General features: G+C 50.4%; 6 protein-coding genes across 8 annotated transcripts; 1 reads left to right on the forward strand and 5 right to left on the reverse strand.

Annotated features, from left to right (window-relative positions):
- Positions 1-1,328: 1,328 nt before the first annotated feature.
- Positions 1,329-6,801, reverse strand: SLC16A8 (solute carrier family 16 member 8). The gene is made up of 4 exons (XM_075088662.1): positions 6,573-6,801; positions 5,931-6,074; positions 4,513-5,376; positions 1,329-2,085 (listed from the first exon to the last, which is right to left on the reverse strand). The coding sequence occupies exons 1-4, from the start codon at positions 6,799-6,801 to the stop codon at positions 1,691-1,693; spliced, it is 1,632 nt and encodes a 543-aa protein (XP_074944763.1). The 3' UTR covers positions 1,329-1,690.
- A 5,270-nt stretch (positions 6,802-12,071) lies between these two features.
- BAIAP2L2 (BAR/IMD domain containing adaptor protein 2 like 2) lies at positions 12,072-23,890 on the reverse strand. Its single transcript, XM_075077103.1, has 14 exons — positions 23,670-23,890; positions 22,609-22,684; positions 22,209-22,295; positions 21,047-21,108; positions 20,391-20,462; positions 19,665-19,781; positions 19,113-19,259; positions 18,479-18,631; positions 18,079-18,217; positions 17,114-17,339; positions 16,076-16,147; positions 15,555-15,735; positions 13,683-13,723; positions 12,072-12,886 (listed from the first exon to the last, which is right to left on the reverse strand). The coding sequence occupies exons 1-14, from the start codon at positions 23,706-23,708 to the stop codon at positions 12,811-12,813; spliced, it is 1,488 nt and encodes a 495-aa protein (XP_074933204.1). The 5' UTR covers positions 23,709-23,890; the 3' UTR covers positions 12,072-12,810.
- A 1,230-nt stretch (positions 23,891-25,120) lies between these two features.
- On the reverse strand, positions 25,121-41,108 carry PLA2G6 (phospholipase A2 group VI). The gene is made up of 16 exons (XM_075077114.1): positions 40,697-41,108; positions 39,957-40,172; positions 38,948-39,128; positions 37,235-37,422; positions 35,871-35,967; positions 34,713-34,895; positions 34,392-34,500; positions 33,646-33,801; positions 31,847-31,937; positions 30,857-31,020; positions 30,179-30,329; positions 29,858-29,994; positions 29,067-29,221; positions 28,149-28,316; positions 26,904-26,977; positions 25,121-26,429 (listed from the first exon to the last, which is right to left on the reverse strand). Exons 1-16 carry the CDS (start codon positions 40,903-40,905, stop codon positions 26,288-26,290), a joined length of 2,421 nt encoding a protein of 806 aa, XP_074933215.1. The 5' UTR covers positions 40,906-41,108; the 3' UTR covers positions 25,121-26,287.
- A 545-nt stretch (positions 41,109-41,653) lies between these two features.
- Positions 41,654-45,093, forward strand: MAFF (MAF bZIP transcription factor F). 2 transcript variants are annotated; one of them, XM_075077160.1, is made up of 3 exons: positions 41,654-41,677; positions 42,904-42,957; positions 43,040-45,093. In XM_075077160.1, the coding sequence occupies exons 2-3, from the start codon at positions 42,922-42,924 to the stop codon at positions 43,451-43,453; spliced, it is 450 nt and encodes a 149-aa protein (XP_074933261.1). In that variant the 5' UTR covers positions 41,654-41,677; positions 42,904-42,921; the 3' UTR covers positions 43,454-45,093. The 2 variants fall into 2 exon arrangements, with proteins under 2 accessions (XP_074933261.1, XP_074933269.1); XM_075077168.1 differs by lacking the exon at positions 41,654-41,677 and adding an exon at positions 41,833-41,928.
- A 3,625-nt stretch (positions 45,094-48,718) lies between these two features.
- On the reverse strand, positions 48,719-79,684 carry TMEM184B (transmembrane protein 184B). 2 transcript variants are annotated; one of them, XM_075077124.1, is made up of 10 exons: positions 79,457-79,633; positions 63,300-63,562; positions 60,629-60,794; positions 57,112-57,202; positions 56,507-56,582; positions 53,300-53,391; positions 52,832-53,001; positions 51,406-51,600; positions 50,493-50,516; positions 49,052-49,429 (listed from the first exon to the last, which is right to left on the reverse strand). In XM_075077124.1, the coding sequence occupies exons 2-10, from the start codon at positions 63,498-63,500 to the stop codon at positions 49,188-49,190; spliced, it is 1,257 nt and encodes a 418-aa protein (XP_074933225.1). In that variant the 5' UTR covers positions 63,501-63,562; positions 79,457-79,633; the 3' UTR covers positions 49,052-49,187. The 2 variants fall into 2 exon arrangements, with proteins under 2 accessions (XP_074933234.1, XP_074933225.1); XM_075077133.1 differs by lacking the exon at positions 50,493-50,516 and having other exon boundaries at positions 48,719-49,429; positions 79,457-79,684.
- A 1,700-nt stretch (positions 79,685-81,384) lies between these two features.
- On the reverse strand, positions 81,385-104,812 carry CSNK1E (casein kinase 1 epsilon). The gene is made up of 11 exons (XM_075077147.1): positions 104,546-104,812; positions 100,375-100,462; positions 94,282-94,392; positions 93,971-94,119; positions 93,051-93,279; positions 86,504-86,674; positions 84,806-84,954; positions 84,091-84,283; positions 83,849-83,988; positions 83,399-83,464; positions 81,385-82,872 (listed from the first exon to the last, which is right to left on the reverse strand). Exons 2-10 carry the CDS (start codon positions 100,448-100,450, stop codon positions 83,432-83,434), a joined length of 1,251 nt encoding a protein of 416 aa, XP_074933248.1. The 5' UTR covers positions 100,451-100,462; positions 104,546-104,812; the 3' UTR covers positions 81,385-82,872; positions 83,399-83,431.
- Between the last annotated feature and the right edge of the window lie 14,336 nt (positions 104,813-119,148).

Consider the following 119,148-nt stretch of genomic DNA (forward strand, 5'->3'; position numbering starts at 1 on the left):
CTCATTCTCCCAGAGCTTTGCAGCTGGGGTTTGCCACGGTGCTTAGTCTTATTTGAGATGTTTCTAAGTGGGTTTCAATAGGAAAAAGCCCAAAGTCACCACTGTGACTGGCCCACAATCAGAGCTGATGCCAGTGGTGTTAGCCGTGGTGGGACAGGGCACAGCCCCATGGGGCTTACCTTCTCCCCTCCAATATGCGGTTCTTATGTCTCTTCTTAAACTGACATTCTTCACCAGCTTTATTTTTCCCATCATTTACTGCTCTTTGCTTGGTAACATCTAGAATGAAAACCTTGTCTTCATGTCCGCACTCCCCCTTTGGGTTTAAACAGCTCTATGGGTCCAGCAGGCTTCACCCATTACCTGTTAATTTGTAGTCAGTCTGGTCTGGAATGAAACCCCTGTTTTGGTGGGCCCATGAGCTGCCTTCCTTGTAGCCCTCTGCTTAGTTTTTGATCCCTTGCTATAGTCACAGGTTCCCCCAGAGCCTCTGAGGTGAAGCAGTTCAGGAAACCGGAAAAAAGGGCTTTGGCCAGGGGTGTTTATAAAAGATCCAGTCCTAAAGCAGATTAGGAGTGGTTTAAGCATGCCAGGGAAGGTTGTCCTCTCTGAATCTAGAAATCCACCACTGCAGCAGGGGTGAGGAGGTCATGCCTGCCTTAACACGTGCTCCAACACCCTCGTTAGTGGCACCCAGGGGCTGTGGCTTGTCCTTCTGCCTTACCTTTGATTCCTTTACATAAGGGGGTTTTCTCTATTTAAAAGGAAAACACACACGCATCTGGTGCCGTTCCCACTGAGTGGATAATCACTTGGGACGCAGTTATTTACCTGCCCTGAAACCCCCACCCACATGGGGCCAAGTTGTTCCCTTCACACGTCAACAGCCTAGATACAACACTTCAGCCTAGATAAAGTTGGCTCACTGCTATTCCTGTCGGCAAGGCTCCGGCTCGTGGCTGCTCACCTAATGGCATTAGTCTTTCTTAGGTGGCTGCTTCTTGCACCTCAGCAGCGGGCTCTAACCCAGCGCTTCCCTACTTGGAAAAGCAACATCATGTGCCACTGTACCCCACAAAAGATGCTCCAAACCGAGGTGGTCAGAACCGGTGTCCCACCGGTTTGGCAGTGCCCGAGGGAGGTATTGCAGGGACAGCCTTGTCTACCCAGAAGCTGGCTGCAGCTGGAGGTGGCCCAGATGAGAGCAAATGAATTACAGCACCTCCTAAACCTGCTGCCAGCTAGCCTGGCACTATCCCGACCGTGGGGCAGAGGAAACATTGACACCAGACCAAAGTGTACCAGATCTGATTACAAAGAGTCTCTAATTGTTTGTGTTCTGTATTGTGACAATGCAGAAGGAAAAGGAGAGTCCTTGGCAGCCTCTTCACAAGATTTTCTCCAGGGCTGGTTTAGACGTGAGGAAAGAAGATAATTTTTTTGTCTTTTTGGTGTTTGGGCTACTCTGAGCCTGTGTTGTACCAGCATGGGTGCAGGATGTAAGTAGACATATCACTGGGTAGGTATGTGGACATATGTACATAAGGACCAGCTATTCTTATACCTCTCCCTCTTACTTCTTACATCTGCTTTTATCTCAACTGTCTCCACCCCATATCCTTCCTACCCTCCCACGCTGGGGTGCACGCAAACAAGGCCAGTTTTATACATCCCTGTTCCTCTGGCCTGGCTAAAAACTGTCCCTCTCCACCGTCTGGTTAGCGTTGCAGCCATCTCGTGACAACACCTCCCCGTCCCCCTCAGGACACCCGCCTCCCTCCCCATTCTGCTCCTCTGCCACATGGTTGGCCTCCTCACTGGTCACCACCACAGCGTTGTCGGTGCTGTGGGGTGGCTGGTGGTTGTCACTGCTGTGCTCCTCGTCTTCGTGCACATCGGACTCTGCTTCCTCGGTGTCGCTCCCGCCCCCTACAGAGGGGTTCTTCTCTGGGGGAGGTTCATTCTTCTTCCCTTGGTTCAGGCAGCAGTAGGTGGCCATGGCCAGGAAGAGAGCGGAGAGCACCACCTCTGAGCCTGCCAGGTAGAAGATCACCTCGTAGTTCTTGAGAGCATCGACCAGGCGGCCTGGTGGTTGGAGAAGAAATGAGACAGTTAGCCTCAGCCTACGCACTCCTGCATGGGCAGCCCAGCACAGGCGGGCTGGTGGTTGGAGAAGAAATGAGACAGTTAGCCTCAGCCTACGCACTCCTGCATGGGCAGCCCAGCACAGGCGGGCAGCACCTGCATTTGGCTGAGGACCCATTTCTCAAGGGAAGAGCAAGAAGCCTGAATATCTAAAAATCACCATGGGCAAGAGCCACACTCTACCACCAGGGAAAGTTCTGTAAGAGTGTGGGTTGGTGTCTTCCCTTGTTGGGACAAGGTTGAATAATTGTGACACACTGAAGTTATGGTTGCGCGTTGTGGTGGGCCATCTTCTTCTTGCCAAGGTGAGATGAGGCTCTGAGGTCTTGGCTTGTCCAGCCTCAGAAAAGAAACAAAATTCAAGAGGCATTGCTATTTCTTAAGCTATCATGCCAGCAAAACATTCAGAGGAAGAGAAGAAACATCTTTTTGGCAGAAAAATCCCCTTGGTAGGCCTACACCTGGTGATTTGTCTGCCAAAGAGATGTTCTCAATATATCTTCTGAATGCACCCGGGCTGGCAATGGAGGGAGGGTTCCCAGTCCTCGGTGCTGGAGAGCCTGAGCAGCTGCCCTGCTGCAGTCAGGATGGGGCCATGGTGACCAGAGGCTTCATCCCAGTCCTGCGTGCTCCTGACTGCACTTGTGACCCCCAGTCCCTGCTGCACTATGGTGAATGGCCTGAAACGACCACTCTGAGGTACCTCTTGGAGCAGTCAGGGGAGGCATACGGCAAATTCCTCCCCAGGTGAATAAGCCCCTGTTCACCCAAGCCGGACAGCAAGCAAGGAGCCTGCATGCATGCGTATGTGTTTGTGTGCAGCTTATCCTGTGCCAAACCCCCTCAGTCCCACGGAGCAGGAAGCAGCTCAGAAGGATTACACCAAACAAAGCCACTTTGTTCAACCCCCTTTTTCCAGCTGAGCACTGCTCTCCTGAGTCCGAGCCGAGCCCTCAGGTTTGCCAGCACAGTCAAGCTCCCTGTGCTGGGGAGGTCCTGCAGCAGTGGGTCCCCCTGGGAGGAAGGTGGGAACCATGGCTTGGCTCCCCCCCAGCATCCATTCTTGGGTGATCCTGCACCACCTGCAACCCATTGTGTGTGTGCACAATACCAAGGCACAGCTGAACTGAGGCAGGAGAGCTAAGGGATGTCCCCCCATGATCACTCACTGTTGTGCCTTGCTCCTTGGAGCAAGGCACCATTAAATCCCCCTCTTCTCCCATGATCTCTCTGCAGCTGCCTCTGAGACACATACTTGACTCTCCCTGGCCTGGGACTGCCGACTGTCCCACAGCTTGTGTGATGGGACAAGAACTATTGTTAGCATCAAGAGGGACTTCTCTTGGCCACCAATTTTTAGCTGAGAGGTGGGTTTAGTTGCTAAGGGCAGGTTTTGCTCATAACTGGTGGTACGTGCTGGGGAAAAGTTCATTCACGCAGAAGTCTTAACTAATGGGCTTTAGCCCACATGTTGCAGCTGACGGAAGGGAGTGGAGGAAGCAACGGAGTGGTTCCTTCCCAAGGATTTGCCCATGGCCTGTCCCTGACCCTTCCTTGCTGGGAACTGCACTTCATCTAGAAATAAGCTTTTGGCATGATTTGGCTTTCAGACCTGATCAGACACTTAACAGTAACCTACACCAACCTCTTGGTTGAAGGGTCTCTCCCCATTCAACAGCCGGTTTATGGGGCTGTTTGTGGGGCATGGACCTTACCGGGGCTGTGGCCTAGACCAAATGGTTGAGAAGCTGTGAGTGTCTTAATCCTCTTAAAAAAAAGTAACAGTAGATGCCTCAGGTGGCTCTACAAACTGTTTTGACTTGATTGACACCAAAACGCCTGTGCCTTTGAATTGGGACCAACACAAATTGAGATCATTATTCATGGCACTGATCAAAAGGCCATGGACACCAAGGAGAGCTTGAAAGACCCTTGCCTTGTCCTACTGAGGACTCTCAAAGGTTTGCCTGCAGCATGTGCCTGACCCTACCCATAAAATTATTTTACACAACATTCACAGTGAAGGCAGAGACCTGGATCTCAGCATCAAAGAGAGGGAAGTGCCACTGATCAGTACCGAGGGACACTGGAAGTCATGCCGCTCGGCATATCTCTGTATGCCTGCCATCGCTCAGGTCTCTGAGCATAGCAGAGAGAGAAATATAATTTACTATCTTCTGCCCCTGCTCAGATTCAGTGTTGTGGTGCATGGAGTGAGACTGGGAGCTCTCACTTCAGATCTCAGCTTCCAGAGGAAGTTTGAAATTGAGAAACAGGGTCTCTCTTCAAGTACCCATGCCCAATACCTCTAATGCTGTGGAATGGCAGCCAAAAAAAATTACCTGTGTTTTGCTGCAAGAGACCTACCTGCAGAGGGTGGACCGATGAGCACAGCGAAAGCCTCGATAAGTAGGACCAGCCCAATGGCACTGGAGAACTTCTGGGAGCCAACGATGGCCATCAGCACCTCAAACTGCAGTGCCCCCACCATGCCGTAAGAGATGCCAAAAAAGACGCAGAAGATGACGAGCCCTGTGTAATTGCTAGCCCTGGCACTGCAGATGTCTGTCAAGCCATTGAAGAGCATAGCGAAGCTGAACAGGTATGCCACATGAGGGCGGACCCACTTCAACCCTGCCACCATGCCACAGGCTGGGCGGGCAAAGATGTCTATGAAACCAATGATGGAGAGCAAGAATGCAGCCTCTGTGTCTGGTACACCTGTGTCCTTCGCGTAGTTGACAAGCAATATGGGGGGCACAAAGAGACCCAAAACCAGGATGAACTTTGAAATAGTGTAAATGATAAACCCTCGGTTGGAAAAGATACTAAAATCCAGAAGCTTCTTTCCTTTTTTGGGCTTCTTCTTGGCTTTCTTGGCTTTCTTGGTTCCATCAGTGGTGCTGATTCCCTCCTCTGATTTTCCTCCTATGGGCAGCATCTCCTTGGCTTCATATTTGTCCTGAGCTTTCTCCATCTTCCGCTTCATGCCCATATCCAGGGGTCTCATGACTGCCCCACAAGTGCAGCAGTTAAGCAGAAGGCCTCCCATGATAAGGAACCCTCCTCGCCAACCAAACTTCTCCAGCAGCACTTGCCCCAGTGGAGAGAGTGAGGAAAGGAAGACAGGGCTCCCAGCAGCAGCCAGTCCATTGGCAAGAGGCCGACGCTTGTCAAAGTAGGTGCCCAGCATGATCAGTGAGGGCTGGAAGTTCAACGCCATCCCCAGACCTACATGAGGGTGAGAGCCAAGAGGGAGACAGGGAGTGCAAGAACATGAGACGTGGTTTGCAACAAGCAGAAAAGTCCCCTCAGATTATCCTAGTCTTGAAGTCCCATGACAAGATTTTTGTGTTCCTCACAAGCCTTTGCTCCTTCACATTGGTGGGTTGCCCCCGGAGAAGATGGGCTAAAACAGCCTGTCTAACTGAAGTGTATTTGAATCAGGTGACTGTGGCCATGTTTAAACAGGACCTGTGCCTTAAACAGGAACTTTGCCTCTCCCCCTACCACTATATACTGATGCCACCCCAGCTGCCACAATCATTGAGCCCCACCTATCTTCTGTCCTTCTCCCCTCAACCACAGGCCCTGCCTGTTTAGATCCAGCAGATGCATCTCCCACAGCTGCAACATTCAGGACTAGATGCCTTCTGTGAGCAGGTGTGAATAGGTGAGGGGAGACCTGATGCTAGACATGGCAGTGCTAAAGGGAGATACAACATGGTCTTGGCTCTTCCCCAGATAAGTCTGTGTGTCCCCTCCCCAACTCCCGGGGCTCTCACCTGTCAGCACGCCAGCTGTCAGATAAAGCTCAATGATGTTGGTAGTAAAAGATGCCAGGATCATCCCAGAGGAAGCTAGCAGCCCACCGATGAGCATCACAGGCCGGCAGCCAAACTGGTTGACCATGATGCTGCATACTGGTCCTGGGAGTAAGCAGAGGAGACTGGGTAGGAGACAAGGCAACTGGGAAGGGGCAGCCAGCCCAAGCAAGGCACTTGGGGAAGATGAAACACTAATGACGGAGATCACTGTTTGGCTGCTTAGATACACATCTGCTGGGCCCAGCCAAGGGACAGAGGCTGTGGTGTGGCGACCTCTGCTCTTCCCGGCCTTCAGCCCCCTATTGCCTGTGAACAGGAGGTGCTTGGTGCAATAGGGACAGCACTTCAGCAATGGGCACAAACCCGATGTCAGCAATCTGAGAGGCAGATGGGGTGACCTCTAAGGTCTTCTGGGGCAGACGAAACAGGGACATGAAATGCAGCACATTTCCAGAAAAGAAATGGTGGGACAATTGTATTCTGCATGTTTGTTCATGACCAGGCCAGTGAGTGTGAGGACAGCCCATGGGGACATGGTCTGGGCATGTAGCAGGGCAGAGATGGCACAAGTTGGGGAGGGGAAGCGTATCCAAGCATCACCTGTCCCGTAGAGCATGGCCAGCATGATGGAGGAGATCCAGGCTGTGTCACTGTAGCCTACATGGAAATCTTTCATGAGCTCCTTGAAGTAGACACTGACGGCTTTTGGGAAGGCATAGGAGAAGCCAGTGATCACAAAGCAGCTGAAGAGCACAATCCAGCCCCAGCCACCATCTGGGGGCTTCACAGGAGCTGGGAGCTGTCCTTCCTCTGGGTCAGCTCTCCCCATCGTCTAGCCTGGGAAGGGAAAGGCAGACCAGGAGAAGGTAGGGCGACAGAGAGAGAATCTCCAGGCACTGAGAGAAAGCACAGCAGGCAAACATTTACTACAACGTTTTTCCCCATGCCCACCAGCTTCAAGAGCTTTACTGGGGGACCACATCATCTCTCTGCACCTTCATCCTGCCAGGGAAGGCAGGATTGCTTCAGGGCACGAGGTCAAGCCACAGCTGGGCAGAGGTGGGAAGGTCCCACTGAGCTGGGGGCAGCCCACAGCTCCATAACGCTCTGGTCAGATGCAGCCAAGTAGGGTCACAGCTCCCAGGTGAGTACTGGAGAGCTGCATCCGATGTGGTGAGGCATCAGGATCTGCAGCACCCCACTTGCTCCATATCCAGCCTTGCCTGCAGGATGGTGCAAGGTGAGAGCCAGCAATATGAATGCTGCTCAGCTCCCAAGCTTTTCCTTTGAGCCTGTCCCCTCCAGGTTTGCTCCACCTGGGAGACTTCCAGGACCTGCCCTGCTACAGACACCTCCAGCAGTGGGGCACAGGAGGTCCTAACCCCACTGTGCTTTTCTGTGGGAGGCCTCTGTGCTCAGCCTTCTCCCTCACCTTCCCTTCCCTGCCATGAGAGGCCAGATTTGGGAAATGGGTGAAGGGGGAGAGCACAGGCAAACTGGTGGCGGTGGTTATTTGCATGCCAGTGAGATTAGGGCTTTGTACCTACACCGAGGGGCCGGAACAAAACTTAAAGGGGGAGAAGGAGGGAATTAGAGGGGATGTCTTGTGAGTTGCTCTCAGGGCTGTTAAGCTGCCCAGGAATTTTGCTCCGGTTGGCTGCTGTTTTTCTTATTTCTGCCCTAGGCACCAGGTCTCTGCCATACCCCTTCCAGCACAATTGGCCTCAGTTTCTTGGTCAGCCAGTCTTATTTTCATACCTGTGTGCAAAAACATGGCTGGCCTTTGACTATAGATGCTCATAAGTAGCATCAGACAGGTGTTAGAAAGCAGGCGGGCGTTCTCCATGCCTGAGCTGGGCTTTGCTGTGTCCGGTTTGCCCTATCACCACCCCGATAGCAGTACAACCCCAACATGGGTCCTCTCTCCTCCCAGCTCCCTTGGCTGAAGGACTACGAGACGGCGGCAATGACCCCATCCCTTGGCACTGGCAGTCATGGGAAATGCCAGCAGTCACGTGCTAACTGGATACTGCCAAGGGGATAAGGACACTCCTATGGACAGTACCCTCAGGGCTAGCACCTAGGAGCTTTGGTTTCTCAAGGCAGTCCCTCTTCTTCATGTCCTCCAAGCAACGGGGATGACTTGCCCTGATTCCCATAGCACTGCTGTTGCTCTGCAGATCAAACAAGTGCAAATCCTTTAGGCAAAAGCACGGATGGCACAGACTGGGGTGGAGTCCAAGTAAAGGGCCCTTGCTTGGCAAGAGATAGTCGTACTCTGTGATGCCCCTGAATCTTGCAAAAAGGAGAGTGATTGGTTTTTCTCAGGCTGCAGGAGGTTCAGCACACAGAGCCAAGGGTAGAAAAAGGGCTGTGAAGTGCTCTGAGGGGGGTTTGAAACCATAGTTTAGAGGATGATGGAGGAGGGACTTGCAAGACAAGACAACTAGGCCAGTTCTGACCACTCTGCAAGGGACATGGCACCTGCACCCACAGTGCATCCGTATGAGGAGGCACAAAATGGTCTTGGCTGGTTGGTTTTAGTCAGGTGCCTGAGCCAAGGTTGACCTGTGGAGGGAGGGAAGGGTGGGATCAGAGTCACCAGCCACCCACAGTAGTCTCCCTCCTTCCCTTCCCAGGGAACCATTGCTCCTGACAACACTTGAGGGTTGAGGGTTTGTTCATAGTAGCACCCAGACGTCTGCCACCACCACAAATCCCTGCAGCAGAGATCCCCAAACTTTCAGGACTCCATCAGCCATGAAAAAAGGGAGCAAGATCTGGCTCTGAGTGTGGATTGGGCAGGTCTTCTGGATGGCCTTATCCTAACAACTGTCGGGCTGAACCACAAAGGCTGAGCACAGGCTACTCCAGTCACTCCCCCCCACCCCGGTCTCAGGGACTGTGGCAAGAGCAGAGGCATGAACTGAGAATAGGGTGCTATAAAGATATTTTCAAGGCAAAGAATCATTGCAAGGAACAAAAGAATCATTATACAGTTTCCAGACACCCATACCTTCCCCCCCCACACCCTTTCTGGTGTTACCAGGATCACTGGCATCAGGACAGCCAGACTGAACAGTCTCACTCAGCTTCTGCCATTACCCACCTGCTGCTCCTCTCCCAGCTCCGCCTGACTGACAAGTTAGGTGCAGCTGTACAAAAGGTCACCTGCTGCAAAAGCGCAATGATTTCTCAATCAGTGCTGGTGCTCCACCACTGCACCATCTGTTGCACATGGCTACCTCAAATAAGAGCAACTGGCACCAAACACACCCTGACCCTTTTTATCCAAGCCCCTCTCCCAGACTCACTCTTCTTGATCTCATCCTGCACCACAAATCAAATTAATTAGTCAAACCATTGCAATTCATCTTTCGCCCCACCCCAGCTTCCTAGCAAGCAAATATTTGTCCTTCTATGGCATGCTCTTCAGAGATTTTTTTAGTATTGCCTGTCAATGATGAGTCAACAGCATCTGATTTTGAAGAGCATGTTAGACAAATATTCATCAGTACTGTCTGAGTTTGGAGCTGGATGGGTACCTCTGCAGGAGCCGCTTGCTCAGTGCTACACAACTGTACAGCAAGGCATGAAGGGGTTTTTACCTGCCTGCAGCTAGATATTGGCTGAAAAAGATGAGGTACCCCAGAGGAACTCACCTGTGGAGATGCCTCCAAAGTCAGTATGCTATACCATAGCTCTGCTGCAGATTTATCCCAGCTCTGAGCCAGGCAGTTCAGAGCTGCCTTGTTACTAACACCACAGAGCACACGCTGTCTTCTGTTCACAGCTACACACAGTGGTCACACCACATATCCTGCACCTGCCTTTGCATGATCTACAGCTTGCTATTATTTCCTCCTTGGTTAAGGAGCTTTATTCACAGGTAAAAATACCGTGGGTAAGTTCACATGCACCTGAAAGCTCATCAGCATGGACACCTGCCCTTCCTCGTGCATCACATGCAGGTGGTCCAGAGCAGGCACTGCCGTAGAGCTAGCTGCAGGTGGGTGCCAGGAGAAGACTTGTGCCAATACCAGAAGTCAGGCCAGGCTGGGAGGGTGAAGGCCACATCAGGTTCAGCCATGGCTGCCAGTACCTGGATGCGCACAGAGCAGTTGGTCCTGGATGATGCCCAGCAAAACGCTGCTGTGCCAGGCAAGCTGCATCCAGGAGGGCCCACACAAATCCTAGGATGGCTCCTCATGCCTCCACACAGTATGGATAGGGTGTGGGTGGGTTGTTTATTAAACGCAAGGGCCACGATTCATGCCACCAGCCTCCCCAGCCCATAGACAATACCCTCAGGAAGCATTTGTTAGAGAATTAAATGAGTGCAGGCCTGGGATGAGCTGTCCCATCAGCAGCCGGTGCCAGGATGCAAGCATCCCTCTGGCCACTGACCTGCGTAACGAAGCGACGACCTCCTGAGCACAGGCTGAGCCTCCAACGGCTGAGTGGACCTGTCCGCAGTGCTCCCTTCTGCCTCCGGCTGTCACTTCCCAGCTCTGGACAAGAGGGCCGTTAGATGGTCCTGCTGGCTCTTTGCTCCATGGTGGGCACGCTGTCAGCAGGGCACAGGGTGATGCCTGCAGGAATCCAGTGCCCGTCCAGTGGTCTCTTGTGCCAGTGCCTTCCTTCGGGGCAACTACACCCCCACTAGAGAGCTAATCCCCCTCTCAGCCTGCTTTCCTCTGGCTCTGATGCTGCCCGGCAAAGCCACCTGTGGTCAGTCGGGGGGGACACCCCACACAGGGGACCCCCTTGCCTCCTGCAGGTGCAGGTAGCGCCCCACGGCACTCCCAGTGTGGATGTGGGTCAGCAGCCGCTTATGGTCGGCAGAGACTGGCGGGTGCTGAGCGGGCAGAAAGCACTTCTCCACTTTTAAGAGGCTTTTCCAGCCAATGGGGAGGAGGTGGCTGCCTGCCGCAGCCCGAATCCCCCGGTAATCCCGCTGCCAGGGGCTCCTCGCCTTTCCCCCAGCAGAGCAGGGCAGGCTGATGGGGTGCAGATTCGGAGGGGCCGAGGCAGGAGGAAGCGAGGCAAAGGTGGGGTTGCTGGTGATGGACCCAGCCCGGACGGAGGGTGCTGGGGAGGGGAGCAGCAGAGGATGAGGGCACGGGCCATGCTTCCATAAGGGACACAATGGGGGAAGGGGCTGCTTTCGAAGCGCCCCCACCACTTCCTCAGCTGCCAGCCAGAAGGACAGAGAAGCGCTGGCATGGTTCTGCAAGGCACGCGCCCAGCAGAGAGCAACGACAAGGTGGACTGGTCGAGGAATCACTGCTGTACATGGGTTGAAGGGTGGGATCCAGCCCACCCCGGCAGCTCACTAGCCACCCCCACGCCAAAATGAAATTCCTCAGCAGCTGTCACCCAGGAGGGTGTCTGGTGGGCGCCAGGGTCAAGCCAGTCTCTGGCCATGCATGGGGGAAACCTGTTTTACTTCCAGGGAGGGGGCCAGGACTTGCCCTAGGCAGGATTTTGGGCAGTGGGAAGGGACAGGCCCGGGCTGTAAAACCCCAAAAGCCTTTCAGTCCCCATTACTGTGCCTTTCTGGTGGCAGGGCGGGGGGGCCTGCAGGGGCTTTGCAGCACTCGCGGCTGGGGTTTAATTTCTATTAAGGCGGCTAATCAGCTAAAGCCCTGGCTATTGCTCATGCTCCCTCCCTTGCCACCTCTCCCTTTGGCCCCTGACAGTGGGGCCAGGCTGGTGGGGGACCCACGGGCCCCTGGGGGACCTTTCCCTCCCACACCGAGCCACCCTGGGGCACCCCTGAGGCTCAAAGCCTGGGTGAGGAGAAGATGGTGGGCAAGGCCTGCCTGTGCATGGTGGCCAGGAAGTGGGGGTTTGCTGCCCTCCTGTGGCATGACAGCTGGAGGGGGCCCGGTGTGGCTGCCAGTGGGTCATGCAGCCCTCCTGGTGCCGCCATGTCCACCCTGGGCCCCTGGGCTGGTGGTTGCCCTAGCCTGAGCCATGGCACTGTGGCGTTCAATGCCCCAACCATGGGCAGCCATCATGGCACCAGAGCTGATGGGAACCCATGTCCTCCTTCCCCTGCATCCTCTGACCAAGGTGACGTCCCAGCTGCTGGGATGGCTACAGAAGCAATATTCTCCATTTTATTAAAAAAAAAACCAACCCAAATCTTTTCTGCAGGACAATAGCAAAGGAGCAAGGCAGCAGCACTGGGCACTATCACTTGCCCCTGCCTTGCCCCAGGGCTGCCCAGCAAGGGAAGGGGCTGCACCAGGAGTGAGAAGGGGCAGATGCTGCTACAGACACAGTTGCCAAAGGGGGTCGGGAGCAGAGACCTGCATGCTGCAGACCCTGTCAGACGGACCACATCGCTGGAAACTTTCTTGTGACCTCTTCCCTTTGGGGTTCATTCTTCTGGTAGCAAAGGGACTGATCGCCAAGTGTCCTTTTCTGCCCACAGCAGAGCTAACAAAGTTTTGCCTTCCTCATCCTGTTAGCACTGCCCCATGTTGCAGATGATCTTACCCATCCATCCCTCCACCTCCCAGACCAGCAGCATCCCCTCTCCCAGGCCACCCGCGCCAGCAACACCAGACTTCTCCCACTCAAGTACAGTAACATCACAGGGAGGGGTGACAGGGGGCAATCCAAAAATAGCAGCAGGGATCTGCTGCTGGCTAAAGCACACCAGACAACCAGGCGAGACAGGCCCCCATGACTCGGAGGGAAGGGGGGGGAAAAGAGAGGTTACTCTGTAAGTGGTAGCACGAGGTTGCTGCCCAGCCAGGGGACATGGCCCATCACTTGTATGCCTCCCCCTTCCCTGCTGAAATTCTCTGCCGTTCACAGCCCCACTTCATCGGATGATGGGTGCCGAGCGGTCGTTGGTGACCGTGGGACGCAGCTTGACTGTGGCAAAGGGATTGGTACCTCTGGAATAGGAAAGGAAACAGGCAACCATCAGGAAATCTGACCAAGCAAAGGCTATTTAGTCCTGCCGGACAGCCACCTCCATGCCAAGGAGGAGAGCGTGGTAAAGCTGGCTGCTAGGTATGTTTTCTCCCTCCTTAACACACCCTGCTGCAGGTTCCTAAGTGGCCTCCCTTGGGCCCTCCTCAGGGCTTCTCACTCTCCCTCTTCCATAGGATGAAGAAGGGACACTAGCATCAGGCTGTCCCTTGCGGTAGCACTCTACACTTGTGGTCCCAACCCTCCAAGCAAGGACTCAGGGAGCAGAAAGAGGCCACAGCACCATGCCAGAAACATGGAGACACCAACCCAGCTGCAGGGGGAAGGAAAGCAGGGATTTATGTCAAGTCTCATCTCCACAAACCTGACTCATCAAAGCTGAAAGCCACATCCCTTATGCCTCAGCTCTTTCCAAGCAGGCAGAGCTGCACAAATCATGTAGCTCCACGCTCAGGCTGCAAGCTGCGATTGTGGCTCTTCCAAGATGAATCAGAAGGAGCATTCAGGTCTGGCCATCCACTCAGGGTGCTCAGGTCCTACCTCATATTACCAGAGGTAGGAGAGAGCCTTTCCAGTCAGCCAGAATGGCCCAGCTCTGTGGGCCCACCTCCTGTCCTGGAAGGTGGGTTGTGCATTGCTTTCCTTCAGACACTTACCTGTTTCTCCCAAGTATTATAATCCAAAAGATTAAATAATAATAGTATTGCAATAATGCCCCCTGTCTGATGATTCCAGAGCACAGCTCCATGCCTCACTCACCGTGGGAAGAGTTCAGGGGGCTTGTCAAATACTCTTGATTTCTGCAGTGAAAAGAAAGGCAGGAGTGAGTGATCCAGGGTGGAGAGAGGAATGGTGAGAAAAAAGCGGGGCAGGAAACACTGCACACACAGAGGAAGATTTCACAAGATGCTTAAGTGAGCTAGGAGCCCAAGTCCTATTAACGGGGCTCTGATTTCTTATTCATTCAAACTTTGCATAATCCCACAAATTCACTGCTACAGCTAACACCCTGATTTCTGTGGTGGTGCTTGTCCCTGCACCACAGGGTCCTTATTCCCCTAGGACACCTCCCTTTGTCTTGGGGAAGAAAGGAGATGCCTCAGATTCCCGAAGTGTCATGTGTGAAGAGCACAGCAAACAGTGACAGTCTGAGCTACATTTCACCCTGCCAGCACAGCCAGAGATGCCCCCCTCACATTGCCCACACACCCTGGCAAAGAGTTTATCATCAGTCCCTTCATATGCTTCCTGCATCCATGGGGAACTCAACAACTGTAGTGCTGCACCCTACCCTACACCACATACTGCTTAAATGTGGACCAACCTGATGGAGAAAGATGGACCTAGGCCCTGTGGCCCTTATTCTTGGCCAATAGGTAATGAAGCATCAGTGACAACTGGCCTGCTAAATTTTCTGTAGCTGGTGGCAGACAAGAAAGCCATGCGTGGCTATCTGTGTTCCATCTGGGAAGTCAAACACATACCCATTTGCTGCTGGCTGAACTGGAGAATGTCTTGGGCAGAAGTTTAGAGCAAGTCTGAGTCTTCCAAAACTTCTAATGAGGCTCAGTTTCTCTGCCATGGTACTCTAAATGTTCCACATGCTTCATTGCTCAATCCCAGGCCTATCCCTACACCTTAGACCCAGGACCAGATGAGAACCAGTGACCCAGAAGAGGGTGATAGGCTGCAGACCCTGTTCCCCTCTCTGTTGTGTAGCCTGAGACTCCCTGAAACCAGAGCAGGACATGAAGGGAAAAAATAGTAATTAAATGTTACATTTTTCAGTCCTTTGAGCCATCCAGTTGCTTGCAACCTCGCACTGGACTGGAACCAGTGACCACAGATGAGGCTTCCCAGCCTCCTATGAGACTGAGCAAGTAAATGCCCCACAGGCAGCACTGTCCTTCCCTCTCCCAAGTTCCTCATCTTTAACTGTTCTCAACTTTAACTTTGACTGTCCTCACCCATCAATTCCCCACAGCTGGAAGCAGTGATAAGTGGAGCCATAAGCCATGGGTCAGACACAGCTTGCTCTAAAGCCCTCCAAAATGGCTGCGCTCTCAGCCTTTGCCCCTAGCTTTTACCACAGCTGTGACTTTAACCCAAACCTTGCTTGAATTTAGAAGAGGAGCCTTACAAAACTCCTCTCCATTCTCTCAAGGGAGAAGGAGGATGGCATCTCTGTTAGCTGGTCACTCCCTCCCAGCTGAGCCTGATCACTCCATAGTCCTACTATTAGCAGAAAGAGGTGCTGCCTTGGAGCCACCAGAAATCAGGCTGGGAGGTCATGGAGAAAAGGACTGAAGTGAAGGGTCCCTGGTAAGCAAAAAGAGAGAGAAATGAGGAGGGCAGGGGCAGAAAAGCACTGCCTTGTGGGAGCAAAGCCAGGCACTGTGGATCTACACACACAAGGCTGACTGGCAGGGACCACCATGACATGGAGGCATGTGAAGAGACTGGGTGAGAAAGGCCAGGGCTAATAGGATTCCTTAGCTCAAGGGAGGAGGTCACACACCAAAATCTAGAGGTGTTTTTCTTTCTCAACAGGCCAATGCAGAAAAGGTGTGCCTTTGGGGATGAAAGTCAGGCATTCCACACACAGACACCAGTCTCTCCTCCTGTCCTCACCTTGGAGCCAGAACTGACAGGGGCGGCCACCCCACTCTGGTGACTACTGGCACCCACTGAGAGGGGAGGTGGGTTCAGCAAACTGGGCTGGGCAGTGACAGGCCAGTATTTGCTAGAGGAAGGAGTGCTGGGATGGTCCAGGATGTCATCCATACTGTGACTGCTTCGCAGCGGGAAGGACCTGAGCAAGAGAAGACAGTGGGGTGAGAGTCAACAAGCAAGGGATAGGGAGAAGCTCAGGTGCTAGCCACAATGTGTATCGGTGGGATGTCTCTGGAGAAAATACACATGGTTTGAACTGGCCTAGTCACAAGTGTCTTTGAGAAGATATTGCATGTGTTAGGAGAGCCATCTAGGGTAAGCCTGTGAGATCTCAGGGCACAGTGAGGCTCTCAGCAGATGCTCCAGCATGGGAGTACTGCAGCTCTCCACAGGACACACCCCAGACAGGCACCCCAGTGCTGTTAGTGACCTACCAGGAGCCACTTCAGCTCCTGCCTGGCCAGTTGCTCTCCTGTTACCTGGTGGCTGGCTCCTCCATCTCCCTTGCATCCTCCAGAGGCTTGACATAAGCTTCAGGGAACCAGCCACATCTAGGGCACAGAAGCAGAGATGAATTGGGTCCAGGCTGCCATGCTTTGTGGTTCTTCAGATCCAGCTACCCATTACTCCTGATCTATACCCATCCCACGCCTCAACCAAGCCGCTGCTGCCACTACATGTGACAGGGTTTAGGGTTTCTGGACATCTTTCACCCCTAGGCGGGGCACGGGGTTATCGCAAAACAGTCCTTGAGCTTGGAGCAGGACTCAATTATCTCAGAGGCTGTGCAAAATGCCTGCTACCAGGAGCAACGCTGGTGCAATCCAGGACCAGATGCCCCAACGGAGCGTGGTTGCCAAGGCCAGCACACAAGGAAGCTGTAGAAATCCCTCCTTCTCAGGGCAAAGTAACTCCACTCCAGAAACCCCCCAAAGAGAAAGGCACTGCTTTAGCTCAACTCACATCTGAGTGTGAGCTTCCCTGGAGAGCATGGTGCAGGGATGCTGTGTGGAACAGGGCAGGTTTTGCACACACGTTGGCCAGCAGCGCTACAGGGAGTAATTCAGTAAGTGCTGGGTGCAGCAGTTTCCATGCCCTGTCTGTGCTGGAGGGTGCGACAGCAGTTGTGGTGTGAGCTGAGAAATGCCAGGCCTCTCAGGTAACTCCAGCAGTTCATGGACCTGAGCTGGGTCCCATGCCAGGAGCCAGTCATGCAAGCCAGGAGGGGGGTCACTGCATCCCTGGCTCCTCTACCCAAAGCCCCTGGAGCTTTCTCAGGCAGCTCATCCATGCTTACTCTGCCCCACTGCATCCCCTCGGCTTGGAGAGCCCCCGTGCTAGGAACAGCCCACCACCAAGGCCGTGGCAATGTCCCACCCATATGGTGGGTGAGACACAGTGCCCAGGCCATGCCAGGAGGGGAGGGGGAGATAATTTCAGACTGAAGCCTCCCAGTTCCAGACCCAACAAGCCTGCATCAGCCTGCCAGGCCAATTTACACCACCGAAGTCACGTACGTGGATGAGCCCTCCAGCTTGCCATACAGCCAGCCATTCTGCGCATCTGGCATCAGCACCGTGATGACATCACCGGGGTCAAACCGTAGCAGGGTCCGGTTGGTGCCCGACACATGGGGTACAATAGCCTGCACTCTTGCCGTGCCACTCCTCCTCCTGCCTTCGCTGCTGCTGCTGGCCTCACCAAAAGAACCCGAACGGGAGATACGGCCAGTAGGGAGCAAACCTGCAGGGAGGCATCAGAGGGTTCTGCAGTCCAGCATCCTCCTGCAAGACCCACTCTGCCTTGAAGGGACCAGTGCTTCCCCAGTCAAGTAATTATCCTAGAGGTGTAGATGGCCTTTCTCTGCAGGCAGAGAGCAGGGCAATCTACTCATGCTGAAACCACTTACTTTGCACTATGTCCTCTTTGGCCAGATGTCTAGGGCACAGGCACTGCCTGCTAAATGACTGGCTGATGTCCCTCTTCCCAACCCTGCTAGAGCAACTAAGAATTTGGGTCATTTTCATCTCCCCTTGCCCTTTTTTTATTTAAAACCATTTAAGCTGAAATTTTTCAGGAAGGAAAAGCAGGTGAGACGTGAGGTAACTGGCTGGGTTTTGTGGGGCAGAGTAATGTTTAATCTGGTAACACAAGGGAAGGTGCATTACCAAAATGGGAGCTCCAGTAAGAACCAGCCCTCATTGTTCAAGAAGCCTTGAAAATTGCACACCTGTGGGTTGGCCCCTCACACAGCCAGCCAGGAAACCTGGCCTTCTCCTGGATGGACTCTGCTCTGAAGGTTGTGCTCACCCCCTGCTTCATTCAGCCCTGCCCTCCTCAGTTCCCATATGCACTGTCCTCTCACCATGCCCAGGAACATGGTCTGCTAGAGTGGTGGTCCCCCCACCAAACCCAACCCTGTTCCCAGAGAGGCCCAACCACTGTATCTCCCCACAGCATTGCTCCCAGACATGGGTCATACTGGCTGATGGTGTCCTCCGCAGTGGCCACCTGGGAGGATCTGGTTGAGGAGACGGTCTCGTTTCTGAAGGCTCTGGAGAGAAGATGCTGGATCTACTCCCAGTCATGGAAGAGGCAAATTCCCCAGGGGGTCTCTGGGGCTGTTGGAAGGAAAGGAGGCTGAATCCACAGAGGCTGCATCAAGTAGGAGATACTCTGAGAGATACCCAGTCCCTTCTCAAAAAGACAAATTGAGCATGTTCCCCCATTGCAGCTCATACACTCTTCCCTTCATCTTGGCCAGGAAAGGCCATGGAAGCTGGACAAGGCAGCAGGTGCCATGGTCAGCCAAGGACTGGCCTTGCCCTGCAGCTTGAAAGGGGCAGCTGCAGCCTTGCCACAGCTGTCTGCGAGCTCCTCACCATCTCAAGGTGGATGGGGGTGAGCTGGCCCGATGGATATCCTTCGCCATGGGAGGCCACGAGAAGCCCCTGTGAGTGGCTGTTTGAGGGGTTGCGGCTGGCCTCCAGCTGCTCTTTCCACTGCGGCGCCTTGGTCTGGATCACACCCTGGGCCTGGGGAGAGAGAGAAGAAGAGGGGGTGATGGGGAGGGCAGAAGAGCTACAGAGGGAGCCAAGGGCTGCCATGTGTATTAGATTAGGGACCAGGTCCTCCCACAATTGCGTTTGTGGGAATGGATAAACAGAGGCCTGTAGGAGTGAATTTCTAGGATGGCATCCTCCAGCAGAGACTCTGTGGTCCCATTGACCCTGCCTTAAACACCTACATTGCCCTTCCCTCTCCCACTGCTCACTCACCCAACTAACCCCATGTCAGCACCATCCTCAGCCCTGGCCATGCTCTCCCAGCCTAGTACAGTCACCCTGGACCCCTCAGCAAGACATGAAATAGAGTTCCCTGCCCAGTCCTTGCAGAGATGCTGTCTTCACCCAAGGTGCAGCTCAACCCTGGCTCCCTACTGCCTGCATGCCCCACCTCCAGCCATGTTGCCTGCTTCCCCAGCTCCATCCCCCAGCATGCCAGGGCCATACGTACCCTGCTGTAAAACTGGAGGAGAGTGTTGTAGAGCATCTGGTGCTTTTCAGCTAGGAAGCGGTAGCGACGTTTCTCCTCCAGTTCTGCCTCCCTCTGGCTCTCAGAGACAAACGCCTGCATCTCCGAGCGCAGTCGCATCACATTCTCCTGGGCCAAAGGGGAAAGAGGGAGGAAGGGATCAGTGTAAATCCAGCAGAGTGGGCTCACACATGGCAGGGGAAGGGGTGAAACAGGTCATTGTGTCTACCAGCTTCCCAGTCCACTTGCAGTGCTGAGGCAGCACAGAGGAACTAGAGCAGAGTACCAGGAACCAAGTCCTTGCTTACTGAGGCTTGCTAAATGAGGCAAGGGCTTGGCAGAATTGAGCACCACAGGTCAACAGCACCCTGTAGAAAAGGAGTTTCCTCCTTTCTAGATAAGCCTGCTGCCTTTTGAACATTGGGAACAAACCCCTGGATTTTAAAGAGGACAATGTTTCTCAGAAATCAGTCCTGGCTCCAGGTAAATCATCCAGTTCTTTTTCCAACTCCCCTTCCTCCGATTGCTGCTCACCTTCATCTCCCGGACATTTTTATCACGGGCCCTCTCCCTTCTCCACAGCTCTGCCATGCACTTATCCAGGTTGGTGGCTCTGCGCTGGTACTCCAGCTCATACTGCTTCTGGCTTTCCTGCCAGGAAGAAACCAGGCAGGGTGAGGAACTGGAGACCCAGCCACACTGTGATGCAGCAAGGGTCCAGCTCTGACGGGTGGTAGAGCATCTGAGTCCCTCTGTGAAATCAGGCTTCATCTGGACCTCTTATAAAAAGTCTTTCTTTACCTTTCTTTTAATTTTGAAGGGCCCCAGAGTCTAATAAGCCTCAAGATCTCAGGAGCGAAAGCTGGTACCCAGCTCTGCCACCACTGGGAGCAAGACCCAGGCCTCTGTTTCCCTCCATGACACTACCCACCAGCATGGGCCACAATGACACAGGACCCACACCCACGTAAAGGCTATGGATCAGGGAAGCTGGGAACTCTGCTTTTGGGATGCCAAGTCTCTCAGCCCTGTTGAAGCATTTGGCAAGTCACGCTGCACAAAGAAGAACAGTTGGCTGCCCTCGTTAGCCCTCCATCATCAGCCAAACTAGGGGCACTTTGGTCCATGATGAGAGAAGAAGATAAGGCCCCCTAACTCCTGCTGAGTAAAGCCAAGGAAACACCTCAAGTGTTCAAGTGAAAGCCCTTGGGTAGAGGGAAATGAGGAGGGTTGAAAAGGAGAAGTGAGTTCATCACTCACACTGATGAACTGCACATCCATTTTGGTGTTCTTCTCCATGTGCTGCAGCAGATCCACATGGAAGGTCTGAGCCTGGAAAAGGCGGAGAAGCCATCACCTTGGTCCCTTCACCACATGGAGTGAAGGGGCAGCTCCCAAACCCCACAGAGCTAGCAACTCCTTTGCCACCTGGACCCCATACAGAAGCCAGAAATAGGCACGTTAGCATATGCCCAATGCAACCTGGGTGTCAGCACTCAGCACCCACCCGGCCATTAACCCCCGAGCTTCAGCATGGGCACAAACAGCAGTGTCTGGAAGAGCTCGTATCCCCTCTACTTCTGTCCTACCACTGCCACCCAGGAAAAGAGAGGACAGCCTTGCCACATCTTCAGAGCCAGGCATTACTCAGCCTACTGCGCACCTGCCACCGTGCTTGTGGAAAGGCAGTGACAGACCACCAACAGCACCAAACATTGAACAACAGCCAGGCTTTGGACATGCCCGCTCTGTAACACACCTCTGTCACATGCAGTAGGGACAGCAGGGAGGCAGGCACCTGCCAGCAGGCATGTCAGAGGGTGGCAGATGGGGCAAATCGGGCAAATGCCAGCATGCTGTGGTTAAGGAAGTCCCCTTTTTCCCCACCTGCACCAGCCCCCAGGAAAACCACTCACCACAACTTCCAAATCAGAGCTCAGGCGTCTCTGTGTGTTGGACATCTGCATCAGAATTTCACCTTCAGGGAAAGAGACAGGAGAAGGTGGAAAAATCCCACGGCCATTTCCTTGTGTACCCAAAGAGGCAAACCAGTAGCATACGACTCAGGCTGCTATACAGGTGTGAAAGTCCAACAGATACCGCAATGTAGTGCTCTCTGCACCTTTCCTCCCCAGGGCTCAGCTCCACCACCACTCCCCAGGCACTGCCAATGTGGGGTTGCTCCAGCCCATGAACCCGCCAGACCAGCACTCTGCTATAGCCCGTGGTGCCGGTAAGCAGCCCCGGCTCTGCCATGGGCTCTGCATGCTGGGTTTCTGCTCTGCCGCAGCCCCTACAAGTCCCGTTTTCACCCCCAGTTGGCACCCCAGCTATGGTACACGGTTCTGGCTGTCCTGCAGGAAAGTAGCAACAGCACCCACTGCTGATGCTGTGTGCGGGCCTGCTTCACTGGTGTTGGCATTATGAAACCATGAAGGGAAGAAACCGATGACAGGGAGGGAGCATAAGAGTGAGCTGGGTGGTGCAGATGATGGTAGGAGACTGCAGGAGGGACACATCTGCTGGAAGTTTTTTACTGAAATGGTAAATATCAGAGCAGTTCCCTGAACATATTTTCAGCAGCCATCATTAGGCTGCAGAATTATTTGTGCTGTTGATTGTAAATCCCTTGGCTCCGAGCTGCTGTTTCAGCTGGCTGCAGGCTTAGGAGGACAGCACCCCATCAGCTGCTGTCAGTCCATGCTCTCTGGCTTTTCCCTCACACCTCCAAGGAGCAGCAAAATGGTTTCTCCAAGAGGAAAACTTCAGCTCTCAGGGCGGGATGCCTCAGCAAGGACTGGTTTCCATAAGGGGTATCTTGCTGGAGGCCCCTCCCAGGAGCTGGGCTTATTGATCTCAGAGATACAAAGGAGAGTGCTGAGGCCTTGGGGTATATTCGAGGATACACAATAAATTTGACTTTTACTGCCTGGACGGGGCCTGGTGCTGTGAGACACCATTTAGAGGAGCTATCTTCCTTCCCCCAGTACCTGGAAAGGGACTAGCTAAGGGGGAAAGCCAAAAAAAAGGTAACTGTGGCTCATCACAGGACAGAAGATAGCAAGCAGGAGACCTTACCCAGCACATGTGAGGTGGAGCTCTGCAGTGCTTGCTCCCCAATCTTCTCGATCGCCTTAAAATACACCTCAGCTGCATTGGATAATGCTGGAGGAGAGGAGAGGGGAGGTAAGGATCTGGCCTGCCTTTCCACCATCACCAGCCCCAGCAAGCAGCACACAGGATAGCCACCCCTGGTAGATCGCCTGTAGGCAAGGGCACCCCCCCTTTCCCCATCTGTGCCTAATAACAGCAGCGGGTCCTGGAGCAGGAGAAAAGTGAGTAAGAGCAGCTGAGGACGTGCCATGGGGGACCAGAAGCCTGGCCCTGGGTGACAGCAGTCCCTCCTGATGCGCAGTGGATACCCAGGATGGATGCAGCAGCATGATCTGGAGCCTGGGCCATGCAGGACCACACTCACCATGGAAGGCACGCAGGTAGTTATTCCCCAGGTACACCAGGTTCTCCAGCGCAGGGTTGAACTGCTCCAGGATACTCTGTGGCCAGGCAGAAGCACGTTAATGCCAGTCTTCCCCACGCCCCAGAGACCACAGCAGGTTGATGTGCTCCCACTGCGGTTCAGCTGGGCACAGCAGGGACCCAGAGAGCTCCCCCAGCCATGATGCTGGATGGCTGTGGTGATGTACAGCCATGCACAAAGTCAGCTCCCTGCACTGGAGGCAGCTGCGACCTTTGGCTGCCCTGAGTCCTCTCCAGCCAGCCAGGAGAGGTGTAATGCCAGAAGGCAAGGTAGCTTGCTAGAGAGCAAAGTGGTCACCTGAAGATGGCTTTCTGCTAAGGCCCCACATCTGCTGCAGGCAGGGAGTAACTGCAAGGGGATCTGAATAGTGTTTCCCCTCACCCCTGTACCTGTTGGCATGAGGGCCACTGCTTATTTTCCAGGCACGAGCACGACTTTTTCCTGGCCAGGATTTGGAGCACTGCCAGAGTCAGCAGCTTGCTAAGAGAATGGGTGGACTGCATCAGACCAGCCCCTCCGCTCTTACCTGCTGTATGTATCAAAGGTGTTTATCGCCTACAGCAGAGAAGACCAGAGGCTGGAATAAGCAATTCCCCCTTCTCCCAGCCCTCACCACCTTGGTGCAGCACCGGCGTGCATAGGGAAGTGGTCGTGAGATCAGACTGCTCTTTCCAGCAAAGGGGAAAACAGCTGACTGAGCTCCAGCTTCCCACCGGCAACAAAGGCTTGTCACCCTTCATTAACATGTTCTGCATCCAAACCACACTGGTTGCCTGGTTCCTTCCTGGATCTGCCTTAAGAGCCACACCATCCTCCCCTCCAGCCACCTGCTCTGAAACACAGCCCAGAGCCCACAGGAGCTGCTGCAGTTCAGCCCAGGGATGGATCCAGCCCTCAGCTGTACCCCCTTCAAGGGAGCCTGTTGCAGAAAACAGCTCTTCTCCTCCCACCCTCACGTCTGCCCTAGGCAGACAGGAGCAGCCTCTGGTGTCAGCACTCACCTTATAGATGGAGATGGTGGATCTGAAGGACAGGTCCATCTCCAGAGTCTTTTCTCTCCCTCACGGAGAAGCAAGGAGCAAAGGAGAGCACAAGGTGCTATACTGGCCCAGAGGACTCTGCTTCTGCACAGCCAGCCGGTTGGAAAGAGCCAGTCACTGGAGAGGTAGGACAGCAGGAAGAAACAGACGTGGTACAAAGGGAGTGGAGCACTGCTGGAGTTTAATAATTCACCAGCCGAGGGGCTGGAAATTGATCTCTGGAAGTAACTGGACTCTGGGGAGAGAGGAATCCTGTGACAGCCAGCAAGGGCATGTGACCGCCCCCTTGAATTATTGATTGCCAGCTCGCTACCCAGCTCTCCCTGCCCTGACACCTGCAGAGCCAGCCACCTGCCAGAGCAACCGCCTTACGGCTCGCTGCTCCATCACTGCCACCGCTCGGAGGTGGCTCGCTTGGCCTTGCTGTGTTAGCAGAGCATCTTCAGGTCCCTTGCACACAGCTTGCCATCACAGACAGCAAATAGCAGGGGCTGGGGGCGAAACATAAGGAAAGCTAAAAACAGGTTTCACCTCTTCCCTGCCCACTATTTCCCCACCCCAGGCCTCAGCCCTCTGGCTGTTAGCATCCCTCCCACTCCCATCTCCATGAGACTCCCTAACAGCAGGCACGAGCTTGTGCCTGAGCCCTCCCTGCCTGCATGCAAGGAGCCCGAGAACAGATCACTCTGGGAAGTCTCTGCAGAAGGTGCAGGCTTATAGAGGGTTAGAGCGCAAGCCAGGGCCAAAAAGCAGAAAGGAGCTCATGTCCTCTCCTTCCCAAGATGTGGGGGTTTGTTTCTCCACAGGAGGGTAGGCCCCTCTGTTATGTAGGAAAAAGAAAACCTTTACTCCACATTAAAAGCCCCTTAATTCCACAGTCTTATTTGTGAAAGCAAAGATCAGAAGACAGATAATCAGTTTTTAGCCCTATTCATGACTCAGCACCCACACTCCTGCCAGCAGTGTCCCTTAGGAATCAGTGGGTGCTAGCTCCAGCAAGCTTGCAGCAGTTACCTTGTCCAGGAACCACCTGGGGATACCAAAGTTACAAATGACTGGAGACAGGGTTTTATCCCAAGGGTTTTCAGTGTTCCTCTTTTTAAGCCAGACCAGCTCCAAAAGGATTCTCACGTGGGAACTAGTCCAAAGCCTCTCCACTGGCTGCAACCAATAAGCCCAGCAGGCAGCGTTGTGCTTCGTGGGACAGCCAGCCACTCACACTAACACGTGCTCCCAGGGCTGGCTGCAGGCACAGGCCATCCGCCTCTTCAGCCCATACAAAGGGTATAACGCTGCGCCTCCAGGAGCCCAATTGCTGATTTTCTATCTGTAGGAAACTCAGAGGCTGCAAGCTCAGAACCACTCTCGGACATTGTAGGATGGAGAGAGAGACAAGACAACCACAGACTGCATGACAGTTGGACAAAATGCAAACCCCTCTTTATTTCAGGTCATGTTAGTTTTGCATAGAAGCACTGTTCACAACGGCAGTCCATCTAGTCAAAAGCAAATGATTAAGAGTTCAGTTTTTCAGGTTACTCCTCAAAACGCCTCCAAATAGATACATAAATTATTTATAAATATGAAAATTTACTGCAGAAACATTGAGTAGTACAGCATTCACAGAGGAATTTCCAGCAGCAAAAGTAAATCCAAATTGTCACAGGGTCAGTTTCTTTGGTGGGAACTGATCTCAGAGCATTTCAGTTCCACGTTAAGAATAAAGAAAAACGACCTCTACACCAAGCCAAAGCTACTGTCCCTCATCTTGAGCTTGCTATGAGTAAAGACAGGCTTTCACATCTCAGCCCTCAAGCAAGGAGTAGCACAGCAAGTCAGGTGGCACAAAAGCCTCAGGCGGGCTCTGCTCCCACCCTGAGCGCCGTCAGTACCTGTGCTGCCAGCCCATCTCGGAGGGAAAAGGGGGAAGGTGCTACAGAACATAATTGGCTCAGAAAAGGCTCCCCCTTCTCCCAAAGCCAGTTACAACATTCTGCATCCTATCTACTGCCTAAAGTTGCATTTCTGCTCCACTTCAAACCGTGTGCATTGAGGGAAGAATAATCCCTTTTCCCCATACTATACATGCCGGAACACGCTGGCCCCAGTGGGCCAAGTAATCTCTGAAGCTGCAACTGGCTTTGGCCCATTCTGTGACGCGGGAAGGTGCACGGTGCTTTGTCAGTGTAGGTGCTGCACAGACAGGAGACAGACTCCAGCTGCAACAGCTCAGGACAGGTAGGTGGGGGCTCTGGCTTCTGGGCAGGGCTATACGGTCAGAGAGCAGGGCAGCAAAACAGGGCACAGCAGCAGAGACAGGGCTACAGTACGAAGGTAACTGTCAGCATTTCACAGCTCTCTGGGAGTACACGGGTGTGTTCTGGAATACATGTGTATGTGTGCTGTATCAAAATTTAATATTAAATTAATAATTTGTCTATTAAATATCATTAATTCCTCATTATTAGTAGCAGTAGTCCCTCCCCCACCTCAACATCTTGGTTCAAGGGCAAATCCAAGCCATTTCAGTGTCTGCGGCTCCTTGCCACTGGGATGCCGAACAGGAACCTCCAGGTCAGTCATCGGCAGAGGTGCTGCACCAGCTGCTCAAACTGCTCCCGGTGCTGGTAGATGTAAAGCTGGGTGTCCCAGAGAGCATTCAACAGCATGCTGTCGTTCACCTCATCCAACATCACCTCCGTGTGCAGCTGGGGGCTGAGCCTGCATACAGTGAGACAGCATCACCAGCTGGGCACCAACATGAGCGTGACAAGGCGGCGAGTGTGCCAAGCACAAGACTTGTGCAAAGTGGCTCCCTCTGTCCTGGGTGTTCTCTTCCCTTTATCTAGAGGGTTTGCAGAGAGGGGCCCTTGCCCCTCCTTCAAGGCACAACCACACTCAAGGCTGAAGCTCAGTTCAGCAACTGCACCACCTAAGGCACGAGCCTCAAAACACGCTGTGCTGGTGGAAGAGGGCAGGATGCACATCCCCCAACGACCCTGTCAGACAGCGTCCCCTGAGCCCCACGGCATCCTCCGATATGTCACTAAGGCATGAGGAAAGGTGGCAGGGAGACAGGTCTGAGCAGGCATGCTGCTGGAGGGGACACAATTTGGGATGACGTATGCTGCAGCCAGGTCCAAAGTGAGAGGGCTAAAAATAGGTCTGTGCAGAGAGCGGAAAGGAAGCTCCTACCGGAAATATGGGATATCCGTCATCTCGCACCAGGCCCTTGCACGATCCACAGCTGGGCCATCTGCGTCAGTGCACTGCAGGAGAAAGAGGCCCACAGTTAGAGCCTGACTGCCACACTGCTCTCCCCCTGCCTGCAAGAGGCTCCCCTGGCACCAAGTCGAACTTGCACAAGCCACAGAGGGAGAGGGAAACCAGGAGCAAGTGCATCCTGGATGGCACCGTTCACCACCAAGAGCGGGGTGGCTTTTTGTTTGTTTGGGGGTTTTTTGTTTTTGTTTGTTTTTTTTTTTTAAATAACATAAGAACAGTACTCCTAGATCCTTGGGACACAAAGAATTGTACCCTACAGATCCTTCATCACAGCACCAAGTGGATTCCCTTAAAGAAACCCCCAGGATGCTCTGAATCACAGCCTCCTTGGGATTTCGCCTCTATACGTTCCTGTCCAAGCCCAGTAACAGCAGAGCCTATGATTACTGCAGGGTTTCTGGGCTATCCTGGAACAACTTCTTTGGGAGCCCTGAAATAAAACACCGGGGAAGCAGAGGGACCCCTTCAGGTATTTTATGGCTTTAGGAAGCTAAGAGGAGATAAAGCAACAGAATTAAGATTGTAGTCAAAACCTCAGTTCTGATCTTTCTGGCTTTCATTCATTTGGAGTGTGTTCATGTACAACATTTAATGACCTCCTTTCTGAAACATCCAAGAACTTATGTCTATTACACACTCCCTACCACAGCTCTGAACTAGTGCTTTTTTGTTAGTGATATTCCCACTTCTCTAACATTTGCTAATTTCCCCAGTGGGGATAGCAAAGCTTTTCTAAAGAAAAATGAATTGCTGTTTTCTGAGATGTGATTTTTTTGGTCCAGGTTGCTCAGATTACAATCAATGCTCCCTGGAAAAATACTGAGTTTCAGGAACTCACACCTGCAAATGTTCCTAGGGGTCACCGACCACCATCCTACCCTCAGTTCACCCACACCTCAGCTCCTTACAGCTGCAGGAACTGCACCTCCCTTAGCACCTGGAACCCCGAACAGGCAGTCAGAGGTTCAGACCTGCTGTGCTCCCGCAATTCTTAGGTTACCCACTACATCCATTCCTTGAACTGCCCACGGTCAGAGCAGTTCCAAGGAAATAGAATTTTCTTCCTAAACAAAGAAGATAAAAACTGGAAACCTTTGCTTGCCCCCCGCAAGCAGCCCCAGGGATCTTCCCCCATCCCCTCCTCCCAGTACTTACACAATCCACCACCATCTTGCCAAGCTCCCTGGCCCCAAAGACAGTCTTTGCCAGCTCCCAAGGGTTGGAGGGGCGGAAAACATCCACAGAGCTCACTGGGACCTGCGGAGGCTTCCCTGTCCCCAGGGAGACCACCAACCCCAATTTTCTTACTTTCTGCCCCTGACCCTGTGGACAAAAAAAAGATTTGTTTGCAAGGACCAACAATTAAGGTAGAGCATCCCTTTCACAGCAGTCTTGGGGAAGCTCTGAAAGCCAAGGCAAAAGGCTTAGTAGCCTTTTCTTTCCACCCTATCCTCTCCCTTTAGTACTGCCTGGAGAGAAAGGAATAATCCAATACTTCAGCAGTTGCAGTGTTTTGTCCCTTACACCCCTGCCTGCACCCAAACCCATGGGATCACCCCAAAGATGAGTCCTATGACCAGATGACTGTGAAACAGTCGAAATCTTTCAGTCATTTTGGCAATACGCCTCCTCTTTCACCTACAGGGAGCAGCAGCTGCCAGTAGTTAGTCATCTTTCTGAGGATCTTGCCACACCACAGAAGGCATTCACTCTTCAGCCTTGCACAGTGCTCTACCATTGTCTTCTCCATTTATTTCTGGGCAGAAAAAGGCCCTGCAGAGATGCGTCAAGGGTCACATGGAACCATCAACTGAATCATCCTTGCTCAAAGTAGCAAGGTCAGGCTGATGGGGCTGCCTTGCTGTCTCATGCCCTTGTCAGAAGAAGTATTTCAGCTCTCAGCCACCATTCCCAACATATATCCCCCTCTGTACACTCCTTTCTAGGGTGTTGCACTGCTGACTTTTTTATCCACTAGAGAAGCACCCATTTCCAAACCCTCTTCCCCTTCAAGGGAGGCTCAGTGGAGCCAATAAAGCCCCAGTTACCAGTCAGGGCCAGGATTTCCCTCACCTTCTTGATCAGTGTCTTGTTGTACTCGTGGATCTCCGTCATGGCATCGAGGGTCGGGTTGTTGGCTAGCAGCCCGCCATCCAGAAAGCGGCCTATCGGCCGGAAGTAAGTGGGAGCCGCACCGCTGCAGCGGGCAGCGCGCCATACAAGTTGGTCTGGAGGGAGAGAAAGCATACGGCCCCTTGTAGCAACTTTCCTGTGTGCAGGAAGCACCCCTCCTACACCAACACAAAGCAGGAGGGCTTGCAATCCCAGAAGGCCCTGGCCTAGATAGTTGTGTCTCTTTCTCCCAACAGTAGGGCCTCTACTTGGATGCACAGGATTATTTTGGGGGCTTTAAAAGATGTTCTCACCACTTTCTACGCATCCTGGGTCAAACTCACTCTCTACCAGCTTCACTGTTGCTATTTTGATGGTGAACCAATTATGTTTGCTAGACAAAGAAAGAAGCGAGCCAGAGGGGGCTACATGCTTCGGTTACACAGCTTTTCTGTGTCTCCTGAGAGGCCAGGGACAGGTACGGACGGTACGCAGGGATCCTCTAGCAGACCCCTTCCTCATGAACCTCACTAGCCAGCCCCTGTTGCTGGTACAAGAGAAGCCAAGGGAGGAGGAGAGAGGAGAAAAGGGAACCACCACTAGGACCAAGAGAAAACTCAAGGTCAGGGATGAGCCAGTGCTGGGACACCCTGATTTTCAGAGCAAGGGGAGGAAGAACAGGAAGTCTTCCGTCTCTGAAGGACAGCCTCCTCCCCTGCCAACCAACTGGACTGCTGTGTGCCAGCATTTACCTTCTGGCCTAGTGAGTGGTTTGAAAGATGCACTTGTCTTGTATTCGGTGGAGGTTTTTGTCTCTGGTACTGGATAATTCCGGAAAAGGTGTAGCTCAGCTGGCTGCCGATCGCACAACGTCCCTGTCACCATAACCCTGGGGGAGAGGACAGGACTAAATAAGAGTAGAATGGTAAAAAAACCCAACACATACTTATGGCTTCAATCGTCTGCACATCACACTCCTCCAGATCTGCTCTAAGGAGAGGCTGATCAACTCTGCTGAGAGGGGTCTGGAGCACATGAAAGCATGAACCAGCACAGCCCCAGACAGGACTTACTTGGGTTTTTGGACATCTGTCATTTTGGTGTTTTCCCCAAATTCCTTCTTCAAGAACTCATCCAGGGGCTCCGACTCATAGGGCCGAGACCCCCGGAACACCATGTCCTTCATGCGGAAGTACAGGCAGCGCATGTAGTCCATGGACTTCCCTGAGACAGGCAACAGTGTCAGCAGGAGGCAGGGAGTGGGAGGAAGGGAGGCAGAACAAAGAGCACATCAGAGTTGGGACTTTCCAGGACCAGCAGGAGAGGGGAGGTGTCACTCCCAATCCCATCCCTTTCCCAGGCTGCCTGTCATCTGCTCAGTCCTCAGCAGCATGACTGGGAAGGATTAAAGAGGAAGGGCAAGCTCAGAGCATAGTTTCCCACTACCAGAAAGTGCTGATCACCTTGTTATGAAACCCCCATGGAGAGAGCAGGAAGAACAGTACATTGCACCCTGCCACCATGCGCTTCCCAAAACCCAGAAAGCTGCTCAAGGCCAGCTGATGTGAGAATCGAGCACAAAGCCAGGTCTAGGCTTTCTTTCATTAACAAACATCCCTTCCCTCCTTTGGCAGGGGCAACAAATCTCGGTTGGGACTCAGAGAGGCAGCTCCCACCCTGCATCCGCTCCCCACAGAGGAGCCCTTGAACCCACAGGAGCAAGAGGGGCCCATTATTTGCACTGTCCTCACCATGTACAATAGCCAAGGCCAAGATCCCCCCAGTGCTGGTCCCCGCAATCCAGTCAAAAATCTCACGAATGGGACGGCCCGCAGCCTTTTCAATAGCCAGGAGGAGCTGGATGAGCACCAGGCCCCGGATGCCTCCTCCATCCAGGCACAGGAGGCGGTCATGGCTGGACAGAGAGAGATACACATGACTGGGAGCTGTGGGGCAGCTTACTAATCACAGCATGCCATGTGGGAACGCGGCCTTGAGAGTGAGAAACTAGGTTGTTAACAAAACACTGCTGTGGATGGTGTAATCAGTGAAAAAGTAAATCTAGCAGTGCTCCCTCAGATGCAAGACCGAACACAGCCAGATAAGCCTTGTCAGACCTGGTGCAACACCACTTGCTCTTTTAGCCACCTCTAACCTCTAGACCAGAGACACATTCACAAGCCAAAAATGCACCCAAGTCCCTTATTATGCAGGAACAGACATTGCCTCATAAATGAAAATTGGAGAGTCCAAAGTTCCTGCCGGCAGCACTTCAGTGCCAACCCTTCCTCGGCTCCATGCGAGGTGAGGTGCAGGCACTGCCGAGGTAGTGCACAGCTGGCAAAGGAGCTGGGTAGGCAGCAAGGCAGTGCATGGAGATAGGAAAATCACAAAGCCAAAACAGCGTTTGGTGCCTAGTGGCAGAGGGCAGGTACAGAGCAGGGCTTTACCCTGCTAGTTCAGGCTCCACTGCAGCTCTAGGGCTGCAGAGAGGAACAGGTGATGGTCACTTCTGGGAACAAAGATTTATCGCAACAGGTCACAGGGAGGGTTCTGGAAAAAACTGCAATAATATACTAATTGATGTGTTACATATAACAAAGTTATACAAAGTCAGTATAAATAAATAATGTCAGCTCTGAGGATGCTACACCCACAGGTGTGGGTGGGGAGGAATTCACACACGCGGCTTTCACCTTCAGGCTGGATGGGAGCCTGGACAGAAGCAGTTCCTTACTTACTTTCTTCTACCCTCACTGGGCGAGTCCACAACATCTGGTGCCTTCAATAACTGTCCAAGCGTTGTGGAAACATACAGAAGGTCCTTGTACCCTAGAGGGCCATGAACATTCAAAAGGAAAACAAAAAATAAAACAGATAGACCACTTTGCTACATGAACCCTCTGATACATGCCTCAGAGATATTAGTCAACCAACTTATATTAAATTAGAAAACCCAATTAGAAAACCTTCAATTTTTCTTCCTACTTTGTCTCTGTCCCCAGAAAACTTGCTTAGGGTACCCAAACCTCCCACCCCTGTGGTAAATCATTTCCACCATAATCACACAGAGAACATCGAACTTCCTTCCCAGTCCAATAAAGCTCCCTGCAGAAGACACAAGCCATCTCACCCGTAGCCACCAGGCACCCCCCTCAGATTAAACTCCACACCAAAGAGAAGAAACCCCATCCTTTAAAGCAGGCAGGTGGAGACGCACTGGCAAAGAAAAAGGATTGGTAGAAGCAGATGATGAGCACAGTAGGTGAGAGAGAAGGCAGAGCCCAGCAGCGTGCCAACTATGCAGTTTACTGCAAGCCGTAAGATATAACCTAAATCTACTCCTGTGAGGTAACCTAGGCAGGAGAGCTGTGGAGACAGGGTGGCTTGTCGTTACCCCTCAGCTGATGCACACCCAGGCCACCTTGGGTGCAGGGCACCAATCCAGCCTAGGTGAGTAGCCAGCCTGCGAAACCAAAAGAAGAAAGATTGGGGAGAGAAGTTAAATACTCCTGCCAGTGCCCAGGCCGGAAGGTGGCTGTGGATGACAATGAATGTGGTGAGGAATTTCTTCAAGGCCCAGAGTCCAGGATGAAAAAGGGCCTTGCCCTGTCACTGCATCAGAGCTGTAACTGGGGGAGTCACCTTCACAAGGCCACGGTGAGAAGGAAGTCCTGGTATCACCAGCCAGTGAGACTTGTGGTGACACAGATGCACACCAGGGTCTGGGGGGGGGTTGTCCTCTAGCCCCAAAGGGGGGCCTTCACAAAGGAAACCATCAGCGCAAGAGGGGAAGTGGACCACAAGCAGCTGTTATCTGCCTGCAAGCCCCTTTCATGAGGGTCAGAGCCTCCTTCCAAGAAAACCCACCCACTGCCTGCTCCGTAACCCCTCATGCTGCCTCTGCCTGAGCTCCAGAGCTCCCCAGAAGAGGAAAGCCCGGCATCTAGAACAGACCCACCAGCTTATTCACACAGTCTGGGCAGTACAGAGCACAAGCTACAACAAAATTATATATCCTAAGGTAGGCTTCTCCTATGCGTAACGTAAACCTTGTGACCAGGGTCGCCTATCCTTGGGCTCCATCCCTTCCCTCTCACAGCTGCTGGCCTTCAGGATCCGAATGAGCGATGTTTCTAGTCTCCTTGTGCCCAACAGCATGACACTGGGAGGTCCTCAAGGCAGACCAGAAAGTACCTCCCCCCTTCTGTTCATAACCCAGCGGATAAAGTGCATGCAGGCAACTAAGTCCTACACCTCTTCCAGAGAGGTGAGGGAATCAGTCTTCCCTTTCCTTTTTACAGAGCTGCTTTGTGTCAGGTCTATAAACAAAAGTTTAGAGTACAAGAGTTTAAAGTACACACACAGGAAAAACAGAGAAAAGAGACAGGATCCTGCAACAGCTGAATGAGGACAGAGTCATCAGAACCTGAGAGCTAGGAGACAGTCCCCAGAGTACGGCCCATCTGAAGAAGAGATGCGAGACAGCACTGTGAAGCAAGAAGGGAGGAGATGGAGGGAGGGCCAGGAAAGGCTTTACCTAAGCTGCTGTTGAAACTGCTCCATGAGGAAGGTTGGCCTTCCAGGAAGAAGGAGGCGGCAGATGGTGCCAGGCTTGGGGAGTCAGGATTGGGTGGGTAGCAGCGTTCGGTCCCTACAGTTTGCAGCAGGTCTAAGAGCACTTTCCGGTTCGCACCTTAGGTGACGAAGGGGGAGTCACAGATCAGAAAGATAATCAGTGCACGCGCACACTGAGTGGGGACTCTGCCAAATTCACGGCAGCCAACCCTCACAAAACCTCTGGTATGACCCAGGTAAGGGGAAAGTATGTCCCAGATATCTCTCCCCAAACACCAGGCAGTAGGACTTGTGCACAGCAGGGGTACCCAATGCTGTGCAGCTTCAAGGGTGTGTGCCACACACTTCTTGCCACTGAAGAACCGCTCATGTCCGCTTATGCCTGGGCGGTTCAGCAGCACTGCGTCATCCTGTCGTGAGCCTGCAGTGCCTGACATCATGGCTTGAAAGAGGGGGAGTGTGTGCCAGCTTTTCCTCTTGCATCTCTGTCTCACAGAAGAGAAATTCATCAAGGGGTATTAATACAAAGCCTGCGCCGCTAGCTCAGGAAGTGCCTACCCTGTGAGCAACTAGAAGCTGGGAAAGCACGTTGGAGAAGCATCACCCATGCTCAGCATGTTTTCATGTCTCCCCAGGACAATGTTTTGGCCACCAAGGGGAGATAGGATGCCGGGTTCACTCTGTAAGGCTGCTGACATGCTCCCTCACCTTTGGTGCTCCTGGCTGCCAATAGCCCTGGTGTCTCCCCAAAATCATTGGGGATCTCGACATCTCCTCCAAACACGATGATTGCTTTGATCATATCCAGGTGATCATGCTAGGGAACAAGAGAAAGTTCACTAAAGCACCATGCTCCCTTTGACTACATCATCTCTCCTTCCCCGTCCCTCCTGTTTTCATTAGCCAAAGCACCCACAAAGGATCACCCCATGAAAGACAACCGCTACAATTTCGAAGGAGTCTGTCCCTGCCAAAACCCTTCAAGAGAATCCTTTCTCTCCTTCCCAGCAGCCTCTACAGAAAACTCACCTTCATGGCCAGGTGCAGCGGTGTGTTGCCATCCTGACCCCTGGCGTTGGTGTGGGCCCCGTATGTCAGCAGTAGCATGGCACAGTCAAAGCGTCCCCTCTTGACCGCAATGTGCAGAGCCGTGTCACCTGTCCGGCTGGCCAAATTCACCTCGGAACTGTACTCAAGCAGCAGCCGTGCCATCTGTGCCCAAGTGTGCACACGCCAGGTCAAGAAGAGGAAAGCAGTCATGAGGACAACAGCATGGGTGCTCAAACAATCTGGGTTTCATGACAAGCAAAGCAGGGGAAGGGGCAGGACCCTTAGCCTGGACACCGCTAGCTGGCAGATGCCAGCTGCATTTTTCCAAGCACTGGAGATGGGGTTTCTCTGTGTTTTACCGCAGAACCAGCTGGTGTTTCACAATCTGGCTAGAGCTTCTGTGTGTTTTGGGACTTATATGCAAGTGTAGCAACTGGCTGAGAGCAATGGATCCAAACCAGTTCCTACTCAGGTCAGAATCCTTGCAGACTGGAGGGAAAAAGTTTTGCTTTTTGATCTTCTCTTTCTAAGCCAAGCAGATTTCGGTCTGCACTGAAACTCCACAGGACATTTCTGAGAGGGATATGATACTGCAGGAGGGAAAGCAGTACTGCCATAGGAATGTCCTCTGCTTACAACAAGCACCATTCAGGTGTTCCAGCATGGTATATCACACCACTGATCTGCCCATCTCTGGCAGAAGATGGGCCATAACCCACATGCCAGCACCCTGTGCCTACCTCACGCTCTCCCTGCAGTTTTCAAGGCTTCAGTCTGCTTCCTTCCATGAAACTGTCAGTAATGAGATGAGAGCTCTCCTCAGGGGTAACAGTGACACTGCTGCAATTTCCCCAACAAAAAGGGAAAAGGGACAAGCTGGCAGTTTCACAGCCAAGGATGACATACTAGGGATGAGCCTACCAGTTCATTTCACTGCAAGGCTCCACTGCTCCATCCCCCGTGACAAACAGCACTGATCAGTACAGGGCAGAGAGAGTTAAACACTGGGCTGGTGGCTGGGCTCTGGCACTCCCAGGGCTCTGCACATGCACTCAGGAAAGGGAGAGGTCAGCAGCAGGAGGAATAACTGGGTGCTGGGTGGAGGCACAGGCCCCTGCCACGACTGACTCCATTTACCTCTGACTTCTTCGCCCAGTGCAGCGGAGTGGCTTCATAGCGCGGGTCCTTGGAGTGAACCTGGCTGGCATCTACCTCGAGGATGGCCTGGGCACACCTGGCAAAGACAAGATGAAGGGATCGATGGCTGCCACCTTGACTCAAGACCTCCACTCAGATCAGCACCTGCCTCCCGCCCAGAGCCTTCAAGAAACCCTTCAGCAGCAGCAGGCTCTCTGCAACACCTGCAAGTTACCCAGCTGCAGTTTTGTTTTGCTCTTTTTAGAAAGGAAGGGCGCAACAGGAAGCATACAAGCAGCAAAGCATTCAGAGGAAGCAGGAGAATCCCTTCCCAACTCCAAGTTGTGGAGCAACATCTGAATGCTTCTCCAATACGGTAATATGGCATTTCTGGAAATTCTCAAGACCTGAGGGGAAATTCTTCTCCTCTCCCTCTCTCTCCATGGAAACATGGGGATAAAACCAAAATAGTTAAATACTTGCTGAAATTAAGGATCTATGTACTTCCCTATGAGAGAAAAATCACACCTATTGTGAATAGACTAGTATCTGGTGCCTACAGAGTGCGGGTAGGTAGACTTATGAAACAAACATACGCTCTCCACTCTGAAACACCACCAAATAAACCATGTACAAGAGATCAAGGCTCACTGCAAACTAAGGGACCTAAGCACGTTTTTGGCTTCTGAATATGCCTCCACTTTTGGAAAGCACTTTTCAAAATGCTGAAAAAATAGCTAGCAGCAGCTAATGTTGACATGAGAGCCCCATTTGCAGAGCTTGGAAACTCTGTGAAAATTAAGTATGATAAAGCACACACTGAGAGAACCAAATTTCTCTGGGAAAAACAAAACGGGGTAATCATCGTGTCTCTTTTGATTCAGTTCCAGCACGTGTTATTAAGAGGCAAGAGTACCTTTGGCCCACAGGAGATGGGAATAACTAGGCTTTGAAATGAAAGCTCATTAGGATCAGAGCACTCAAAGACAGAGGTACAGCAATCAGCAATACTACTTAAGCATCACTAAATCATCTTCTCGCAGCTCATTCTGAGAAAAAAGTATTGCAGAAACATTTTTTTTTTTAAATCTGTGTCTTTCTCCTGATGCCTGATACTAAATAATATATATAGAGGTAAATTCAGGAGAAAACTTTTTTTTTTTCCCTGAAAGTGTTTCTTTCTTTTCCATACTAGCACTCCTCTGTTCTTTTGCCAACTCAGTGATGCAGCAGAGGACAGCACAGGACATCTTCCTACTCCGCATTGCCCTGAAAGGGGTCCAGTTTTGGACAACCCTGAGCAAGCAGACAGGTCCCCAGACTGGAGAAAGAGCCCTGTTCTGGCAGCCCAAGTGGTTACTTACCCCTTCTGGGAGAACTTCAGCGCTGTGTGGATGGGGTAGCCCAGCGTCCCCACGACACCGCAGCTGGCACGGCATTTCAGCAGGGACCGAACCATGTCCTCTTTGCCCAGCTGACAAGCAAGATGCAGAGCGGTCAACCCTTCGTGGCTCAGGTGGTCCAAGACAGCAGTTGGAGTTCTGCCCAGGAGCTGGGAAGAAGAGACAATACATAAATAGACAGACATAGAAAAGCACCATCTCTCTTCCTCAGCTCCGAGGACAGAGTCTGGAGCACTGGGTTCCTCACGATGCTACAGCTGGTTCTCTCCACCCCTGCTTCCAACACTAGCTATGGAAGCACTCGCTTTCTCTCCGCAAAGGGTTTATTGCTACTCTCTGTGCCCTATTCCTCTGGCCCAGGTGCTTCTGAGACACCCCTCAGCCAAAAAGGGCTTGTACCACCTTGAACAACACAGCCCAGCAGATTCCCACCGTCTCACACTGTGTGAGCCAAGCTCATCCCAACCAAATGAGAGCGCTAACTGAAACCAGTAGTTTCCTGCTGCGGCCCCATCAGTTACCACAGCCAGTCAGCAGGCAAGAGCTCAGCCTCCCCTGCAACTTCACCATTGCTTTCAGATACAAGCAGGATTCTGTTTAAAATATACATGTGGGGATATGTTTGAAAGAATTTTCTTATTCTCCCTGTAAATTTTAGACCTGTTACCTGCTGAATGGTTTGTTACACAAAAATCCCCACTGCCATGCTGGGGAAACTCTGCAAGCCCTGGTGCACACAAGAGATGCAGGAATTTAGTTTATTTTCTCTGGTTTAGCAAGGAATCAAGAGAGAAAAGAAACAAACAGGAGACAGATCAGACGTGGAAGTATTTTTGTAACAACAAGCCAAGTTGCTGCCATCAGAGAAATAAAACCAGAGGATATCTTTTTAATACAAAGGTCCTAATTGCCCTGCTCCACACCATGGCAAGCCCCAGTCATCATTTCTCCCCCATCACACATTAGGAAACCCCAGCACAGTCTGGCGTGCAAAGAGAGAGCTGTCACAAGAGGTATTGGGCAAACGTGGGGGGTGCAGCCATAGGGGAGAGCCAGACTCGCGCTCACACTGGGTGCTGGGGAGCTGACAGACCTGAGGAACCAACGTGGAAGGCCACCCACGTCCTTATGAACCCTCTCACTCTGCCCAGCACTCCTCAGCAATCGAAAACGCCTCCGACTTCAGACCGTCTCTGCCTTGAGGCTCTTATTGCTGTCCCCCGTGCAAGGCCGCTCAGTTCAAAAAACAGGTTCTGCAGCATAGAGGAGCCCAGGGTGGCTCCGAACTGTCCTTCAGTCTGTGGGCAACACATGCTCTCCCCATGGGAGCACTCTACCCAGAAACACACACCCTGCTCAGAGGAGACGGAGAAGGGACAGCCAAGGGCCTGGGGAAAGGCAGGATGAAGGCCTGATGCAAATAGCAATGAAGGACACTTTCTGAGGAAACTTGCTTAATATCATTTTTCCACTGCAGGGTGGAATCTGGAGCCTGCTTACAGAAAACAGCACCAGTAAAGTGGGAAGAAAGAGGCTGAAATCAGTCTCAAGCATTAACTTGATGTTGCGGCAGAGGGAACTGACTTTCCCGTCTCCCGTCTGCAGCTGTTTTCCTGTCTACTTCCTCACAGCATAGAGAACCCCACACCCCCACAGCTTTGAAATAGCTCCCACCTCGATGACCTGGGGGCTGTTCCCTCGCACAGCATAGTGGAAAACGGTCTCCCCGTTCCTGTCGGTAATGTCCACCCGCGCGTGGCACTGGAGCAGCTCCAGCAGGCACTCCATGTCTCCCTTGCGGCACGCCAGGTGCAGTGGGGTGTAGCCATCCTCACTGTCCGTGCTGTTCACACAGCTGCAAGCCAAGAGTCAACATAAGGCCAAGGAAGGCCTGTTAAGATAAGGACATGCAGCTGCCCTGGGAGCTGACAGGAAGGTACCATCCACGTCTGCGACAGGACCAGCTGGTATGAACCACAAGTTTCTTGAAAGCCTAGCCTCTTGCCAGGGAAGGAACACAGGGAAGGGCTGCCAAGCAGCCCTGACATTGACTCTCCCCTGACACACTGCTCCTTTCTCCCGCCCCATACGGGAGCAGCTCCCCCTGCCCAAAGGCAGGCATGAAACAGATTACAGTCAGCAACCTGGCAGAGGTGCTGCCACTAGTCCCCCATTCCCCTAACTCCTCACTAGTCTCCCCTATCCTCAATGAACTTCCCCATGGAAAGAGAGCAAGGTTTGTGGCTAAAAACCGCTTCCAGAAAGACAGTCCTTCTGTACTCCTCTCTCGTGGTTTACAAAGTCAGCCACAACCCCCTCCAAAAAGCAGCTCCACGGGGTTGTAAGGATCTAACTAGTGCCTCTAGTAAAATATTTCAATCCTTTAGCACAAACACCAGAGCTCCACGCTTTAACATCCACAGCAGCAGGTTGAAAGCCCACCCCAATACCCTTACGCAGCGACCATTGGCCACCCTTTGCTACCACATCTGTCATTCAGGCAAGACACACCAAGGCCGGCACTTTTAAACTTAGCCTCTGCAGCAACCATAGGTGTTAAGCTCGTCCAAGAAGCAGCCCCCGTTGCTTTGGTACATCAAGGGATTACGCTAATCTGGCCTAGCCTGCCCTCCTGAGCCCATTCCCAGCACCAGACCTGCCAGAGACCCCTCCCGCCCCTTGCCTCAGAACGTGGTTGTGCCGGAAGCTCTCACGACGGCCGATCTCCACTGCGACATGTGCCGGGGACCAGCTGGGGTGGTCGCGGAAGCAGTCACTGAGCTGCTGGAGATCCTCCAGCGACAAGGGCTGGCGCGAGCTCTCATAGAAAGGAGGCAGGTGCCTGGCGTACTGCTCAAAACACATCAGGGCATCTGCTTCATTGTTGAGCTGGAAGAGCCTGGAGGAAAGGCAAACACAGCGTCGGTCCTGCTTAAAGAAACAACCTCCATCCCATGTATCTGAGAGAAACAGCTCTTCTCCAAACAATAGTGCTGGGGACTTTCCCATTCCTCATCTGGTGCCATGCTTGTTCCAAGGGAAGAAGGGAGCTTACTTCATTAGCAGAGGTCATCTCCTCTTCCCAAGGAACATTAACTTCTGGGCTGAAGCATCCTGTACTCCAGATGCTGAAGCAGCAACAGGTGTGAGCAGAAGCCCATATACTGCAGATGTTCTGACCCAAGCACCTATTTTACAGTCGCCTGTTTTCACAGCGTTTGGACCCACTGCCCTGTTCTCACAAGCTGTTTTGATGGTGACGATGACTCCGCCAGCACACATGAGGGCCTTCCACTCCTCAGGAGCCCACCTGCTGATCAGACACTTCACCCCACAGCCACGAGGCACTGCGGTCCCCAGACTGGAAATTTTGGATCTTTAGTTTCACATTTGAGTAGCGATCGCCAAAGGTCCCTCACTTACCGGAAAGCGACCTGGGGGCTCTGGGGATTGACCAGCAGGCAATCCCACGAGCGAGCGAGGCTGTTCTCATACAGGGCCACCCTGCCGGCCTGCCTCAGGCAGGCGTGAGCAGCGTACTCTGCAGCCGGCACCTCCTTCACCCGGTAAGGGTTCGTGAATATTTGGGTGACGCTGTTGATGGTGCTCACCAGCCGGCCGAAGAACTGCATCTTTCTGGCGCCTCGGGCGGCTTCTGTCCCGCCTCCCGAGGGGAAACCCGGCCACAGGCTCCGCCCGGCCCTTCCCCTTCCCTGAACTCCACGACCCGGCCCCGGGAAAGGAGAACCGAGAGTGGCCGGGGTGACACACCGCCCGGGAGGAAAGCCCGCCGCCGGCACCTGCGGTTTCTTTCCTCCGGGAAGAGCTCCCGGTTCTCCTCAGCGCCTCGCGGCGACCGCTGACCTCCCCCTCACCGGGCCTTACTGCGCCGCCTCGGCGGGAAACACGCCCCACACCCCCCGCTCCACGGCCCTGCCGCCTGCCCGCCGCCGGGGGGAGGCGGAGCGGGGCGAGGCGGAGCGGAGCGGGGCCGGGGCTGGGTCTGCGGCTAGGGGCGGACCTGCGGCCGGGCTCGGTGCCCGGGGCGCGGCGGCGGCAGCACCCGCAAAGCACGACGGGACCGGTGCGTCCCGCTCCGCCGGCCGCCCGCCAATCACCGCTCCGCCCTCCTCCGGAGCCGGCCAATCAGCGGCGCCGCACCCGGGGAGGGGCGGGCGGGCGCGGAGAGAGCCACTGGCTCACGCCCGCCGCCATCCCGGAGAGGGGCGGAAAGACGGGGGGCGCCATCTTGGTGAGGGGCTCTTCTTAAAGTGGCAGCGGCACATTCTGCTGGGGTTGGGTGGGGGAGTTCTGGTCCTGGGTACGGCCGTTCTCCGGGCCTGCGTCACCCCAAAATTTGGGGGAAAGCCAGGAGTTTTGGAGAGGGACTACATTCATATCCCGGTACGTTTAATACCCTGGTGGGGGTGTCACTCTGGGCGCTTTAAGGGCAGCGGCCTCTTTAAGAGCGGGGCCCGCCCCGCACGGCAGAGGTGGCGGCGGCGAGGGGCGGGGTGAAGGTGACGTCACCGCATGACTGTGTTTTTATGAATGAAAAGAATCCGCGGGTGAGTAATCGCGGGGGAGCGGGGCTGGAGGCGCCGCCCGACGGCCCGACCCGGCAGCGGCCCCGCGGGGACCAGCGCAGCCTCCCGGTAAGCACCGGCCGGGAATGGGGGGAGATACCCCCGCTGGGGCGTCTCCTCTGCTCCCGTCGCCGGTTTCCCTGTCGTCTCTCTCCGCGCGGGTCGGCCGGGGCGGCGGGGTCCGGTACCGGCTGGAGGCCGCTCCGCCGCTGGGGCGGGGGGGAGCGGAGCGGGTGTCCCAGTTCGGGCTGTCCGTGTTTCCCCTCGCGGGTGCCGGGGGCCGCCGCAGTTGCTCCCTCAGTGGCGGTTCCCCGGCCCGGATTGCATCAGCTTCCAGCCGCCCCGAGCTCCACCTTCCCCTCCAGCCCCTCGCCTCCCGCGGGGAGCGCCCGGCCCGCTCTCCCCCGCCCTCGACCCGCCGGGGGCTCTGCTAACGGGGCGCGGGGCTCCCCGGGGTGGGTGGGGGCTGCTTGGCCGCAGCCCGGGTTCCCGTCCCCTCCCCACCTCCCCCTAAACCCAGGGACGAGGAGAGACCGGCTACTAGCCAGGGGACAGGCTCCGTTTCGGTGCCTTGTGCTCCTGGGGCTGCTGAATCACGGGGGAAGCCACTTCTCGCCCGGGAACCCGCCGACAGTCCGACCCTTCCACGGGGAGCCGCGGGGGCGGCGCTGGTGTGGCACCTCTACGCGGGTCCCGCCCGGGTGGCTTCGCCACGGTTCCGTCCCGTGGGGGCTGTTGGTTTTACTTTCTTTTCAGCCTCGGGCGGATCTCGGCAGCCGGGCTGGGGCGTTCCGGGTCCCCTGGGCCGAGCAGCATCCCAGCCCCCTCGGGGCGGGATGAAGGAGGGATGGAAGGTTCAGCCTTCCCCTGTTATTATTATATTTTGCAGTCATTATTATTATTATTACTACGTACTTTTTTTAAAGGAGTAGGGATGAGTCATATGGCCGGCAGGGGGAACATGGGCAGGGGGCCAGCACCCGCTGTGCTGGGGCGAGGGGCACGGGCAGGCAGTAACCAGCTTCTCTCCTGGCTGCGCTGTAGGGCCAGCGTGAGGCAAGGATGGCTGCAGACGGGCTCTCCAGCAAGGCCCTGAAGGTGAGCACTGGTGGGACTGGGGAGTCAGTGGGGCAGAGGTCTGGTTTTGGGGGTCTCAGGCGACCGCCCCTCTCTCTGGCAGGTGAAGCGGGAGCTGGGGGAGAACACGCCGCTGCTGTCAGATGAGGAGCTGATGGGGCTGTCGGTGCGGGAGCTCAACCACCACCTGCGGGGCCTCTCCAAGGAGGAGGTGGCGAGGCTGAAGCAGCGCCGGCGGACGCTGAAGAACCGGGGTTATGCTGCCAGCTGCCGGGTGAAGCGCGTGTGTCAGAAGGAAGAGCTGCAGAAGCAGAAGATGGAGCTGGAGTGGGAGGTGGACAAGCTGGCCCGGGAAAATGCCGCCATGCGCCTGGAGCTTGACACGCTCCGTGGCAAGTACGAGGCCCTGCAGGGCTTCGCCCGCACCGTAGCTGCCCATGGGACCCCTGCCAAGGTGGCCACCGCCAGTGTCATCACCATCGTCAAGTCCGGTGCCAACCAGGCCGCCTATTCCTAGTGTCGGCCTCTATCCCCCGGCTGGGCACGGCCCCTCCGGGGCACCTTCCCCCATGAATTCCCTCCTATACCCTCCCTGACCTCCTTCCCACCAGGACCTGTGCCTAAAATCCTCCTTCTCCCATCCCTTGACATCCAGCTCCTCTGTGTAGGGAGAGCTGCCGTAGTGTGGGTGCTGGGGGAGAGGACAGGACCCCACTGGTGGCCCCTGCAGCCCCCTCCCCTCTGACCAATCCCCTGCTGCAGCCCCTGCATCTGGGCAGCGATCACCCTGGAGGGTGCAAGCAGGAGAGGGCGAGCCCATGCAGGCAGCATTAGGGAAGCATCCCACGTCTCCAAGCTGGCAGAAAAACACCAGGTGCCTCTTGATTGTTTTTTGGGGGGAGCTGAGTATGGGCCAGGCACTCCCAGGAGCATGTGCCAGGAAACTGGGAGAGAGGTTTCACAGCAAGAGGCAGAAGGGCTGTGATGGAGAGGGGCGTTGGTATTGGCCCTGCAACTTGGACCACGGCTGGAGCAGGGAGGGAGGTGGCAGCATGGCTGGAACCTCTGGGGATGGAGATGGCAAGGGAAGGTGGCAGGTTTGAGAGGGGGAGAGAAAGTGGCTGCAGGTTGGTGCCTTGTAAGGGTGAGCGGGATGGGAAAGCGCTGTGGCAGCCTGTGACTGTGATGGGGGAGGGACCCTCGGGCAGGGGAGAGCTGGGTGACGTGAGTGGGTCAGCCCAAGCTGTCATACATAAAGGGGAGAAGCAGTGGTGCTATTTTATCTCTCTCCATGCACATCCTTCACGCCTCTTCCTGCCTACAGGACACTCAGCCTGGCTGGCTGTGTGTCTCTGAAATGCAGCAGCACCGGCAGGAAGGAAGCGGAGGCAGCTGGAGCAGAGATAAACACTGTTTTGCTCTGCACAAGCCAGATTGTATGGCCCCACCAAGTGCTCCCTGGCGCCCCACTACCTACAAAGCCCACAGAAAGGTGCTCCTGGCTCCAGAGAGCCAGAGCTGTTGAGACAAAAATGGGTGAAGGTACAAGAGGTGGGAAGCAGGGGCAGAGAGCATCCCTGCTCCTGGGAGCTGCCTGGCAGGCAGGTAGGCTCCTCCCTACGTTTTTCCTCCAGCTTGGACACCGGTGTGGGACAACCAGGTCTTCAGCAGCCTGAAATGCTGGAGAAGAGTTGGAATTGCTAAATACAGGCAGCATAGGGTAACAGGAGGCAGACCCTTCTTGGCATCTGCCACTGTAGATGATCCCCCACCCCCACCCCTTTCTGCCCCTGCCTGGGTATTGCTATGCCAGCTGCCCTCAGCTGCAGCCTCCATCCCTCCCCAGAGAGAGGTGCCCGCTGCTCGCGGAGGGGGCACTGTGGTTAGCATCCCCCCACCCCAGCTCCTCTTGGGTTTATTTATTGCACGAACGTAAGTTATTTTCACGTCCTCTTTGCCATTCTGCCTCTCGGCACAGCCAGGATGTTGGTACAGAGCTGTACTTTATATTTTATATATGCAAATCACATTTTATCTTATACTTATATAGAGCAAAAAAAACTTATTTATTTTCTGACTTACAGTATGTGTCCTACCTGACTCCTCTGTATTTTGTAGACTTTAAAAATAAAGCAAGTTCGTTGTTTTTTTTTTCCACAGTGAGAGTGTGTTTGGTCATTCTTGAATTTCAGGACAGAGCTGCGTCTCAGTGAGACCAGGTTTCCTAGCTCCCTCTAGCTTTGTTGCATGGCATGTTCAAGAATGTGCTCAAAAAAGATGGGATGGGGGACAGCTCATAACTTCTTAGAACACCAATTTATAGTCTCTGGAAGAAAAGGGGCTCAGTAAGCAAGCTTAATGCCGAACATCATCCCCCAAAGCACTTGCTTTCAGGTGCAGTTCAGCTGTGTTCAATCAGCTTTTCCTAGGAAAGATAACACTTTTCCCTAGACAAATTCCTTCCAGGCTTCCCTCAGACATAGTGTGGGAGGACAGGTAGGTGCAATCAGGGCAGCTCTACCCAAAAATGTCCCTGCTGTGTGACCTCACTGCCTGACTCAGGAACAGCAAGGAATAAAGCAGGGAGCTCGTGTCTGTGGGTGGCAGAAGGGGAAGGAAGCATGGCAGGCGCCTTACCCGGAGGTGAAGCCCAACCTCCTCCCTGTGGGGAAAAGCCACCCTTCCTTGGAGGTGAGGTGGAAGTGATAGTATGTTCCCCTGGCACCCCGGCAGGCCAGGTCCCAGGCTTCTGGCAGCATGCAGAACTCACATGATGGTTCTGTGTTTCATATTCACCTTCTCTCTCATCACTGCAAACTGCCCCAGCCCTACCACCGCTCATGGAAAAGCCCGGAGCTGCCATTTGCTGGGGCCCATGTCAGAAAAAGCAGTCCCCCTTTTCCCCTCGGTGTTTCACACTGAGCACCCAAGAACAGGACTCGTCTCAAGGTTTTTGACAATGGATTCTGCTCCTGCTTTGGGCCACCAGTCATGTGTTAGCCTCAGGCTGCTGTAGAGCTGCTTCTCCATCAGCTCCTGCATACACAGACAGTGTGAAGCTTTTCCTCTTGAGGACTAGGAAGATGACGACACACTGACCCACTAAGCCTCAGCCCCTGCAACGAGCAAAAACTCAAAATCAGTTCAGAAATGACACCCAGACAGCACCACACAGAGGCAGCTTAAGTACAATCTATATTATCTCTATATTTTTATTTGTCATCATATTTGCTCATTTCTGCAGAGTATAACGTCACAAAGACCAAAATAGAGAGAGCGGCTTGTCGCTGAGCTCACATCAGTTAAACACGATAGGTACAAAACTAGGTGACTCTGTCTTATTTATCATACATTTTTTTCATTTATATACAAAGAACTACTCTATATGGAAAAATAATAAACAAGTCCCATGGGTATGTTACACGGTAAACAAGAAGGAAGGAAGGAAGGAAGAAGGGAAGCAGGTGAGGGAGAGCAGCTCCAAGGGCCTACTCCTGGAACCAACACATTTGTTGGGGCCCTGAGCTACTGCAAATAGACCTGCCAGACCAGGGATGCCTTGGTCTCAAGCTCTGGGTCTTGTATTTGTTCCACCAAGCCAGAGTGGCTTCAGAATCAGTCCTTCCTCTGGCACTTACCTGTTGTGAGGGAGAGCAGGAAGCTCAGAGATGATTTTGTGTGGTGTTAAAAAATATATATATATATTCATATATATAAAAATTATAATGCATGGCAGCTGGCTGTTGTTTGGGTGCTAGTTCTTCATCAGGCTTTTTCAAAGGCAGCTAGTGCAAAAGGGTTACACTTTAAACCACTACATACAGGAAGCTTTAAGAATATCCAGATCCCCTGCACAGCATAAATATGCAGCACACATTTCAAAGTAATTTTTAAAAAATGCTTCCCCAAGCCCCAGTCACTTTCAGCGGGGCAATCCCAGAGATTTCAGATCTTGGCCACCCAACAAAGACTGGGGACAGTCACCAATTAAGTGACACTGGGACATCATCAAGGCCTACAAATGCCTTGGGGAGGAAGGGATCATGTCCCATGCCCCACTAACAGAGAGGGGAAGTTTAAAATAAATACCTCACGTTAAAGGACTATTAATCAAAGCCATGGAAGATGGAAGCCATTCAATCTTCAGCCTTGCTTTCCCGGCAGCTTACAGCATGAGGAAAAGGAGTTTTACACCAAGCCCACACAAAGCCTGGCAGCCAGTATTTGCATGTCCATTTAAGCAGCGACGGATTTAGGAAAAGCAGTAACTAACTGCGTGGCATCACAGGATGTGTGTAAGTGGGGAAATCCAGCAGCTTCTCTGCTGCTGGATCCACTGACCCTGCTTCCATCTAGCTCCTTCAAAGTGGCAAGTATGGAAGCAGACGCTGTCCTTACGCCTTCCCCCATCTTATCCTCACAGTAAGGAGCAAGCCCTTTTCCCCCTGCTCCCAACCACGAGATTCCGGCAGGGGTGCTGAGGAAACGAGGCGTTCTTTGCTCACAGTCACTTCTGAGAAAGTGGATTAGCAAGCACACAAAACGGGATACAAGAGGAAAGGTGAACTCCAGACAGTAAACCAGACCCCAGTTCTTCCAGCAGAGCAATGAGGGGCAATCTGGAAACGTGCAGGTCTGCTGATGGCAGGGCAGGCATCAAGGGGGAGAGGAACAGAGGAACTACAGCCAAGAACATAGTGACTTGCTCCAACCTCTCCATTTTGCATCCTGCTTGGGAGTAGGGGCATCTGATCTATGGCACTTGAATGTGCTCCCCCCTCCTCCCCTAGACAATTTTAAGCAAGCAAGAGGCATTTCCTGGCCCCTGAATAGATCTACAGAGGGATCATTTATATTTTGGCTCCACTAAATACCTGGGGGCCAATCCAAAACCCAACAAAAGCAAGGGGAAGCTGCTTTTCTCACTCCTGTGGATGCTGGCTCCACCCTTGATAGCATCACTATTGCTGCAGGGCCTGTGAAGGGTGCAGAAGCAGCAGCAACTGCTGCCTGGGAAACTAAGAGGGATAATTTTAACCAGCCAGGTCATGTCAGGTTTCAAGTCTGCTCCAGTTTGGCCCCAAACAGCTATGGAGATAAAAAGCAAAGGAGTGTGCAACATCCCTTCCTAAATATTCTAGCCAAAGGGCAAAGCTTGTGCAGCTCACAGGGGAAGTCAGTGATGACAAGCATGGGGAGAGCTAGCTCTGAGAGACCAGGACCTGCTTTGAAAGCTACCTGGTGCAATCCACACCTTTAAGAGGGGCAGCTATGTTGGTGGGGGACAGGAAACAAGAAATAGAAACATTTTAGTGTTTACATATCTTCCTTTCCTAAAGAGGGATGAAAGGGCCAGAGCTTTACAAACTTCCACCACCCATCATGGCCAGTCCTCAGTCTTGTTAGCAGGAGACAGACACTCCAGGGAGGCTTCTTGCCACAGGAACACAGGGGAGATGAGAAGCTTGGACTCCTGGTGATTAGAAAACCCCACCCTTGTGAGACAGTAATTCCATCCCTGCTGAGCTTCAACAAGCATCAGCTTTGATGGGGAGCAGGGGGACGCAGGGAGTGGAAGAAGAGGAAGAAAGTCCTGTCCTTTTTCCCCTCGTTCACTCAAGTACAGGACTGCACAACCAGGTGCTTAGGAGGGTGGGGGCAGATGTTCCTTGCTAAGTATTCAAGGCGATGGCTACAGAGGGACCAATGTCTGGTCTGGTCCTCAGGAATGCTTATGGCCAAATCCTAATCCCATTTCCCAAGGATCATAGAGATGTTAGTATTGGGGAGCAAGCTGTACCTGTATCAACTAGTCAGGAAGAGGAATACAAAGCAGTTGCATTGTCCAGTTGGGAAAAAAGAAAAAAAAAAACCCAACCAAAAAAAAGAAAAAAAGAAAAAAACCCAACCAAACCATGTTTGGCCACAACTCTGAGCTCTGGCCAGTCACGCTCCACACCAAGCTGGGCAGGTGTGGGAGGCCAGCGCCCCAAACCCTGGAGCTTTGCTTCAATTAATTCCAGGTGATTGCTGCTGTACAGAATGGCCTCGAGAATGGAGTCCTGGCCATTCCCCCACCTCTGCACTGCTCATCATGTCCATACCCACAAAAGCTAATGGCAAGTGCCCACTTCTGCAACCTGCACTCTCTAGGAAGTGATACGGCTTGCACGTTTCTGCTTCAATAAATTAAAAAAAAAAAAAACAAACAACAGAAGAAGGAAAATCACAGCCTGTGCTGGCAGTTTCTCCTAGAACTCATCATCAGAGCTCAGCAAGAGGGTCTTCTCATTGTCACGGGCACCCGAGCAGCTGTGGGAGCGTGAGATAACGTGACTGCCATTGCGCCACGGTGGACCATGCTCCAGCGTTGACTGCTGGGTGTACTGCTGGTAGGCTGGGGAGAAGTTGTGGATCGCATCTTGGACAATGTCATGGGGGTTCATGGTCTCCTTGAGGCTGCTGGAGATGCTCTTCATGGGAGCACAGCGACCTGTTGGGGTAAGACAGGGAGGGACAAGTGAAGAATACTGCTGCCTTCTCCCATGCCCCTTAACATGAAGGTAAAGGAGAACAGGGAACATGCACTCCTAGATGCTGCAGAAATTACTTTACAGACTTCCTTAAGCAGCTGCTGAGGAAATACCACACAAATGGTGTCAAGTTTTACCAGTACTGCTCCTAAATCCAGTCACTGCTAGCCAAATGAACCCACCTCAGCACCAAATGGGGGACATGCCATGAGAATGGGACATACCCACAGTGACAACCTACATTACACACTATCTGTGTTGGCTTGGGTGTGCAGCGAAGACAGTCAGGTAGGAAGGTGCTCCTGTAAAGGGTTTCAGAAGACAAAAAACTAAGGAAATTCTAAAAATATAGGAGAAATGGAATTTGCCATTTCTACTCACTGGAAATTAGACTGATAGGCAGTATCGAAGTGCCCACAGAAAACAGATCGTAAAAGTGGAAAGCAGCGCAAAGGAGAAAAAGGAGGGGGACAGTACTAGAGGCAGAACCACCCCACGGTGGAAGGTATCACAGCGATACGGCAAAGGAAGAAATAGTTGGAGATTGTCCCACCCAAATGCTGAGCACAGAGGAAGGCTGTGTGTCCTTCTAGGAGCTGCGATTTCTCATCGCTTCTAGGTCCCATTGCCAGCATGGGCTTCTGGCTCTGCTCAGTACTGGGGATGAGCTCCCCAAACAACCAAAGCATGGTGATCATCTGTGGCAATTACACAAGTGAAGCGAGGCTGGGGTGAGAGATCAAACAAGCTCCTTTGAGAGCCTGTGCAACTCTTTGGAAAGAGATTCACACAGTCCTGACAGAAACGCTCTAAAGCTAGATGTTATGCCACCACCCATGGGGCTGTTTTACAGCTTATGATCCAGACAACCCTAACGCAGCTGTGTGAGGCAGTCTAGTTACAGACCTACAAGGAAGGGGGACCAAGGGACAGAGCAGGCAGTAGGCAGGCTGAGAATCAGGACAGGAGAGCATCCCAGTTAAAAACGAATGGAGACAAACACACAGAGCATGCTGTACCTACCGTATGGCCCATATGATGGAACAGCTGCGTCAGGGACCAGTGGCCAAAGCAAGGGAAGAGATAAAAGGGAGAGGAGAGAGACAGAGAAAGAGAGAGAGAGAGGAAATAACAAGAACTGAACAAGACCCACTACCAAAACATCCCCCACTGTACTGGCCAGCAGTTTACCTTTTCATCACCCACACATCTCATCTCCCCCAGCTGCGACCACTGTCCTTCCAAAACATCTGGGGCTGGCTGGGACAGAGGGATAATCTACATGAACACTGCCCAAGTGCTGCTGTCTTCCTACACCTCAGCACAGACTCTCCCCAGCAGGAAGGAACCCCTTTATTTGGAGAACACTGAATGTACTTGCATAGACTAGACATGAGAACCCCCTTTCCCCAGAGGTAACATCCACCTCCCTCTTCCCTGGAATAGGACTTCTAGCAGCCCAGTCCTCACAAAGTCATTACAGGAAGATCCTCCTCCTCCAAGCAAAACATATTGTCAAAGCACAGGCTCATCTTCCTGAGCCAGATTCAAAACAGAGCCTGTTTCAGGCCCTGTCCCTCCTGCCTTCAGTCTGTTGCACAATCTGGAGCAATGGAGTTCCCCTGTGGGGAGACAGGAAGGAGGACAAACCCACTCTACCAAAAGGATGCAACTTCTTGCAGCCCTCAGGTCTGCAACAAGCTGTCGTGGGTGGCATACTGGGGAACTGAAAAGGGAACAACGCAATTCAAGCAAGGTTTCTGCCCTGCAGAGCCGTTGCACAATGAATCTGTTCAGACACCATGGAGGAGGGGATGTGATGTTTTTCAGGCATTCAGGCTGGAAGTCATATCAGTGTATTGGCTGCCAGAGGAACCAGTCTCCACCCAGTCTCACTACCAAACAGACATGCCATATGCACTGACATATTTCCTACCTTGGGCATCAAGTCTCTTGTCCACATACACCTTGTATGTGAAGGCATGGCGCAGGGCGATGGCTGCAAAGAACATCTCCACGCAAATGATGAAGTCCTGATACCCAGCAGCTACTGTGCCTTCACCTACAGACACGCTGGCAGAGTGGATTTTGGGGATGGCACCACACTTCTCCAAGATGGCCAACAGCATCCCTAAACAAAGAAACAAACTCATGTAAATGTGAAGAAAACACTATCGCATACTAACCGTAAGGAACAGAAATAGCTGTCTGTGCTATATGTCCTAAATGCAAAGCCATTTAACACAGGAGCTACAAACAGAACACGCTAGATACTCCTATCTACACTCATCTGTATGACAGAGAAAGGAGCAATAAATAATACAAATATGTTTAAGCAAAGAATGTTCAAACACTGACCCTCTTCTACTCTCAACCGACGCATAATCTGTGGAATTAGCTGCTGCAGGACTTAAGTCCAAAAGGTTAAGAAGAGTCAGGTATTTCTGTGAGCACTTCTGTGATCTCAGCACTTCCACTAGCTAGAGCAAAAACTGAAGCAACAGAGCATATCATTTAAGCATAAAGTAGTTTTGAAACACCACTGCAAGAAAGATGTTTCTCCTTGTTCATAGCCAGGTGGCTGAAGAATTCCAGAGAAGGCACAAAGCATGTGACCAGATGGCTCAAGATAATAAACTAGACAGCTTATTAGTTTGTCTGTAGACAGGGAGGGTGGGCCATACTCCAACAGCCTAAATTCCACCTAACTTCCTACTCAATTAGCCTTTGAAGTGCAACTCAATAAACCTAAGTAGGGCACTAAACAGGGAAATGCTTAGAGCCAATTAGTAAGAAGCACTGAGCTTAGGCAGAATTTCAGCTTTCTGAATGTGCCTCTGCATCATGTGTACATATTCTGAATGTCCTTCCGCTTGTTCAGCGGCAGTTCTGTGGCAGCACACACCGTGTTCAGCCAGCTTGCTGCTTCACATGAATCACAGACATACCATTAACATTTTATTTATAGAGCACTGGAAAAAAAAAGTACTAAAAATTTTTAGATGTGCCACTTTAATCAATAAAATGGCAGCACGCAGATAAAATGTTGGCAGCTTGTGCTTTATGATTGTTCCAGGAATGCAAAGGACTCTTCATCCAAACAGCTGATTTTGCCAGGCAGATATGCGTGTGCACGTGCACATGCACAGGGATAGTGAGGATTCAGGGGCATGGAAACAAAGACAAAAATGAGCAAAACACGTTTCCCAGGGAAAAGCATTGAAAGACTACAAACCAAATATAATAATAACAATATAGAAAGACATTCTGGCTCTTAATCAGCATCTGCTTTATCAACCCTAGTGTCTGAGCACCTGCAGACAGCTCTTTGTGCCTACCAGGGGAAGGGAAAAGCAGCTCACCTTGCCAGAAGGACAGGAATATGACAGACTTCACCATGAAGAACTTGAGGACTGGGCTGTAGGGACTGAGAAGCTCACGTGTGGCGAAGTAGAAAAGGAAGAGGGCATACAGCGCCAGGCTGACAGAGATGTTGTAGATGATCGTCACATAGAGGTAGCCACTGGTTACGCTGGAAAGAGAAGACACATGAATGCCTGAAATTTCAGCATGATCTTTTCCCCATGCTGCTGTCACTGGTGAGTTCTAACACTCTCTTTCCTTCCTGCCCCCCCGCCCCATTTCCCCCTGCCCCCATCCAAGGTAGAAAAAACTTGAAACCAACAGGCTTACCCCTGCCCTCTTTTCTCATGTGCATATTCAACCCGTGTTGTCCCCCTGCCTTCTCCCACAGCCCAGCATACACATGGACCAGAAGCAAAGTTGGGCAGAGAAGGGCCAAGGCTTGCATGCTAGACAAACAAACTTACTCAAAGTCACCATCCTGGTACTTGCCGAAGGCCTGAAGGATGACTGTGCTGATCGCCATGAGGGGCTTCACCACACAGAACTGCAGGGTTGCCTACAGGGATGAGAGAGGAGGAATGAGAAGGCAGGAGGTGCAAGAGGCAAAGTTCCCAAACCAGCACCACAATGGAGTGTCCACTGGGACAACCCAGCAAGGCAACATAATCCAGCCCCAACAAGGAGTCTGACCCTGCCGCTTGCTAATCGATTGTGCTTGCGGACTGCAGCACCCAAAAGAAGATAGAGGAGATTCAGAAGTAGTATGTGTGCTATCTACTTCTCCAGAATGGGAAGAAAAACCTCTCTGTGGGTTGCTCCTAGAAGCTGCTCAGCTGCTTTCTTCCAGAGCTGTTCTTCATAGACTGTGCTGCAGCATATTTATGCACAGTAACAGTACAAAAAACAAAAAAATCCCACGCTTGCTATGGTAAGGACACAGCAAGTTTAACAAAGGGATACTGGGGAAGGGAAGCAAACTTCAATCCACAGTTGCCATAAAACTAGGCAAGAAGGTCCCTGGATAGGAGGGGAACCCAGGTCTCCAAGGAGGAACTTTGACAACTGCCACCGTATTAAGGCATTCTGTACACACAGAGATGTGTGTTGCCAGACAGAAGTTAAGAGCTATTCTGTTGTCACCCACACAACCTTTATTGAATCTCCCCAAAGGCTCTGTGGCACTTGGGATCAGCTGTATCCTTTCTGCCAGTATAAATCACTGCTCCTGTTGGGATGACTTTTCACTCAAAGCCACCCCATTCTTCATCTTCCGGGAGACACTGAACTTCAAGGTCCTAAGAGAGCAGAGGGTTGTGACCTAAAAACATCACCTGTGTCTCCCTGAAGGAGGCTGGAAGAGCCTGGGCAGGTGCTGACCTGCGCACACGTGGGGAGGGCTGTGTATGAAAAGAAGGCAAAACCAAACAGGAATAATTGCTTTGGATACGATGCAATTTGTTAGTGGTCATAAGACTTCAAGGAGATTAAAAACCCCAGCACATGCCAGTTAGTGAGTCACTGTAAATATGTGAACTGGAAAAGGTCAAGCTAATTGGTAAACAACTCCGTCCTCTGAGCTTCCCCTCCTTCCAATCTGGGGATGTTTTAACCATTTCCCTGCATGTCCTATTTTTAGTTGCTTCCCTAGAAGATGCTACAGCATACAGGAAGCACATGGATATTGTGTGACCCGTCTGTGAGGGTCACCAGACACAGACCAAGCAAAGAATCTTGATCAAGACATCTTTAAGGAAGCAACTGTCCAGTTTTTACACCACAGCCACCAGCATACCACCCGACTGCTGGAGGGCTGCAGGCAATGCAGGCAGACTGACTGACCCACAGCAGGCACCTGCCTGAGAACAGCTTGGGGTGGGGGTGAAGATGGAAAGGAGTAATGGTTATAAGATGCAGATTCCTTCAACATGAAAGGGGTTGGAAAGAGCAGAAAATGGACAGGTGGTGGTAGGAGGCAACAGGAGCACTGGAGATGCTGAGAGCAGGGATAAAATGGACAAGGTGCTCCCTTCCAGCATGTTCCTCTTCCTAATCACTATGATGGTGGATACTGCACAGATCAGCACTGAGATCTGCTCTGCTGCCCTTTTGCACCAAGCTACCCAGGAATTTGCCTTGAAAGGTCTTCCTTGGCAATCCTGGAAGTCTAGAAGTGCTAGAAAGTCAGCCTTGGTGCTGAAGATTTCTCACCAAGGCAATATTTAAGCTCGAGCCAAGAAGGACGGAAGTACTTAAACATCCTTTTGCAAGACACCTCCCTCACAGCCTCTACAGCAGAGTGAGCAGCTTGCAAAGGGCAGGCCTGACTAGGAGAACTGCTGCCAGATAGCAGCAAAGCAAAAGCAGAATATCCACCTAAGCCTGAGTTACCACGTGAGCTGGGGATTTGTGGAAGCAGGCAGAATCCGTCCCCCCAAAAGTACTTCTTGTCTTCATTGGTGTGAAAAAACTTTCCAAACACAGCCAGGTGCAACCCATGTGGAGATAACTGCCAGAGGCCGTGGGACATGAGAAGCAAGAGGTCTAAGGGAAATTATTTCTCCAGCACTCATTCACCTCGATGGGTGTTATACGTGCTTATGACATATTTAAAAGTTAAAAGCTAACATTAGGAGCAAGGAGAATAGATAATGCATCCAGTCAAACACGGGTTGTTTAAATGAATCTCCAGAGAAACAAGTGAAGCAGCATACTGATAGCAGCTTAGAAAATAAAGTATCAGGGAGGAAAACAGGAAAGCCACGAGGAAAGAATATGTGACAGAGACAAACAGAACAGAGAAAGGAAAGATGTGGTCCTTTGGAAAAGGCCAATCGTGCTGCAGAGATTAATACTGGATATTACTATGAGGCTGCGTTGTACCTTTGATGTTCCTGCATATTGCTAAAACATAGATGTGGCACGATGGGGAGGAGAAGCCAGGGCAGATCACTAGACCCAGTGACTGGAATTACAGTGACCTGAGCCCTTTCAAAGAACCAGACCTGCTTCATGCTGTCTCCAGAGAAACCTCATGTGTTCATTTCAGCAAGCGAGCAAAGCCTTGAAATAAACCTGCTGTTTCATGGCAGCCAGAGGCGACTGACCTGGGATGAGCAGACGACGACTGTATCGAGGTTTAGATCTCCCCCACTCCCTCCCCCTCGACATACCCAATTCAGCACAGACAGATACACATGGTGAGCAATACTTGGTTGCTCCTACTAAGTGTTGTGTCACGCTTAACCTCCACCCCCTCCTCAACTCCAAACCACAACAGCAGCACTGGGAATTCAGGAGGCTGTTACACAACTGGAGGTGTCTGCAACACAACACAGCCATCAATTTCTTAAAGTTGGGACCTCTGCAATCCAGAAAGGGAAGAGGAAATCAGAATTTCTTCCCAGGGCTAACATCAGATCCAGAAGATAAATTCGGTCTTTTACTAAGGCCTTCCTGATGCAGGGTTGAGTACAAAATGTTAAGATCATTCAATACAAACAAAACAACCCGAAACACCCCCTCTTCTCAGCAGTCTGCAGGCCTCTAAAAACAATATTACATACCCCGTCAAAGGAGTGCTCATCTCAAAAATTTAGGAGTAAAAGGTACCATTGCCATCCACCCACACTTCATTAATTTCTAGAGGATGGCACAGTTCCTCCAGCCCGTACCTGTTTGCAGAACCTCAGGAATCCAATCGAATAGGTCTTTCCCCACAGGCAGCAAGTCCCGTAAACACAGCTGGACCTGAAAGAGCCAACACAAGATGACAGGGTTCAGAAGGAAGATTTAGGCTAGAGTGCAAGATTCCTACCCTTTTTGTCTACCTCTGTAGCAAAGTTGCAGGACTGGTGCTTTCTCCAACCACAATTATAGTTACAGCCATACCCACTTTCAGACACATGTTTAAAACAACATCCTGACTCCACACTCCAATTTTTTTTTTCCTTTGTAACTGAGCAGCATGGGAGAAACACAGATCCTAGAGAAAGCACACACAACCAACTGAAGACAGAAAAGATTTAAAGGAGGAAAAGGGAATAAGAAAAGAAACAAAGGAGTAGGCAGGTGTCCAGAAAAGCTGTGATTCAGTCCTTCCCTAAGAGAATGTGAGCAGCCTGATCTGTCTCAGAGCAGGGTACTGGTAAATCATCACCATCACCCAGTCCCAGCAGACATTTGCCACCTGACACAGTTTTTCAGGGCAGGGATAGAGGCACGGTAGACGAGCACAGGAGGAGGAGAGCGTCATGCTGTAAGCACAATAAATACTCACTCAATTGGTTTCCCTCTGATCTCAGACATGATGGAGCTCTCCCCTCCCAAGTACTCATAGCAGAGGCTGAGAAAGTTGTATATTACAAAGGCTGCAAAGACATCAATCAGAGCAAAATGACAACCAACTTCAAAACAGGTGCAAGTACCAAGAGTACAGGCAACAGACCAAATATTAGCAGCGACTGCTTACGCAGCATCTTTCCCTTCAAAGCACTCCAAATTATTTTCACTGCATTTATCTTCCTATCACAGCACTCACAAGACTATCTGAACTGGAGCTTGGCCAAGGTCCCAGGCCAGTTCCATGACTCATGCCAAAAGGGTCACAGGACCATTTAAAACTGTGGTCAGTCTCTGTTTTACTTGGCATCTGTAAGATGTCATTCTTTAGAGGGTTCCTGTGCATTATTCCAGGACATTACGCTGGTACTAAATAATTTGGAAAAGTCATCTCTGATCCATCAACCATATCTTATCTCCTGTATTTAACCTTTTAGGTGAAGAACACAACTTCTCTCTCCAAGGTAACCAGATGACAGACATAAGGGTTGGAGAAACAGAGGGTTTTTACCAATCAGTGAGACTCTGTTTTCAGGCCTGGTAGAGATTTTTGAAAAACAGGCTCTGTGTTTTATTTCTCCAGAAAGCTGTAATTTCTTGTGTACTGAACAGTCTTCTCCTTGGACCACCTCTTTTCTGCCTTCCCCAGCGACCTGATACAGATGAGGAAGAGCCTTCTCAGACTAATACTCTGCCTCATTTCAAGTCTCTTCAAGGCTCAGTTCTGCTGATACATATAAACTGAGGTGAAGACACTGTGGGGAGGGCTCTCATCCTAACTACAGACATGTTTCCTTTCCGTGGGATCCAAACCCACTTAAGCGTGCATGGAGTAAGCCTATACATGCCCTGTCTGCCACTTTCTTCACTTGTTGTAATCGCTGTTGGACCCTTATATGGTTGTGAGATTTTTAGGGCAAGGACTGTACTCCTAAATTTGTCACATACAGCCTTGGGCAAAATGACAGACCAGGTGACCCTTCTTTCAATGTTATTTTCTATGATAGCCTGTATCTGAACATTTCCTGGAATGCCAACACCCAAACTCTGGTTTTGGCCCCAGGCATTGACATAATACAAAGAGAAAATAACTTGGAATGGAAACAGAAGTCTCAAGGAACTTTGAAATAAGAACAAAAGCCTAATAAGGTACAGTGCTGAGAAGGTGACCTCACCAAGCAGTCAGTTATTAGACCTGAGGTTAATTTTCCCACATGGATGAACTTCCAAAGTCAAAGACAGACATCAACTCTAATTCTTCTACAGGCATCCAAACTATGCCCTGGAAAAGAGGTACTCAGTGCTCCCCAAAATGCTCATAGTCTTAAAGCATTATGTTTATGGCTTGTAGATGTGCCTAGTTGGCAAGAATGCTACAGCACATAAAAGCCAGTGGTATACCTGCTTCTATGTACGTAATTGGGATATTGTTATTCCATCTGTAATCCTCGTTATTGAACAAAGTTAGGTATGTTCACACAGCAATGATTTTGCGAAAGCCTTAATTAGGCAAGAAAACACCAACAATGGAAAACTTATTTAAATAACTGTGGTAACCCCTTTTGCCTGCAATTCAGCTGACAGCACCCAGAGGAAGAAAAGCTGAGCTTTTCCTGTTGTCCTCCAGTGTCCCCTCGCCTCTGATGTGGTCATTACAATACCAGCTGCCCATTCCACAAGCACTAGGGAAGAGATGACATCAGAGGGGAAGAAAAAAAGAAGAAAAAAAAAAAAAAAGAGGAGGGAGAAATGTCTGCCCCTCCATCCCCACAAGATATGAGTGCTAACTATCAAAGTTCACCACACCAGCAAAAGAACTCTTCTCCCATTCCTGATCCACATTCACCAGATGGTGCTCATGACATCAACATAAAAAAAATCTACTAGTGTCAGTGTTACTGACACCCAGGTTTGTACAGAAGCAGAGTCACATAAAAGAGCAACACCAAAACATGCTCCTCCTAACACACGCTATGAAATGAAGTCCATAAATGGCCCAAGACAGCTTTCAAAATTCACTAACAGGGTCTTCTCCCCGTTCCCTATCAGAGCTCGCCCAATTTTGCAACCTAATACCTTCCCAAAAATTAAATTATAAAGCGGATGGCAAGGGAAGGCAGAGAACAAAAAGGCTGTTTCAAAGCAGTCCCCAGAAAAAGCGAGGGAGAGAACCTGCTGACCAAAGATGCTTTCACTTCCACCTGTAGTCTTTTCGCACAGCCCAACACGCTGAGGGGAATGCCGGAGCACGGGCTGCCTCCTGAGCAGATGCTCGGATGTTTGCAAACTCCCTGAGCAAGTGAGGCAGAGCGATACTGGCTGTTGCTAGGAGAGGAGTTTCACAGAGCAGCAGGATTCCTGCTAGACCTACATGCGTGCACAGGGCAGGGAAGGAGGGAAGAAAAAAACCCCAGGCCCAAAGAAAGATGCCTTCTGAATCACGTGTGCATGTTTGCCATCTGCTGCTGCATCTCAGAGCATTGTTGTCGATGTGAAGAGGGCCTGCTGGTCCCTTCAGACAATTAACCTGTTCACATGGCCAGGGGCACCTCTCTGCAATGCAGACCTCACCAAAACAACTGCACTGGTGAGTTACAATTTAACGAGGGAATGGCGATAAACTGTCCCCAAAAACACACTGCTAGAGTGCAGTTTCTGCTGCTGGATGCATAGAAGACTCCTTTCTGGATGAGATCAGAAAGGAATTTTAGATAGCATTTATTTGACAGTAACTATTTCCCTTGCATAAAATGCTAGTGGTACCATCTGCAGCAGATAACTGAAAACGAAGCAACCGGTACCTCATCCTGAATATGGCACCCTGTCTCCTGCATGACTCCAAAGCACTTTACACCTCACCAACACCAGCACGTGGCGGCTGGCTACCCTGTGTGATCACAAAAGTGGCCACAGGATGGGACCAGAAGAATACATCACTAACAAACTGCGCCAGGAAAACAGGACAAAGCAAGCGTCTGGCTGCAAAGTAAGTGCTGTTCCAAGAACCAGGAGCTAACTGACATCTCCCTTTGAACACCCAGCTTGAATCAGATTTTTGGCTTCATACCTTCCTGAAGCAAAGGACCCCAAAAAATCATAAATGTTTTCTCTATAGAACATTGGAGGGAATGCTCAATACATCTTGTCATGCTCAGAGGCCAGCAAGGGAGAAGGTCAGGTTGGACGGGGCTTTGAGCAACTGGATTTAGTGAAAGAAGTCCCAGCCCATCAGAAGAGGGTTGCACTAGATGATCTTTAATGGTCCTTCCCAACCCAAACCATTCTATGATTCTATGATTTTCGGTCACTGAGCAATCCATGGTCAACCAGTCAAGCACACCATAGAACTTTGTCTTGGTGACAGAGATGCTTTTTCCAGGTGCCCAACCAGGAGCCAAAGTTCTCTCAGGCAGAGATCTCCTACCTCCCCCATTTTCTGTCTGACCCCTACTTACCTTCATAGCAGTCCCGCACTGTGCCAAAGTAAACATAGTACTGGTCATTGGTGAAGAACAGGAGACTGAGCCATGAGTCAAAGGCGTAAATGGGCACAATGAAGAGGATCCGAACAATGTAGCGCTGTTCATTTGGGCAGCTATAGTAGCGAAGGTGCATGTAGATCTAAAAAGATGGAGAGGGGAGACCACAATCAGTGGTATATGAAATAGAGAGGAGAAAATGGAACTGGAGAGTCAGCTGGGCCAGGAAAAGCACTCAGTAAATCATCTCTTGATTGCCTCCAGCAGCCTCAAGGTGATAAGCATAAAAAGCCACCCAAAACACTATTATCTTATGGCATCCATATAGCATCCCTTAGTTTGCAGCGAGTAGGAAGGAGGAGGAGAAGGAAGTGGAGGCATTTCTGATCTATTTTCTTAGAGAGAATTAATTTACTGTTATTATCATCACCTTGCCCATAAGCTTTTGTTCATACCTTTTTTCCCCCAGTTATCAATCCCATATTCTTGCTATCCTTTTTTAAGTACGTAAGGTTCACAGCACTGCAGCCTGTTTTTCTCTGAAGAGGGAAGGTGAATGGACTTAAGCGCATGCTTATTGTAAACAGTCTCACTCTCTTGGCAGTTTTGGATGCTTTTGAGACTGTCACCTGAAACAACCTAAGAGAGCCCTTCACAGCACTGCCAAGAGCTGATAAGCCACAGCCCATCTGCAAAAAAAGTGCCATTCTGCATTTTTCGACACATCGGTGACAGCACAGCCACAAAGTTTCAGCCATCAAGTGAGGACCAAGCTCATGCACCGTGCTCAAAGGAACCATGCAGCCACACCACTTGTTCTGTCTGACTGTCCGCACGCATGCCAATCCCTCTAATTCACTGGCTGGGGGGAGCGCAACATCCCCACCCTACCCGCTCCCACCGCTCACACAGTTTGTTAGACATCATTAAATCCCATACCTAAGATGGTTTTTCAAAGAATACCCACCTCCTGGGAAAGGTACTGGCTACAAGCATACCCTGAAGATGAGCACCACTCCTGTAATGGCATAATAACACAGCGAGAGCTTCGGCACAAGTTGCAGGTATGCTCTGTCGGCCACGGAGTCAGCAGAGGGCACATTCTCCAGAGGCAAGGCCTCCATACGGCAACCCTCATCAAGCTGCTGCTCCAACTGCTCAAATTAATAACAGCTAGTTCATTACATATGTGCCTCACGACTGACCGATTTTGCTGCCTGAAGAGGCACAAGCATTTGTCTTCAGCTTCACCCTGCATTTGGGGGTGCTGTGAGGATTCTCCAGGGTCTGACGAAGCATACATTGATAACCTTGCTTTTCCCTCATAAGGGAAAGGGGATTGTCTCTCCCCAGCTGTCTGATGCTCATCTCTCCCTGCAACTTGGCCAGATCTGGTCAAAATCAACTGCAGGGCTCAATATACTTCTGTTTCCTCTCCCTAACCCATGAGGAGTTCATAAAAGCCTCATTTCCTGAGTAGAACAGGTTGAAAATACACTAACGAACCTTAGGGATATATTTTCCTTCTGACAATCCTACTGACACACCTCGCCCAGCACAGGGACCGCTGACACCAGAGTTCAAATGACTCCAAGCTTTGCCCTTGGGATGTCACAAGAGCCCTGCGATCCAAGAGCCTACAAGAGCACAGGAACTGCTGCCTTTTAACAGGACAAGAGCACATTTCAATCAACAGTGTCTTTCTGGCACTGACCTCCATTGGTTTCTTCAGAGAAGGGCATTAATGCCTAACTGTGCAATGCTATACTGCAAAGGAAAGATTTCTTACTACCCTCAGTAGGTGATCAATTTGACAGGAAGATCCATGGCACTTGTCATTGTTACCCAAGCAGGTGAAGCTACAGGTGTTACTCTTATTCATCAGTGACTAACCCATTTTTGAACTTCACTAGCCCCTGTACTCCATCAATAGGCTGTAGTTTTCTAGATCCTAGTCATCACTCTGGAATCTATGGACCAACAGGTACAAAACACAGGTTGATAAATAACAGGGCTTGCGTTTTCCCCACTGTGTTTTTCAGTTCACATGACAACTGCGTGAAAGAGAGGTACAGAACAGGATGCAGGGTTTGACTTGTTCTGGCTCCCAGGACACCTGCCCCAGAAAGAGGGGAGGGGAGAAAAAATTAAAATAAAACATTTCCTGCTACTCCTTTCCGCAGCAGAGTTCAGCCTGTGGAATCCACTGGCACAGGAGATCAAAGGAGGTATGTCAAACAACAGATGACCACAATCATTTAGCTAACAGCTGACACAATAACAAAATGGCTAGATTCAACTACAAGACCTGGGAATGATGGCTTGAGATAATACACCTTTCTGCATACACTCAAGAGGCAGCCAAATGTTTCACACCTGCTAGTTTTAAAGAGTTTGCTTCCTCACCAGTCACACTATGGAAAAAGTCTGAACCCAGGCAGAAAAAAGCCTTCATATAAAAGCTGCGACCTTGATCAGCACAGATAATATTAATATACTGACCCCAAAGAAGAGGTCCTGGTACCACCTGAGAGTCTGCAAACCCCCATTACACAGCTGTATCTGGCACAGATATGCCAGGGGATCATATGCGCTCCTCCATGTGGGGAAAAGAAAAGGATTAGAAGTAAAAGTGACAGGGTTTTACCTGATGGCAGGTGATGAGCAAAGCTGTCCATACAAAGAAACCTGAGATGGCCTGAGCAGCAGTGGTCATGAGGAATATGGGCTGCTCCACAGCCGTGGGGCTGCCATCCTCCGGCATCCAGGAGAAGTTGGGAGCCACAGCTGGAGTAGTGGCAGTTGACCCCAATCTGGGGGCTGCAGTGATGTCAGTCATCACTATCATGGTGCCTTTTGGTATGAGGTTCCAGTTGGGATTGCTAGAGAGTCACCCACAAGCCAAGAGACCTGTCAAGGAAGAAAACCAAAACAGCAATTAAACCCAGCTGAAAGGACCCAGGAGCATAACAGTAACAGTACTTTGCGTCTTTCACATGTCTTTCACCAGGGTGCTCACATGCTTTACAGACAGGACCTGGCTAAGTCTGCCACTGCCACCCCTCGTAAGACAACAAATCCTCTGGTACCCAGGAACCTCCATACCACTCACAACACAGTCTTCCTGAGATCATGAAACACTGCCACCACCATTGTCACCACCCTTCTGCAATAAAAATATTTAAGAACAAGATGAATATAGCATTCACCTGAGATCAGAAGGAAGTATCTAAATCATCTGTACTGGAAGATGACAGGCACACCTAAGTTAACAGCCCTACTTCGAACAAAAGCAGTGGCTATTCTGCCATGTCCTACTCTTATGGTCAGTCTGCCAGAGTCTTATGGTTTCATCTGGAAGGTAGCAGAACAAGCAGCAGCAAGCCACAAGAACATGCACCACGAAGTGTCACTGCACAGCAAGGGGGAGAGAAGAGCATCCTTATTCCTCCAGCAAGCAATCCCCACCTCTCCTACTGCCATTTTGAAAACCACACTCAGCCCAAAGCACCTTCGTTGGAAGGAAACGCCCTGAAAGCTTCCCTCGCTAGAAAGAACATGAAACTGGTATTTTACCAAACATTGTATGGTACACTTAGCCAGCCTGTCATTAATTCTGCTAACTTAGCACTGTTTTCTGCATGACGTGAATTTAACCTGATTGGCTTTTAAAAGCCAGTTGACCCATAAAAATACACCCAGAACACAAGGATATGCGAGATTTCAAAGCAACTTGACCCTGGGTAATTTCCTGGATGAAAAGCTATTTTCTTTCTAAGGAGCAAATTCTTGAAGGTCTAAGATCTAAAGCAGCTATTATTTTCAGTTTGGTTGTAAGCAGGCTCTAATGTGACCTCTGGATTGGAGGAAAATAATCCACTTAAACCAAGAGCACACGCAGGCAGCCTTTGGTTCTTTCCTCTAGAAGAGCTTCTTCTGATGTGGTCGCAGTAAAGACATAGTTAACAAGGGGAACAGCATAATACTGCCTCCTTCTGATAACCTCCTAATAGTTTTCAGGATACCCTTTCTGTAAAAGCACAAGACATAGCTCTTACGCAGGCCTTTAAGATCAGCAGATGGAAAAGGCTTTAGAAAGGCCAACAATCCATCACCACAGTTTACAGCTGCGGCAGGGAAGGACACGTCTGTCATCTACTGACAGGCACAGCAGAACACAAAGGAGAACATACATCCACAGATGAACTGCCCTAGCCCTGCTTCACCTGAAGCCACAGCACAAATCTGGGAACAGGCACCCAGTAAAAGCAGAGGGCCAGGATCAAATCACTTCCACATGCACTCTAAGGTGTGCAAACAGTCCCCTCCAGCACACGCTTTTCCAAACCACATGCCTGCACCAGCAGTGCGCAGCACTCTGATGTTACTCACGCCACATTCCACCTCATTTCTGCTTTCTTCTAAAGGGGGAAGAGAATAAATACAAATCCTGGGAAATATCCAGATTTGTTTAAGCAGATATTACCTTACTATAGAGGCAGCTGCACAACTGTTATGATTTAACTTACAAAATAATCATCAAACTTGGCTTTTCTTCATTCTTTCCAGTTGTTCTTTTTCTAAAATATCCCTGCTCTGAGTTACAGTTTTCCATAACTGCATGTACTGAAGGGTAATTCCTTTCCAGTCCTGATGAATACAGGAAATTTAACTGTTAAGTTTTGAGTTTCAAAGCTTACACACACACATTACATTATCTATGCTATATCTAAAAATTTGCAGAGGTGAGGGCTGGATGGAGATGTCACAAGGTAGCAAGGTTTTTATTGCTTTGAGAAGAAAGGGATTTCTACCCAAGTGACTTCTGAAGTAACTGAACACTCACAGTTCTGGAAGTGCTTCCACCAAGCTCAAAAAGGGCACATCTAAAATGAAATCAGAGCAGATGCACCTGTGGTTAACCTAACTCTAAATAAAGTCCAGCCAGCTGCAATCCTGCACATCCCAGTGCACTTTGGGAACTATGCAAGAGAGGAAGCTGCTAAGCCCTTCCTAAAGTTCATGGGGGAGAGGATCTCTACTGCAGACCACCAGTGGCAGGAGGAACAGGTCCTGCAGCTCCACACTCCAGTTAATCAAACCCTACCAACAGTGCAGACCCCAGTGCGGTGCCAGTAACGTCAGCAGAACTGAAGATTTGAAAGGGAACTCCTCTGCTTCCCTGCACTCATTTTAAAAGAAGCTGAAACAGCAAAAAGTGATCAACAAGCATTCTGACATGACAAGGGTTGTGTATTCAGAAGTGAGGACACTTAAAAGTTCAAGTTGTATATATAACCTTAACACTGCCCCCTTGTGATTATACATCAACTGTCATTAATTACATGATTATGCATCATTCTTCACCTAATCCCCTTTAATTCATAGTCATTGAAATTAGTAACTCTTTCCAGCACTGTGATCTGAAAGAAAATATACAAACCTTCTTAACCAGGGCTCCACTTCTCCAACCCCAAAACCCAATCCACCTCACCCATGAGCATCCTCCTGTTCCTCAGGGTCGCCCCTAAGGACAACTTTTTAATCGCATGATGCTTTATTGTTGTAAGCATCAGCTTGCAGTTCCTTCTGCTTTCTAGTGAAACACGAAGGAACACTGTACACCCGAGTCTGCACAATTAACATATACCTTCCAAATTATCCCTTCTAATCTCCTGAAGTCCCATACACCATTGCTACAGTTACAGGCATAAGCAGTGCACAAAGCTATCCTGAAAGATCTCTCAAACACACTGTTACACATATAAAGATCAATAAAATAACAGGCCACCAGCGCAGAGCCACACGAACTTCAGTTTCTTCAGGCCTCATCACCAGCTTAATTCTTCTGTGAGTTCAAATCCTTCAGCAGTGTGAGTGGGCAGGGTGTCGTCTAAAGTACCAGGGGACATTTCAGCTGAGCAGCTCACTGCAGCCTTTCTTCATGGTGCCAGGCAGGAGGGCTGGGGGCTCAAACAGCATGGTACCTGCACACATCAGCTTAAAACACTCTTCCCCCACCCTGCTGCTTTCACTACCATGCAAAGGTGCTGCTGAAGGGTCTTCCAGTGGTAGATTGCCTCCAAAGCCTACCCTGGGGCTGAAGCTGTAAGAGCAATTCTGTACTATATTTAAGAAATAGATAATAGCACAGATGATTGGAGCCTCAACCAGGTGAGTGGATTTCAGCTCATTCACTACCACCAGCTCAGTCTACCAGCTCCTCTTTTGCCTTGTTAAAAAGAGCATCATGAGGGCAGATTATGGCAACTCTCTTCATAGGCCTTGTTTCTGAGATGCCTCTTCCCCACCATGCAATGGGACACAAGACCAGCACATAATTAGAACAGGCTTCCAGCAAAGGTGGTGCCTGGGAGCACGTCACAGCAAACACACTGCCTTGACAAGCTCCAGATCAGGCATCTTGGTGTAAGCATCTTCCCTCTTATCTGACACAGTGATTGTGTTTTAATTCTTGTTTCTTGGACACCTACCTCCATCGCAGCCCATGTCAGTGTCACAACTGATACCTTCCTGCTTCCTCTCATGCCCACGCAAAAAGGTCCTTTCCAACAGCCACAAACCTATTTCACATCCACCTTGATTTTCTCCATCCTCCCACTTTGCTACTCCAGCTGTGCAACAACCTGACAACGGTTAGGCTGCTGGCTGTGATCTCTTTTCTGTGTACTCCTCCCAGCTGGCTATATTTCCCTGTTGTTTCTTGTGCTCCTTGGGACAACCATCTTTTTGTTCTCTGCCCGTACAGTTCCCAGCACTGCGAGGTACCAAACCATGAGGAAGGCACTTGACATTACCATATGGTAAATTAGGGGCATTTAGAAACCTGAATTACCAATGCAATACAAACCAAACCAATCTAATACATAATAAATTTTGAAGAGTTCCTTACTCTTCTGCCATATCCTGTTTTCTCTGCCCATCTCTTTCACCTCTACCTCATTGCTTCCATTTCAAGGGACAGTGAAGTTACTTGCACACTTACGGTCTCTCTCTGAAGGGCTCTCCTAAATATATGAAAGGAAAACATTTCAACACTTCTAAATTTCACTCTTGAGGGTTTCTCCAACTGACTACCTTGCTCCCCCCGGAGGTAACCTGTAGTATAGCATGTCCCCAACAGGACCGGGAGAAAAGATAGCCAGGAAAAGCACCAAACTTTGGAACTGGAAACACGCACAGAGAAAAGTACATCTGCGTAAACACACAGGGCTTTCAGACATGGGACCAGGTGTACTTCAGGACGGCCACAGGAACCTCAGGTCAGCCTGTAAGATTCCTGTATACAGGTTACATGAGTTTCAGGCAGTGCTTAGGTCTGCACGAGGTCTACACCCACCAACCCCAAACGTGGAAGGCACCCCCATCCCCAATGAGCTGTTACGTGTTCCTGCCTAGATGCCATTACAAGCTATGCATATTAGAGCAAGACAGGACCTTGTATCACTAGGATACTAGCTCAAACACCAATCTAGTATCGACTTAAACCTACCTAAGAGACCTTCTGAAAGCACTTTAAGAGTATTAAGGTCTGCTCTCAATGCAAGCAGAAAAGAAAAAGCAAAGCGTGTGCTATTTATATCAAGATAACTATCCTGATAAAAACCTAGAGATGCGAAACACTGTTACTAAGATTCTTGATAGGGAAGGGGCTCCAACCTGCATGGGGACCGGTTCTGTTAGAGACACCACACCAGTGTAAAGTTAGCGGGGATGTGTCCACGGAGCTTGCATCCACAGAAAAACAGCAATGCAGTAATTCTCTATCAGGAGCAGATTGCCATTCCTCTGTCTTTTGGAAACAGGGGCCTTCTGTCTCTAACATTAACATGGCAGCTTCTTCCACTGAAAATAAACTCAGAACAGTAAACAGAAGGCATGTGGCACAAGTGAAAACAAAAAACCCTCCATTTTTGGCTTGCGTAAATGCATGGAAAATGTTAGCACCAAGGAGGAACTATTTCTACCTAAACAAACAAATAGGTAAAACCCATGTCTGATGCAAAAAAAACATTGTAAGAGGAGGGAGGAAAGGTTCAAGCTTGGTCCTTCAGTTCCTGGGGGTACTTCTGAACACATACTCAATCACAGAATCTGGAAAAAGTGCACTGTCTGCTCTGAGCAAGACCCGCTCCATTGTGCTGCCGGTGACAGCGGGCTCACTTTGCCCCAGTGTCGGTAGGAAAAGAACCCTGAACAACATGACTCCGAAGCCGTTCTCCACCATCTGCAGATGCAGTCTGTGTTTTTAAAATAGATCATCTCCTCTGAGGCTAAAAGTATTTCATTTCTAAACTGCTGAGAGAGCAAAGAATGATACACAAAGCTATCCCATGAAAGAGTCTTAACTGTTAAGCCTCCTTCTGCTGTACAAGATATGATCCAACACAACATGCATGACCTGGCTGCAGGGTTCTCCTGGAAAGCTACAAGGCAAGAAACTGCTCTTCCTTAAAAACTACTCCACGCTTACTGTAGTGTCAAATACCCATCATGTTGAACTTTGCTTCTGTTAAGATACCACAAAACCATTTTCCACTCCCCTCTTAAATTCTTACTCCTCCAAGAGTTTCTCCATTAAATTATCCTCATTCTGGACCCAAAAAGACCAACGCAAAAGTGCTATGTAGTAGGTGATTTAAAGTCTGAATTTTCTGCGTCTATTAGGACACAAGCCAGAGCTTTACATTAGTGAAAGCAGGAGCTTTATGGTTTTCAGAATGTCCCCTAGACTTACAAGGAGTTCAACAACACATGACAAAACAGTTCAAGGTTTATTTTAGACTATTTTAAGAATGCCTAGAATTACCAACTGGGATCAGCTCTTTCCATTGTGCTAGGTATATATTACAAATTCATAATTGTTTTAAGGTCTTTTCAACCCCCAAAAGCACAGCATCACCAGCTGATCTGTCAAAAGGTAGGAAAAGGAGGAGGTAGAGGGTCAGGACAAAAATAACACTATACAATAAGAGAATCACTGGTGCAGCTCAAATCAGTGATAGCAATAAAAGCAAATCAAATGCTTTCAAATTTATTACTTCTTAAATTGCTTTTGCTCTCTGGGGTGGCATCTAGTTTACTTAGCTGAGACATGAAAAGGTCCCAGCGGTGCATTTTTAAGCTCTCCAATAGCATTCCTGAAACAATCTGTGAGTTAAGTATGTGACCCGGCATGCAATTCTCACTAGTGCAACCCATTTACATTTTACTACTCATGCTGAGCAAAGTCTTCTTAACATCAAGTCAGTGAAAGTCACCCCACAGCACGCACTTTGTACACATGCACACGTACGTAATTCCAAACAACAATGCTGTGCTTAGCTAGAAGACAGGCATTTGACAAGATTTACAGAAACAGGCAATGATTGAATCTGTAGTTACTGCGCTTCATACCAATTTAACAAACATCTACTCTCTCTGCACAACAAATTCAGATCCAAATGCAGTTCTTCGCAATGTTATTTCTCCAGAGGTGTAAGCAGTCTGAACGCTGAAGAGATTTTGCCCAGTCAAAATTTTTAAAACAGCTGTCAGTACATTCAGTGAAACCAGAGAAAAGTGTCACTGGGACACAAAACTAGTAGCACCAGCACGAGCGGAGCAGGATGACCATTAGCCTCAGAAGCAGAAGGCAGAGGAGTCAGGCACCTTGGAGGACCAAACCACAGGGGAAGGTACACACCCACTAAGCCACATTCAGGAGATGATCCGATGCCTATGTACACCTAAGAGCACGCTGTACACACAAACAATTTAACCTTCAACAAGGCCATGCAACTTCTTTTCTCATTTTAAATAAATTAAACAATGAGAATACCACAAAAACCTTCTTCGCTTCCCGTTCACACAGCCCCCGCCCATTTTGCTAATCCATACACAGTCATCCGAAGGGAGAGCAGCTTCCCCTCCCCATGATGCACCCATTTAAAAACTCAGAATCAACAATAAAACCCTTTTACCCTGAGCTGTGCACTCTTCTTTCCAGAGTTTTTTTCTGCTCTATTAATTTCTGTTGTCTCGCTGTACTCACATAGCCCTCCTCCCCCCATCATCCTCCTCCTCCTTTTTTTTTTTGTGTGTGGACTGACCCACATTGCGATAGGTCAACATCCAACATCCAGTCCCTTTTTTGGAAGGAGACAGGAAAAATAGAGAAAGGGGGAGGGAGAGGAGGAGAAGGGATGTTCCTCAACCTTCCAACTGCTCCTTCGAGAGCAGGATCAAGCACACTTGGGCCATGTGCTGCATCCCTTTTCCACATTCCCAGCATCCCCACTCCACATGAACCAGTCAAGCCCTCTGCTCCCAGGAGAGAAACACAGAAAGACTACAAAGATGTTCTGCAACTGGCAGAGGGGAAAGAAACAAGGAGAAAAAGGATGTGTTCTAAACACTTGCGTCCAGCATGACAGAGGAAGTTTGCATTTCACTTTCGAAAGTCAAATCAGAACTTACCCTACCACCACCACCTGCACTAACCCTTCCCCACCTCCAAGGGCCAAGACAGAGGAAACAACAGTTTTAAAATTGCCACACGGTATACAGTTACTCTGAGATGCATCAGAAGTCTAACTCTACAGTAGGATCAAAAGCCACTGACCTTGTGGCAGTCACACATGAAGGGAGTTTGGTTGGTTGGTTTTTTATATTGGAGCATACTTTTCCACACAGAATATAACATACAGAACCTATCAGATCCATACTTAAATTTAGCAAGTAAATGTGTTGGAAGAAGCCAGATTTCTTACCACAAGCCTAGGCAACTGTGCAGCAATGCATAGAAGGGAGACGGCACATCTGCCTTCCCTAGCAGTCATTATCTGATGCAAATATCTAAGAGTGATGAGCACTGCAGAAGTAAAAACAGTGATTCTCAACAAAGCACCCACAGCCACTCACTATGAAGCCATTCTGTTATGGCTAAAATAACATCCTATCTGCTTATTTTTGTTTGTGGGTTGTTGCCTTTTGTTTTGCCTTTTTTTTAATCTCTGGACAGTAGACTTTCACATTCTCTTGTTAATTGCCCCAAATCCCCAACTCCTAATTTCATTACTCCTATTCAACATTGCCCCCCCATGCTCTTCTCCTGCTGCATTACTCTATCTAGAAAAATAAATATCCTACAGATGCAGGCTTCTAAAAGCAGAATTAGGAGCTTTGTATTCCTGGACTCCTGTGAGAGGAGAGTTTCTACCACATAAAAATGCCAAGCCCTAGATACATCAGTATTACAGCTTTGCTAGTTAAAGAACAAACCCAGACACAGCACTTGCCTTAAAAGTTACCTCTGGAAGCACATAGGCAGAGCATGATGCCTGGAGGAGGAAATCATTCTCACCTTTGCTGGCTAAAGCACAGCAAGTAGAGACAGCATCAGTGGGAAGAAACTTGCCCAACATCCTCTTCCAAAGGCTACTTATGACACACGAGTGGCTAGAATCTGCTCACCTTTTTGTGATTCAGCATCAAAGCTGACCACAGAGGTTCACAGAGAAGTCGTCAGTACTGTTAGAAGCTGACAGGTGCCAACAGCTACTAAAACACGGTTCAAAGTGATTCTGAAATTCCCCCCTCTCTGTCCCAGAAGTCAGCAACAGCAATGCATTTTCTCTATACAGAAAGGGGCAAACCAAGCATCCACCTGAGAAGGTGTGTACTTGAAAAGAGACAAAACTTCAACCCAATTTTTCCAGACACAGATCAAATTACCCAGTTGGATGAAATTATCTAAATGGGAATTTATCCAAGTAACTTCTAGCTTAAAATTCTGCTGTAAAATCGGTGCCATCACAAAGCCATTGGGGCAGGGGAAAAAGCCTGAAAGTCAGTAGAACTTGGAGGAGGAGAAAGGTCGCTCCCAGCTCCTGTGGGACAACTAGCTGCAAATAGCTTCACCCACCACTAACCAGGCTTTCCTAGCAAAACTGTCAAGAAGGAGACAATGTGGTGAGCCATGAAGAGATATTCACTCTCTTCCAATCTGCCTCCTCAGGTGACTGGCTTGTCCAGGTTCATTTTAAGTAACCTGGACAGAGGCAGAGCTACTTACTTTACTGCTACCTGGGCTATATCTGTGCTGGAGATGATGTGGCAACTGCAGGCTCCCAAGCAATCAGCTCAGCAGCCTCCAATAGCATCAATATCATGATGCTATTCCTCAGCCTGGGGAGGCAACGACAGGCCGGCAAGGTCAGCTTTTAAGGTATTACTTCATCTCATCCACTTCTCAAAGCCCCACTGCTGTACTAGATAACACGTTGCAGTCATTTTCTTTGCTGAATCAGAGAGACCTTTCTTTACCTTTTTGCCACAGTTGATTGGGGCCAGATGTACAACATACCCTGGCAGTGAGGAATGCTTTCAGATTAAACACAAAATTTGAGGCCATGACACCATGCGTCTATGCTCTTGGTCACTCTCCACTACACAACATCTTCAAATAGATGATCCTTTCAGTATCACCAGACTCCCAGGCACTAAGATAATAATAGCAGCAGTGTTCCCATCCTTTCAACCCAGAATCAGGCTTGAGGGTAGGGAGACAAATATCCAGGTACTCTATGGATTAAACAGCCTTCAGTGCTGCAGGTAGAGTACATAAGTTATTTCCCTCTTCAGGTTTCCTGTAAATTATGCCCCTCAGGGGCCATAAAGACATGGTCACACACCCAGCACAGTTACTGGACAGCTTACCTATACACTGCATTTTCCCTGGACACAGCTTGCTCTGTTGCCTTCCCAGAAATGTTACTTACACCATCACAAACAAAAAACCCTGTAGAGGTTGAGCTGATTTTTAAAGACAAGAGAGAACCTGGCTATAAGAAAGTACTCCAGTCCCCTGCCTCTTCCCAGAGGAGGAAGACTCTAAGGCAAGACCCCTGGAAGGTAGCTGCAGTTCACTGCTTCAGCTGGCAGAATTTCACCTCCAAACCCTTCCTTGGGGATTGCTGCTCCAAAAACATGTCCAGTTGCTCTCTCCCAAAGTAGTCCACAAGGTGGGGGGAAAAAAGGAGAAAAAGAAAAAAGACAAACACCAAAAAAACCTTTTCAAAAGGGCGTTTCCAATCCAAGCACTATCATATCTTACAGTTATTTTAGTTAAGTTTTTTAATCCATCTTTTCAGCATTTCAAACTGCTTCCAGAGTCCCAAGTGTTCTGGTAGGGTGTAACATCTTGGCAGGAAACCACTCTTCCACCACAAGAAAGCAAACCCCAAAGAGTTTGGGAAGAAGCGAGAACAGCACACAACGCACACACTGCTTCAAGCGAACAGATGGGCAAGTCAGCGCACAAAACCCAAACACGACGCTATTCTCTACACCACCTCTATTTTCCAGTGCCTCAGCGAGTGCAATCAATCACAAGCTCTAAAACAGAGAAAAGCTTCTGCGCCCAGCCCTGGCTGTTCAATAACACGCAGCAGCTTTGTTAAGCAGATAGCTAGCAGCAGTTGTGTACTAGGAAAGCTCTACTGTACAGAGGTTAAGTGCAATTTCTCTCTGAGGCTGTACTGTTCTCTTGATTCTGCAGACAGCCCAACCTGTACATTCCCCACTGCTTTATAATCTTGGTTTCCTCAATTTTAGCCTGACCACTATGTGAAAACTAGTCACAGCAGTGGCCCTTCAGAATCAACAAGTCTAATTTACAACTTCATATTTTACCTCAAACTTTGATACTTTGAACAACACAACATAAACACCTCCCAAGGAATTCACTGCTCCCACCAGCCATGGGTGCAAGAGCTGAAAGAAATCCTTTGAGCTACTGGAAAATGAAAAAGGCACTTCTGCTAGAAGGAGCAGGTAAGAGCTCATCTCCACCACTGCAAACATAAGCCAATTAAACACAGACATAAAACAGGAGGGGACAAGGGGGTGAAGGATAAGTTCCATCACAGAGAAATTAAAAGGTTGTTGTCTTAAGTCAAAACATCATTATTAGATGTTTTGGTTAACTCAGCAGTAGAACTGGATAGAGAAAGGGACTGACACTGGGGGGGGGGAAGTGTTTTAAAAGTTATTTTACTTATGAGTTGGGGAAAAAAAACAACCCACCCTTCCTTTATCCACAAGAAGAAAAGAACCCTAATCCCACAACTGCAGACCGCAAAAGCTCATCTCCCAGCCTACTACCAGCAAACAGACAAACAAGCTGACAGAGAACAAGGTGGATTTCTAGCTGGATTCTGTCAAATTGTTAGAAACCAGCCAGCTCAGATGCTTTCATTACATCTGCCCTGGTTTTGGCTGGGATTGAATTAATTTTCTTCATAGTAGCTAGTGTGGGGCTACGGTTTGGGTTTGTGCTGAAAATAGTGTTGATAATGCAGAAATGTTTTAGTTGTTGCTAAGTAGCGCTTACACTAGTCAAGGACTTTTTCAGCTCCCCGTGCTCTGCCAGGTGCACAAGAAGCTGGGAGGGGACACAGCCGGACACCTGACCCCAACTGACTAAAGGGATATTCCACACCATATGACATCATGCTCAGCATATAAAGCTGGGAGAAGAAGTAAGGGGGGAACGTTGGGAGTTATGGCATTTGTCTTCCCAAGTAACTGTTATACGTGATGGAGTCCTACTTTCCTGGAGATGGCTGAACTGGGTTTAAACCAAGACAGTCCTTTTTGGTGCCCAATGTGGGGCTTAGAGGGTTTGAGATGTCAACTGATTTGATTGCTTTGTGCTAGATTGAATTTGTAGCTGTTACTGCAGTTTAGTTGTTAATCAGCTGGCTTCTATGCTTGCCATGGGGCTTGCTTGCCTTACATATATATATTTGCCTTACAAATATACATTAGAGTCTAGTGCTCATTAGTGGCTCCTTTTTGGTTTTGCTGCTTGCTGTACTGCTTATCACCTTACTCTGCCACGCCTAGGAATATTTTGATAACAGCAATCGTCATGTGCCTGGGCTGGCAGATGGCCAGAGCATCGCTGCTTTTTCTGTGCTGCTGTACTGGACAGGCTGGAACTCCGGTGTGAACTTGAGTTGAAGGGACTATGACCTGTGGATGAGTCCACGTGGAAGCAGGACACCCCAAAGTGTCTGCGGCCATGGATAAGTGCATGCCAGAGTAGGTAAATCTTGAAGTATCTGTTACCGTGGTTATGTCTGTGCTGCAGCAGGTATGCCTCTGAAGGAATTGTGGCCCAAGGGTAAGCCCATGCTGCAGCAGGTACACCCTGAAGCATCAGTGGCTGTGCATGGGTCATGCTGGAGCACCTCAAGGCATGTGGCCATGGATAAGCCCACAACAGAGCAGGTACTCTCCTGAAGGGACTGCAGCCATGGGCAAGGCCATGTTGGAGCAGGTTTACTTCTGGAGGGACTGTGGCTGTGCATAAGGCCGCTTTGAAGCAGGTATGCCTCTTGAAGGCATTGTGGCCCATGGAGAAGGCCATGCTGGAACAGGTGCACCTCAAAGTGACTGTGGCTGTGCATAAGTCTGTGCTGCAGCAGGTGTACCCCTGCAGAGACTGTGGCTCATAGATAAGGCTCCACTTGGAGCAGGTAAAACCCTAAGGGGCTGCAGTCTGTGGACAAGTCCAAGCCAGAGCATGGGGCAAGGGGAAGAGCTCATTGCAATGTTAAAGCCACTGGTCTGGTCCAAAGGAGCTGGGGTGGAGATTGTAATGGAAATCTCTTTAAATTGGTGCAACCTGGGGTTTGAGTTACATGTTATGGGAACTACTATAGCATAAACCCCTTGTTGCTAGCCAGGCTAGGAGCAAGGGGAGGAGCTCATTGCAGTGTAAAAACCTACAACCTGGCCCAAAGGGACCAGGAGTGGAGATTGTAACAGTCCTACCTTTAAATCATTGTAACCTGTGTTTTGAGTTGCATGCTATAGCAATTACTATAGTAGGAACCACACAAACCAATGGAGAACGAGAACCCTTAACAAGAAGCAGTGCAAGTGCAGCAGTGACCTGACCCGAGCTGGCTTTGGTACCCAGTAACCCCACACAACACATCACCTCTCCTGTCCTGAGTGAGCCTAAAGGCATGGCCTAAATGAACTCAGTGGATGTTTTGTGGACATTTTAAAGACATTTTACAGGGGTGGTCCATAGAATACACAGATACCATTCCCTTAGTCTATCAAAGGATGGGAAGGGGGTGGTAATTAACAAGGTGGTATGGGATAGCATGGAACCTGGGCATGATGTAAATGGTATGGAATAATAGGTGGATACTGTCCTGGTTTTGGCTGGGATAGTTTTCTTTGTAGTAGCTAGTGTGGGGCTATGGTTTGGATTTGTGCTGAAAATAGTGTTGATAATGCAGAAATGTTTTAGTTGTTGCTAAGTAGCGCTTACACTAGTCAAGGACTTTTTCAGCTCCCCATGCTCTGCCAGGGGCACAAGAAGCTGGGAGGGGGCACAGCTGGGACACCTGACCCCAACTGACTAAAGGGATATTTCATTCTGTATGGCATCATGCTCAGCATATAAAGCTGGGGGAAGAAGGAAGGGGGGGGATGTTCGGAGTTATGGCATTTGTCTTCCCAAGTAACCATTATGCGTGATGGAGCCCTGCTTTCCTGGAGATGGCTGAACACCTGCCTGCCCATGGGAAGCAGTGAATGAATTCCTTGCTTTGCTTGCATGTGTGGCTTTTGCTTTACCTATTAAACTCTCTTTATCTCAACCCATGAGTTTCCTCAGTTTTACTCTTCTGATTCTCTCCCCATCCGACCGGGGGCGGGGGGGCAGGTGGGTGAGCAAGCGGTTGCGTGTTGCTTGGTTGCTGACTGGGGCTAAACCACGACAATGCCGAAACAGCTAGTCACACTGAACTTTATTTTCAGATCAGCTTGCGCATGTCTAAGAACCTTCTCCTTCTAACTGCCACATGTCCCAAGGAAACGGACATATAAAAGTACAAAAGATGCCAGAGTGACTGGGCAGCAGTCTTCCTCTTGCCCCACATTTCCAAAACAAAACCTCTTCAGCACTCTGTATTCTACTTGGGTCTCTAAAATCAGTTCAAAGGAAAAAAAGGACTTCCCACACCACCAAACTGGTTAGAAATGCTAACTTCAATAGCAATGATGTCCCAATCATTTTACAGGAAGACTGAATCCTTTCTGCTCCAGATGCAGAGATAGCCACCTGCTGCATACATACCACTTAAGGTTTACAGCACAACCTTAACAGCGATGGTATTGATACCAACAACTTAAAAACTGATTTGAAGCAGCTTTCTTGGGGACAATGGTAAAAAAAAAGCCTGAAGTGGCTCTGTGGAATACCTTCACCATAAGGAAAGCTCTCCTAAAGCCCTATTGTTTAGTACTTAGCCAACATCTTAAAAGTGTGAGAGTTTATTTTTTCCAAAACTACCACACCAATACCTTTAGCATCAGAAACCTGAATAACACCAATGTTTCTAGAGAAATCTCTGGTCCCTTTTAGGGAGGCTGCTAAGCTCTTAGACTCAAGGATAACTTCCAGGAACACAAATTCAATGGAACAGTTAACTACTGCATTAAAAAAGCCAAGCCTTTGTTAGTGGGATGTATGCTTTATTACATTTTCATCGATTGTTGTCTTTTTCTTGCAGGATTGGAAACAGACATTTCTATTAATCCTGTTAGCCTTCACTCTATTATTGATCAATACCTTTTATTTTTCTCTTCAACAGAGGTAAACAGTCTTCTCTCTGGGGAAGCCTGTCCTTGCCTTCAATAATTACTCCTGTTCAAGCTCCTTATGTGGCAAGAACAGTTTCATACTTTCTGTAACGAGGAACCATCTTCAGTATTTCCTCTAGATTTCCCACTCCTCTCCCCCCACTCTTGACAGCTTTGTGGTGTTCCAGGCAGCTTTCATAGAGCTGTCCCTGAAACCACTCCAGTCCCCTTCCTGGATCACAATTTATGAGAACCCAGCCACGCACACGTTCTTCCAAAGCCCTCCTTCCACTGCACGCTGCAGTTGCCAAGACTGAATTAGCCCTCACAGAGCAACTGAAATTCCAAGCCACCGTGAGCATCCAGACAAGACCGATCATTACTCGCCTGCGATACAGGAGCACACAGGCACAGTAGCAGCTTCCTCACGCACCTACTGCAGCGGCGCACACACGGTGTCAGTCAGTCCGTCCAGCCTGAGCCAGAGGAGACACAGCAAACACCAACCTGTTGCCCACCACCCTGCCGGGGTCTAACGTGCTCCCAGCCCGCCTGGGTTCAAATGCGCCCTTGCACAAAATGACACCCACCCAAGGCCACTGAGCAGCACGACGGCACCTGGGCGGGGGAGGGGGTGGGGGGGAGAGGGGGGAGGGGAGACGCGCTGGGGCAACGCATGTGAACGCGCGGGGAAACTGGGGGGGCTGCAGCAGGGAAGTATTGGGGAACAGACCGCGTGGGCTGCATCCGGCGGGGAAGGGAGGGTATGGAGGCCACGGGGGGGGGAACGGGGGTGGTGGCGGCAGCCTGTGGGCGCCGCGTGGAGATGGAACGGCGGGGGCTGCATGGAGGGGGGCGGGCGAGGGATGCACACCGTGGGAACGGCCGCGGGCTGCAGCGGGGAATGGGGAGGAATGGAGGTTAGTGGGGAGGAGGGAATGGGGCTGGGGGGGCCCGCACCGGGGGGGATCGCGCAGGCCACGCCGAGGAACGGGAGGAGGAAGAGAAGGGATGTGGGGAATGCTGGGGGGCGTGAGGTTGCGGGGGCCTCACCGGGCACCCCCACACCCCCCACGCCAGCGCGGACCCTTAGGCCCGACCCACGACCCCACAGCCGCCCCCGCCACGTCTTACCTCCCGGCGGGCGGGCGGGCGAGCAGGCGGGACTCGGCTGGGCTGGGCTGGGCTAGGCTCAGCTCGTCGGGGTGAGGAGGGGAGGGGTCGGGTCGGGCCCTGCCCCGCTGCCCCGCGGGCGCCGGCACCGGCGCGGGGGCGCTGAGGGCCTCAGGAGGCCATGGCGACACCGGGCCCACCCGGGCCCTCCGCGCCTGCGCACGGCACCGCACACCCCGCCCAATCCCCGCGCCGCGGGGGCGGGGCGACGGGAAAACAGGGTGACGTAACCGACAGGCTCTTAAAGGGGCGGTATCGCCGCAAAGGGAGCGGCCGCCCCGGAGGCGGGGGGACTCGGGTAGGCGGGAGTCGGGCGGGAGGGCTGAGCCATTGCCCAAGCCCCGGCCGTGCCTTCCCTGAGCTGGGCACCGAGGTCTTCAGCGCTCCCGCAACTCTTCACCCTGCCCCAGGCCGGTTAAGTGCTGGAACATCCGCGTTTCCCCCCCGCCCAAGCAAATTTCCACCTCTACCTGAGGACTGCTTTCCCAGAAATTCTGAGGGAAAAACGCACGTATAGGTGTTGGAAGCCAATGCCATACCTCTGCTCAAGGCAGAACAATGGATTTTCAATCCAAAAAAAGAAACAACTCAAAAAAACCCACCACCAAAAACAAGGCCTAAAAATCTTTAATACGCAAGCAAACTGCTTGCAGCAAGGACTCTGTTAGCAGGAGCAGCCGACAGCCCACCTGAGGCACTGGATGAGACTCTCCTGCTTTAGAGGGGCACTTACCCTCTCCCCCACAGACCTGCTACTCCACATCTCCCAAAATGGCAATGCAGTTCACTCCTGTCCCGAAACACAGTAACCTCTCCTGAACCCAGCCAGATCAAGGCTCATGCTGCCTCTACCACCCCACTGTGAGGCCACACACTCAGGGGAGCAAAGGCACTGCGCAGAGATGGACGTTGTCTTCCACATAGGCAACGTTCCTCTTACAAAGAGCAAGATGTAGAAAGGAGAAAGTCCAGTTTCACTCTAATCCCTCAAAAACAGACTCAAAATAGAGGCAGGACCAACAGGACAGTACCCACTACCCCTAAACTACCATCCCCTTCCTTCCTACTCTTCTTCTCTCATCCGAGGAGCTGGAAGCCTCACACAGCAGGCAAATGAAAGAGCAGCTCTTCCAGCTCAGCTGGCAGAGAACAGGCATGGAAGGAATATGCGAAATCACCAAGATCCATCATTTACTCCCAGCACGTGTTTCTGAAAATCAGTTTCAAGAGTTTCATAGAGCCTGCAGGAAATAGGCCTCCCATCTAGATAATGCAGGGACGCGTAACTACAGGAGCAGCTATTTCGAAGTAAATCAGTACTAAAGTTTAGTGATTTATTGCCAGGCATATCAGACAACCAAAGGAGGAGAAGCCCCAAACAAACCACACCACCACAGGCACCTAAGCAACAGGTGCTACTTTACAGAGTTTAGCATGTTTGCATCAGGCATAGCACTGTTGACAGGTGCTCAGGGCTGCTGCTCTGACCCCTTCCCCTTCCTCCGTGATTTGAGAATAGAAGCAAGGAAGTACAAAACCTAGGATCCACCTTTGTCAAACTCAGTGCACACCCAAAGCCAGCAGCATGGAAAGATCCCATCCCGCTCCCCCTGAAGACCAGACGCACGGGATGCCAGAGGCTCAAATCCAGGAACCAAGAGATCCCGAATCGGATTTCACAAAGCTCTTGCTGTTCCAAGGCTGCAACTGCAGAGATCAGCTCAGATTTATTTTTAGGCACTCCGGTCCTGTGCCTTTTTTCCAGTAATTCTGAACAAACTTGTTCCTGGAACTCGGGAACAGGTTCGGCTGCAAGACGGTGCTTCCTGCGTGTAAGACGTCACTCCCAGCAAGGATGCCAGGGACAGAAGAAATAACAGATGCTGGCATCACTTTATCATTTTCTACTTTATTACTTCAAATTAACAACCACGATAAAGCTCAAAAAAGTCCAATATTTACACGGAAAAAAGTACAAAATCCCCCCCCAAAGTTCTTCAGGTTTTTTTTTGTTTTTTTAAATTACAAAGTAATAAAAAGTTTTGCTCTTTAATTAAAAAAAAAGAGAGAGACAGTAAGAGGGGTAAATAAATTAGGAAAAAAATAGGGAGGAAAAATAAGTGTTAAATAGAAAGGATAAAAACAAACAAAACAAAGACTAACCCCACCCTCCCCGCCCTGCCAACAACCCATCGGCTCCACACTACAGTGACAGTGTGTCTGCTACAGGCCATAGGTCGCAGTGGTGATCATTGTGTTTCAAAGCCCCAAGTGCCACAAAGCAGCTTGAGTATTCCTAAATTATACTTAAAAACAAAAGGGGGGGGGGGATGGGGGGAGACGGGGGGGAGAGGGCAGGAAGGGGTTGTGCATGTACGGTGGGTCTTACTTGGGGTTGCAAGAGGGAAGGAGAGAGCAAGAGCCATTGCTCCGAAAGAACACCGAACTCCAGTTTCTGTGTGCCCCTCTCTTCTCCTCAAGTCCCACACTCTCTCCGCAGGAATTAAAACAAGTTTTAATTAAAAAAAATAGAAAAACACGCACAGCCAGACAAAAAATAGACCCTGCTGCAGGGATGGGAAGTGGGTTCTCATCTCCCTGTATTTCAGCCCCAGCCTCCCCACCCTCCACGGGACCAGGTGCCTCTCCATAGAGATCCCTTAGTGTGCAAGGGCCACTTGGATCAGGGAAGTCTGGCACTTCTCCCGACAGCCAAAAACACAACCGCATAGAAGCCACCCGAGGAAAGGAAGCCCGAGTCAATGATTAGGCCATTGCCACAATTCCCCTCACAGCTTAAAATCTGTTTAATGCTTGAGAAATAAATTCTGTTATAATAATAAAAATCAGACTTCCACCATCAAGTGTGGCTGGAATCTGATTCCCTCCTGGCCCACAAGGCTCCTGAAAAGAAGAAAAAAAAACCCAACAACAACAAAAAACCCCAACACCCACCCCCATCCCTTGCCCTCAGGAAAAAAGGAGAGCAAAAGTTAATTTATATGGCTAGAAACCATATGATTTAAAAGCTTGGGTTTTTTTAAAAAAAAAAAGCAGGAGAAAATATCCAAGAAGAAGGAGGGGAAAAAAAAAAAAAAAAAGAGAGAAACCAGGAGCAGAGAGTCAGGAGAGGGAGCTGGGGGGGCAACGGATGTGTTCCCACACGGCTCCCGCATCATCAGCTTCTCGGAGGCGCTCGTGCTGGGGACGCAGGCAGCCCTCTCGGAAATGGCTCACACCAGCGCAGGGGCACAGCTCGACTCCTCGTCGTTGGCAAAAAGAAATTCTGTCGGGGGGTTGGTTTTTTTCCTTTTTTTTAGTTTTTTTGTTTGTTTTTTGCATTTTTTGTTTTTTAAAAGAAAAATACAGTGAAGACACTAGAAAGAGAAAAAAAAAGGGGAAGAGGACATTAGAAGAAAAGGCTCTTTACAGCATTTCCAATGCAACTGAAGTGTAACAAATCAAATCAGCCCTTTCTTCTACACTTCTGCCAACCCTCAGTTACCTTGTCCAGCTACTGTTGTTTCCTCTGCAAGAAGCACTTTCGCTAGCTGTGCAAAGTCTCGCACACTTGATTACGTGCTCAGCACTCTCCTCCCCAACAATATTACACTGCCAGAAAAGCATTCATTAGGAACTAACAAAATGGTTCCCTGGCCCACCACCTTCTCTACCCTCCCCACCCTCCTGTAAAAATGGAAGCTACCTTCACACCCAAGATAATCCATTCCCCCAAGGGTTTGGCAGCCAACCTTACTTTTCTCTCTGAAGCCAAAAACCATCTGAAAGTAAGGGAAAGGGAAAGGAAATGTACTGATCCCCCACAGCAACATCAAAGCCCTAACCTAATCCCTAATGCCAGCAATTCCTTCCTTGGGATCCCAGGCACAAGGACAGGCTCACCTAAGCAAACACTGGTCCAGTGGCAATTGCTCCTCACTTCCCAAGGTGATCAAATGGCACACTTGTCTACAAGAGAAAAAGAACAGGTAAGGGATGGAGAGGAAGAAAAAGCCGTGAAGGACACCCAAACAGAGAGGCTGCACATTTCTCTCGGGATATTCTCCCTCCCAAGAGTTTACTGTTCCATTTCTCCAAACCCCTGCAGTCTGGAAGACAAGCAGATGAAGGCTTAGTCAGAGCAAAGCAGAGCTAAGACGACCATACTGAGCATGGCCTCCAGAAAACATGTAACTGAAGAGCCAAGACGTAACCTGGTACCACTCCCCTCACCACCCTGTAGAAGCTTCAGGCACACGTCAGCTCCAGCAGATCAGGCAAAAACTGCTGTTGGGCCCTTAGTCCTACTGTGACGTGCAGGCCAAGGCTATGAACACTGCAGCAGGGACTCACCTGTGATGCTGAAATCCGTGACACCTCTTGCCGCCCTGTGAGGTCAGATGAGGAGACGTTGGCAGGAGCTCCTCGGTGTAACCTCATGCTGACCTTCCGCTCCCTGTCCACTCTTGAGATTGCTCTGGGGGATGTGTTTCCTGTTGGTGCAGAGAAACACAAGACGAAACCATCAGTTAATTATTTCAGTTTCCAGCCAATAATGGGGTGGCACCCTCCCCCAGCTCTCCCATCCCACTCACCGGACTGTTGGATTCGGGAGGTGGGGGTGGAGGCCATGGGCTCAGTGACATTGCGAAGACGGTTGGCAGTGGCTCCAGCAGGTGGGCCGGGGGGCAGTGCTCGTGTGGCTGACCCCCGGAGTTGCCCCATCCTCTCTTCTCGCTCATGTTCTCGCCGCTCCCGATCCATATCCTCAGGGTTCCGGGCTGCTCCCTGAGGAGGAGAGAAACCCCATGCCACGCACGGCTGTCAGGCAGGAGAGGCAGCAGCAGCCCCAGACAGAACACACACTGGTGCTCCATCATGCCAAGAAAGCAGAGCTCCATCCCCAAAACATGTTCTTCCCTGTCCCCATCTTCTACTCCACCCAGAGAGGTCCTCATTCTTTTCCATAAAGAAAGAGGAAAGAAAGCATATGGTACTACAGCTGTTATTGCAATCCATGTCTGTATGTCCCACCTCCACGCATGGTTCTCTCCTGACAAATTATCTCTACCTACCTATAGCTATAGATCTATTGACACACATGTTCCATCAGACACACTCACTAATACAACAGTAGCTACATACCCCCAGTTAGTGCCAACAAACAACTCTGCCTCTTTTCACCAGGTCCTTTCTCAAAGTGGTCACCAGGAGTAAGTACAAACGACAAGCAGGTTCCATCTTTCCCCCCTCATCTCTATGATACAAATCAACCCCTGCTCCTCCAGCCCTTTCCCCACACACACTCACAAATTTAAGCATGTTCCAGTCAAAGACGTAGTCGTAGGAGAAGCCTTGGCGGTGGAAGAGGTTGCGGAAGAGCTGCCGCAGGTACGAGTAGTCAGGTTTGTCATCAAACCTCAGTGAGCGGCAGAAGTTGAGGTATGTCGAGAACTCAGCTGGAGGAAACAGTGAACCGTTGATTGTTGAACACCACCCAACCGCCCTGGTCCCACCACAGAGCCACCACAGCCTTTCAGCAGCAGTGTGCTGGACCAGGATGGCACAAACACAGAGCTCTGTAATGAAAACAGAGCCTGCCAGTTGCAGTGCTTTGGCCACCAAGACCACCCCATCCCTATTTTTACCAGAGGAAATGCTCACACATGTCTCTTCTAGCTGCTTCTCCAAGCAAGAGGTAGCAAGTCACAGAGCCTGCTGAAGCAGAGTAAGAATGCAGCCCTAAAGAATAGATGGAGGTGAGCTTTGGGAAGCTCAGCTCAGACCACAGGTCTTCCTAGTTCAGTAGCTTGTCTTAAGCAGTGGCCAGAAGTAGACAGCTACAGTGGAGAAAGACTGGGGCAAGCATGTCTTGACAGCTTCATTTACATTAGCCCAGCTTTCACCTGCTTTCAGCTCAGGGAACTTCCTGATCTGGATGTGGTTGCTTATTATTTAGTAACCCTCAGTGGATCCCTCTTCCACATAGCTGTCCAGTCTTTCCTTGAACTCCTGCAAGCTTTAAGTATCCACAACATCTTCTGGGAAGGAGTTCCACAGGTCTACTACTGGCTGTGTGAAGAATCACATCGTTTTGTTTTGCAGCTAGCGGGAAACAGCTTTGTTTCTCCTCCAATACCTGGGATAACTGGGGCCACCAAAATAATCCGCTCCCATCCAAACTTCTGGAGGCGTAGCAAAGAGTGTAGACTTCTATCATCTCTCTAATCACCTCTTTTCCAGGTTCCAGCAAACTCATTGCTTGTATAGAAATCATCTCACCTCTGATGATCCTTTTGGCCATTTCCTGGACCTTTTTCCAGTTTTACTGCATCCTTGCTGAAATAGTGGGATAGACCAGAGCTGCACAGTGCATACAAGGTGCAACTGGGCCACACGTTTATGCACACTGTTTGGGTTCTTTTCTTTCCTAGTAATTCCTAACACCTGATCCATTCTCCTCAGTGGCCACTAAGCACAAAAGTGCTGTTTTCACAGAACCATCAATTTTAACTACAACAGCTCATTGGTGAGTGGCACTGGTCCTCTCAGAGACTACTATTCTGCATATGATATGAGGACCAAGCCTCCTCTCTCCTCTCACATATGTTACCCCACATTTACCTACAGAGAACTGCATTTGCCACTTCATTGCCTGGTTATTTCTGGGATTTGTCACAGCTGGCTCTCATCCTTATTACCCAGTAAAAACTCAGTATCATCAATATACCTTCTCATCTCACTGCCCACCCCCCTTCCCGACTGTTTCTGAGGCACTCTCATGCCCTTCCTAACACAAGGCTTGACTCTCCACAAAAACATGTTTCCCACTTCTAAACCAGAATTGTGTCACCACTGGTCTCTTATCCTTCTCATCACAGGTGTCAGCAGCACATCCTGGTCTGGGAGTACCAGGCATCGCCCTTCAGGACTCAAGACTCCATGGGGTTTCAGCAGGAGAGTAAGCCATGCGTCAGACAAGACAGCCATCAAGATCAGAGCACTTACAAGGGTACCCTTTGCAGAGCACCTCGATGGGCGTTGACATCTTCTTCTCACTGATCCTCTCATACTTTTGGCGCTTGGTGGCAGCCTTGAGGCCCTGCCAGGGCAGCGAGCCCAGGTTAAAATACATGAGCACGTAGCCCAGGCTCTCCAGGTCATCACGGCGACTTTGTTCTGTGAGAAGAAGTTACAAAGGGGCAAGGAGTGAGCAGCGACCAACACTGCTTTGGTAATCACACAGCTTTGGAGGTGAATATGGAAGAAGAGAAACAACCCCTCTCTCTCTTCTTTGGTAGATTTCTATGGGTAGACAAACTTGTAGAAGACATTCCAGTACAAATTCCTGAGGGGATGTTCATACTGCAAGAGTTAAAGCGCTCCTCTCTCCATACAGCCCAACCCACTTCATAAGTGAATAATTACTCTGACTACCTCCTCACTTGGACAAGCCTTAATTCACACAAGAATTCAGTAGCTCAGAAGTGCTGCTGCAACACTGCCTACTTTGCTCTTCCCAGTCCCAGAAGAAGGGCACCTATACCTCTCCACCCAGAATGACACTTCCCCCTGGGGATTAGTCATGACAGAGGTAGTCACGGAAAGACGAAGCTAACAGAGGTAAGCCCAACACAGCCCCTTCAAACACATCTTCTAATTAACCTGCTGATACTCTTTACACAGCACAGAAATGAGGAACTAGCGACCCCTTCTTGTGGTAAATGACTTTGTTTATAGTTCAGAGAAGCGTAACGTAATACTGTGCAAAGATCCTTCCAGATTGGTGACATTTTTCAATCTGTGGAGGAAAGAGGCATGAATACAGGAGTATACTTTAACAAAAGGTTCCCCTCCAAACAGGGAATGACTGTGTAACTGACATCACTACCAACTATGCTCAGAGCAAGGGTTGCCACTAACATACCATTGTAAGGGCCCACTTTTAGATGCTTATTTATGAAACAAAAAAATTGTTTCTCAAACACAAGCATTCCACATTGAACTTGTTCTCTGGAATGGCCTAGCCATTTTAAGTTTCAACCTAGCTCAAGATGGAGCTGATTCAGAATCTCAGCAACTGAAAACGTTGACTGATCAACTTGCGAAACTTCTCCCAACTCCTCAAACATGTTTAGAAATTCATTATAAATTTTGCCAAGAAGCCCTTGCCCCTTGTCCCCCTCCTAAATTAAATAAACACTTTGGAGAAAGTACTTTACATCTTGAGGAGAACGACAACTTACATAGGTAAGACAGGCAAAATATGGCTCGAGGGAGAGCACAGGGGTAGAGGAATGACTAAAGAGATTCATCTGTTAGGTTAATTTACTACTACAGCACGTTTTGCTGGATTCACTGCCATGTCCTGGAAGATGCTGCATTTTACGTATTGGGCTGTAGGTTAATTCTCAATATCAGTTACATGCTACCACCTGCCCCATTCAAAGGCCAGTAGATTATTACAGCTACCCCTCAGTCTGCTAGCTGAGCTGAACCCTGACAAAGGAGTAGCTGTATCAGATCACAGATCTAGATGTCCAGATGTACTGACACAAGCTGTGGGTCACCATGGGCCTTTCTTCCTCCTTTTTGAGTTTGAGAACTAGGGGGCTTGGCAAGTTTAAAAAAAAAAAGCACTGTGGTTGCAGAAGAAAAAGAAGGTCTCATCAGTCCATGAGAGGAGAGTGTCTTTGGGTCAAAGCACATGAAATGACACGAAAACACCATGATCGATGACAGGAGTAAAGGAAAAAGCAGGCCTGCAGATCCCCAAGGTGTCTTACTTTGAACTAACAGAAACAGGAACATTTTTTGACCTCACTAACTTACTGCCTCAAGTTGCCCACTTTAAAGGGGCTAATACTTCCTAATCTTATCAGACTGCTGCCAAAGATAACCACACAACTGGCTGGAAGATGCTTAGATGCTATGGAGGGAGCAGGGAAAAGAGATCTACAGTTTTGCATTTGGCCTAAGGCTGGGATATGTGTACTCTCAGAGGGCTACAATTACACACCATGCATATCAAATAAATAAAACTAAACAATATTTGATAATGACCTACATCCTGAGACAGGAGGAATGTGGAAATGGAGTCAGAACGCACATCCAGGGCCTGAAAGCATAGGAGACGGGGGTAACATCAATCCTGCAGTTTGCCAGCCCTTGACTTATCCATGCTATAGCTGTAAAGCCTGTAACCATGGGTTCCCTATCTAGAGCATAGCAATGCCCCTCAGAGGAGTAGGAAAGAGCAGGGCAGGAACCAGAGGAAGCTACCAAACAAGCAAATCAGTCTTTTAGGAATAAATCAGGATCTTGCTTCCAAAATCTTGCTTGAACTCCACACTGCTTAGGGCAGGCTGGATCACACACCTCCACTTGCATGGAAGAGAGCAGCTTTGAGCACAGCCACCAATCCCATCCAGAACAGGAGATGTTTTGCAAATGTACACCTAGGCACAGTCCTAGTGATCTGAGGAAGGCCAGAATTAGAGACTTGAGGTCAGGGACCCTGAAGTCAGTGGTGAAAGCTACAAGCCCTTACTGGAGGCAACAAGAGAAGTTACAAAACCAAACTGGGCAGCTCACTAATACCCATTCCATGCATGCAAATATACCTTAACTGTGCCTTAACACAGCAATATGATAAAGGATAAACAACTGCAAGTACAACACCTAATTACTAAAATGCTGAATGATAAACGTCTGATTGTGTTGCATCCGTGATGTCCAATATCTCGGGTACATGTGGTCATTGTAGCCCACTTAAATGATTTCAGTGACATTCTAATCTACGACAAGCCTGAAGCACCAACATGATGGGTCACAGCCGTCAAGCTACCTCAAAACATTGTAGCTGTCTTTCACCTGTAACCCTAACTACAAGATCCTGCATTAAACCTTGGATGATGGTAAAGAACAACAGTTCCTACATCCCATTTCTTTGTTTCATCTTCAGTTACTATTACAGATCTCCACTTTTTGTTTTATCTGGCCTCATAACAACATCCTCAGGATACTAGATAATATTACAAAGCAAAAGTGGAGTAATTAGAGTTAGAAAAAAAGTTCACCTCTACACACCAAAGAAACATTACTTAATATCACTACTTTCCACCTTTAGAAGCTTGACAATCATTGACTAACTCTTACAGCATCCCTGGGATGCAGGCAAAGAAGAAAAAAAAAAACAGAACAGTAACACCCTAACAAAAAAAACACCAAACCTCACTTCACAGTTTGAAAAGAGAAACACAAGTGACTTGAACGCATGCCCAGAGCAAGTCAGTCCAGAAGCAAGATTACAGTCATGACCTATGACACCACACCACACTTCCTCTCTCCATTTTATTGCAGCTTCTCAGCTCTCCTACAATACTTGGGGGGCTGCTACTTTTATAAGACACTCATCCTCCTCTCCCTCCCTCCCAAACCCCCTTCCAATAGAAAACAGGAAGTTGCCTCCTGACACAACCCAGGATGGCATCTCAAACCCATCCCTCTCTGCAAGCAATCTCCTGCCGGTTCTCTCCCACTCCCAGGGAGGTTCCCAGCCAGCCCACACCCTCACTCCCTTCCCAAAGCAGGGTCCTCAGAAGGAGCTGAGTCAGGGGTGAGTAGCAGGACAGTGAGTTACCTGGGGACAACGTGCTTGGGCAAAGACAGGAGATTGAGGACTGGTTGCCCTGGACACAAGGTTCACGACAAAACTTGTTTCTTTGCAGTCTGAAGTGCCCCTGGTCCCCCAGGACAGTGCTTCCCTCTACCGATCCTACCCCAAGTGATGCTGTTCCCATGCACGACTCCCTAGAAATCTGCTGTGACTGCAGCCAGCCCAGCTGCATGCAGTCTTAACCAAGCAATGTTTCCCTGACTACATACTCAGATCTGATTTTGCACATGCTGGGACTACACTTCCCCTTTCTCTCCCCACTGCATGGCAACAACCTTTAAAACCCCACAGAAATCTGGAATGGGTGACACGAGGGCAGGGCGATCTGAAGAACTTTATGATCTGCACAGCCTACACTGTTGTCATCTAGGACATGTGCTTGGGGAGGAACTGCCCCCACCCCCAGCCTCCTGTTATCCAGACAGAGCCCACCAGGCTTCTTCCAAGACTGTCTCCTGGGCACCCCTATTTCAGACTTTACAAGATCCAGAGGGTGCAAGGGACTCTCATCCCCAGAGCATGTGAAAATTGACTGGAATGCATGAACCAAAGCCTGCACAGTCCAATGACTCCCCCAACAGCAAGTCTCCAGCTGTGGAAACCCTCCCCGATCTCGCCTCCTACTTTTTCCCTGCAGTCACTGGGAAAAGAATGTGTTTCCTCCAGACATCGGAATGCCCAACCCTTAGCTTGCACATTCAGATAAAGGCATTTATTCATTTGCTATTCCCGTCACACGAATACCCCAGCACCTGGTTCCTTCCCTCTCCCTAAACCACATTAATTTAACATTAAGACAGAGAATTTAGTCTCTGAAAAGTCAAAAAATTCAGAGTAACGGTTCCCATGGCAATGCTGCTAACTCACAAATGTGTCTGTCATATACCCTGTGGCAAGGTCTTGAGAAACAAGAACTCCAGCTGCAACCCCGACACCCCTATCCCCTTTCCTCCAGGCAAGTCAACGTAACCTTTATGCCATTCAGGGGAACTATCTGCAACGTGGAGATAATACACCCAAGACCTGTTGCACAGAGTAACTCACACCCAGACTTTCCCAAAGCAAAGGGCATGAAGAGAGCAACGGCTGTGCTCGGATCGATGGCATATGCAATTTGCCCTTGGATTACTGTTCAGACATTGTTTGTTCATCCTGATACACAAGACAAGCACCAGCAATAAAGGGCTAAGTTGGGGTCAGATAAATAATAAAGTCCTTCAAAAAAATAAAACCAACCCCACAACCAGACATTAGCCTCTCGTGATCAGTTCAGACAGAGCAGGCACACACAAAAGAATCAGCAGACATAGTAGTGAGAATTATTTTGTGCATGTGTCCTTGTGGCAGTTACCATGGCTGTGGAAATCTTGACCGAGAAGTCAATGGAGACTCAGTTATATATAAGCAGGTCAAGCCAAAATACAGAAGACCAACTCGGAAAGCTCTACAAGAACTATTTTTACTACATGGAAGAGGTCAGGAGATCACAGCCCACTCTCAACACACAACACTCCCCATTTCAATATAAATAAAGCATTTTCAGTCTACCATTATACAGTATTAAGCAAGGAGGACACTGGGAAACTGCTTTATTTTCTGCAGGTCAAGTCTTGACTCCAGATTTCTGAGAAATGTTCAAGAGGGGAGAATGGGAAGCTTCCCCTAGGAAAAATGAGGACATGAAATCCTGTGGAAGCTGTTAGTTTAAAAGGTTTCGAGTTCCTTGCTCTGATTTTCCAATTCCCAGCTTATACATTTCAGAATAAGGTCTCCCAGAGATAAACTGAGACGCGAGCACAGGAACTAAAGCTTCAGTGTTTCTGCTCTTTGGATTTGCCAACCAGTAGTAGAATCGAGTCAGCCTGCTCAGAATGGACCCTACAGTAACTAAGAAACTCTCATACTGTAGACAAAGTTTAGCCCAAGCAGGGGAAAAATGTCACACACCAGAGAAAATTATCTGGTCAGGGAATGGAAGAGAAACTGCAAGAGGTTTTCACCTCTGTTCCTCACAGCAAGCAGGTGTTGTGCATCAGGGGCTCATTCCCAGGACAAGAGTTTGGGCAGCTTCAGGAGGTTTAAGTGCAGTGGGTACTAACCTGCACAACATTTTTACAAAACCTGGGATGATGGCCATCACCAGTGTAAGACCTGGCTGAACTCTCAGCACTCTTTCCCAGCCTAGTTTTAACCCCACAGTACTAGCCACAGACACTAAGGACAGAGCCCTACCTCCCTAAAGCTGCCTCAATCTCTCTTAGTGGTGAATGGGGCAGTGTGGTTCACCAACGCACACATATTTTGAAGGCCCATGACAGCCAATCTTCAGTCACAAAACCTGGATGTCCAGGCAGTAGGAAGCCTCCCCTCATTTCAGTTTCTTGTACATTTCCAGCACATGGCTGTTCCCATCCTTGGTGGTGGGTAACAGGAGCATTACCATATCGCAGCGGGCCTGCATCCTCCAGCTCTGACAGCTACAGAATAATCACTGATGAAGGCACTCAGGAGTCAACAAGAGAAGTTTCAATTGCACATATCCCTAAAGGCTCAGTGCCTGTGAACATCTTTACATATCTAATCAGCCTGCAAAAACTGTGCAAGGTAGAGTTAGTAGCAGTAAAGTCAGGAAGGTCACAGCCCTACTGCTGAAATAGGGCCTCACTGTACTGAGCAGCGCACATATACCAGTAGACAATTCAGGAGCTCAGAGTGCCACAAAATACAGGCACGATAACACAGGTGTAGCAGTGAAGTTATTCACCCACCATCTCAACAGAGGTCAGCTACAGAGCTAGGCAGAGAACCCAACCCCCTCCTTCTGGGGACACACTACCTCCCCTGGAAAGCCCCACCAAGGGTCAAAAGCAGGCTCACCAATTCCCAGGTGGGTGTTGATAGAGGCATAACGGGCTGTGCCAGTCAGATTCTTGTTTTCCCGGTAAGGGATGTGCTGGTGGGTCCGGGCATCTCGGTACTTCTTGGCCAAACCAAAATCAATGATGTATACTAGGTTGCCTTTTTTGCCGAGGCCCATAAGGAAGTTGTCTGGCTTCACATCCCGGTGGATGAAGTTCTTGGAATGAATGTACTCAATACGGCTGATCTGGAGGTGGGGGAGTAAACAAATAAATAGTGAGACAAGCAAGAAGGTAACATATCAAAACTGCATCTGTTAAAAAAAGTACCATGTCCAGGAATTTGGTCTGTCAGAGCAGGGAAAGGGACATTTTGCAGAGAATATCAGAAATGACAGGCAAGAAAAAAAGACATCCTCTGGAGGCAGAAGGATCTGGAGATGAAGAATGGAGATGGAATTCCACCCTGCACACCAGCCCAGTCCTCCATCTGGGGAGGTCACTATTAGCACCACAAAGGACAGGAGGCAAGCTTGTATGGACTAAAACTTTAAGCTTCAGTATTGACACCAGTCAACTTTCAAACTTAGCCAGGCTGGGAAAGGAGAGGGTCCAGAACAGCTAAGAGTCTTAAACCCAGGGCACAGGCAGCTGAGTCAAGATAGGTAGCAATGCCAGTCATTCATCACACAGGCAAAAGCATCTATGCACACAATGCTAATACAGGGTGAGCAGCAGGGGAAAGAAGAAGGGATGGCAATCAAGAAAAGCCAGCAGTGCCTAGGTTCCAGGCCCCCAGCTTCATCAAGAAATAGAAAGCTGGCAGCCACTCGCTGCTAAATGAAAAAAGCCTGGGATATAGCAGTTCTTGAGCAGAGGGGGGTTGGGGGAAAGGCATGGAAAAGGAGAGTAGGCACAAATGCTTCAGAGGAAACTCACCATCTGGTCTGCCAGGAGCAGAACTGTCTTGAGACTAAATTTGCGGGAACAGAAGTTGAAGAGATCTTCCAGGCTGGGCCCCAAGAGCTCCATCACCATCACATTATAGTCCCCCTCTGCTCCACACCACTTAATGGAGGGGATGCCCACTGGGGAAAGAGAAAGATTAAGCCCACAGAACAGAGGAAAACTGCTGCATCCCCTGCTGAGAAGATCGTATGTAACACCAAATCATTTCCTTTCTAAGGCCCTCCAGAATAATTTCCTTCTTCAACCACTCCCCCGGCCCCATCCTTTCCTCCCCATCTCACCTCCTCCTTGCATCATCTTGTAGAACTTGCTTTCAATGTGGAGCTGGGGATGCTTAGTTTTGACACATTCCAGTTTGATGGCCACCTCTTCACCAGTTGCAATATTGGCTCCTGCATAGGAATGAGGGCAAAATGAAGATTGTGCAAGCTCCCACTAAGCTAAACACTTTTAACAAGACCCATACAGATGCCAAAACCTTCAGCTTTGCCCTGAAATTTATTCTCCATGACAGAAATGAGATTCAGCCACTTGAGCTTCATACAGTTTCCAGCACTGGCATTTGCAAAGGCAAGCCCAGAGGAAGGCACATGAATAGGATCTGATCCTGCAGCCAGGCTAGAAGAACAATCCCACAACATGTTAACTGCCTTGTTAACTCAAAAAGCGTCAGACTTTCGGAGGTCAATCTGAATGTATCACCAGTACCTAAACTGAGTGGAAGTTTTAGCTGTCCCTGATCATATACCTAAACCCTGAACCCAAGCCAACCCCACAGGCAGCGATATGGAGTACCTCTTCCCCAACAAAATTACTGGTTACCTCAGGTACATCATTTCAGAGATAATTAGTTCAGGAGGAGACATTGCTAACATTCCCAGCTACCTCTGGTTTCTCCACAGCCCTGACCTGCTCAATACAGACAATTCCCAGATCTCCAGCTTCTCCCTCTCCTGAGGACTTTAATAATACCTTTATCTTTTGCCAACACAGAAACATTTGCTATAACCTAAATTAGAAGGGAAGAAACAAACTGAATCCGGTACTGAATTAAGCTACTCAGATGCCTTTGTTGAAGGTATTGCTAGACAGTTTGCGATGACACAAAACCACCACCCATGCACTTCTTTCTGAAAAGAATTGAGCTGCCAGCCACAAAAGCCAGCACTCTGGTCCCAAAGTGCACTGTCGAAGGAAGAACAGGCTGGTCTTTCTCTCATACTAGCTGAGAGGATTACAGATGTTTCGAATCATCCTAAAATGGAAAGAATTAAGATCTGTACACAGGTCACGGGAATGACACTCAAGACTTGCTTTTCTCTACTCCCCATCCCGTGCCTGCCTCACACACAGTCAAGCCCTTTCTTGTATCTGGAACTATTAGAAGTTGCACTCAAAACATAAATCAGAGAGCAGCTCTGATCATTAGCAGCTTATGAACACTGTCATAAAACAAACTACTCCAGAACATGCTGCCAAACATGAGCTGGAGTCAAAGGTCATGTTCTGTAGATATTCCATAGCTTGGTTTCATAGGTCTGGCTAATTTGTGCCTCCTGATACCTGTGATAAGACATTCAGAGTCCACAAGGACAGCTGCAGATAGATCTCTCCATCCATCCTCTTTCACGCACCACCTCCAGAGCCAGGGACCAAAGAGAAAAAGGAAATGTTCACACAACTGGATCCTGTCTTCCCGTGGACCTTAAGGAGATCCATCTCCTGTTGAAGAGTTCTAGCTTGTGCACAAAGTTAGCCTGCTAGCAAAAAGATGTCATCTAGATACAACAGCGTCAGGTCGAGACAGACAAGCTGCTAGGAATTTGTAAGAGAGGAACAAAAACAATTGGGGCCTAGAGGGATTGATTTACTAAGAAAGATTAAAAGAGCTAAATATGTAACATAGACAAGAGATGCAACTAAGAAGGGTGGGGAGGAAGAATGGGGCATGACAACAGTCCGCAAATATTTGAAGGCTGTAAACACTAAGGAGGGAGAGGAATTATTTAGGGTGCTCTGAGGGAGGGGAAGGATGAGCAATGGGATGAATTTAATAAGGGTTTTTACTCAAGAGCCAGGAGATGGGAAAGAGAAAAAGCCATCCTCAGAGCTAGAGCCATTTGTCCAATGGTTACTTTTGGAAAGGTGCTGACGTTTTCCGCTTTAAAACTGCTGGCCAGCAAAGTAAGTCTGTACATTCATTCCCTTCAGTCCACCACTGGACCCTTCTTACAAGCATAAGGAGTGCAAGCAGGAAAAGAGCAGAAAAAGGGGCTCAAATCTCAATAAGAACGTGGCCCTGGAGCAGTATCTACCTTTTAAATTCAATCACTGGCCCTCATTCAGCATAAGAACACCCAGAACATCCAAATAGGTAAAAGCGCTTCCTTCCCTTCTCTCTTCCCCCTGCCTTTGTAAAGACTTTCCTCCAAGTGCTCTGCAGCAGCTCCCTTGTCCATTCCCTGGGGGAATTATTCCCTCTCCTAGTCCATCTGCTGACACACACACAATGATAAGTCTCCTCACTTTTGGCAGCAGTAGCATTAGCATTTCGAATGAACCCTACTCCCTGAGGTTGATCAGGGGAAAGATGAATGAGTTTTCATCACCACATTACTGTGTGTGTTTAGGAAGATGATGATACATCCATCTACTAGGCTGTCTGCAGGTGGGGAGTGTTATCTGCGAGCATGTAAAGCAGGAAAAGGGAAAGGAGGGGTAAGCATCAAGAAAACTGAGATTCTGCAAAATGTGAATACGCTATTCAAGTGGTCGATATGGGTATCAACCCCATACTCTCCATAGACCAAACACAGGTGTTAGTCTCTTAGAAAAAGCAGAAACAATACTGTGGCCTGGCACTGCAGAGGTAGGACCAACTGGACCTAATGAGGAGCTATTCTTTGCTGAGGGGGTCACTGCCTGAACACTTTAGGGCTTGCCCCCTCCCCAAACCCCCATATGTCTTCAGGTTGCTCCCTCTACCATTTTTTGGCTAGAGATCTACCCAGACTGAGACCATCACAAGCAAGGAAGGAATTCAAGGGTAGGAGTCTCTACGATCCTTTGTTCCACACTTACAACCACCATCTTTTTTAAAGATACAAGTACAAAAGCAACAGTTCTCTGCTCCCTCTCCAGACTGGAAAGCACCACGTTTCAGACAAACGCAGCAGAGCCTGCCTAGCTTCAGCCACTCGAGAGACGTATGTAGGATTGGGGATAATTCCTAACATCCACCCCCAGTCTCGCTCCGCTGTGGGGGCTGCTCAAATTCAACTCATTCATCAGGAGCTATTTGAAACGGGGCCCCAGGGACATCGGATGTCACCGGCTAAACAGGATCTCTTTGGCGTGAAAGCCTTGCTGCATGTCTGATACAATAAACACCGCCCTCCCTGCGCATCGGGCAAGCCAACAGCCACACCTCCCCGCTCTCCCTACCACCCGCTCCCCTCTCCCCAGCTTGGCACAGGAAGAATGGAGGGCTGAGAACAGATGGAAGAAGTCAGATAGGGCGAGAGAGAGTTAACAGGCCAGGAAACAAAGGGAAGGCACTCCCCTCCCAGCAAGGGAGGAGCCTGCCACCAGGAACTGTCCCTAGCCAGCTCAGGTCCCAGCATGCTTTGTCTGCCCTACCTTCCCCAGCTCCTCACCAACTCCGAAGTCCCCTTCAGTGTACCCGGCCCCCAACAATCCCTACCACATCCAGCAACCCTGCCCTGCCTCTTGGCCAATACCTCTGACAAAGCACCTCTCCTCCAGCAGCCCAAAGGTTTCAGCAGTTCCTCTGAAAACTGCGTTTTGCTCTTCTGAGTGAGCAGTTTTAGAGGCAAACAGGGTAGCCAAGGCCCAGGGCAGACAGATCTCATTTCCCACTCTGCCGAGCCAACACTGGGGAAATCACTGCATAGCATATCCACCCCTCAAAGTAGAGCATGGAAGCAAGGCATTGTGCTTCAAGCCCCAGTCTGGGATTAACAGGAGTCCATCCTTTGTGTGTGCCCACGTGGAAACTCAAGTTTCCTTCTGACAGAAAACCCACACGCAAACCCCAAAGAGCACAGCACGCAGCACCCATTGGCTACCAAGTGGTTGAAGGCACTAACATCCTGAGAGGGAGAGGCTGAGAACAAACCATACAACCATGCTCGCCTTCAGAGACAGACAGGGCTTGTCTGTCTCTGCTCCATCTCCACATCGTCATCAAGAGAGAGAACTGCGAGGTGACTCTGGTGCAGCAGAGAAGTCCTCGTGAATGAGTCCCTCTGTCTGCAGAGCAGACCGTGAGAGGATAACATGAGCACAAGCGTCCTCCAGACGCACCATCAGAGACAACATGCCCCGATCCCTCCAGGCTGGGGAGTCACCCAGGCTCCATGAAGTCTCGCTATCACTGCTTCAAAACACGCTGGCTTGCACCTCAATGAACATCACAAGGGCTTTGATACTGCATTCACGTAACTTGGTTGAACTCAGCAGTTGGAAGCATCCCGCTGTGTTCACCACACTAGGGCACTGGGGTTTCCTCTACCTCTCACATTTTTGGTTCTGTTTGGTTACAGGCAAGGCAGGCACAAACCCTTCACCAGAGCCTGTGTCTTCCGTGCCCTCTTTGCACAGTTGGATGACCTGTTATGTGATGCAGAGGCCTTTCAATTCATTACCTCCCTTCTTTCTCCACACACTTCCCAGATGCTTTACAAGATCCTGACAACTTCTACTGTCATAGCGAAGGTCTGGAAGGCCTCAAGTCCTAGCATAGGTGGAAAATGCTGTGTCCAGGCTACCACCCCTCAACCCCTAGCACCTGGGAATTGAAAGCACCTGAGACACTAACTGGCTGGAGGGCCACAGAGGAGTGACATACAGAAGCAGGCTATAGTGAAGGTAGCACACGGTGGAACTGGGATCCCAGATCCATCATTTACCATCTTTGTGCTTTGGATAAAGATGGCAACAAAGCCTGTTACTGATGATTCCCACAGGATACTTCATCAAGAGAGGCTGCCAACACCAATCAAGAGAGAATAATAAAGCAAGAGGGAACTGGAGATAAAAGCCAGAGGTAGAAAACACAAGGTAATTTACAAACACGGGGAAAAGTAATCTGAACTAGAGGTATTCAGCAAAAGGAACTCAGGGAGGGATGGGAGGATGCTGCAGAATCTAGAAGAGATCTCCTACAACACAGCTGACAGTGCACTAAGGCCAATTCTGCAACCCAATACAGTGGCGGTGATGGGGGAAGCCAAGGAGGCCCAAAGCAGTCTATGCAGAGGCATCACATTACAGATCATTCAAGGGTAGCCCTTTGCTGCCCAGCACTGGAGATACCACACCTCAAATGCTGTGTAGGCTCCGAGCTGCTCAGCAGATGGATAAACTGGGAAAAAACTGAAGGAGCAGCAAGACTGAGGAGTGGCGGATGTACTGGGAAGCAAAACAAAATTCAGCTGAGGAAATTAACAGTCAAGGAGCATATGACGACCATCTGTAAGTACCCAAAGGGTGCAAACACCAAGAAGGAAGAGGACAATCATTCTGCTGGCCTGCAGGACTACAGCTAAACAGGTAGCGGTGAGAACTAGACAACAGGTAAAGCCACACCAGCGCTCATGGAGGGATCAGTCAGGCTATGGGTCGTCTCACTGCTCCAGCCTCACGCAGTTTGAGAAAATAAAAACATGGGCAGGCAAAGCATCAGGGAACATATCTACACATCATCATGCTGGCTTGGAAGAACTTCTCCCCAAGCAACCTGGTGTGATAACAGGAAATCCAGCATCTCAAGGACTCTCTCCACTGAGCTCCCAGCTCAGGTCATTCCAGACATTAGCTCTAAATCCCGTTACAGATCGAACAGATCTAGGCCCCAGGACTTTAACCAGGCAAGCCTCTCTGACCTGATTTACACCTCAGATCTCTCTCTCACAGGTGCTGGACCCCCTCTTCCACTACCAATCTTCCCAAAACTTTATTCCTTCTACCCTGAAGAAACAGCTATCTCCTCCCTTTCCACCACCCACTCTGTAAAGAGTTTATACACACACACACCCAAGCTCAAGAAAAGGAAGCAACAGAGCTGGAGTAGGGTGTATGACAAATGTGCCCTGAATAGCCCAAATCTAAATCAGTCTGATCAACCACCACTGTCTCTCCAATACCTGCGAGGCAAAGCTGAGCTCATCCCAATTTCTTTCATCAGAAGACCAGCAGCAACCAGCCGTATTCCTTCAAGCTCTTTTTCTCTCCACCACCTCCAACCTTACATGGTGACCACATATATCAACAGGCAAGAAAAACAACCCCAAAACAATGACGCAGTTGAGAAAAACAACCTTGCAGGTGGAAGGACAGAGACTCACACTCACCTAGATAAATGTCTCCAAACGAACCGCTACCAATCTTTCTGCCCAGACGGTATTTGTTCCCCACTCGAAGCTCCATGGTTCAGTCGTGCTGAGAAAAGAAGCACAGAAAGCACAGCGTCAGAGCAGAAACAGGAAGTGATTCATGTAAGGCTACAGAAGAGACCTCGCCACTTCACCCAGAGACTGGGTAGTTTTTGATCTTGAAATACTTCACTTTCTACATGGCCTCTATCACCTCTCCTGATCTCCTGGATGTCCAGGGACAGCATGAGATAGAAACACTCCAGGAACATGACCCTTTCAAGCATGTTTTCCACATTCCCATTATGGGAGCAAAGAAGGATTGAATCTCTTCCCCACCATTTTGTTCAGAGACTGGGAAGGGGCAGGAAATCCCTTCTGAGAAGGTTTCAGTGGGATCATTTCACACTACTGTCAAGAGAGATGGCACTGCTCCTTGTAACCTACAGTACCTGGCACCACGACAGTGGTTAACCTCATGAGACACCGGAAGGGATAGGCATAATAAACCCTATGAGAAGGAGTGCTCTCTGGCCCAGCCCTAGACCAGCACCTCAGTGGCGGTGAAGCACAGGACCCAAGGGCTGCAAGCAACAAGACAGACTGCCAGGAGCAAGCGACTCAATTGCCCCTAGGCAGGGGCAGCACAGGGGACAGGGAGGAGACATGTTGCTGAACTGAACCCTGCGAGGTGTGCTCTTTACTAGGAACACCATTTGCTTATCTCCACGCACTTCTGCTGATGGGATCACAGCCTCCTTCGGTCTACCTGAGCCTCTCTGTCTCTGTTGCCTACTCAGATGTGCCAGCTGCTTGTTATTAGCAGCTCAGGCCTTTCCTCATCCCTTTACCTGAGGTGATTACCTAACCCTTTGACCTGCTATACCCCATTGACATGCCCAGGCTTAGCCTACTCACCTTCCACAGAAAACCAACTAGGTGGAAGGACCACAGCCACAGAGTTTGTTCTCCCTGTCAACCTCAACTTCTGCTGCAAACAGCTTGGCCAAACACAGTTCCAGCAGTTCCCCTCTTAACAGCCCCTTTTCCCTCACTCCTTCCATGGCCACCAACTTATTCTAGGAACTATGACTCTTTGCAAGACAGCCAACATGGCTCCTTTTAGAGGGATTTGCCACACTCCTAATTTATGCAATGCCATGTTATTAGCATACAAAATGCAGACACTGAGCCTGTTGGGGACAGGAAAGGTGAGGAATGATTCATGTTTTCACAAGTAAGTGAGAGGAACTTTCCCTTGCTGGAGCTCAGTGGGAAGGAAGCATCACTGAAGGAAAGAAGGGAGGAATGGCCTTGTGAGACACAAGCACAAAAAAAAGTAATCCCAGCTACAGGATTCTGGGCATACTTTAAACCCAGAGCTGCTTCTCCTGCCCCAGGAGATGGGATTACAGAAAGAGGAATATACGGGCTGCAGAGACATACAGGGAAATAATCCTATCAAGGCATTCAGGGGACATTGTGAACCCTGAAAGCAGAGCTCCAGTCACCAGCAACCACACACAAAACACTCAGAGGTGGAGTCCCCTCACCTAGTATTTACTTATGCGTGTGGATTTCTGTGCATCTAAAGTCTACAAAACCCTGTGGCTATTTCTGACTTTCTCACTACAAGGAATGTAGGCAGAGCCTTGGGAACCGAACCAGGAGGCAGGCGTACCTGGGTGAGGGCGCAGCAAACAGACATGATTTTTATCCGCTGCCTGCTGTTCTGTAAAACCACATTAACATACACCAACTTGCTTACACTCCTATTCTAATAAACGATCAAAGGTCTACGTCCCCAGGAACCCGTGACGCCACCGTCAAGAAGATAGCTCTCAAACCTCCCTCCTTCATGGCCGTGTTTGCCCAGACCAGTGAACCCTGAGCACTTCCACACAAGTCCAACTCCCAGCTGCAAAGAAGCACGGCCGAGCCAGCTGCAGAGGCTGGGCAATAGGTCCCAGTGGGGCTCCACACCAGGGCACAACGGTTGCTGCTCCGCAACACCACAGTCCCAAGCCTAAATTTGGTCCCACCCTTCTGGGACGGGCAGAAGCCAGGTTAAGAAGGGTTTCTCACACAGCTAGGCAGCAGCCCTTCTGGCTGATTAAGCAACAGGCTCCAAAGGGGAATCTAAAAAATGCTCCGGGGCGAGGGGGTGGAAGCGGGAAGCAGGATAATAAGAGTGAAAAATCATGGTCTTGCACAGCTGTCATTTTGCCTTATCTCCCCCCCACCCCAACACACACACAAGTGTGCTTAGAAAACCTGCGTGGAGGATAGCCAGAGAGCAACAGCCTGGACTCATGGTAAGGAGAGTGGGCAGGACACACACATCCCACCCCCCAACAACTGCTCCAGGAGTTCAAACACCTACGACATTTGCTTCTACTTCATATGCATACCCCCTTATCCTCTAATCTTTGGGTCTACTATTACAAGAAGAAGAAAGAAAATTTTACATGTAATATTTATATATAAAATTTAATATAACCATCTAGATATAATTTATACCGGTAAAATTTAAAAAGCCACCCCTCCCTTCCCTCCCCCCCATCAGGCTTATCCCCCCCACCATGCCACCCTTCCTGCACTCTCCAGCATTCCCAGGGGCTGCAGGGCAATCATTGAGTTAAACCATTTAGTTTTCCATAAGGGATTAACACACATACAACCTCAAAGCAAGTGTGTGCTCTGCATGAGCACTTGCATACGTGAATATCCAACATTACACAGACACCTACAATATACTACACAGCCTCAAAAAAAAAAAATTACTATCCAGCCGCCAGCGCTGCTTCCCCCCACACACACACACACCATTTTGCACCAATCCCCTTTTATATAATATAAAATACCCACATACAGGCACAAAGGCCATTATATAAACACACGATAGAGTTGATCTTGCTCTGCTGTGCCAGCAAGATGCAGGGACCATCTCGGCGGGGGGGGGACGACAGGGAAGACACACACTCGACAGGGACAGGAGGGCCACCTCAGCCCCACCTGAGGGGGTCGGGAGCGAGAAGATGCCCTGGCTAGCAAAGGCCACGCAAAACCAAACCCACGGATCCATAATGGAGGCTGCCGAGCCCAGTACTGCTCCGGCTTCCAGTGGAAGTGTAGGGAGTAGGGGCTGCTTTGCCCACAGACCATAAAGGCTTTACATGGCTTTTTGTGTGTGTGTGTGTGTGTGTGAACGGAATAAAGGAAGACGCTAGCAAAACAACAATTTGAACTGGCTTTAAAAAAAAAAGGAAGAAAAAAAAGAGAAAAATTACATTTTGATTGAAATGCAAAACATCAACACCCCCCACCCCGACCCTTTCACACTTACGAAAAGGAGAAGATCTAGCAGCAAACGAGATGGGGGGAGAGAAACCCCACATACAGAGCATTTGGACTACATTTGAGGAAGAAATAGCCACAACAGGAAAACGGGGGGCGGGGGGGGGGAGCACACGACACGAACGAACAAAAAAATAATAATAAATATGTCCCTTACACCCCCATCCCCTACAGGCAAAACACTACGCGAAGACAACCTTAACCGGGCTGTTATTTTTCCGGGTAGGTAACAAAAAGCAGCCACCCCCGGGAACGGCGCTCAACTTCTCCTCGTGTCCCCCCCGCCTCACTGCCGGCCGCGGACCCCCGCCCCTCCCGCCCCCCACAAAAGGGAACACCGAGCCCCACAAACGCCCACCCCCCTCCAAACGCAGACCCCCCAGAACAGGCGATGAGACAAGGAGCATCAGTGAGCGGGAGGGATGGGGGGTTAAATCACGCAGGAGTCTGCCCCCCGCGGAGACCCCCCGCAGCCCCCCGCCGAGAACGGCACAGCACCCCCTTCCCGCTCGCCCCGGCCCCGCCGGCAGGCAGGGCCCCGGCAGAGGAAGAAGGGGAAGAGAGGTGAGCCCCCCCTCACCAAATCCACCGCCACCGTGGGGGCGACCCCTTCCCCGCACCCCCACAAAGGGGCTTTTGTCCCCCGCCTCCCCCCCCCCGGCCCGGCGCATCGCGCCCTGCCCTCCCCTCCCCCGCCCCCTCCCCCTCCCTCCGCGCACACAAAGAGCCGGAGGGGCCGCCTTTCCCCCGGGGTTTGCGCCCCAAGATGGAGGCGGGCGCCCCCCATACCCACCCTGGCGGGAAGGGGGCCGTGTGGGGCTGCTGCTCCGCCGGCTGTCAGGGGGCCAGGCGGCCGCGGCGGGAAGGATGACGGAGGATTGGGGAGGGCTGGTGGCGGCAGTGCACGGCGCGTCCCTCCTTCGCTCGGCTCGGCTCAGCGCGGCGCGGCGCTGCCTGCCGCCTCCCGCCCGCTCGCCGTCCCCTCCAGCCGGCGTGTGCTCGGCACAGCCCGGCGCTCACCCAGTTTCCATTGAGCCCCGGAGCCAAACCCACTGATGTCACCCAGCGCAGCCCCGGCCCTCCTCCTTCTCCTCCTCCTCCTCCGCCAGCCGTTAAAGGCGCAACCGTCCGCCACCGTTCCCGCCGCTCTCGCGCCCGATGTCCCCCCTCAGCCAGCCCCGGCGAGACGGAGGCATACCCCATCACACGGGGGAGTTTGGGGGACGTTTCCCCTCAGCGGCCGCCGGGCTCCCCCCTAAAGGTTCCTCCTCAGTGGGGTGCCATGGGGTGGGAGAGTGGGGCAACAGCCCACCCGTAGCACCCCACTGTGATGGGGGCAGCAGGACAGCCCCAATATGGCGCCATTGCCTCCACAGTAGGGTCATCAGCCCTCGGCCCCACTTGGGGATCCTCACATGATGGTGCTGGGTCCCATCGCAATGGCAGTGGATGCCAAGCTGGGGTCCAGCAGGAAGGGCCCATGAGGTGTCAGAGCCTCCCCAACCCCATGTTGGGGGTCAGGGATCCCCAACCCATGCCCCTCGGGAGCGGGGGGCACCCCTTGGGTAAAATACCTGCAAATCCACACAAATGTTGGCACATACACATAAGCCCTGATGTGGACAGACAGAAGTCCATGGGGCACCCATGAGCAAATAGGCACAAAGTTAGGGGTACGCCCCCAGGCCCCAGGGTGTCTGCAGGCCAGGTAGCCACCATGTGCCATGGTGAGCCCCAGAGCAGCTCAGAGAGAGCCAGTTGAGTTCGGGAGAGGCAGCCAGGGTGTATCAAACCTGCACATGGATGTAGGAGCCCATGTAGGGAAGTGTTTGGGGGTCCCGAGAGGTGGGAGGTTGGGCCTGGAAGGGCAAAAAGGAGCAAGGTGCTGTTGTGCAGCTGTGGGAGCAGAAGCACAGGGGGCTGGAGGCCAAGGCAGGGTGGGAGGGAAGGGAACAGCAATAGGACCTGAGGAACAAAAGCCAGGCACTGCCAAGCTTCCCAGGCACCAAGACACCTTGCTAGGGAGGAGCTGCTTCGGCACAGTCATTGCAAAGTTCGAGAACTGCAGTTCCTGCAGTCGAGCTAAGGGTGGAGGAGATAAGTGTGAGGGGGAGAGCTTAAGAGCCCCCATACCAGACCAGCCCCTGTGCACATCTATGCCAGGACCCCCATGTCAACACACAAGGTAAGCACAGGCTGTTGGCACCAAGAGGCCCAAGCTGCAGCCCTGCTGGCACTGCATGGTGCAGAAAGCAGTTGTTGCTTCCAGTCATACCAAGGTGGTGGGCAGCAACACTCTGAATCACACTGCCAGTCAGCACCCGCACTAAGTTGGTGGGTCACTTGAGGCCTGGGAATAGTTCCTGGTTTATGCAACCCTTTGGGAACCACCACCATTTCCCTCTCTCACTGCCAGGCCAGTTTTATCACAGAACTTTGTCTCTATTCCAAGAAGTTAAAATTTAATTGAGTTTTTTGTAGTAATGACGTTTCCTTACACATGCTCCATTGAACCTCTGTAGTTTCACAGCTTATGTAACAGCAAACAGATGGGAAGGTAGGTAACAAAGTACGCAGATGCTGCCAAATCCAGCCAAGGGCTTGCCCTCCTACCCTGGGTGGGTGCACATCAGCCAAGAGAGAGTTTGCTGGAGCCCAACACCACTCGCGACTTTGCTGTGAGTGGCAGGCCTCTACAGGCACTGAGTGAGGCAGGCTCTGCCAGAGAGGGCTCCTGGAAGGGTGGATCCGAATGGGACCCCACGAGAGTTGGCTCTTGTCGTGGCTGGTGGGAGCAGAGGTTGGGGTGATGCTGCCTGACAGGCAAGGGTAGGGTCTGGGGGACAGTGGCCATGACAGCTCTCCTCCTGTTGCTGGTTGAGGCGGCAGGAGGGAATTTGAAGAAATCCCGAACGTAGACACAGCCCTCGGGGATGAAATCGGAATGTGTGTATGGGCACTTCAGCTACCTTTATTTTAATCATTTAGGGCTTAAAATAAGAACTCTTTAATTAGAAACATTCCCTTAATTGAATTGTAATCAAGCTTTTAGTGCTGTTAGCCTGGCTAACCATGTGATCTAATAACACCCACCTTTTCTCTCCAAGCATTGCCTAGTTACACCTCTTCTTATGGAGTGGCTTATATTAGGGAGCCTGGGCCAGGGGCTGCTGGGTTTGGCTTTGTGTGTAGCAGCCAGTACTGCGGGGACCCTGTCTCCATCAAGACTGGCAGTGCACCAGTGGTACAACAGGTAACTCCTGCCCCAGTGTCTAAAAAAGGTAGGTGTTGTATATAACACAAGCAGGAGGACCCTGACTAGAGAGAGTTTGGGGCTGGGTTGTGAAGGGATGAAATTTGAAGGATGGGCAGAATCCATGCTCACAATCTGCATTAGATCATGTCCATTCCTCTCCAGATACCAAAGTGGTGTGCAGCAGTAGCCACAAGCATCTTTCCCTCTCTGTGTACCTCTCCAAAAAATTAACATACCCCCAGGTCTAGCTTTGTATTAGGCACAAGAATACAACAACAAAGGCACATTAAGATTTTGTTTAAACAACAGCACCTGGAAGGCTGTCTAACTCCCCAGACCCAGCAACGAGCCGCAGACACACTCACAACCCCATGCCAGGATGAGACCCCAGGAGGCCTCACCTCATCCCTTTTCTCTCATTTGCCTGGGAAAGATATTTGAGTGTAGAATATGGAAGGGAGTTGAGGCTCCAGCCAAGCCCCTTAGCTCAGCAACTGAGGGGACCTGCACGAAGATCAGCTATATGGGGTGGCTCTGCTTGCAGGCCCTTTGGCTGCCATCCTGTTCTCATGGGAAGGTCCTCGGGCAGTCCCCAGTGCTCACACCACAGTGCTGTAGAGGGAACCCATAGTGATGTGTCGTAGGCTGAGTCTTGCAGGCTGGTGTATCCAAGGGAGAGATACCACACTGGGCATCTAGCCAGCATCACCACTGTCCACCATGTCATTCCTCAGGTAGGAAAGGAGAAGAAGGACTAGAATCGCCCTGTTTATTCACAGTGTCACTGCTGGGTGGCCTTCCAGTGTCACTGTATATGATATTCATAGCGCCTAGTAAAACTCATAGGAAAGCTGAGCTCCAGTGACCTAGCAGACCTCAGAGAAATGCCAGGTTGCATTTGGCAGCTCTGCCTGATCCACAGTGAGCAGAATCCCGTTTCACCCACTGTCTGGAGAGGGACATGCTGCTTTGAAGACAAAAGCCACTTCTTCACAGAGAGACTTGCCCGTGCTAGGGAAGTGTGAGGAATCAGGGAAAGAGCAGAGAAAACTTTGACTCTGTGCTGAAGTTCTACTTCTGCAAGGCCACAAAAGCAAGAAAAGATGAGAACAAATGTGTTTCCGCCTGCAATTCAAGAGCAGAAGTTCCTGAGGAGGCAGGCACCTGTCGCTTGACACGACAAACAGAGCACAACAGAGTTTTTCAAAATGTTAACTCACAGTTTATTCAGAACATGCAGCCCCACTCAGAAAACAATGATTAATGTTCAGAGGTCTTTTTTATGGGACTCACACTCTAGTTTCTCAGTATTTCCCAAATAATAATGGATTTGCCTTTTCAATACTCATACCAAGCAAGAGAGTAGCGTTTTAGAGAAGACCCAGTATTCCTGGAGGGAAGGTCAAATGCAGCCTGCAAGGTGGGAATGCTGATCTGAGCGCTTTGCCTCTGCATTTTAAAGCCTTTTCTATAGCCAAATGCAAGTCCCCATTCACACGTAGCAGGGAGCAATAAATACTCCTGCAAATGAGACATCAAGATCCCAGGATAGCACAAGGCTAAAAACAATGCAAAATGCCAAAATAAATAAAATATAGCTAATAGCTACCTCTGAAAATGTTGCTGTGAGTGACTTGCTCAACATCAGGTAGGAAATCCACAGCAGGGCAGGGATCCAGGCTAACACACAACTGTCTCAGCAATGAGTCACTCCTTTTTCTTCACACTTTGGGGGGCGGGGAGGGGAAGATGATGCTGAGTCCCTGCAAAGAGCCTTCTTCATGACACAGCCCAGACTCATCCAGAGCACCATCTAACCTGTGTGCTGCAGGTGTCCTGTAGAAAATAAATCTGCAGCCACATAATTAAAGCCTCAACCGTAATTCATATGCATGAGGACATTGAAGGGCAGTTGTACAGCCAGCCTTGGTGCTGCCATTTCTCAGTGATGAGAAATGTGTATTCTGATATAACAGCAATAGTGGCTTGTTGTCCTCAGTGAGGAGCAGAGCTGGTGAGAAGTGAGATGCACTGTTGGGTGGTGTTTGAGGTAACAGCACAGGAGCAGTAAGACTTGGGAAGAAGGCTCGGGAGAAGACTCTTGTTCGGTTGCTGGAGAAATCTGCGGTCCCAGAAACATGAGCTGATACAGCTGTCCTCACTGCTCCCCTTGTTGCCTCCAAGCTTTCCCATTTTTGGCTTCCTTTCTTTAGGCTTGTCACAACATCCTGGGCTCTGGGCTTGACCATTGCCCCCTCCTATGTCCACCTCACCTGCACTTCCCTGCCTCTTCCCCACCACCAGTCTCCTTCCCAGACAGTACCTGTCTGGCTCAGCTGTGTGTCCTTGGCCAGTCAGTCCCAGCCTGCCCACCACACGCTGTCCCTCTCTACCCAAGCTGCTCCCTGTCACCACTCCAAGCCTTCCTGGGCAGTGAGTCGGTGGCAGCTCCCCTCCATCCCCAGCCCCCATCTGTCACCAGACTCCCCCATTCCCCAGGCAAATGGTTTGAGCGCTGCCTGCCTGCCTCCCTCCTATCCTCCCTGCCCACCCTGCTGCAAATCACCCCTCCTCTGCTCTTCCCATTCCCCATCTCTGATGACCACACCTCTGCTCTTCCCATTCCCTGTCTCACTGCCCTGGCCACCCCTGCTTTCTACTCCCAATTCCCCTGCTCAGCCAGCCCAAGTCACTCCAGCAGCTACCAGGCAATAACCCCTTGCCCAACCAGCCCCAGTGTCTCCCTTCAGCTCCCAGTCTCATCCGCCTCCCAGTCTCATTTGCTTTTTCCCAGAATTTTTGGTCCTTTCCCTTTGAATTTCATCCCTTCCCTGTTCAAATCAGGGGCTTTCCTCCACTAGGCTTCCCAGAAGCAAAAAGAGAGGTGGCCAAGGGTGCAGGGCAGAGGGAGGCATTGAGCTTGGTGATTCAGCCCGTTGTCTAACACAGAGCAGCAGGATGCGGCCCTAGAAGAGCCCTAGAAGGGAAAGCCCTCCCAGTTTCCTTCAGCCCATGGGAAAGCCCATATGCTGTCACGCCAGCCTCAGAAGCCAAGGGAGGGTTGGGCAGGTTAGCAGAGGCTGAAATCTTTGTAGCTGTGAAGCTGTGACAAGTCTTTCTCCCGCATTCAGCAAAGCCATGTAATTTGTCCACGCCAGGGGGGAGAGAGGGAGTGTTTCACGGAGCTGGCAAAACATAACCTCCATGACACAAAAACTGACATCCTGTCTAAGGCCAAGCCCTTGCTTGAAAGCCCAGAAGTTCTGCAGCTTTCATCCCCAGGGCCATATATACATACTTCTTCCGGCCTGGTAAACCTAGTGGTGGGCCAACATTTTCAGAAAGAGCTAAATAAATGTGCCAAATTTAAGCTGAGGCAATCACTTTCTATGGAAAATTTCTGCTCCAGCAGTGAAACTTGGCAAAGTTATAAGTGAAAACAGGGTCTTAAAAGGGGAAGTGTCGGCAACCTTAATAATAGAAGCTGCTCCTTGCCACACCTGTAATTAGGGGCCTTTATTGCTTTTTTCCATATACCTCGCCTTTTTTATCCTCATGGTATTCCCAGCTTCTACTAGTTTGCAACTGACTCTCTTCATTACACCCACGCTGGCTAGCTTTGGTAAAAAAAAGACCTACTGGAAAAAAACAAACAAACAGGAATATTCAGGTGCACCCTCAGAGCTGTGTCAGGCCAGGACAGACATAGCAGAGGACTACAGGAGAGGGCCGAGGTTCCTTGGGAGGAGCTGGACGCAGGGATGAATCGGCAGGATCTTGCTTGAAGACATGTAACCTCGTCCTCCTCACCTGTGTGCTGAGTGCTCCCCAGGCACCAAGGCATCTGAGCGCCTAGGGGTGGTCAAAGAACCTGGCCCAGCATCCTGGACAAGATGCAGGGGAAGCACCTCCTCTGCCTTGCCAAGGCTCATGGACTCCTCACCTTGAAAACAGCATTTCTCCCTCTAAGAAACTCTAAGCCTCTTATTTTTTTGAGAAAAGGTGCTGAATTGGTTCCTCTCTCAGTTTGGGCTTTTGCTCCATGGCCGTGCCCTGTGGCAGAGCTATCAACTGGGGCAGCCCCATCCCATCTTCCTGCAGGGGTGGGATGAGGCTGCTCTGCTCCCCTCTCCCTTTCTGCATGGCACTGGGGATGCCTTTTGGCAGCAGGCTGAACTTCTTAAAGCCTCTAGTGACAGGATGTGCAGCCCAAGGAGAGGAGAAACAGCCCTGGGGCTCAGAGACACAGCCCTCTTCCCTCTGTCTCTCTTAGGAATAGTGGGAACAAAGCAATGGAGGACTGAGAAGCCACATTTGCCCCTGTAGGAAGATTTGCAGGTCAGACCAAATGAAGTATAGGACTGGTCAGATGGGAGGCAATTCAGGTGTGGAATGACTTGTGTTTGGTAGGCTGGTTGGAGGAGAGACTACATACAGAAGTACAGATCAGAGGAGGCCCCCCATGACTGGAGAATGGCAAATACTGCATTCTTCTTCAGAAAAGGCCAAAAGGTTGATCCTGGGAACTACAGGCTGGTCAGACTCGTTCAGTCCCTGGAGCAGGTCCTCTTGGAACACATTTCTATGCACACGAAGGAGAAAGTGACTGGCAACTGTCAGTGTGGATTTACCAAGGGTAAATCATGCCTGAACAACCTGATTGCCTTCTATGATAAAATGACTGGATTTGTGGTGAGGGGTGAGTAGCAGAAGTTGTTTATCTCAAATTCAGCCAAGCTTCCAACACCATTTCCCACAGTGTTCTGATATCTAGGTAAATGTGTAGCGGTCTCAATAGATGGACAAGCAGATGGGTAAAAAGACTGGTTGGCTTGTCACGCTCAGGGTGTAGTGGTTAATGGGCTGTACTCAGCCTAGGGGCTGGTACCAAGTGGGGTGCCTCAGGGGGCTGTCCTGTTTAACATGGTTATTGATGACCTAGAGGAGGTGATGGGGTGCACTCCCGTCAAGCTTGCAGATGACACCTGGTTGGAGGAGGAACCAGTGGAGATGCCCAAGGGCAGGGCTACCATCAGAGGGACATAAGCAGGCTTGAGGGATGGGCTTGCAGGAACACTGAGTTCAGCAAGGGCAAATGCAAAGCCTTGCACCCGGGAAGGAAGATGCCCTGGCCGTGACACAGGCTGGAGACCTACCAGATGGTGAACAGCTCTGTGGGAAAGGACCTGGGAGTCTTGGTAAAAGACAGAGCCAAGCTTTCCACAGTGGTGTATGTCAGGAGGATGAGAGATGACGAGTGTAAGCTGAAACAAGAGAGGTCCAGCTTGGATACAAGGAAAATCTTTCTGTTTCCAAAGCATGAGGGAAAGTGGCCTGGAGAGGGCATGCGGTCTCCATCCTTAGAGGTTTACAAGACCAGATAAAGCTCTGAGCAACCTTATTTAACCTCTTTACTGACACTGCTTTGAGCAAGAGGCTGGACTAGAGCTGTGCTGTGGTCTCTTTCAACCTGAATTATCCTACAATCCTATGATGTGCAGTGCCCCATTTATGTATGGCATGTGTTTGGCATGTGCCAGGTACATATGTGCCACACATATGTGTCCGTGGCAAGGGTGAGCTGCAAGCCTGTGCCACAAGTCCTGTGTGAAGGGTGCAGCTGAAGGAGGATGAAGTACCACACACAGACACACACACTGGGTGATGGGTCAGGAGCACTCTGTGGCAGGGGAGCTGCTGGGGCAGCAGCTCTGAATGTGTGTGACAAGCATGCCAGTTTTGTGTGCACCAGTGAGCTTGCCATGCGTCACACGCGTGAGAAGCGTGCTTGCAAGGAGCTTGCGATCTAAATGTGCGGTGGGAGCGTGCATGCGTGTGCCAGGGGAGCAGACACGTGTCCATAGTAGCGAAATGCGTGTGCAGCGTGCAGATACTGCGTGGGGCGGGGGGCTGAGTGCAGTGTTTGTGTGGGCTTGTTATTCACAGCAGCACAAACTGGTGTTAGTTAAAAAGCCTCCCATGTATGAGCATCTCCGATGTGGACTTGGAGGGTGGGAGGACGGGATGTAGCGCAGGCAGTTATGAAATCAGCTTGCCCAGTCAGGATAATTCACGTACTGCTGTGGGAGGGACAGGAGAGATAAACAACGCACAGGGAGATGGGAGGGCAGGGAGAATGGCTTAAAATGCAGCTTCCCGGCATGCCCTGGTGGATTAGTTCAGCATCTCAGCCCAGCTCCTCTTTAATTCTTATGCAAGGGGTTTCTCTGGAAGGGACAGCCTGTCCTCACCAGCTGAATGCCAGACACAGGGCACTGATTAACAAAAGGCCATCTCACCACCCGTCCCACGCAGACAAGGGTGAGAGGCAGCTGGGGACTCATTCCCTGCAAGGACTGAGGTTGTGGATTTTCATTCCTGCTTCGCGTCATGCTGTTGCTTGTCAGGGACATCAGGATGTGCTCATCTGAGCCTGCCATGGCTTCCTGTTCATTTCTGGGCATGATTTGAAAGTGACGACTTGTATCTGTAAGGCCCATGTAGGCTATTTTGAGGCCTATTGCCCAATGGCTCCCAATTCCTACATCTGAATGTCTGGAGGCCAAGGGTATCCGTACGGGGAATATGCACTGCGCTTGGTCTGTCAGAGCTGCTGTTTGGAGTTGTACACAGTGGTACAAAGGTGATGGGTGTTGTGTATATACCTAGGGAGGTACAGTGTCCTGGCCACAGCTTCACTGCAGCTATGGGATGGGCAGAGAGCTATTCTGGGAGCCACTCCTGGTTCATTTATCACTTGCAATGTCCCCAGATGCACAGAAAGGTGGTAGGTTAAGCCTACAGTGACAGGTTAAATTCTTCCTTCTGCCACTGACTGCATCATGGTCTCGGGCAAGTCACTTTGCCTTGATGTTAGCTGCTTCCTTCCCCTTTTCCTTTCTTTCTGGCTGAGAACAGGAGCTGCCCCTTCTCTTGCAATTGCAGCAGCGAGCACAATAGGGCCATGGAAGACCTGAGGGCTCTGGAGGCTTCTCCATGGGACAAACTATCAAATAATTACAATAAGTCAGAAAATCCTGTGTTTTTCACAAATGCTCTTGCATTTTAACAGCTGACTGCATTTCAAGCTTGTGAGACCATCTGACCACTGCAGGAGAGCTGTTTCTCAAACAGAGCAGCAGGGAACGTGCAGCTTCACCCAGCAAGTACAGCTCCACCAATGCACCTTGTACCTCCTCTGCAGCAACTGCTGCCAGCTGCTCTCACCCTGACTTCCCTCCTCCACTGATTTCAGACCACTATGTTCTACCAGGCCCTACCAGCTTGCTGAGCACTGCTGGCTCCCTGGGCACTCCAGGGTGCCCAAGGACTTAACCCTGGCCACCCAGGTGCAGCCAGTCACCCTGTGTCTGCAGCTCTCAACTCCAGAGCTGTTTTTCATCACAGCTCTTCCCCGCTTCCCCCACAGCCTCATGTGGCGCTGGATGGGTCACATAGGTTTCTCTATTCAGGGCAGTCTGGTTGCTAGTGAGCACAGCACTGTGTCCTGGCGAGCAAAAGGCACATGGTGTAACCCAGCAGCCTGAACCTAAATGATGGCTCTGCTTTGCTTACATTTAATAAGCTCCTTCTGTGTCATACCAAGTATTCTGCTATAGGTCTGCATCGCCTGTCATGTGCTCACACCCACTCTCCAACTGATTCATTATTTTATCCCTGAGAGAAGCGCATGCAGGCTGCAGGTCCTGTTATATATATCTTCAAAGTCTTCTCTGGAGTTTCTGTGTCAGCTCGTCCTCTTCTGTTCAATACTGCAGGAGTGGTGCGCAGGCCTGTGTCGGGTCCCTGATAGACACAGAGAGTCTGTTGCTGGGTGAGCATCTGATCACCTGCCAGGAGCAATTTCAAGCTCCTTATTTTCTCAGTCACATGGCTTCTGTAACGAGGCTTTGTATTGAACAGGCCTTCAGCTGACTCTTTCAGTGACTGTAGCGCTGGGACATTCAAAAAACTCTATCAATGCACTACAGCCAGGGATCCAAATATTGCCAGGTCCCAGGTTTCAAGACTTGCTATTTCAAATCTGGGGCCAGCACCAAAATAATCCTGCTAATTTCAGAGGCCAAAAAAAACTTTTAAAGCTCAAATATCCAGTGTCTCACAGACTATTTCAGGATGATGTTTGTGTCCGTCCTGAATTTCTTCACAGGCATCAGGGCAGTGAAATCACACGGCTCTGCTTGGCAACATGCGTTTCCTCTTTCCATGCTGACCTGACTTTGACAGCCAGTTGCTTGGGGTCTGTGTGCCCAGGCTGCCCAGCGAGCAGAGGGATTGCCCCCACTAGGTGCTTTCTTCTGGAGGGGATGTCTTCAAAGGTAAGCGAATACACTAATGGCCCACTGACTGTTCCGCTTGTGTTGCTTTCCCTGGGGAATGGAAGAAACCCAGGAGACTCAGTGAGTTTGCAAGCCAGGCTGTCATTATCTAATGTCCCGAGGGAATATGAAAAGGCCGGTTGCCAGAAGAGCCCTCAGGGCATTGCAAACCCTGTACCTGAGAGCCCTTGTGCTGTCGAGGGCACATCTGAATGGGGCATTTCTCCAATTCCATACAGTTTTACTGCCCCTCTCCTGCTGGGGAAGCGTGCTAGCTGGCCGCCTCTGGCAGGGGAAAGGCAGGAGAACCCTGCTACATCCATAAGTTGTGTGTGCTGTGCCAAAGGATGGAGTAATAGGGGGAAAAAGGAGCAAATCTCATACACTGAGCACATGCAATCAGGCAGGGCTCAGGTGATGACTGAAGGGCAGGCAGGCAGCAAGGTGGCAACCAGAAGGACCTGACTCCAAACCCAGATCATCTCTGCCTAACTTTCCCAGGGCTGGAGCAGCTTTGCAGACTTTTCTCCAAGAAGAACTCAAAGCGGTAGCAGATAATCTGAACTGCTTCCAGAGCCACCGGCTGTTCTGTGAAAGCCATGGGCTGGCTGTCAGGCAGGCTGACCTTTATTGCAGGTTATGAGTGCAGCGTTGGGAGTGGATGCCGGTCATCTCAGAAACTGCCTTCCCTCAGGATCAAACTTTCCCACGCCTGACCCCCACCTCTGACCCACGGCACTGCCCGCGGAGCCAGCCCCACCCCCAGCCCCACGTTGTCATGCCAGCCCAGGGAGCAGGGACCTGCGGGGATGCCGGGACCTGCGGGGATGCCAGCCTTGCTTTCATCTCTAGATGGTGCTCTGAGGCCGGGCAACGGCTGGGCTCCCCGGTTTGTGCCATGCCACTCAGCCTCCCTGTGCTGCGTCCTGCTGGCGGGAACATACCGGGACTGGGGAGGGCAGGACCCCCACCCTGCTGACCATGGCAGGAGGAGAAGCTTGTGTAGCCTCTCCAAGGACCTGCAACCGTCTCAGATCCTCCTGCTGTGGCATCCTCCAGCCGTGGGATACGGTGCCACGGGCGGCTACATCAACAGACTGCCTCCCCTTCCTCCCCACCCCTCCGCTGTCCTCCTTTACCTGCCCCAGTGGGGCTACCCCAGCTGGTCCTACGCAGCCCCATGCTTTCAGCATTCCAGCAGGCTGCTTCCCCTCCTTTCCCCCTCCTGTGCAGCCGGCAATAGTCCATCCCAGCCTTGCAGATTTAGCACAGGGCCGGCGCCTGCGGGGTTTTCCGATAGCAGCACTCCATTAGGGCCCAGCTCTGCTCTTACCACCGGCAATGGCAAAAGTCCCATTGACTTTGCAGGGCAAGAGCAAGCCCTTAATGGCCTGGGAAGGTAAGGCTTTTTTTTTTCTGTTGGGTTGGGGGTTTTTTTGGTGACATATAAAACCATGGCCACTTCATATTGCCTGCCCAAAAGCTTGGAGAGACCTTAGCCTCTCCTGCAAAGGCAAAGAAGGGTTGCTAAAGCTCTAAGTGGGCAGAAGAGGCATTTTGCCTCACAGAGGTCATGAACTTGCATCCAATCCCCAGGGTAGCAGCATGCCCCACTCTGTTCCTGAGCAAAAGCTGGACAAAACTGATCTGGGTTGAAAAAGAATGCATTTGCTCAGCAGCACATACATTTTCAACACCATTTCCTGATCACGGAAATACAAACCCATTTTATCCCCGTTTGAGATTATTGTTGTGTTTCTTGAAAATATTTTTAGTCGCAGCATGCATCAAAATGTTTTGCTGAGCAAGTTTTGGGTGAGTTGAAAGGTGCCAATGATGGTTTCTTTTCAAAAGGGTTGTCCAAAAGTGCCACCAAAAATAAAACATGAACGAGTTTCTCAAGTGTCATTTAAAACAACAACAACATTCATCTGAAAGCTGGGAAGAGTGACAGCAGCATAGTTAGTTGTCATGGGGTAGAGGATCTGAACCAGTGCCTGGATCTTATTCATATGGAAAAAGTCCTTCCTCTCCCCATTATCTTTCTGGTGTTTGAACAGCTTTCAATAACAAGCCAAGGAAATCGTTGAGAAGTAAGACAGGATGAAAATATAGGTTGTGGGCAGATAAATGAAGAAGCAGAGTCTTCCTCCTGAAAAGCAAGCTTCCAGCCACTTGGGATTAGGGGCAGGTCTTCGGGAAGCAGTCCTGCCATCAGGTCCTGGAGGAGGGAGAGAGCCCGAGAGCATCGTGCCCTGGTGGGCAATAGAGATGTCTTCTCTGGCGAGCATGGGACAAGAAAGTGTCACCTACCTGAAGGGTGACGGTCCACATATCATATGCAAACAGCCAAAATATCAGATGTGTTTATGGTTGTGAACGGCTTGGAGAGCTGATTTGCAGACTTCTTAGAAATGTCCAGTCTTCTTTATAGCAAACAGCCTTCTGAGGTGGATTCTTCTGGTGGCCTTTCACGGGCTGCATAAAGGAGTCCCCAGCCTACAGCCAGAGAGGTGCTTGTTGAGATGGATACTCCTATCACATGGCATTTGTGTGGATGAAGTTGTGGTATAGAACGGGTTATGCCCTCCAGTGTGTACTTGGGCACGAGTACTCTGTGATTCAAGCGTGCAGGTACAGAAGTACCTCTGCAGAAAGATGTACGTACCACTGTGTGTCAGCAAGGCCTGTGGGCATGCATGCAGCTTGCAGAGGCAGAAGAGTACTTTTTACTGGGAGGAGTGACTGCACCAAGCCATTGGCAGCTTGCAGAGGCAGAAGAGTACTTTTTACTGGGAGAAGTGACTGCACCAAGCCATTGGATGGGCTATGTGTGCCCAAGGAATGTGCCATTTTGGCAACATAAGCACAGCTGTAGGCAAAGTACCTGGTGGACAGAGGTTTACCCATCACCTCTGTTCTCCCACACTGTGGCTGTTCCTCTCCTTCCCCCTGCCCCCTCCCTTCAGCCCCTTTCTCTCCCTTGGGTCCTCCTCAGGTCTTTCCCCTCTCTAACAATGTGAGAACGTTGTATCTTTCTCCCAGTTTTATTGTGAACAGCAGGGGTTTAGCTGGGTTTTCCTCAACAAATTGGTGTCTTCTCCCCAGTGATGCCAAACATGACATGAAAAGGGCCAGCAGGTTCAAACATACAGAGGGGACTAGGATCCCATGCTTGTTCCCTTAGCCTTACTCCATATTCCATTCCCATAGCCTTATTCCATTCCCATAACCTTTTCCCATTTTTCCCCAGAGTCCTGCCATCGGAAGTGGGGGGTGGCAGCACTGGCCTGTGTGCCACCTCCACTGGCCCAGCTGTGCATGCCCAAGGCCCTGGTGCACCTCAGCTGCTCCATCCTTGCCTGGGCTCCCTGGGAGCTCGCTCCTTGGAGACGAGCCTCCCAAGAGCTAACAGGCCATGGGTACATCATACCCACCAAGCACTGCCGTCTGCCTCCGAAGGATCCTGTACCTCGGCAGGGGTGTGCCCAGCCATGCGGGTTCCCCCTCTCCTGGAGGCCACCACCTCGGTCTGTGTCCTGGATGCCCGTGTCCTCTCACACAGAGTCCTCTCTCGGTCCATTAGGTTGTTTCCACTGCCATGGCCAGTGGCAGACACCCAGCTCTGAAAGCTGTATTAAAAGCCAGGTCAATACCAGCCCCTGCTTATTCCCTCTGGGGAAAATAAATAAGTAATAAAAGGAAGGAGGGAGGGACTTCATTAATTAGCAATGGGGAGGAAAGTTGGGACAGGGACCCACGTGGAAAAATGAGGCTGTGTATCAAGTCATACATGGGAAA

This window comes from Phalacrocorax aristotelis, chromosome 1 (genome assembly GCF_949628215.1).
Source record: "Phalacrocorax aristotelis chromosome 1, bGulAri2.1, whole genome shotgun sequence".
Classification (NCBI taxonomy): domain Eukaryota; kingdom Metazoa; phylum Chordata; class Aves; order Suliformes; family Phalacrocoracidae; genus Phalacrocorax; species Phalacrocorax aristotelis.

Coding starts and splice junctions, on each gene's coding strand:
- SLC16A8 (XM_075088662.1), bottom strand. CDS start 6,801: ATGGGGAGAGCTGACCCAGAGGAAGGACAGCTCCCAGCTCCTGTGAAG. Junction 5,377..5,930: donor GACAGCTGGCGTGCTGACAG/GTGAGAGCCCCG, acceptor ACCCTCATGTAG/GTCTGGGGATGGCGTTGAAC. Junction 2,086..4,512: donor CATCGGTCCACCCTCTGCAG/GTAGGTCTCTTG, acceptor TCCAACCACCAG/GCCGCCTGGTCGATGCTCTC.
- BAIAP2L2 (XM_075077103.1), bottom strand. CDS start 23,708: ATGGACCTGTCCTTCAGATCCACCATCTCCATCTATAAG. Junction 15,736..16,075: donor ATGGAGGAGCCAGCCACCAG/GTAACAGGAGAG, acceptor TCTCTTGCTCAG/GTCCTTCCCGCTGCGAAGCA. Junction 12,887..13,682: donor CCCCCTGAACTCTTCCCACG/GTGAGTGAGGCA, acceptor TTCCTATTCCAG/AGGTACCAATCCCTTTGCCA.
- PLA2G6 (XM_075077114.1), bottom strand. CDS start 40,905: ATGCAGTTCTTCGGCCGGCTGGTGAGCACCATCAACAGCGTCACCCAA. Junction 33,802..34,391: donor GGCAGCCAGGAGCACCAAAG/GTGAGGGAGCAT, acceptor TCGTCACCTAAG/GTGCGAACCGGAAAGTGCTC. Junction 29,222..29,857: donor ACCACTCACTAGGCCAGAAG/GTAAATGCTGGC, acceptor CTCTCCCTCCAG/ACCAACTTGTATGGCGCGCT.
- MAFF (XM_075077160.1), top strand. CDS start 42,922: ATGGCTGCAGACGGGCTCTCCAGCAAGGCCCTGAAG. Junction 42,958..43,039: donor TCTCCAGCAAGGCCCTGAAG/GTGAGCACTGGT, acceptor TCTCTCTGGCAG/GTGAAGCGGGAGCTGGGGGA.
- TMEM184B (XM_075077124.1), bottom strand. CDS start 63,500: ATGATAGTGATGACTGACATCACTGCAGCCCCCAGATTGGGGTCAACT. Junction 57,203..60,628: donor AGTGCGGGACTGCTATGAAG/GTAAGTAGGGGT, acceptor ATGTCTTTGCAG/CCTTTGTAATATACAACTTT. Junction 49,430..50,492: donor TCCATCATATGGGCCATACG/GTAGGTACAGCA, acceptor TTACCCCAACAG/GTCGCTGTGCTCCCATGAAG.
- CSNK1E (XM_075077147.1), bottom strand. CDS start 100,450: ATGGAGCTTCGAGTGGGGAACAAATACCGTCTGGGCAGAAAGATTGGT. Junction 84,284..84,805: donor ACTGGAACATGCTTAAATTT/GTGAGTGTGTGT, acceptor TCTCCTCCTCAG/GGAGCAGCCCGGAACCCTGA. Junction 83,989..84,090: donor CTCCCGAATCCAACAGTCCG/GTGAGTGGGATG, acceptor CTGCACCAACAG/GAAACACATCCCCCAGAGCA.